The 144,179-nt window shown below is 42.1% G+C and overlaps 5 protein-coding genes, 2 long non-coding RNA genes and 3 other non-coding genes across 11 annotated transcripts in view; 4 read left to right on the plus strand and 6 right to left on the minus strand.

Annotated features, from left to right (window-relative positions):
* The first annotated feature begins 2,046 nt into the window (after positions 1-2,046).
* On the plus strand, positions 2,047-24,061 carry PCP4L1 (Purkinje cell protein 4 like 1). The gene is made up of 4 exons (XM_058536901.1): positions 2,047-2,122; positions 2,160-2,389; positions 21,917-21,971; positions 22,587-24,061. Exons 1-4 carry the CDS (start codon positions 2,047-2,049, stop codon positions 22,727-22,729), a joined length of 504 nt encoding a protein of 167 aa, XP_058392884.1. The 3' UTR covers positions 22,730-24,061.
* A 12,628-nt stretch (positions 24,062-36,689) lies between these two features.
* MPZ (myelin protein zero) lies at positions 36,690-41,358 on the minus strand. Its single transcript, XM_058539651.1, is given in 6 exon segments — positions 36,690-37,292; positions 37,420-37,480; positions 37,642-37,777; positions 38,020-38,233; positions 38,486-38,652; positions 41,292-41,358. Coding segments are annotated over 6 exon segments (939 nt in total). The 3' UTR covers positions 36,690-36,998.
* A 3,591-nt stretch (positions 41,359-44,949) lies between these two features.
* Positions 44,950-74,251, plus strand: SDHC (succinate dehydrogenase complex subunit C). Its single transcript, XM_058539652.1, has 6 exons — positions 44,950-44,993; positions 48,805-48,861; positions 51,002-51,103; positions 58,822-58,883; positions 71,151-71,314; positions 73,392-74,251. The coding sequence occupies exons 1-6, from the start codon at positions 44,974-44,976 to the stop codon at positions 73,494-73,496; spliced, it is 510 nt and encodes a 169-aa protein (XP_058395635.1). The 5' UTR covers positions 44,950-44,973; the 3' UTR covers positions 73,497-74,251.
* On the minus strand, positions 68,031-68,411 carry LOC131404684 (large ribosomal subunit protein P1-like). The gene has a single exon (XM_058539655.1). It carries the CDS (start codon positions 68,409-68,411, stop codon positions 68,073-68,075), a length of 339 nt encoding a protein of 112 aa, XP_058395638.1. The 3' UTR covers positions 68,031-68,072.
* A 1,855-nt stretch (positions 74,252-76,106) lies between the features above and the next one.
* Positions 76,107-79,465, minus strand: CFAP126 (cilia and flagella associated protein 126). Its single transcript, XM_058536912.1, has 5 exons — positions 79,439-79,465; positions 77,827-77,913; positions 77,540-77,620; positions 76,845-77,021; positions 76,107-76,481 (listed from the first exon to the last, which is right to left on the minus strand). Exons 1-5 carry the CDS (start codon positions 79,463-79,465, stop codon positions 76,188-76,190), a joined length of 666 nt encoding a protein of 221 aa, XP_058392895.1. The 3' UTR covers positions 76,107-76,187.
* Positions 79,466-91,102: 11,637 nt separating this feature from the next.
* Positions 91,103-93,124, plus strand: LOC131403549 (uncharacterized). The gene is made up of 2 exons (XR_009219401.1): positions 91,103-91,491; positions 92,873-93,124. It is a non-coding gene; the product is annotated as an uncharacterized LOC131403549 (long non-coding RNA).
* Positions 93,125-119,092: 25,968 nt separating this feature from the next.
* On the minus strand, positions 119,093-119,165 carry TRNAV-CAC (transfer RNA valine (anticodon CAC)). The gene has a single exon. It is a non-coding gene; the product is annotated as a tRNA-Val (tRNA).
* Positions 119,166-119,723: 558 nt separating this feature from the next.
* LOC131404688 (uncharacterized) overlaps positions 119,724-144,179 on the minus strand; it is a 32,628-nt gene continuing 8,172 nt past the window's right edge. The window contains exons 1-3 of one of the 2 annotated variants that reach the window (XR_009219828.1): positions 131,121-131,468; positions 122,400-122,563; positions 119,724-120,482 (exon numbers count right to left, since the gene is read on the minus strand). This is a non-coding gene — a long non-coding RNA (uncharacterized LOC131404688). Of the gene's footprint in view, positions 122,564-131,120; positions 131,469-144,179 lie in introns of those variants that run through there. The other variant, XR_009219829.1, reaches the window with a different exon arrangement.
* On the plus strand, positions 134,475-134,546 carry TRNAE-UUC (transfer RNA glutamic acid (anticodon UUC)). The gene has a single exon. It is a non-coding gene; the product is annotated as a tRNA-Glu (tRNA).
* Positions 135,332-135,403, minus strand: TRNAE-UUC (transfer RNA glutamic acid (anticodon UUC)). The gene has a single exon. It is a non-coding gene; the product is annotated as a tRNA-Glu (tRNA).

Genomic DNA, 144,179 nt, shown 5'->3' on the forward strand with positions numbered 1-144,179 from the left:
CTTTTGGTCCTAGACAATGTCTTTCTTCTCTGACCTACTATTATTTACTATTATACAACTTACTGTTGCATACTTGGGCATTTAATCATCTATGTCAGGGATTGGCAATTTATGGCCTGTGAGCCAAAACTGGCCTGCTGCCTGTTTTTGCACAGCCTGTGAGCTAAGAATGGTTTTTACATTAAAATTTAAAAAGAAGAAAAAGAATATTTCATGACACATGAAAATGATAGGAAATTCACACTTTAGTGTCTATGAGTAAAGTTTTATTAGAATATAGCCACATCTATTTGTTTACATATTGTCTATGACTGCTTTCAAGATATAATGGGAGACTTGAGTAGTTTCAACAGAGACCATAAGGCCTGCAAAGCCTAAAATATTTACTATCTGGCTGTTACAGAAAAAGCTTGCTGACCTCTGATCTAGGATCTTGAATTCTCTTTATAATCTTGCATAGCTGTTTGAGAACTTTGGAGAGGTCTGCTTCACAAAAGACAATATTTTCAATGCTAATTGACTGTTCATTAAAAAGATGGGGGAAGCCATAAGAGTAGGCTGCATAGAGTGAGTAGGAGCTAGCCTAGTTAGAAACTTAGTAACTTAGGCAACCAGATTCCCACTGGAAAGTGCGAGTCAGAGGATCTCAGGTGGATGGGGGAAAAGATGTGATCTTTTTTCCATCTTCTCTGTTTCTGACCCAGCAGAGAAAATGTCAAAGCACAGAGAGTCTAGCTAGAGAAATGGCTATTTGAGGTCTTATCTGAATCTGGTTGTTGAGGACAGATCAGTGGTTGCTGGCTGAGAGAAGCTCAGCTATTAGTGACTCAGTTATTACAGACCATGAAAGAAACTACCAAAAGGGGGTAACAGCTGAAGGTGAAAGTGTTTAGCTTTGGCTGACTGAAGATTTAAGTAGGCTAAGAGGTTTTACAATGCCTAGAAATATCACAGGCCAGAAAATTTAAAGGATTTTCTTAAAGTAGAAATGAAAGCTAGATATCTGATAAACAGGAATAGCAGTTAAAGTTATCAGAAAGTTTACGACTTTTACCTAGGTGTTCTATTGTTTTTCATCTTGCTCTAATCATATTTTTTTTTGTAAAACTTATACAACATAGTAATTATTTAGTAAAGTTCCATCTTGTTGAAAAATAATATATATAGATTGGACTGTGGGCTTCATCTTTCACATCTGCTCCCTACACCTGGGCAGAATCCACTTGGCTAGCTTTGGTACTCAGATGTGGACCACCAAATGGGTTGCTACCTGAATTGTAGGAAGAAACAAGCTAGACTCTAGGAAATAGGACTTGCATATCGATACCTATTTTAATGTTAACAATAGGTACAAGGTCATAAGTGTGTTTCCTTTTTTTATAGCTTCACCACCACACCTGGCACAGTGCAGGGCACATTGTCAGATTGAGATCGAATGAATAAGCAGCTGTAAGTTAAATTGGGGGGGTGAGCTCATTACCTATTCAAGTGGACACCAGGGGACCATCATTTTATTGGAGAGGAATTTTTGCATTATGTGGGAGGGAGGATTGATGAATCCTAAAATGTCTTTCAACTCCTAAGATCTATGATCTTCCAAATCAAACAGGCACTTCACAGTTTCCCTCTTTGCCACGGAATATCGTCCACTTGCTTCTCTCTCTCTCTCTCCCCTCTCTTTTTCTCTCTCTCTCCCTCCCTTCCTCCCTTGAGCCCTTCTCTTGTCCAGACTGCCATCCTATTACTAAATCTTAATCTGCAACATCTCTTGGCTTTACCCCTTTCAATCACTGTCTCCTGCTTCTGATGTACCCTCTTGATTTCCTTCCAGCTCTTCTTTCTTCGCTTTCTCAAACTCACATGCCCCTTCCTTCCCTCTCCCTCCTTCCCTCCTTCGTGTGCTACTCCTTCCTCTCCCTCCTTCTTTGCTCCCCCTACTTCATTTTCCGTGCTTTCATCCACCGGCGGTCTCCCCCTCCTTCCCGCTCTCTGTCTGTCTTACCCTAGTTTGGAAATACAGCAGACCTCTAAGCCTGCCACCATTGGATGCAAGAGGCTGTCACTCTGCGGCAGAAGGGGCTCCTATTGGTCGGGCTAGAGGAGGACGAGCTGACTATAAAAGGTGGGGCAGGAGGAGGCGCGCGGAGGGCCTCTGACAGGACCCGGTCGCAAGGAGACGCCTGGCGGGAAGCTGAGCGCCGAGAGCCGGGGTGCGGGCATCGCAGCACCGGCTCTCCGCACTAACTCTCCTCCGCTTGTCAGCCGGGGCCCCTGCCTCGGAGCCCGGCAACTCTTGGCCGTCGCCCGCGCAGCCCCGAGGGCCCCTCGCCTCGCCTCACCTGCACGTGCCGCGCCCCGCGCGCCCCGTCTGGCCGCAACAATGAGCGAGGTGAGCGGCGCTGCCCGGCCCCCTGCTCCGGGCGAGGGCTGTGGAGGGGGCAAGCCGCGGCTCCGGGTCCCAGGGAGGGCGCGGCAGCCCAGAGCGGCGGAGAACCCTCCGAGGGCGCTCCACTGCCCCCCTGGGAATGCTCCCACCTCGGGCCGCTGGGAAGCGATAGAAGAGGGAGGCTTTAAGTCTCCCGGCTGTGGATGGCGCTTCTGGGGGGACTGGAATCGGGTGTAAAGTGGGGAGGCTGAGGTGTTGGGTGTAAGTCGTCTCCTCGGGATACTGTCCTCTCCATCTCGCTTACTGCTCCGATGTTACTCCGGTTTCCCACTCCCCTGACTTCTGAGAAAACGTTCGCCTCTATCCTTCCTCTTCTAGGGCTGTATTGCTCTTCACTCCTTAGCATTCAACAAGAACCCCAGCCCTCGCCCCGTGGGGTGTCCACTTTTCCCCTTTTAGGAAGGCGGCATCCTAACCCTCCACTCATTCAGTCTAACGGGACCAACCATTGGAGGGACCATTTCTGATATTCAGAAGCCCCAGTGAAGAGGGCATGTTCAGCTCCTGGGGAGATGTCCCCTTCGAGAGCAGACCTCCCTCTGCAGTGCTGGTTACATCCTGGGTCTTTTGGCAGGCTGCGTCGTGTTCATCCGAGCCAGACCCAGTCCATTAACTGTGATTTCCTCTTTTCAGAGAACACTGTCCATTGGTGGGGGTCAAAGCAGAGACTTGGAAAGATCTCTCCCATTGTTTGATTGCATTTGTAGGCATCCAGAAACAAGGATCTTCCTTCCTAAGTGAAGTCAGTCTGGGCAGTGACATCAGAAGCTTGCTCTCTGCAATCCCTTTCCTAGTGCCCAGGATCTTGTGTTAAACCCAACCTCTCAGCTATATGCCAGATCCCAGCTCTGCAACGTACTAGCTATGTGGCCTTAGGCAGGTTACTAAACTTTTCTCTGCTTCAGTGCTTTATCAGTAAAATGGGGATAATACTGGTTGTTCTAATGTTAAATGAGATAATATATACAAAGTACTTAGAACAGTACCTGGCACAGAGTAGGCACTCAAACTATGTTAGCTATTGTTATTATCTCCCTGTTCTTTTTTCTCTTTTAGAGTGTTACAGAAAGCTAGCGCAAGAATTCTCAAGGATACCAGGTTAGTGAAGGGATAGGACCCTGGAAACTGGGTCTCAGTTTCGATCTTCATTTTTAGTAGGAGCTCTGCTGGCTCCTACCAAAAGTTGTCACCCAGGGAGCCAATTAGTGACAACTTCTGTGTTTTCTTGGTTGCCATGTCCACTAAGTGTATCCTGGAAAATTCAGCTAGTCTGGGGGCTGCAGAAGAACTCAGGTGGTTTCTAGTCCCTCAGCTAGTTGTGACTGTGACCACGGCAGCCTTTCAGAAAGAAAAGAAAAAAAAAAATAGTTCAATCTTTTTTCCTCTTGCCTCTTTCAGCCCTACTATGAGAAGAGAGGTTTTCTTTGCCCTCTTTTCACTGAGGTCTAGAGTTCAGCACCCCCTCTAGTGTTTCTAAATCTGAAAGTTGCAATTCAAGCCATCCCCTGGGAGTTTGTGATCTGAAGGCTATGCCAACAGGAAGACGTGTGGTTAGCCTATGCTTTTTGGGGGAAGCGCACAGCCTCTCTGTAGGACACGCTACAGGGGCTGGCGTTTAGGGTGGCATGTGGTGGGGTGACAAAGGTGTTTCAGTGACAAGGAAAGCAATTTGGTGTTTGAGGGGAAGGGTCAAGTCTTGACTTAGCAGCTGAACTTGGTTAGCCTCAATCAGGAGCTCAGTAGAAAGATGAAAGTAGGATCCTTGGATGGGGACTAGCTGTCAGTGTTTGTAGGGCTGCCCAGCCCCCCAGGCTGTCAGCGTGAACTGGTTCTAACTAGCAATTTAGCCGTGGAAGCTGCCTCCTAACATGGAGCTGAGCCTGGCTTCAGGGATGAGTATTTATAAGATCCAGAAGCAGCCACCTGGGTGTACACAGAGACGAGCTGTCTCTGAACCAGATCCCCAAAGGGACCCTGCTTCCCTAGAGGCCAAGACCCAGCCTGTTTTCTTCCTCTTGTAAAAGCTATGAGGAAAAGCGGAAGTATTGCCCAGAGCTCTGGAACTCCGGGGAGACTCCAAACTGCTTCATTTCTCTCAGCCCAGCCCCAGGGGTCTCCTCTTTCAGGCCGAAGTGCCTAGCCCAGTAAAGCCCTGTGCACCCTGAATCTTATATAAGCTTCACCTCCCCCACCCCTATTTTCTTGCTTCAGAGAACCTGCATGAAATGAGAGGATTTGGGATCTCTTTAAGCGATTCCCATTTCAACTGAAGGAGAAAAACTAGGAAGGAGTCTCCAGACCTAGAACAACTAAAATTGTAGGGGCTCTGGTGGGGCTGCTTGGGAGGATCTCCAGCTCTACTTCGCCTTGGTGGCTCTTTGCTGTCACTCAGTACTGCAGCAGAGCGTTTCCCTGTAAGTGTGTGTGTTCGTGAGCAGAGGAGCTGCAGGGGCTCATCACCGGCTTGTCTGCATTCACAGCTGCAGGCAGGACTTGATTGCTGTGAATCACAGTCTAGCTCTGATAGTTTAATAACTTTTTGCTAGTTTCAGTGAAGGATGGGAGTGGGAGATGCATTCAGAACCTGAGGGCTCTTTCCTATAATCCTTTGTCATAGCGGGTAGCTGGCTGCTTAAAGCACAATTGCAAGTTCTTCTGTGATCCTGTTGCTTGTCCCAACTGTGAGGAGCCTAGCTGGAGGAGTCCCTTGGTTCAGCAGTCATTCTGTTGAAATGCGGGTCATGGATGACTAGTGATTATCCTCCTAGTGTCTGTCCGGTGTTTTGGCTGGCAGGGGCTGGAGCAAGGGACAGATCAATTAGAAATCTCATTAGGGGAGAACTTAGAACTGGTGCTCCCTCCTCTATTATTCTGCTTGCTGTCCTCTTAGGTAGTAGGAATGGGGATCCCACACCTTGGGGATCACATTCTCTTCCCTTTGCATGTCTGTCTGAATCTGCAACCTTCCCCTCAATGAAAGTTTGGTCAGGGTGAAATCATTCTGTTATGTCTTCTGTGACCCAGTTGTTAGGGAACCTGGTAGGGACTTGGAGGAAATCCCAGTTTATTATGGTAATATTGGACATATGAAATTGAAGGGCTAGCTACTCGATATTGGAATGCCTTCCACCTCTGGAAATATCTGTCTTCCGAAGTAAGGGAAATGAGAACTTGGTTTTCGAACTTGCTCATCTTTTTGTTAGCCACCATTCAGGTTGTTGGCTTTTGCTGCTTGAGCAGGAGCCTCTGGCTGGTAGAAGTGGATGACTTTGTCATCCTGTGACCTGGGAATATGGATGACTTTTTCCTAAGCTGCAGCTGTGATCAGTTACCTCTTATGATGTCAAGTCTCTATAGGCTGCAGGCACCCATAAGTAATGTGGCTGGAGTCCAAATACGCAAACCTGATGCATCTTTCATGTTGGCCTGTGGAGGGTCTTAACTGATGCAAGCGAAGGAGATAGGATTGCAGAGGGAGAGGAGGAAGAAGGATCAGGTCAATACTTGTCTTTTCAAGGTAGTGTTCTATGAATGTCTCCTCCCGCTTTCTTTCTATTTTTCTGTAGTTCCAAATTGTCTTTCATGAGTCTATTTTATCATGGAAAAAAAATAAACTTAGTTTTGCAAAAATTCTTCAAGAAAGAAATACAAGTATATCTTTCACCAAGAAAATCTCAAATAATATATCAAAACATTTTAGTGATATAATTTTAGATTTGTTAAGGAACCCTAAAGATCATCTGGTCCAATCTTCTCATTTTACAGATGAGGAAACTGAGGCCCAAAGTTTATCCAAGTTTACACACTACTAGAACCAAGACTAGGGCACAGAATTGCTGACTTCTCATCACAAAAGAACTTTCCATAAGACTCTAACATGCTACCCCAATGAATATAGAATGATTTAATTTACATGCAACTTTTAAAGTATATTAATTATTATAATTTAAGTATATTACAAATACTTTCTATAGGGAATCTAAGCAGTGTGATTTAATAAATGCTGAGCAAGAGGATAGAGAGAGAGGAGAGACCAACATGGGATGATATTTATCAACGGGGTACATTTTGGTAGAATAATAGGCGGGGCAAGTACTATCCTTCCTTATCCGTATGCCAAGTCACCTTAAAAATAGGTGTGATGAACGTGATGAAGTGGAGTTGGTAAGCTAATAGGAATGAAGGAAAGGGGAAGCCTGGGGGCCCTTTTGTCGTGGGCTCTTAGTTTCTGGTGTCCATTATTGACTCACATAACTGCAGAGCATCAGGGACCAAAAGGAGAGGTTTTCTTTTTGAAAAGAAAGAAATGAAAGCAATTCTCTTAACTCGAAAGTATTTGACTTGGAGGATCCAGGGCAGGACTGGTTCAAAATGGCTTGACTTGCCTCAGAATTATGTTATTATTTTACCTGCAAGAGTAAGCTAAATCAGAAGCACATCCAACACTACTTTTTCTAAGAGAGCCACAACCCTGCAGGTGCCTATAAACAAGTGCCTAAAAACCTAGACCATGTCACCTTCTCCTCCCCGAGCCTGATTATTGCTTCATTCCAGGCTAACTCCTGACTGAGTGCCCAGCCAGGTTTCCCAAACCCCCACCCAGGGAAAAGAGGTGCCATTTACAGTTCTCTTGTCTTTGGTGCTGCCTCCCTCCCACACAAAGCCCTCCAGCTGAGTGTTTGCTTTGTAGGCTGTGGGGGGATTAATACCTTTATTTTGGGACATTAACGCCATGGGTGGGATGCACATTGAAGATTATAGTAGTAAATGATACTTTGACACATACTCTCTCTCCCCCACCGCTACCCCCAGTATGGGGTGAAGGCACAGCTCCAAGCTGTGTGCAAAGCACCACAAATAACCACTCATTAAACCGTGGCAGCCCATGCTGGGGGGAAAGGGCCGGAGCTGTTGACTCACTGCATACCATGAGCTGGCATGGCCAAGGAATTCTGCCTCTGACTCCAGTGGGGGGTACTGCTATTCCAGGCAACGGGTGTGGTTGCCAAGGGGAGTGGGACAGACCAGGGGGCTTGGGAACTCGTACTGCTTAGATTCTGTTCCTGTCTTAGGAGGCATCTGAGATATGGGGTATTTGGGTTATATTCCATATATGAGGAGAGGAATGTGTGCATGTAGAACCCTGAGTAAGGATTCCTGGTTCTTTTTCTGTTATTATCTTGAGGGTGACCTTGAGCAAGTCTTTCTGAAGCTGTTTGAGGACTGCAGCTGGTTGCTGCACTGAAAGAATTGAAACAGTTCCAACAGTGCTCCAAAAACAGCAGTCTAGGGTCTTTCAGGGGCACCAGGGGATCCCAGAGGCTCTCTAAGGTGCTTGAGCAGTGACTTTCATTTAACATTGGGAAAGAATATGTCAGCAGGGATAGGAGGGTCCCTGGGGGACCGAAGTCTCTTTGGCACCACTTGAAAGCAGATGCACTAACTCCTGTCTCCCTTCACTTTCCACGCCTCTCAAGCAAGCAGGGAGCTTACAAAGCCTAGAATTTATGTCAATACAAAGGCAAGAAAGGAGTCTTTTGGGGCTCATATTTAGGATTTTTAGGATTCAGGCCATTTTTAGGTTTCCCTGCCCGGGCCTGTAGGACAGGATTCTGAGTGCCTGTGCCTATTCATCTGAACTAAGTGATTCTGGCAGTACTGTAATGTGTTTATGCTGTGTTTTCACTTGCACAGCATCCAGGCTGTGTCATGCAAATGCAGGGTATATGTGGTCCAGGTATTGGGCCTTTGTTCTTGTCTGTGGCTGCTGTTAACAGCCTATGATCCCTCTTTAAAGAGTTGGATGAGGAGTGTGGGGACATCTGGGTAGTTTACCTTTCCCTAGGTTAGGTCTCACTTGCTGCTTGGAGCGGAAGAGGTGACACTATCTTGCCTGTTCTTGTGACAGTGGTTGCTGTGGCAACATCATTAAAGATAAAAGAGATAAAAAGGAAGGAAGAAATGTCAGCCTGAAAAGGGGGCAGGGTGAGTTGGGCCTGGAGTTATAGGGTACTTATTCCCCAATAGTGGCAGCAGGAGACAGCACCTAAGTTGCTACTGCTTTGACAGTTTTTAGGTGCTTTGCCAAGACAATACTCACAAACTGTCCTTCTGAGGCAAGGAACAGATTTACACAATCACGTTTGTGATGCAAAGGTGGGTGAAAGAACTTGATCAAGGAGATACGGTTTATTTGCTCCTGAGCACTAATCTCCTTCTCCCTGTGGTCTAGAACTGAAAAAAAAAAAAAAATTGTGTCTAAGGGTTCTCTGAAATGAAACATGAACATGTTTGGAGGTGCTGTACTGGAGGGCCCCTCCTATACACCCCTAACCCAGGAGTGGTTCCAGGAGGCTCCAAGGCTACAGACCTGGACACTTGCAGTGACTGTACAGAATATGGTTTCTGTCCAAGCAGACTATTTTGGGGCCCTTTACCAGAGATTTAGAGCCATTGTCAGCATTTGGGGGACAGGCATTGGGAAGAAAGGGAGTTTGTGATTTCCAGGGTTGGTTTAGAGTAAAAACAGATCAGCTATGAAGCTCCTATGGTGGCAGAAAAAGCCTCAAGGGCCCTTAGAGCAATCCCAGGTATTCTCTTCCTCCTTCAGTTCCACTTAGTGGAAATGTACTCTGGCATCTCCACTCTTTGACTCCAGGACTTCAACCATGCAATACCCCAGGAACTTGACCTAGTCTTTTGCTCAACCCAGAGTTACATTACTTCAAAATAATAACTACTTACTTTAATATGTGCTAGGCGTTTTATATACCTTTTCTCTAGTTCTTTTCACCCTTCAGGATAAATATTATCTCTCTTCTGCAGATGAGAGGTGTGAGCACAGCAAGGCTAAGTGATTTACCCGATGTCACACAGCTAGGAATGGCAGAGCTGGGTTTTGAACAGATAGTCAGTGTAGATCTAGGGTATGAACCCAGATCTGTCTGACTCCACCTAATATGCCATATTGCTTCTCCTAGGAATTTGAGGCTTGAGAAAATTTTAATTCACATAAACAGATATCTATTGTGTACTTACTATGTGTGAGACGTGTTGCAGTTACTGTAAGTGATACACAAATAAATGGGAAATATGGACTGTGCTTTTGAGGAAATAGAATCTGGTGGGGTGGTGAGGGTGGGGAAGGGAAGGCAAGACAAATACACAGTACCTGTAATACAGGTAATATGAAATACACTTCTAGAGAAGTTCTTCCCCATCATCCTCAGCTTTTTATGGCACATATGCTGAAGTGAGGAAAAGCAATGACCTGTCTCCTGAAACCGTTTTCACCATCTCTGAACTAGCTACAGAATGGAGGCCCTCAGCTCTCTGAAAACAAATTTGATTTCAGAAATCTAGACAAGGTGGCAAATAAAGCAGAGTGGGAGCTCCCGTCATTCATTCAACAAATACTGAGTGTGTATCATGTATAAGGCATTGTGCTAGACCCTGGGAATACGCTAGTGAATAAGATAGACACTGCCCCTACCCTAATGGGAACTTGCACAGAAATGGAGAAGACAGACGTTCAATATCTAACCACAAAATTATTATTTAATTACATTACATATGTGCTACCAAGGAGAAATACCAGATGCTGTGAAGACTTGTAATGAGGGCCCTCGCCTAGTCAGGGGAACTAAGAGTTTCCTGGAAGAAGGAACCCTTGAAGAGAACGCTGAAGGATAAGCAGGAATTAACTAGATAAAAGGGAAGCAGAGATAAGAGAACCATGTACCAAGGTCCTGAGGTGGGAAGGAACCTGGTATGTTCCAGAGATGAGGTTACTGAGGTGATCAGAGGCTGCATAATATAGGGCCCGTAGACCATGTTAAGAATTTTGTTCTTTATCCTGAGAGCATTGGTAACCACTCGGGCTATTGTGGTGGTTCCCATAAGAAACAACTGTATTAGGCTGGTAGCGGTAGAGAGAAGTGAATGGATAAGAGATGTTTGGGAGATAAAGTTAACAGGACTTAGTATTTACATTGGATATGCAGTGTGAAGGAAAGAAAGGTGTCAAGAACAATTCCAGGTTTCTGGCTGGATGAGATAGAGAATACTTATAGAGGATGAGGTTGGGTAGCATTATAAATTCCATTTGAGACACATAGAGTTTGAGGTTTCTGGAAAACATCCAAATGGAGATGTTTTAAAGCTTAGAGGAGAGGTCTGGGATGGAGATATACATTCGAGTCCTCAGTGGCATTCTGTGCTGTTCGGTATGGTAGCCACTGACCACATGTAGCTATTCAACTTATTAATTATTAATTAAAATTAAATAAAATTATAAATTTTATTCCTCAGTCACATTAGCCACATTTCAAAGTACTCAATAGCCACATGTCCTTGTTGTTGTTAGTGCCGTCAAGTGGATTCCAACTCCCTGAGTACAGCAGAACGGAACCCTGCCCAGTCTTCTTGTGCCATCCTCTCACCTTCCAGCACTATATCAGACAATGCTCCACTGCTATTCATAGGGTTTTCATGAGCGATTTTTTCGGAAGTGGGTGGCCAGCTTCTTCTTCCTGGTCTGCCCTAGTTTGGAAGCTCTTCTGAAACCTGTCCACCATGGGTGACCCTGCTGGTACTTGAAATACGGGTGGCATAGCTTTCATGCATCACAGCAACATGCAGCTGCCAAGATATGACAACTGACAGACAGGTAGTGGTTCCCTGACCAGGAAACAACCCTGGGCCCTGGCAGTGAGAGCACTGAATCTTAACCACTAGACCACCAGAGCTAGCTACATGTGCCTAGTGGATACCATGTATTGGACCGCACAAATATAAAACATGTCTATCATTGCACAAAGTTCTATTGCCGGTGTCTACAAATGTTTTCTGTAATGGGCCAGGTAGTAAATATTTTTGGCTTTGTGGGCCATATGGTTTCTGTTGCAACTACTCAACTCTGCTGTTGTAGTGCCAGAGCAGCCACAGATAATATGTAAACAATGGGCATGGCTGTGTTCTAATAAAACTTTATTTACAAAAACAAGCTGTGGACCAATTTGGCAGTGGGCAATAGTTTTCCCACCCCTGTTCTATTGGATGGTGCTGGTATAAATGATAACTGAAGTCATAGGTACAGATAAGATCATCTAGGAAGAGAGAACAAGAGAGAGCCCTAAACCTTGAGAGCCTCCAATACTTAAATGTTGGACAGAAGTGTCCAGAAAGATAGGAGTAAAACCAGAAAAAACCATGATGTCCCAGGAGCCAAGGAAAGAATATGTGTCAAGAAAGGTGAAATGATTGAGTGTCGAATGCTTCAAGAGATCAAGGCAGATGGAGCTGAAACTTCTGCATTTGATTTAGTATCGTAGAGAGCATTGGTTATCTAAAGAAGAGTCAGTTAAGTGGAGGAGGAGTACAAGCTAGGATTTCAGTGGGTTGGAGGGTGTGTGGGAGGCGAGGAAATGGAGACAGTGTTCTCAGAGGTCTAGCTATGAAAAGAAGAGAGACATGAGAGGCCCTGGCACCCCACCCCCACCACAGTCACCTTTGTGCCTGCCTGCCTGCCTGCCTGCCTTCCTTCCTTCCTTCTTTCTTTCTTCTTTCTTTCTTCCTTTCTTAGCTCTGAGCTAACATCTGTTGCCAATCCTCCTCTTTTTGTTGAGGAAGATTGACCCTGGGCTAACATCCATGCCCATCTTCCTCTACTTTGTTTTTTGTGAGTGTGGGATGCCTGCCACAGCATGGCTTGATAACCTGCCACAGCATGACTTGATAAGCGGTGCGTAGGTCTGCGCCTGGGATCCGAACCTGCGAACCCCAGGCCGCCAAAGCTGAGTGTGCAAACTTAACCACTACACCACTGGGCCGCCCCCCTACCCTGCCTTTCTAACTGCTCCTTCTCGGTCTTCGCTAGCTTGTTGACCTCTCCCTAACCTTTTTCCCTGTTTTAAAAATTGGGGTATAATTTACATGCAGTAAAATGTACCCGTATCAGTGTATGGTTCTGTGAATTTTGACAAACCTATACAGTCATGTAACCACCACCACAATCAAGATATAGAGCGGTTCTATTATCCAAAAATTCCCTCATTCAACTTTGTAGTCACCCTTTCCATGATCTCAGCCCTTAGCAGCCACTGATCAGTCTGCTGTCCCTACAATTTTGCCTTTACAAGAAATGTCATATAATCGGAATCATATAATATATATGTAGCCTTTAGGGTCTGGCTTCTTTTACTTAGCATAACGTATTTGAGGTTCACCCATATTGTTGTGTGTTTCAGTAGTTCATTCCCTCTTTCAATTGCTGAATAGTATTACATTGTATGGACGTACCAAAATCTGTTTATTCGTTCCTCAGTTGAGGGACATTTGGCTTGTTTCCAGTTTTTGGTGATTACAGGTAAAGCTGTTATAAACATTCACTTAGAGGTTTACATGTAGACATAAGTTTTAATATCCCTTGGGTAAATACCTAGGAGTAGATTGCTAGGTTGAATATCCCTTGGGTAAATACCTAGGAGTAGATTGCTAGGTTGAATGATATACATATGCTTAAGAAACTGCCAAAGTAGCTATACCATTTTGCAGTCCCACCAGCAATGTAGGAGAGTGCCAGACACTCCATATCTTTGCCAGCACATGGTATTGTCATTTTAAAAAAATGTTCTAATAGGTGTGTAATGGTATCTCATTGTGGTTTTAATTTGAATTTCCCAAATGACTAATGATGTTATACATCTTATCATGTCCTTATTTGCCATCCATGTATCTTCTTTGGTGAAGTGTCCAAATATCTTGCCCATTTTTACAAATTGTATTCATATTATTGAGATTTGAAAGTTCTTTATATATTCTGGATATAAGTCCTTTATCAGATATGTGATTTGCAAATATTTTCTTCCAGTCTGTAGCTCGCCTCTTCATTCTCTTAGGAGTTTCTTTTAAAGGGGAGTTCTTAATTTTGATGAGGTCTAATTTATAATTTTTTTTGTTTTATATATTGTGCTTTTGGTATATCCAAGAAATCTTTGCCTACCCCAAAGTCGCAAACATTTTTTTTCCTATATTTTCTTCTAGAAGTTTTACAATTTTGGGTTTTATATCCATTTTGAGTTAATTTTTGTATAGGGTACAATGTATGGATTGAGGTTTTTTGTGTGTGGCTGCCCAATCATTTCAGCACTATTTGTTGAAAAGATCTCCCTAACCTTTTGATGTGCGGGTTCTTCAAGCCTTGGTCCTAGACCTGCTTCTTTTCACTTTAATGGTAGTTGAAGAAGCAATTCAGATTGAGAAAACCTTTTTTTTTTTTTTTTTTAAGAAAGGGAGAGGTGTTATATATAAGAGAGTGATGGGAATTGATTGTAAAGATTCCCAAAAAGCAGAAAAGGAGAATGGGATCTAAAGGGCAGATGGAAGGACAGGACATCATCTGAATGCTGATAAATGCCCTGAGAGGATGTATCAGATAGGGAAAGGGAGGATATTGCTGTATCACATCCCTCTCTGCAATCTTAAAGCCTGAAGAAAAAAGACCCCTAAGCCAGCAGGCCTCTCCTTTTCCTCCTTCCCCATGGGAAGGGAGAGTCCACAACTTTGAACTGCAGAGGAAACAAAAGTAGACTCATGGGGAATTGGCAGCTACTGCCAAGATGGTGGAATGGAACATTGGAGTACCTCAGGCCCAGAGGTGAGGAGAAAAGGAATACAGGATGGTAGGCAAGGAAAGAAACTAGGGCCCTCTGGGGAAAGGCAAGAGTTGATGGGCCTCACAGTTGCTAATTAGTGTTTGGTGTGTGTTAGGAAGTGAGAAACATTTAATCCTATATGGGCAGTGAGGCTGAACTGAACCAAGCTTCAAGCTCACTAGAAACTTGGAATAATAGGCTTGAAGGTAAGCGAGGGAGTCATTAGAAATGGAAACCAGTGAGATGATCCTGCACATGGAATTCTCAGAATCTGAAGGGCTAGCATCTGGCCCTGTGAGTGAAGAACACACACATAGGCTATGGCTATCCCTCAGGGTCAGCCTGGTGTGTGTCAGGAGGCCCACTGAGCAAACGGCAAGATAAAAGCCAGTATCAGGGTGTTTAGCTCAACTAGCAGAGCAAGAATCTGAGTCAGTAGGCGTGGTCTGGGATCAGGTTCTTAAATAACATAAGATTTCTCCATAATGGGAGGACAGAACCTTGTTCCCCATGTTCCCTGTAGAGTGTACATGAAGAAAGTGTTGGAGACTGTGGATTGAGAGACTGGTCCTTGAATACAACTGCCTAACTGTGGGAATGGAAGGAAATCATGATCCCTAGGACTTTCTTTCCTACCTGGGGATTGCTCTGCTGTGTGGGAGAACTTGTTTAGTTAAATCAGTCTCACATTGGACTTCCTCCTCAAGTGTGTGCACACACATGCACATACATGCACATACATGCCCATGCTTCTGGCTGTGGATTGAGAGATAGTATAGCTTGATGTTCAAGTGGACTGTGGAGTCAGACTGTCTTGGTTCAAATCCTGGCTTTGCTAATTAGCTGCCTGACCTTAGGCAAGTTAATCAACCTCTCTTGACCTCAGTTTCCTTATCCATAAAATGAGAATAGTAACAATACCTGTCTTATAGGGCTGTTATAAGGATTCAATGTGTTAATGTTTATAAAGTGCTTAGAAAAGTGACTGGCACATAGTAAGTATTATATATGTGATTATTAATCAAATAAGGTTAGGAGCATTCTGAAATTCTTGATTTCTTCCAGTTCTCCAAGCTGGGTCCTATAGGGAAAAGGCAGGATTTGCTAAACCATGGCACTGCTGTTATTTCTTGTCGGAAGAGCTCAGTATTGAAGGAAGTAGAAGAGCACCTGAGAGTTTGTAATCCATACCTGGCTAGAATGAGAGCCGAGAGAGAGAGTCTGAGAAATGCTCATCTGTCAGAGCTCTTGTGGGTTAGCTTCAATCCTCTGGAGGTGTGAGTTTTTGTAAGAGATACTCTTATACAGCATATGGTTTCTGGTTCACCCAGAGTGGACCTCCCTGGCTCCTTGGTTTACCTGAAGAATGGTTAGTCTGATGGCTTTCAGATGGATATACCAGAGGATCTTGATTCACCTAAAGTTGCTGAGTTTCTGGAAAACAAACAGGAGAGTTGGGGCAGAAACCAGGGACCAGTAAAGGGCTGATTGCTATATACAGGGTGGGAGCTAACAACCTGTGATCTAACTGCCCCCATCCCCAACCTCAGCAAATCGCTAACAACTAAATCCAGAAATTCAGAGTGTCCAGAGTGGCTATTTTGAGTATTGGCTGGAGAGGGTGGAGGTAGGAGGGGCAGGAGGTAACAGCCCCAGTGTACTACATTTTAGCAGAAGGTGCGAGGGAGATTTCAAGGGGCATTGCGAGTAGTAGGGGTTTTCTTCTCCTTACAGCAGCCTTTTCTGGTCTTCCCAGCAACCGCTCATAAATTTAAGCCGAATGGAGCTGGGAACCCCTGGCGGGCCAGACAGCAGCTGAGCCTTGGCTCCATTCCAGGGTCAGCAATCTTGGGAGAGACTCAGGAAGGGGCACAGCTGGCAGGGCAGAGGGGAAGGGGTGGCCTGTGTGGTGCAGTCTTGACACATATTCCCACTTAGAGGATTCTCAAGGTTAGCTGATCTGAGGAGGAAAATAGAGGAAGAGACAGCCACCTGAGGGGAGATATTTAGAATTGGAGTCCAGATTTTCCTCCTAAGGGGAGGGGGTGGGGTGAGAGAAAAGAACTGATGGATTAAGGGAACACGCTTAGAGTCAGACAGAGGGATAATGGTTAAAGCAAGGGTCAGAATCAGGGATTTGCTGGCAATAGAGAAAGTAGCATTTGAAGTCAGAGATTGTGGCACTGTAGAACTTGCCTCTTGACCCCATGACCCTCTTGTCTGGACTGTTGACTGTTATCCTATTACCAAACACCCCATCCATGTCATGCTTTTGCAGTGTGGACTAAACTCTTGTGATGATGGTATACCAGAGTGGAAGGTGTCGCCTATGTAACTACTGGGCCATTATTATTGATTATAATTATATAATTATATATAATTATTGATTATATAAAAAAATTTTTTTTGACCACAGGAGGATCATGAGGAAAGAAAGAGTAATGACTGGCCAGTCTCCCAAGAGTCTCAGGAACAACATTTCCTCTCATGGAACCTTTCTTTTTGGTCAAAGGGGGACTAGCAGGAATTCCATAGGGTTTCAGGAATACTTTTGTGCATGTTCTTCCAGATTGTTAAATAAAAATTTATATATACATAGATAAGCAATCTATATCTTTTCAAAAATTGGGCCTTATCAATTTATAACCTACTTTAAAAAAATATTGGATAATTATTTTATAACTGTCTGCTATCTCCAGGACTTTGCGAGATGCTAGGAATACACAAATAAATCACAAGACTTGAAAAAGTGGTAAAAATGTGACCAATATATCCTTTGAAAATCACATGTGATCAATGAAGCCTTCTTGGTTTGGCCCCAGATTTTCACGGTAACATCCAAAAGGATGGGATTGTCCATCTACCTAACAATTTTTAAATTTGTAAGCTACTTTTAAAGACACTTTCCCTGTCAAATACAGCTCTGTATCAGCATTTTTTTATCTTAATAATTTTTGTTTTTCTTTATATTATTATTTTTTTATTTCTAACTTTTTATTAGAAAAGCTTACCAGAGTTGAAAGAATAATTCAATGCACATCCATATGCTTTCCACCTAGATTCAGTAATTGTTAACATATTAGCATATTTATGTCAGCATGTGACAATATTCCATCTTGTGGAGATAATACAGCCTGGTGGTTAAGAGTGTGGAGTCAGGGCCGGCCCCGTGGCTTAGCGGTTAAGTGTGCGCACTCCGCCGCTGGCGGCCCGGGTTCGGATCCCGGGCGCGCACCGACGCACTGCTTCTCCGGCCATGCTGAGGCCGCGTCCCACATACAGCAACTAGAAGGATGTGCAACTGTGACATACAACTATCTACTGGGGCTTTGGGGGGAAAAATAAATAAATAAAAAAAGTCTTTAAAAAAAAAAAAATGTGGAGTCAGTCGGCCTGGGTCCCAAACCAGTTCCACTGTTTTCTAGTACTGTGACTTGACCTTGGGCAAGATTTTTAACATCTCTAAGTCTGTTTCCTCAACTATAAAATAGGGATGACATCTCAGAGATTTCAGAGGATTAAATGGGATAATGTTTGGCACATGATAAATGCTCAGTAAATATTATTTGGGTACTTGTCTTATCTCCTCCCTGAGCCTGGAAGAGAGAGACAATATCTTGACTGGTTTCACTTTAAATCCATGTCCGTTAACCTCAAGTGGGCTGCCTGGTAATCCTACCACATCTCACCAGTCATTTACTCTCTTACTTTCTTAGATGATTATTCCACTCATTCTCTTCTCTCCTCAAACCTTTAATAATTCCTGCCTCTTCTTCTCTCTTAGCTGACAACTGTGCTTTTTGTTTCACTGAGAAGATAGAAGCAATTCAAGAGAAACTTCATACATTCACATTACATCTGCCACTTTGCTTGCATCTATACCCATATTCTATGCCTTCATTCCTATATTGTGGATGAACTGTCCATATTTCTATTTAAGGCTATCTCCTCTACTTGTGCACTAGATCCATTCCCTTTTGCCTATTCAAGACTCACTCTAGTAATTGTGCCCTCTCTCTCCTGCATCATCAATTTTTCCTTCTCTACTAAATCATTCCCATTTTACCAAAACACTCCTCAAGCTACTGTCTAATTTCACTGCTGCTCTTTAAAGCAAAGCTCTTTGAAAGAGCTGTCTTTACTCACACATCCATCAAAAAATCCAACTTATTCTACCATGAAAATTGTCTCAAGTCCGAATACTTCCTATCACCTCCATCACTACCACTCTCATCTAAACTGCCATGATCTGGCTTGTACCACTGCAGGACCTTCATGATTGTTTTCCCTGGTTTCTCACTTGCCTCCCTATAGTCTATTCTGCACCCAACAGTCAAAGTGATCCTTTAAAAACATGTCAGACCATCTTTCCCTCTGCCTCAAACCTTGTAATGCCTTTCTACCAACTCAGAAGAAAATCCAAAGTCTTTGCCCTGCGTCCAAAGACATTCATATTCTGACTACCTACTCAACTTCATTCCTTATATTCTTTCCCTTACTCACTCAGCTCCAGCCATGCTGATTTTCTTACTCTTCCTTGAACATACCAGGCACAAAACCTGCCTCAGGGACTTTCCGCTTGATGTCTTATCTGCCTGGAAGGCTTTTCTCCCAGACATTCACATGGCTTGCTCTTATATGTCATTCAAACCTCTATTCAGATATCATTTATCAGAGAGCCTTCCTAGACTACTCTGTTTTATTTTCCTTCTTGGCACTTATCACTCACTGGCATAATTGTTTAATGAGTTCAGGGACTTTATTTTGCTCACTGCTATATCACCATGTCTAGAACAATTTTTGGCATGTATTAGCCACTGATATATTTGTTGAATGAATGAATCTGTGTTTCTTCTATACCCTGTTAGTGCACAGAACAGTGCTGAACACAAGTAAGTGCTTGATAAGCATTTATCAAAATAGGGTAGAAACAGCATAATCTACATAACATAAACTGGATTCTATCAGTTTCTTAAAGCAGAACACATATCTGGCAGTCATTCAACAAAGGTTTGCATCTATAAAATGAGGGCTAATACTTTATACTTCATTGAGCAAATGTTCCAAGAATGAGATGAGAAAACATTTATGGAAGCATCCAGTTCCTGGATTTTGGCAAATATCAAGTACTTAAAATTGTGAAATGGGGGCCAGCCTAGTGGCATAGTGGTTAAGTTCGTGCTCTCTGCTTTGGTCATCTGGGGTTTGCGGTTTGGATCCCTGGAACGGACCTACACACCACTCATCAAGCCATACTGTGGGAGCGTCCCACATATAAAGTGGAGGAAGATTGGCACAGATGTTAGCTCAGGACCAATCTTCCTCACACACAAAAATAAATAAATAAATAAATAAAAATTGTGAAATGAATAAACAGACTCCAAGGGCACCCAGGAGCCTACAGAAGTGACTCTGTCTCAAGAGGAATTGTACCTTGAGACTGAGGGATGTCCAGATGAAGTAGCTCCATTGATATGATTCTGCAGAAAGGGAATTACTATTATGTTAAATCTAACACTCCATCTGAGCAGAGAGGCTGGAAAAAAGCACACATATCAATTGACTAGTCTCACTTCAAATTCGTGACCTTGGGCTTGTGAGGGGCCTTAATGCTTCCCAGCAATCTTATTACTGTTCCCTAGTCCATTCACTCTCCTATTTTCCTAGATGAGTATTTCATACCTTCTTTCTCCCTCCTTCCTTCAATAATTCTTCCCTCCTCCTCTTAGACAATGACCTTGTTACCTATTTTACTTCAAAAACAGAAGCAACTGGAGGAGACCTTGCAAATGTTCCCACCTGCCTACATCTGGGCCTCTATGCTCTGCCTTCCCTCCAGTTACTGTGGATGTTCTGTTCTTGGCTCCTATTCAAGGCCACCCTTCTACTTACCACACTAGATCTCATCCCCTTTCTCCTTTCCAGCAATGATCCTCTTTCTCTCCTATAGTTTTTCCTTCTCCACTGGATTATTTCCATAAGAACACAAACATTCTGGGCTGGCCCTGTGGCTTAGGGTTAAGTGCGCGCGCTCCGCTTCTGGTGGCCCGGGTTCGGATCCCGGGCGCGCACCGAGGCACCGCTTCTCCGGCCATGCTGAGGCCGCGTCCCACATACAGCAACTAGAAGGATGTGCAACTGTGACATACAACTATCTACTGGGGCTTTGTGGAAGGAAAAAAAAAAGAACACAAACATTCTGCAATTTCTGCCATCTTAAATAAAATCTTGTGACCCCATATCCTGCTCAAGCCACACGCCCCATCCTCATTTCTTTGGAACTCCTATGTTTGCTGCTTTGCTTCCTTTCCTCCTTTTCTCTCATGAGTCCACTACAGACTTTTGCTCCCTTCCTGTACTGTAACTTCTCTTGTCAATGTCTCCAGTGATCTCCATGTAGCAGAACCAGGTGGTCAATTCTCAGTCCTCATCTTATTAGGCCTACTTACAGAGCTTGACGCAATTAATCACTCTCTTCTCCTTGAAATAGTTTCTTTACATGACTTCTAAACTATAATCTCTTGGCTTTTCTCCTTCCTGACTTCTCAATTTTCCTTGTTGATTTTTTTCTCATTTCTACAACCTCTAATCCCTGGAATGTCACCAGGATTTGACCCTTTTCTTTATCTGAACTCACACCTTTGGTGATCTCACCCAGTCTCATGGCTTTTAATACCATCCATATATTACTAACGCCCTCATTTATATCTCTAGGCCAGATCCTTCTCCTTAGCTCCTCTTGAATATCCAACAGCTTTATAAAAGCATCTCCTCTCGGATAATTGATAGGCATCTCCAACTTGTCCAAAAACAAGCTCCTGATCCTTTCTCTAAAATCTGTTCCTCCTGCTGTCTTCTCCATTTCAGGAAATGGCAACTCAATTTTTAACAGTTCCTCAGGCCAAATACTTTGGAGTTATCCTTGACTCCTTTCTCACAATACCACTTATCCAATCAACCAATCATGTTGGTCATAGCTTGAAAATATACCCAAAGATTGAACCAATTCTCACCACCTCCACTGCTGCCATGCTGATCCAAGCAACCATTATCTCGTGCCTAGTTTTCTACAATAACCTCATAACAGGTTTTTCTGCTTCCTCCCTCATGCCCCTTGTGTGCAAATTGAAGATCTCCGATGGCTTCCCATCTCACTGGTAGTAAAAGTCAGAGTCTTTAAAAAAGACTTCCAAGGCCCTACATAATCTACCCCTACCCCAAGTTATCTCTGATCTCATCTCCATCCGTCTTTCCTCCTTCCTCCTTCCTCTCTCCACTCCAGTTACACTGGTCTCTTGCTGTTCCTCAAGCAGGCTAGTCCCACTTCCACCCCAAGCCCTTGCAGGTTCTTGCCTGGACAACCACAACCTTTACCCCCTGAGCTCCTTCAGCTCTTGGCTCAAATGCCATCTTTCAGAGAGGCTTCTCCTGACCACTCTGTGTAAAACTATATTTTCCCATTCACACCCCAGCACTTACTACCTCCCTTCCCTATATTTTCTCTACAGCACTTATCACCACTTAACATAATAATCATTTTCTTTATTCATTTGTCTATGTATAGACCAGAATGCAAACTCCATAAGGGCGGGGTTTTTATCTGTTTTGTCCTCTACAATTTCCCTAGCACCAATAAATACTTGTTGAATGAATTGTGATGACTTTTCCCCCACTCTGTGATCTCAAGACCCACTTCTTCAAAAGACTAAGGAATGTACCTGGTAACAGGAGGGCTTGAAAGTAATGATGGTGAATTTACGGAGATGGTACCTTAATACTTCCATGAATATCTAATATTCTGATTTTTCTCTTCCAGCTTAACACCAAAACATCCCCAGAAACCAACCAGGCACCTGGCCCGGAGGAGAAGGGTGAGTGGGGTTGGGCTACGCAGTTTGTAGAACAGGTAAATATAGGGACATGAAGACAAGTAGGGCTGTAAGTCTAGAAGCTCCTAAAGTCAGATGTAATAGGAAGAGGAACATGGATAAGTGAAATGAAGCACTAGGTTAGAACTACTATATCTATAGTCTTCCTTCTGCTTTTTCCTAAGACGTAAATCTACCAGTATTTACTCTTTGATTCTAGAAACTGGCTCTGGAGTGCTTGGAAACAAGCACAATGATAGGAAGAAACTGATCGGATAATCCCAGCCACTGTTGCAATCAGAAATTGAGGGAAAGCTGGGGAAAGTGAGTGTGCCCTGGGACTCTGAATTGTAAGATTTAGGAATAAGCAGTGATAGAAGACATTTGTCGTCTTGGTCCAAAAGTAGCAAAGCTCCTAATTAACGACAGTGAATTCTCAGCCTAGGTGCCCTGACTCATACTTCTAAGAGAGTTACCAGGCATTCTTAGTCCTAGCAAAGATTAGGGGACCTCACAGAGTCCAGCAGAAAGTGGACTTGACCACTGTATTTGGGGCCTGGAGAAAGGGGCTGGGGCAATTCAGGTTTACTCATTCATGAATCTCTCCACTATCTGCAGGGAAAGCTGGCAATGCCAAGAAGGCTGAGGAGGAGGAGGAGATTGACATTGATCTGACGGCTCCGGAAACAGAGAAGGCTGCTCTTGCTATTCAGGGCAAGTTCCGGCGATTCCAGAAAAGGAAAAAGGATCCCAGCTCCTGAATAATCAGCCTTGCCCTTCACCCTGCTCCCTTTCTCCCCTTCTCCACAGCTCTGACTCCCATGTTTCTTTGTCTCTTTGTCCCTCTAGACTCTCGTTGAGGCAAGTTCAACCCTTATATATTATTTTCTCTGGCCCCCTCAAGCAATCACAGCAGTAGAGGCACAAGGAACATGGGGAAGGTGAAGAATTCAATTGGCAGCCACTTGCCTAAGGGTGGAACAGTTTCTCCTTGGGTTAAGGCTCCTTGATCAGTACCTATGCCTGCCCTATGAGGCTGAAGAGCAAGAGGCTTTGAGGTTGAGAGAGGGACCCCTGACAATGTGGGGGGAGGGGAAAGCCTTCAGAGCAGGGCACCCAAGGGTGGGGCATATGCACTATTCTGCTGGTTACAACATTCACACTTCAGGTCACATTTTTCCCCCTTCATATCCTTCTGCACCACCACCTCCAATTTCCCTCCTATGAGCTAAGCCAGTGGGGACTGGAGTCTCCCTTTTCCCTAGGCAGACCTAAATCGAGCAGCTTCCACATTAGTGCATGCTGAGTAGATTAGTTCCAAGGAAGGGAGATTGGGACGAGTAGAGGCAAGAAGTTTCCTTCATCATCTAGTCTGAGATCGTAAGGGCCAGAGGTGGAAGAGGTTCAAGGGGCCACAGGCAGGAAATGGAGCTAGAGTAGATTTGAGAAGGAAAGAAAAACAAAGGAGGGGGAGATCTCTGAAGACACAAGTTACTGCTGGTAAAAGTGTATTATATGAGGGATTCTTGGGGCTTTGCTAACCTGCCTACCTCTAACCCCCCAAGTCTAGCCATCCCCAGAGGTCACACAAACCAAGTGACCCCTGTAGTTCCTACCTGCGCCACTGTGGAGTCAGGGCAGAAGTGGAATAGACACTCTATGTGATTTTAGCATGTTTAATAATTATTAAAAAAACCAACCAACCCTCAAGTGGGGCCATTTAACCTCTACTTCTGTTTTTCTTGGGAGGAATATAAATGTAAGCCTGAGCTGGCCTCAGGGAGGGTGGTAGAGCAACTACGTGGATTCCATGGAGGCTCGGGAAACTGACACTGCCCGAGCCACTTTCAGACTGAAGCCCACCCCTGCCTTCCTATCCCCGACCTCACCCTCACCTTGACTCACCACCCGCATTGTCTTTATCTGCTGCTGTCACCACCACAGGGGCACACCTGCAAGGGTGCTCCTCTCCTTCTCTTTCCCCTCCCAGCTAAGAGCACACTTGGTGTATATCCCTCTGAAAACAAACCCAGTCTTCCTTGCTCCCTATCCTCAAATGACCTACCCTGGCTGTCCCTCCTGCTTTGTCTTCCTCCCACATCCCCCTCCCCTCCCACTGTTTATCAAACTTAGGTGACTCTAGGTCAATAGAGAGCACCACTGTCACACTGAAGATTTTAAACCATGAGTTAAATAAAATGGTGGCTTTCAAATGAAGCTTACATTGCTGAGAAATGATCTCTATATATTGAAACCAGAAGCCAAATGCTTGAAGATCAAGCAAGGAACGTTCTCTCTTCCCCACTCTTTTCACTTCTCAGTGTTCACAATACAGAAATTGAAACCATGTAGCAGGTAGTAGGACGCAACGGACAATATCCCTGGAGGGCAACCTCTATCCCAAAGTTCACCCATGCCTGGCAAGCCCGTGGCTCGTGGATATTGGGAGGATTGAACAGTAATTCATGGGAAGGCCCTGTGTTTTTTTTTTTTTTGTGAGGACAATTAGCCCTGAGCTAACATCCGATGCCAATCCTCCTCTTTTTGCTGAGGAAGATTGGCCCTGGGCTAACATCCGTGCCCATCTTCCTCTACTTTATACGGGACGCCACCACAGCATGGCTTGACAAGCGGTGCGTTGGTGCGCACCCGGGATATGAATCTGCGAACCCCAGGCCACCAAAGCAAAGTGCGTGCACTTAACCGCTACGCCACCGGGCTGGCCCGAGAAGGGCCCTGTGTTAAAGGAAGTACTTTCTCCTCCTGATGCCAAAGAAAAGAAGGAAATTTTACATTTGGAATCTATTCTGAGTGCAGTATAGTAATGATGGTGGCTTTTAGTCCTGGCCTCATGGGCAGATAAGAGGATAACCTCATTGCCACACCTGGAGTGTGTCCAGTGTGTCCTGGTAAAACAGGAGAATTCCCTGTTTCCTTGCTGCATGGACATGAGATGGGGATTGACTGTGCTACACGTTGGTTGCCCCTATGGACGCTGAGGTAAAACAAGTGCTCCCTGTTCTTGGTGATGGGATTTTGAGAGCCAGCTGGTGCTAGGGCAGTGGTGGAGTTCTCCGTCCCTGGCCCTCTCCTGTAAGTTCCACTGCTTGGAGGTATCTGCTGATTTGCATTTTGCCACACTGATCTGGAGCATGGTGCTGAAATGGTTTTTTCTCTTCACCATTACTTGCTGCAAAAGTATTACACTTGTCCTCATACATATTTTAAAGAAAGGGCATGGTAGCAAAAACATAGTCTGTAGCTTTGGGAAAGATGGTTCTAACCAGAAAGATTTAAGCATCTTTTGTGGAACAACTGTAGTTCTCAGTAAAGTTTCTGAAAGCTGGTTTCTCTCTGCCAGGCTGCTTACTCCTACCATGGGGCACTCAAATTGAATCTCTTCTCTCCGGCACACCTGTAACTCCTCCTGGAGCCCCGGGCTTGGGCCCAGAACCCTGTTTCTCTTCCCTGTCCTGGTTCCTACTGTTGGAGACATAATCTTTGAGTACTGATCACTAAGGAATTATTCTTGAGTGCTTTGTTTTGTGGAGCAAAAACTGCAAGTCTTTGGGAGATTGGTGACTGTTCTTATAACAAATGGCTTAGCAGAAGAGACAGGCATTAGAAATAGTCAAGGCAGAAAGCAAATGCTGTTATCACATCTATATCTGTGATCTCTCTTTCGGTGCTGTTTCAACTGTGTAGGGGTGGCAGAGCTGGGAGTATAGTCCTGACAAAAGTGGAAGAAGCCTGGAGATCTGAGCAGGGGATACTTTGGAATATGTTTCCAAGCCCAAACTTGGAGGTGAAGGTCTTGGGAGAAATTCAGGCAGCTAAAGAGACAAAGATCCTGCTTCCCTGGACAACCTGCTTTCAGGGACTTGGTGTCATTGCTGGGTAGGATTCTTGACCTCTCCTTGATCTTGCTCCAATATAGATCCAGCTTTTTCCACTTCCATCTCTTACTCTTGCACTTAACCCCTGCCCTAATGTCCTTTTTGGGAGCTTCCCTGCCTGCCCACCTCTGCCTCTCTGCCCCTCTTGCCCTTGCTGAGTTTCCTTTATTTCTGGAGGTGTTTGCAGTGGGAGTGGCTCCTAGCAGCTTTCTTGTCCCTTCTTTACTCAGCCCCCCGAGAACCAGTCCTCACTGGAATCACTCTCCAGTGCACTGCTCTCTTCCTGTTCTTCACCATCTTCTCTCTAAATGTAGCCCCTCTGCTGTCTGTGCCTCTGAAGATGGGGGTTTGGGTGTCAGGAGGTTTGTCTTTTGCATTCAGACAGACATCACTGGTGCCTTCGTTTCTGGTTGTTTGGGTGGCAGCTCTGACTCCAGATCCACAAAGGCAGAGACTTACAGTCACGGATGATCAGAAAGTCAGCCTGTTCACAAGTCTGCAGGAAATGCTTCCTCATTCCCTCCTTGGCTACTTCCCTTCTCTGCCATTGGGTTAGGGTGACACTGGCAGCCCTCCTTCTTCCTCCCAGCATTCTATTCTCCCCTTGGTATGATGATGATGATGATGATGGTGGTGATGATAGGCCTTTCTTACTTCCTCAATCACCTCAAGAATGAAGCAAAGGGATCCGCTGGATTGCCTGCAAATATTCTTACGTGCACATAACTCTCTGTTGACTTAGGTTTCATCTTAGTTAGCGTCCTCAGGGATGCTCATCTCCCCAGCTGGGGTAACTTACTAGCCTTATGCTACCTGCAGGGCTTGAATGGTGATGACAATAGTAATATTTAAGATTTGTAAAGTACTATGTGCCAGACACTGTTCTAAGCACCTTTATGTATATTAACTCATTTAATTCTTAAAACCCTGTGACATAGATATTATATTATTCCCATTTTACACCTGAAGAAATTGAGGCACAGCTAGATTAAATAACCTTCCCAAAGAAAAGTGGGTGCTTGAGGTAGGACCAGAACTCATGTAATCTGGCTCCAGAATCTGTGCCCCTTATACAACCTTGATAAGAGACTGGATGAGTCAAGGATGTTGTCCAGCCTAGTTCAGAGGGTGGAGCTTCTCTTAGCTGAGCTCAGGCATACGTACTTGGTCCCTCATAGCCCACATGGGTAAGATCTGGACCCTCTCTGGTCCCCCATCCTTCCAGGGGTGGACCAGATCTGGCTTTACCTGGTTGCTCTGCCAGACTTCTCCCAGAATTCTGTCAGTGCCTGATCTCCTCATCCAGCTGCCTCCCCTGGTGCTCCAGGGAACATGTGGCCAGGCTTTCTGGAATTAAGTGGTTTGAAGTGAAGTGGGTAGAGAAATGGGGCTCAGAACTTGGAAAGTGGGGCTGATATGTGGGCCTAGAAAGGAGGAATAGTCAACAGGCTCACTGGGGTATAAAGGTGGAATAGATGTGGGCATCATGAAATGAGACCAAACTCTAACTCATGGGAGGGCTCCAGGTCTCATTTATTCCCCTAAGTCAGTTCTCAACAGGGGAATGTACTGCCTTCTAGAGAATGTTTTGGAAATCCATGGGGGTATTTTTTGGTTGTTATATGTTGGGAGGGTGGGGTGGGAATGGGGGAGGGTTTCCTGGTACTTAGTGTCCATGGGCCAAAGATACTAGATACACTGCCAAGACCAGGACAGTGGTGCACAAAATACAATTGTCCCACATCTCACATGTCTTTTAAAAGTCCTGTCAGATATTAATGTAGGCAAAAAACCTGTTATTATCTGAGGGAGCCTAGAACCCAACTTCATTTTACATATAAAGTATTTTTTGCACTGTTTTAAACACTGAATTTCCTAGAAATGCAACCAACCAATGTAGATTGAAGGAACTTATAATTGGTTTTGTCTAGAACTTTACCAAGAGTTGCTTACCATTTCAGAAATCCGTGCATCAATGACGATGCTACTTATGGTAGTTGAGTCACTGATACCTATGCCTTTATTAGTTTGCATTTGTTGCTGTTGCAATCACAGTGATTCTTTGTATAGGTTCAAGGCTCTGACTGCTACATTATATGCTTCCAGTGTAGTCATGCCTGAACATTACATGTTAAAATGCTTATAATTTTATTATAAATTAATATTTTATTTTACTTTTAAAATATAGTTCATTATATTTAATTCTTGAAATTATGTATATAGTTTATATTACATGTGAATATCATTTCAGGAAAGTAAAGGGCACAGGGTCTGAGGAGGTTGGGAACTACTGCCCTAAGCTTTTGGAAAGCCATGCCCAGCACTAACCTGAAGATTCAGGAATCTGTCTTTCTCCTGCCTCCACCTCTTTTCTCTCTAAAAGAGTCCCCCAAAACTTACTGTCAAGTTATAAGTCTTTAGTATGGACTGGACGCTCAGAGAGGGACTGAAGGATAAACAATGGGGGCTCAGCTGGGAGCCACGCTTAATGCCTAAAGAAAGCCTTTGCAGGGCAAAAGGATTGTGTCTGTGCCATGATGTGTCTGAATTGTGAAGCAGATAGTGACAGATCTGGACCACTAGACAGTGAGTTAGGCCCTCCTTCCTGAGCCTGTGTTGAGGAAGAAGTTTCCCCCTTCCTTCAACTGAACAGAGGAAGAAAAGAGAGGTAGAGGATGGCTAGGAACTAGGAACTGGCCTGGATGGGGCTTCTGCTTTATGCCAAGTATTTAGTGACATGGTTTACATATTCTCAATTTCTTCTTTTAAATGCACCATAAGATAGATACTAACTTAACAAAACTCAAGGTTCTGCAGTCAGGTGATTTGTCCTAGGTCGCAGAGAGCTACAGCAGAAACTTAAACCAGGTCTGGTTTGATCCCTGTTTTAGGTCTTGCCGAAAACAGGTGTGAGTTCCTTCTCTAGATCATTCCTAACTTTTGGTTCTTTTAGAATAAGCAAAGAGATTTAAGTGAATCAGAGATTTTGTTGAATCTTTATTCTACCCTAAAGCAATATTAAACGACATTCACATACACTAGCGTCAACCCTCTGCTTATGAGATTTCTCTCTCAATCTGCGTGTGTGTGTGTGTGTGTGTGTGTGTGTACACATCCGCTCAGTCCCAGACTCCCTAGTTTTGTGGGGGAAGCACATACATTTGGCTTCATCCACACTGGGTGACTGCTTCCTAAGGAGAAGGTGTTCTGATCGCTTTTATTTCCTGAGCATGAATAACCGGGAGTGAAAACATCCAGTGAAAACTCCACTATCCTGGTGGAGCCTGGCTCAGTGCATAAGACATCTCTGCTCTTTAGCAGTAATTTCTCACAAGAACTTTGCAAGCATTGCATGTTCCATTTATTTCAATACATAAAAACTGTCTTCTGGGAAGGAATATATAATATGGATGTTGGTATAACTTATTTTTTTCCCCCAACTTTATTGAGATATAATTAACACAACATGGTGTAAGTTTAAGGTGTACAACATGTTTATTTGATACATTTATAAATTGCAAAATGATTACCACCATAGTGTACCTCCATCCCATGACATAATTACCATTTCTTTTCTGTGGTGAGAACATTTAAGATCTACTCTCTTAGTAACATTGAAGTATATGATATAGTCTTATTAGCTGTTATCACCATGCTGTACATTAGATCCCCAGACTTGTTCATCTTAAATTGGTATAACTTGTTAATAGCCATGTTCATTAATTCCATTTTTCTAAGAGAAAAATACACTAAATCACACAGTAAGTGTTAGGAGGGCTTCAGGATTAGAAAGAAAAGTCTTCTAAAATCTTCTAGATCAAAGCACTTTCCAAGGAAGGAAGGTATTACTGAAGGCTGTTCTGAACCAGGCATATTCATGGGCAATAACTCTTTATTCTAACACCAATCTAATAATTTGACATTCAATATTTCCCTTGTAAGTGTTCTGCTCCCAATTCCAGTGTGTGTGTGTGTGGTTTTCCCACACCACCAAGCAATTCTCCGACACCAGCTGGTTGTCCTACAATTCAACTCAATTCTGACACTATCTACCTGGAGATAGCATCAGATCCCATAGGTTAGGGTCTGAGTCCTGCTCCCGTCCTTCATATGCCAGTCACAAGTCCAGGTTGTCACCTGTGCTTCTGACCAACCTGCTAATAGATGGTAGGTTACAGCAATCCCCTCCTGGGGTTTGATTAATTTGCTAGAGCGGCTCACAGAACTCAGAGAAACATTTTACTTACTAGATTACTGGTTTATTGTAAAAGGATATAACTTCGGAACAGCCAGATGGAAGAGATGTGTAGGGCGAGGTATGAGGAAATGGCACCAGGCTCCCAGGCTTTCTCCAGGCACACCACTCTCCCCAAATCTCCACGTATTCACCAACCCAGAAGCTCTCCAAACCACATCCTCTTGGGTTTTTATGTAGGCTTCATTATATAGTTATGATTGATTAATTCATTAGCCATTGGCAACTGATTCAACCTCCAGCCTGGAGGTCAGGGGGATGGGACTGAAAGTTCCGAACCTCTAATCACATGGTTTGTTCCTTGGCATTCAGCCCCCATCCTTAGGAGACCTAGGGACTATCCAAACGTCACCTCATTAATATAAGACACCTTTATCACTATTACCACAGGAAATTCCAAGGATTTTAAGAGCTCTTTGCCAGAAGCAAGGACTAAGACCAAATACATATTTCTTATTATAAATGACAATATCACACCTGATTCTCATTAACAATTATATATTATCATACCCATCTTATAAATTCAGAGTGGTTCAGGGGCGTTAAATAACTCTCTTAAAATATCAGGCCTGTCTGACTCCATAACTCACATTTTATTCTGCTCCCCTAATGCTCCCCTCTTGGACTCCTGCATTCAAAAATCAACTGTGCTTGATACGTGACTGTGACTCGTAGACCAGAGTAGTACATTCAGCTCCCTTGGGTGAGCTAAGCAGGAAAAGAAGATTATAAGACATTAGATGACTATGGGACCTGAGCTTCCCATCGTGAGTTGGGTATTGTTTAACCCACCTAGCCATAAGATTAGGTGTACACAGCATCAATTTATCATTAAATGGAAATGGTATATAACAAACTAAGCTTGAGCAGGTCCAGAGGGTAAGTTGTATGAGCAGGTGGCCCAGGCTCCTTCAGCACTGCTCCTGTTGCCTCCTCTTTCTCAGTGCGTGACTATGGGGTGTTCCTTATCAGTTGATTGAAAAAACAAAAACAAAAATTTTAGCCTGGTTTATAGATGGGTCTGGACCACATGCTGGTATCACCCAAAAGTGAAGAGCTATAGCATTATAGTGCTCAGTGGTGACACTGAAGGACAATAGTAAAGGAAAATTCTCTTGGTGGGCAGTACTTTGAGCAGTGCATTTGATTATCCTCTATGTCTGGAGTGAGAGATGGCCAGAGGTACAGATATACCTTGATTAAAGGGCAGTTGCTAATGGTTTGGATGGATAATCAGAGATTTGGAAGGAATAGGATTGGAAGATTGGTGATGAGGAAGTCTGAGGAAGAGATAATATGAATGGAATCCTGAGAATGGACTCAGACTGTGAATGCCCACCAAAAGCCTCTTTCAATGTCCACCTCAGTGCTTGCTCAATAGTCCCTTGAACAAAGTGGCCACGTTGGCAGGCATGGAAGCTATGCATGAGCTCAACAACGTAGACTTCTCCTTATCAAGGCTGATCGGTTAATGCTATTGCTGAGTGCCTAATATGTCAACAACAGAAACCAACACTGACTCCCTCATGTGCACTATTCCCTGGTAGGACCAGCTAGCCACTTGATGGAAGGTTAATTACAGTTGGACCTCTTTCATCCTGGAGTGGGCATAGATTCGTGCTCACTGGAATAGACATATTCTGGACATGGATTTGCCTTCCTCGCTCATAATGCTTCTGCCAGCACCACCACTGGTAGGTTCACAGAATGCTTTATCCTAGTTGTGGCATTCCCCACAGCATTGTGTCTAATCAAGGAACTTATTCATAGCAAAATAAGTGCAATAATGGTCTTATGGCCATAGAATTAAGTGGTCTTATCATATACCCCATCACCTGGAAGCAGAGGCCTATTTGAAACATGGAATGGCTTACTAAAGACTCACAGCAACAGTTGGGAGGCACTTTCCTGAAAGAATGGAGTTTCTGTCTTACAAGATACAATATATTCTTTGAATCAGAGACCATTATATGGTGTTGTTTCCCCCAAAGCCAAAATAAATGGGTTCCGAGAGTCAGGTAGAAGTGGGAGTGGCTCTTTCATCATTACACCTAACAACCCACTCTCAGAATTTTTGTTTCTCCCGGCAACTTTTAGTTCTGCTGGTTTGGAAGACTACTTAGGCCCCAAGGGAGAATGCTTCTACCAGTGAACACAATGGTTCCATTGAACTGGAAGATGAGACTGCCACCAGGTCATTATGGGCTCTATATACCACTGAACCAATAGGCAAAAAAAGGATGACTTGGCTGGCTGATGTGACTGATCCTGATTACCTAGGGGAAATTGGATTGGGGCTACACAATGGGAGCAAGGAGTGCTATTTTTGGAACCCAGTGTATTCTCTGGGTCACCACTTAGTGCTTCCATGCCTAATAGTAAAGATTAATGGAAAAATGCAGCAGCCAAAAAAAGGCAAGACAACTGAGAGCTCAGATCTTGAGTCAGAAATGGAAGTTTGGGTCACCCTACCAGGTAAAGAACTCTGACCATCTGAGGTTCTGGCTGAGGGCAGGGGAAATATGGAATGAGTAGTGGAAGCAGTTCATAGATATCTATTATGGCTTCTTGATCAATTACAGAAAGGAGGATATAGTAACTTGGTATATTTTCTATTCGCTTGTTTTAGATATGTGTTTATTTGTCTAAGTTAACCATTTTATTCATCTATCTCCCTCCCATTTTTATTTTATTATACAAGTTATTAGAAGTTAACTTCAAAATTTAGTCTTTAGATAACAGAATATTCAGTGGGACTATGACTGAGTTTGAGGAGTAACTAATATTGCCAGAGATGAACACAAGGACTGTTGGCCTATTTGAGGAACTGTGACAAGCTCTGTGTATGCAGTCTGACTGCACACTCCCTTCCCCAACCTCACTCCCACACATTAATATTTGTCCAATTTCTTAGATGTTTTGAGGCAGGGTAGCAAATTCATATGTTAAGAGTGGTCGGGCAGGTAGGGAAATGAGAGTGGTGAGAACGCAGGCCCCATCTAAAGGGAGAAAACAATATTCAGTTCAAGAGGATTGTTGCCCTGTAACAGTCAAATGTAGCTTTCATTTGAATAAACAAACACATGATGTGGGACAAACAAAAGACATCTTCCAGGTTGTTTCAATCTCTGCTTTAAAATTAATTCATACATTTCTCAAATAGGTAGGAGAAAAGCTAGGATAATGTGTTTCAAAGGAATGAAGAGACAAAGTGTCACCAGAAAGAGGAAGTGGCCAATAATGTTGAATGCTGCTGAGAGGCTGAGGAAGACTGAAAAGTGAACATTGAACTTGGCAAAATGGACACCATAAACGCCCTTTGGCAAGATTGAAGGCAGAATGGGAGTTACTGGAGATAGCACTCTAGACTTGTTCAGGAGTTTTGCTACAGAGGGAAACAGAGAAATGGGGCAGTAGCTAGAGACGGGAATATGGGAGATATTAGAATGTGTTATGTGTAGGAAGATATTTCATTTGTGTTGTATTTTTCTCCATGATTACCAATTGTCCTTTAATTTTATTTCTAATATATTCTGCCATTAAAGAGCTTCAAGATTTTATGTATTTCCTTTATGATTTTTGGATGTCCTGTCTTAAAGCCCTTCCCCATTTGCAGATTAAACAAGTATTCTTATTTCCTTCTAATATTTCTATTTTATTTTTTATACACAGATTTTATTTTTGTACACGAGTAAGATAAAGATCTTACTTTGTTTTCTTCCAGACATGTAAGTCAACTATGTCAATATCTTTTCTTAAATAATCCATTCATTTACCACTGAACTGGAATGTTATTTATTTTTTTGGTGAAGAAGATTGGCCCTGAGCTAATATTTGTTGCCAATCTTCCTCTTTTTTTACTGAGGATGATTGTCTCTGAGCTAACATCTGTGCCTATCTTCCTCTATTTCGCATGTGGGACACCACCACAGCATGGCTTGATGAACAGTGCGTTGGTCCACACCCAGGATTTGAACCTGTGAACCCCAGGCCACCAAAGCAGAGCACACGAACTTAACCAGTATGTCACCAGGCTGGCCCCTGGGATGTTATTTTTATAATATAATATGTTCTCACACTTATTGGCATGTTCCTGGACTTTGTATTCTGTTCCACTGATAAGGAATTTTTAGCTTAGATAATCCCAACTATACTGAGTTGTGACTAAGCTTTCTCTCTCACCCTGAAAAAGCTATATAGACTCTATCAGCTTTTATTTTCTACCGTTATTTATTGTGATAAAATACACTGAACATAACATTTACCATCTTAACCATTTTTAGGTGTATAGTTCAGTGGTATTAAGTACATTGATACTGTTGTGTAACCATCACCATTATCCATCTCCATAACTCTTCATCTTGGAAAACTGAAAATCTATACCTATTAAACAATAACTCCCCATTCTCCTCTTCCCCCCAGCCTCTGGCAATCACCATTCTACTTTCTGGCTCTATGATTATGACTACTCTAAGTACCTCATATAAGTGGAATAATACAGTATTTCTTTTTGTGACTGTCTTATTTCACTTAGCACAATGTCCTCAAGTTCACTCATGTTGTAGCATATGTCAGAATTTCCTTCCTTTTTATGGCTGAATAATATTCCATTGTATTCATATACCACATTTGCTTATCCATTCATCTGTAGATGAATACGGGGGTTGCTTCCATGTTTTAGCTATTGTGAATAATGCTGCTATGAATGTTGGTGTATAAATACCTCTTCAAGACTCTGCTTTCAATTCTTTTGGGTATATACCCAGAAGTGGAACTGCTGGATCATATGGTAATTCTATATTTAATTTTTTGAGGAACCTCCATACTGTTTTCCACAGGGGCTGTACCATTTTACATTCCCACTAAAAGTGCACAGGGTTCCAATTTCTCCATATCCTCGCCAACATTTGTTTTCTGTTTTTTTGATAGTAGCCATCCTAATAGGTATGAGGTAGTATCTCATTGTAGTTTTGATTTGCGTTTACCTAACGGAATCTATTAGCTTTTATATTAAGATGAATTTGGGTTAATTTTTCTTTTAAAAGAAGTGGACGACACTCCTTGAAATAAATGTAGGCACTCTGGATTTTGGCAAAGATGGTGTTAAAAATCTTATCTTTAACCTCTTAGCAAGGTGAAGAAATGACTTGTGGGTGTTTTTTTGCCATCAGTGACCCCCAGGGAAAATGATACATATATGTCTTTTCCACAATCATTTAAGGATTCCAGGATATTAATAGCATACCTAAATTAGCATACCAACAAACTAGCTAATGAGCTATTAATAGTCTACCTAAAATAGTGTACCAACAAAACAAAGTTGTGTGTGCGTGTTTGTGGGGGTGAATGGGATTTGTGCTAGTTTATAAAGTGTAATCCTTCAGGCAGATCTAGAAACATCTTTAAAGGACTGACCCTTAATATCTTAGTTGTATATCAATTTATAGTTTACAAAGGTTTCCATAACCAGGATCTCATTTGATTCTCACAAAAATCCTACGAATTAAGCAGGGCAGGTATCATTATCTCAGTTGTTTACCAATGCAGAAATAGGCTTACCCAAGTCAGGCAACTAGCCCTGGGTCACATAGCTAGTGAGTGGCTGAGATGTTTTAAGAATTCAGATCTTGGTGAAGAGAGAGCCTATGTTTTAATCCATGTAAATGCAGAGTTTGACACAGTTTAGCACATAGTATAAGCTCATTGGATATTTGTTGAATGTGTGAGTGTGTCTTGTGAGCCTATTTCAGAGTTCTTTCCACTATACTATGTAAGCCCATACCAGAAAACCGAATTCTTAACAACTGAAACCAGTTGAGAAGGAGGTGGAGTGGGGGAGGGAATGGATGGGAGAAGGTGGGAGGTTGGGGATGGGGTAAAGAGCAGGGATTATTCCCAAGAGAATGAGGAAATTGGAGATGGAGGCAGCAGCTTCTGGAAATGTCAGTGTTTATTAAACATTTAAGGATGTTGGGGGATTTGAGAAGAAATATACAGAACGTAGAAAAATCCTAAGAATCCCTTGTGGCTGGGAGTACAGCCTCTTCCCTTTTCCCCCATTTCCCATTTGTATTTCCTACTTTCTGTTTGGTTGTTTAAAAACCATTTCTGAAAGCTCATTTGCCCCCTCCTCAACCCCCTGACCTGTGAGGATCCATTGTCTTTCTCTCTCTCTCCTTTCCTGTGACCTTGAGTCCCAGAACAGTGCTCCAAAGTGGTCAGGGGGCACCAATCCTCTAGCTGAGGTTTGAGGATCAGGGGCCCCTCGGCTTGGGCTGGCTCTCCATTAAGGATTTAATGAAGGGGGGCAGGCTGCAAAAACCACATGACGTCATTGGTACTCAGTCATGGGGGGAGGGCAAAGCATGGACACAGGCAAACAAACAAACAAAAAAGAATGGATTAAAAAATAAAAAATAACCAACAACCTAAATAAACCCTGAAGGAGAGTCTGATCTGGGTGATCTGGGTGTTAGCTGGGAGGACAGTATGGAGCCGGGCCACCTGATGGAGGGGAGAGAGGGTCAGAGACGGACAGAGGGATAGACTGGGGGGTGTAGGAGATGGGAATGCCAGGTGGCCTGGATTTGAGGCACGGGGTATCAAGGTCCCTTTCTTCTCGGCGCCAGAGGGACAGGCACCAAACACACAGTCCTTGGGGCCGGTGAAGGGTAGGATCAGGCCCTGGGCTCCCAGAAAGCCAGGGGGTGAAGGTGGGGGAGAATATGAAGTACCTGGGGAATGAATTATGGAATGAAACTTACATCTCAAAGGGAAATGAGGGCAGGGCAGGGCTGGGGAGCTAAGGATGAAAGCACCTAGACGGAGGATAAGAGGAGCCTAGGTCCCCCTGCTCTGGCAGGGCCTGGGGCCGGGTGATCACTTGTCCGAGTCCAGGCCTATCATGTTCTTGAGGGCGTTCTTGAGGCTGGTTCTGCTGGGGGACTTGACAGCGGGCCGGAGCTCCGAGCTCTGCTCATCTTTTCGTAGCTCCATCTCGATGACCACCACCTTAGAGACTTTGGAGGGCTCAGCCCCTAACCCCCGAACCCCCGCCCGGCCCGCTAACCGCTATTTCTTATCCTTGCGAGACTCCCCCAGCCCCTTGGGCTTCTTTTCACTGGCAGCTTTGGTGCTTCTGCTGTGGTCCAGCATGGCATACAGCACTGGCGTCTGAGGGGAGGGGTGCACACATCAGTCACTGGTCTGGTGGGGCCTGACTGTTCCCATCCCACCCCTCACTGATGCCTGCTCCCAGAGTTCTCCTCCCCAGCTTGTCTAGGCCCCAAGTCCCGCTAACCTGCCGGCCACGCTTCGTCGTGTCCTTCCCAGGCTTGTGCAATTTCCCTTTCTCCACGGCACTGCAGGGAAAGCGGGTGCTGTGGGCTTGGCCCCACCAGGGCCCCTCGCAGAGTGGACAGAGCTTCCCCTTCCCTTTGGCCCTCCTACCCACTGGAGTAGTCTCCGCCCAGATGGGGAAGAGTGGGCTTAAGGGGAAGAGGAGTCAGGCTCCGACCCTTACCTGAGCCTTCTCTGCAGGGCCGCCTGCCTGCGTAGCCAGCAGTACCGAACCACGTAGAAAAGCAGCAGCAGCAATAGCACCACCCCCAAGACACCCCCGATCACGGCTCCCAGCACCACCCCGTACCTAGTTGGCACTAGGAGGGGAGGGAAAGGAAGTGAAGGAATGAGCAAGGACATGCATCTTTGGTGCCTAGCCCCACACCTATTCCCTGCCGTTGGGGATGTAGGGCTCCCAGCCAAGGCTGCCTTCTGCCCACTCTCCCAGAGCCTGAAGGGCATTAGCTAGGACATTTTGCCTCTTCCCCCAGCCTCTCAGTCTTCCCTAATCCCCTCCCTGTACTGCCTCCCAGACCCCCTGTCCCGTCTCCTCTCACACCTTTTTCAAAGACATAGAGTGTGACCTGAGAGGTCTTGCCCACTATGTCTGGTGGGTTTTTGACGTCACAGGTGAACGTGCCGTTGTCACTATAGTCCAGGTTGTGTATGACAATGGAGCCATCCTTCCATTGAGGGTCCCCTACCCACTGGATGCGCTCTTTGAAGGTCCCCACCTCGTCAATGTATGGTTGTCCCTTGGCATAGTGGAAGATCTGTGAGGAATGAGGGGAAGAATGTAGATCTAGCCTCAGGGTACAGGATCCTGGGCTGGAAAGGGTGGTGCTGGGGGAGGGGGACAGGGTAGGTAGGCTCTAGTCAGGGTGACAAAGACTGCCACTTACCTTGCCAAAGTTGGGGTTATGTCTCATAAAGGATTTCCCCCTCCTTAGCCCACGTGCTATTTTCTGTTGTTCTCTGAAGCGCCCTTTCTGTTATCCAATTCCAAGATTCCCCCAGGCACTCACCGAGATGGCATCACGGCCCCCTTCGGGCTGGTAGCGCCAAGTGAAGGAGATGTCATCTGAGACCCACTCGCTGGACCAGAAGGAGCAGTGCAGGGTCACCTTAGAGCCCACAGCGCCATAGACCTCCTTGTCTGTGTAAACCACAATGGCCTGGGCTGGGGAGAGCACTGCAAGCACAGAGGGGGAATCAGATGCACATCAGATGCACAGGGCCCAGCAAGGGCTACAGAGAAAGTGAGATCAATAAGAAGTCAAGGGCTGCGTCAGAGGCCAGATCAAAGATTAGGGCAGAAATTCTGAGGCCCAAATCTCTCCGGACTAACTGAGCAGATGAGTGGAAATGCTGTGTCAGTTCAAGCTCCTCAGCATGTTCAATGGAGGAAATGAAACCAGCAGTAACAGAACTCTCATGAGGACTTCCAGAAGTTGGATTCTCACTCCAAGTGTCTTAAGTCATCCCTTAGATGCAGGCTTTAAAATTTTTTAAATTTATTGTAAATGATATAGGTAATACATATTATATTCTTCTTACAAACTATTCAAGCAATAGATATAAAGCTGAAGTCTCTCTTGATGCCTCCCCCCAGCCAATTCCTTTCCTGTAGTCCTCTCCCAGATATAACCACTGTTATCAGTTTAATGTGTAACCTTTCTTTATGTATCAAATTTGATATAAAATCAATAGACTCAAAATATACATGTACTTATATGAAATAGATGGTTTTGTTTTGTTGGGTTTCCTTTTTTTTTTTACATACATTGCATTATATTCTACTTGTTTTCTTTGCTTAAGAATATATGTATAAAAAAGGAATATTTCTGGGAGTGCTTTCCATGTTGATTCTTAGAGATCAATCTTATTTTTAACAGCTGTGTAGTATTTCACAGTATGGCAAACTCAAATTTCTTGCAGAAAAAATAAAAATGAAGATAACTAGAGAATGTAAGTCTTCTTCTCTGGCCCAACTGTCCTCACTGCTGAATCCCTGGTTGCCATACAGCTTGCTCTTGACTGGGGGTTCAGGGACCAAAGGACCTCATACCCCTCTCAGGGGAAGCTGGGTGCAGAGGAAGACCCCCAAGCCCAGAGCTTAGATGGCTCTACACGTGAGCCCTCTGTGGTTGGACCCTCCTCACCCTCCTCTGGGCCATTCTGGCCCAGTGCCGCTCCCAAGACTCACCCACACAGGAAGGCCATTCCAGGGAGATTATGTGTGTGGGCTGGCCACTGCTGGGGGCAACTGTAGACCCTTTTGTTCTATGGGAGGGGGAGGAAGCGACTGAACAAACAGAGACCCATTGTCTGACCAATGCTGGGGGCTCATGCCCCCCCCCCCGCCCTCTCCTCCATAGTCCTGAATCTCCCACCTCAGCATGCAATAATATCAGTGACTCGCCTCCTGGGACCTCAGCCTTAGAGCCTTCTTGGGAATTCCAAATGTAACAAGGAAGGTTATTCGTTGGATCTAACTTCTTCTTCTTTTTTTTTTTTTGTGAGGAAGATCAGCCCTGAGCTAACATCCATGCCAATCCTCCTCTTTTTGCTGAGGAAGACCGGCCCTGAGCTAACATCTATTGCCAATCCTCCTCCTTTTTTTCCCCCCTTTTTCTCCCCAAAGCCCCAGTAGATAGTTGTATGTCATAGTTGCACATCCTTCATAGTTGCTGTATATGGGACGCCGCCTCAGCACGGCCGGACAAGCGGTGCGTCGATGCGCACCCGAGATCCGAACCCGGGCCGCCAGTAGCAGAGCGTGTGCACTTAACTGCTAAGCCACGGGGCCGGCCCTGGATCTAACTTCTATTCCTCCTGTTCTAATATCAGCCACTGCCCTTCAGCTTTGCTCAGTGGTTCTAAGAGTGGGACCGGTGATGGGATAGAACTCTCTCTCCTTATACTCTAAGATTCCCTCTCCCCATCTGCCTCCCCAGGCCTTTTTCCAATTTCCTATCCTTAACGTTTTCTCTGAGTATCCCAGAATAGTCCAGTACAGCCCAGAAGAGTCTAGGTTCTGGGTTTAGGATTCAAGGAGCTGACAGCAGAGAACCTTGGACATTCTGACCACCCCGTCCCATTTGCCTGCTGTTCACCCATTGCGCTAGGCTTCAAGGCAGTTTGGAGAAGGGAAGGATCCATTCAAATAACCTTGCTTTGACCTTCTCTTGCTCACCCAACATCTGCCATGGAGCAAGGGAGGGGCTAGTCAACTTATGAAGGAAAACAGCTTTAGATGGACAAGATCCTAGAATATCATAGAACCTCCCTTCTACTCCTTTCATCCACATAATGGATCCACAGAGAGAAACTGAGGCACCAAGAGACAAAGGATCCGAGGAGGTGGGACGACAAACCTTGGGCTCCTTCCTTAGATCACATTCCCTTACTTTGATCACATTCCCTTACTTTTCTTTTCAGGGAAACTAAGGTTAGGTATCCCCTGCACTACAAGGGGATGAGTAGAGACCAGAACCGAGGTGTCTGATTCTCTTCCTTACCACACTGTAACGTTGCTTCCTACCAGGCCCTGAGCATGGCTCTCGGGGCATGTTACTGGTTACCAACCTGAGCCCAGTCAGGTCCACCTCAGGGAAGCTCTCTACATTCTCTTTTACCTTCTCCCTTCACAGAATACCTTTACTACTTCCTGCCAAACTATATAGTCTTTTTCCTCTAAATATAATATCACCTTCCTGCTCCTGCTCACTCTTTCTTTGATTGCAGTGGGCAGTGCCGTGTAGGCAGTGGGAAAGTTGCTGAGAGACAACCTGAGCCCCAGGGCCCCCAGACTGGGGTGGCTCCACTTACCCAAAGAGGAGAAGAGCAGCGCAGCCAGGATAGGACTGGGGCTGGACGAGGGAGCCCCAGGAGCCATAGCTGGGGCAGGGGCTAGGGCTCAGAGCGTCTGCGGGGTTGGGAGAGTGGGGGACGAGGAACTGAGCGGGGGGTTCCTGGAACCCGCTTAAAATCCCCCGGGGCCCTAGTATGAGGGGGCTGTCCTCAGCCAGTAACCAATTGCAGCCTGGCATGTGCAGTTCAGAGGTGGTGGGGAGCGGGGCAGAGTGCAGGGAGCAGAAGGGGCATTGTGTCCTCTGGGTGGAGGGGTGGGGGGACACATACCACCCCATACACAGAGGGCTTTGTGTCTGCTGGCCTCCCCCTGCCCTAGGCTGGAATGTTGGTGGGGGGGGTGGTGAGGGAAGAGGGACAGAAAAAGGGACACAAACACACTTCTCTGAGGGATAAATGGGCAGGGGAACCTGAATCCTGAGGCTATGAAAAGGGATTCCTCCCTAGGCTCCTCGCCTGAGAGTGGCTCCCCCAGAGCCCTAGGAGCTAGAGGCGGGTTTCCCCCAGAGAACTTGGAAACCATAATAGCCCTTGTTATCTTGATTACCCTGGGCTGCACTACTGGGTTCTTGAGATGACCAGGTCCTTTGGGAGTCTTTTTTTTTCTTTCCATCTCCCTGTATCCTGGGTGATTCTTCCCAGACAGAAGCTTTCTCCATGGGAAAATATCCAGGGAAGAATTCCCTGACCTTTCCCTCTGTCAGGAAGTCCTTCAATGCCTCATGCTGCAGTTTAAGCCCATTTCAATTTAGAACAAGACCACAAAATTGTATTGGGTGCCAACTACATGTAAAGTATGGGTATGCCGGTAATAGAAAGAGGAATAAAAATTAATACCCTCCTTCAAGGAGTTCTAAATCTACTTTGGGGAGGCAGAGACGGGAGGCTCAGAGGACAAACCCATCAACAACCAAATATAATAAACCACGGTGCTCGCTATAGTGGAGGGATGAACAGAGTGCTGGGAGTGCAAAGGAGGGCACATAGAGCTGAAACATCAGGAAGGCTGAGTAGATTATGTAACAGAGATTAAAAACAAAAGTAAATTTCATTTAATAAATGAAGTTCGGAGGAAGGGGGAGTCATGTCTAGAAGGCAGCATTAGATGTGGACCAACCTTGAAGGATGTGTGCCATTTTGAAAAGGAGAAGTGAGTTGTGAGGGTATCTAGGCAGATAGAACAGCAAAAGCAAAGAAAAAGAGACAAGAAAACGTGTGCGCGTGTGCGCGCGTGCATGCGCATGCTTGTGTGCACGCATGTAGGGTAGGTTTGTGAAGCACTTGGCGTATTCAAGGCAGATCCGGTGCCCTCCGGATTTGGGTTCATTTGGGTGAACTTAAAGGGGCATCATAGGAAACCAATCTGTATAGGAAAGTTGAAACTTGTTTGTGGGGGGCCTTAAACTTCAGACAAAAGAGGGTGGATTTGGGTACATCAAAAGAACTTCCTGAAGGTTTTGGGTGGTGTTTGGGGTTAGGGATGGGAGTGTCTACATGGCCAGAGCTGAGTTTTGAAACACACCTAGCAGAAAAGTCAATCAGACCAGAGTTCTCTTGATTGTTGCCTCCTTTCTTTCCCTCCTTGGGATCATATGAAGTGATTTAGCTTTTCACTGAACCTCTCAGACTCCTATCTGGAATGTTTTCCCTTCTCTCTTCCCCTTCCTTTCACCTCAGGCCTTGGCTAGACCCTGCTTCTCCCTCCTGCTTATTTTTAAGATAATCCCTGGTGATAAGGGGTTTGACAATGTTTGGTTTGAATCTCAATGTGATTCATTTCCAACAATTATGGGCTCCAGAGGTTAACTGAGGGGAGAGGTCACTGTTGTTCCTGCTATGGGACCACTGCAGGCTCACCTGGAAAGCCACAGGCTCCTGGGACCTTCCTGACATCTCCTTACACCACAGTCTTAGTTCGGTGATTAGTATTGGATTTGGGTTGTGGAGCTCTAAATATGGGGCTTGACCATAAACTCCACATGCAAAATCATTATCATCAGTAAGTGTTTCCAGAATGTTGTAGTCACATTCCTCTGTAATCCTACCTCCCCACCTCTAAGTAATCACTTTTTCCTTCTGTCTACCCATACCTTGTACCTATACCCCTTTCATGGGGTTGCTACTTTCTTTATTGTATTTATTTATTTATATACTGAGCCTGTTAAGGCTATAAGCTTCTTGAGGACAATATACATGTTTGTATCTTTGAATCCCCTAAAGCACTTTCACAGACTCTGGCAAAAATTCAATACATATATGTTAAATGAAATTATTTAAAGAGCTAAGTGAAAGAGGCATTCATTGGATTTGTTAATATGAAGCTCCAGAGGACCAAAGTAGGATCAATGAGTGGAAGTTCAACAGCACAAAACTGCATTTTAATATAACAACTTTCTAATGATTAAGCTGTTCACTAAATGAAACTTGTTTTTTGAGGTACTCGTTACTGAATGCATTAGAGCAGAGTCTTGAAGATCTGCTGTCAGCGATGTTGCAGAGGAAATCCCTGCACTGGGTAGAAAATCGGGTTGGGGAGCCTCTAAGGTCCCTTCCAATCCAAAGTCTATGAAAGTGCTTTCTTTGTCAAGCATTATAAAAATGCAAAACAGTATTTTCATTTGATACAGAAATAAATGAATTTGTGCTATTTAAATCCTGAAAGGAAAAGTGCAGGAGTGCTAACTATAAATAAGATCTGAATATTAATATAATGAACATATTTTATTGTAGAACAGGAGTTCCTCTGGCCTGTCTCCTTCACTCCTCCTGACCCTACCCTCCCAAAAGAGACTCAAGAAATTTTGCCCTCTTCTGTTCCTTTCTCTCTCGTTTTTTCTCTTAACTCATAAGTGCTCTGGAAGTGGCTGCTGTGTTTGGGTTCCTCAAAACTGTTTCTATATATCTATATATAAATCAAAGAGAGTTCTCCCCTACTCCCCCCCCGGGTTCTTTTGGCCATGGGTGTCACCCACACAGCCCTGAAACAAGGAATAAGGGAGCGTTGTCTTTGGTTAGTGGACGTCTAGCTCACGCTGCAGCTGAAGCCCAGGAATTGAGGGAAATAAAGCTAATCGAGGCGGTTAGAGGAGGCTCCTCGTCCTTGGAAATGGTGGTCTGCGAGGTTCTCTCCCTCACGGCCCAGTCTCACACTCCCCAACTTGGGTCTCAATTTGTGTATCTCTGTATGATGAAGCTTCACAATAGAATGAGAGGAAGGCCAAAGTATCATTTCCCCCAGGTGTCTCAGCCGGCCTACGAAGCCGTTTTTAGTCCCACCCGTGAGGGAGAGGGACTGAAACGAGACTGAGGTCCTCAGTGAAGAATCTGGGAAAGTCCTCTGTTCAGTGGTGCGAAACATAATGAGTATGTACGCAGGGGAAACGTAGACTGCAGAGTTTGAGCCAGCGGCATTTCTGCCGAAACTCTGGCAAATTCGCGTTGAAGTCAGCACAGGGACGCAGGGCAGAGCCAAAACGCAAGACAAAATCAGCAGTCTGAACAGGGCTGAGCGGGAGACGCTCTCGATCCTTTTAAAGAGCCCCGTGTTGTCACGTGACAGAAGCACTGCGCGCACTGCCGCCGCCGCCCAGAGGTGGGGGGGGGCCGTTTGGCGTCACTTCCGTCCAGGCCTGAATCCAAGATGGCTGCGCTCTTATTGAGGTGACTTTAGTGTGGGGCTGGGAGTCGGTGCCCGCGGCCCTCTGGAGACCTGCGCTGGTCTCTCACATCTTGCTGACAGCTGTTTAGCCTGTGCCTGGACAGAGAAAGGACCCGTGGGTGTAGGGGCCACGCGCCCTGGCGTTCTCGAGACCCCTCCCCTCCTCCAGCCGCTCCGGTGCCTCCGTAGAGCTTCGGGGTCACCGGCCGGTTATCTTTTCCTTACTCCCTACTGAGGGGTCGCGCGGCTCTCGCCCCTTCTGCTTCCCCCACCTCTAATACTTCTTCCCCAGATTGCTCTCGAGACCGCACCCAGAACCAAGCTACGAGAAAGTAAATAGTTCTAACTTCGAGGTCAGCGGACCAGGTCCTACAATCTCGAGATCTTATTTAGGGATTGGGCCTCGGGGAGAGAGATCTTGGTGAACTTTGCCTTTGCTTCTAACTCCTGCAAACACTAGCTGCTGGCAATGAGTGGGCACTGTCCGAGTTCCTGACGGGCCCCTGGCACCTACTGGGACACCTACCGGGCTGGTGATTGGCAATAGCGCCCATAGCGGTCACGGTGCTGCCCCAGAGGGGCCCCGGGTATTGAGTTGTAGTTTCTTTTTATTTGGGGGGAGTGGATGTCTCAGTTTTTCTCTGCAGTGTCAATTCACTATCCGGAGAAACACCCTAGATGTCCTTCCATCCTGAACTGTATCCTGTCTAGGCGGCATTCTCTACTCAGAGCCTTTCTAGCCGTAGCGACTTTAGTGACTGTAGACACTCCTGGTGCAAATCCCAGCATAGTTTCATGCCAGCACTATTTTTGGAGACTATTTGTTTTGGAAAGTTAGCTTTAATGCTGTTGAGATTTAATTCCTGATTTCCCCAAATGTCTTGTCATTTCCCTTTCCATTTCACTCGCCCAGTTTAAAAATAGAGGGACTTTATTTAGTTTTTCTCTCTGACAAAAGATTTCTCTTGGAGTTGACATCAGGAATGGGTTATCTTAATCCTCCATTTTTCTCCCTGCCTCTCATTTCCAAACGTATCTTTTTTTTAAGGTATGCCAGGGCCAGTCTTGCCAGAACTGACTCCTGTATTCCGGGTAGTTGACCATAAATGAATGCTTTTGAATTCTTTGATATAGCATAATTTGGTAGATGTCAGGGGCTTTTGGTATAATTTACATTTAGCTTGAAATGATCATATTGGTTCTAAACAGTTTATTTTAGCAGTTTCAGGATTAACGTTTAGAAGCTGAGGATCATTATACTTGTTAAGTATGTCCAGACAGTATCATGTTCAGTTCTGTAGGACTGTCACCACTAGGATTCAATGCCAAGAAATGGACTTCTTTTTCGTTAGTGGTAATCTGAAGCTCTCATGGGAAGGGGACCTCTCTGTTCATTTCTCACAAGGGCTTTTTTTAGGAGAAGAAATGGAGAATTAAAAAAAAATTTTTTTTTTCCTGATTGAAGTTCTGGGTCTACTTCCATTGCACTGGGGGGCTTTGGAGCTATTTATAATGTGCTGATTTAACCTCAAAGGAAAATACCTTCTAAGAAAGTCTAAGAGCTGGTTTCTAGTTCTAGTAGTGTCACTAATTCCGTTTATTTTGGACAAGTCAAGGTCATTGATTATGACCTATTATACGTCTGTTTTAGTGTTGCTGTTACCCCATGCATTTATGAAACTTTTTGGCATACCATCAGGTCAACTTTAGAGGTCATATAAGAGGAGCTCATTGTATTATAGTCACATCTCATTTTGGCCCAAAGGAGTTTTATTTAATTTGATCACAGAGACTTGGCTTTGAATAACTTTTGTTTTTTTTCAAAAGTCAAATCCATTTTCAGCAGATGAATATTTTTTTCACCACTGAGGGTTTTAAAAAGAATGTGATGTGAATTCTAAAGACCTTGAGGAGACCAATGAAATATTAATAATATCGTACATATATGTGGTATACTGGAGTTTAGAGAATGCTTTCCTGTACATTTTCTCTTGTAATCCTCCCAGCAACCAATACGGTAGGTATTATCAATCCCATTTTATAAAAGCTGAAGTTCAGTGCCTCTCTAAAGTTACACAACTTATACAGATCTAGAACTCCAGTCTGGCTTTTTGACTTGGTCCAGTGTTCTTTTTACATTACTGTTGTTGCGCCAGTCCAGAGGAGAATTTCAAAAATGGTTTGAGCAATGATTACATTTTTGGGAAGACATATATAGTACATCAGAAGGGAACAACACTAACTAGAAATTATAAGTTCTGGCTTGTTAATTAAAAAAAAAATACTATTACTTTTTAGCTATAAGATATAAAGCACTATTCCTGGGTGAAAAAAGAGAAATCTTTTCAGAGTTCCTGGTTTCACATGAAAGACAAGGATAGATACCTACTTTTGTCGTATTTCAAATAAGGTTATGGAGTTTGTGCAGCTAGTTTCTGTTAGGGCCTTGTGGAAAGTTTACATGGGTATTTGTCTGGGGAACAATAGCACTAGACAGAGAGCGCTGTAGATTCCAACCCACATCTGCAAACTCTTGCTGGGTAGCTGAGTGACTGGACCTAGCCTCATGTGAGGAATGCGTGCCCTGCAACTTCAGAGTGACAATTACTTCAATTGATTTAAAGAGATTTGTTCCCACTTCTTTCTTTCTGGGAGCCTTGGGTACACAATGTCTTTATTCAGCCCTTGCCTCCAAAGCTGGAAAGAGGGAAGAGCTGAAGGAAGTGTTGGTTGGATTATTTTTCCTTCCAATAGTAGGTCCTTCTGGAGTCCTAATGGAAAGCATGAGGTTCTTGAAATGTTTTTGTGTCTAATATCAGTGGTATGAGGGACATCATGAGCTGTTTTAGAAAATCATTGAATCTTAATGAGATCTTATATCCCCACAGTGCCTTGCACATAGTGGATACGTAGTAAACTTTTGTAGAATCAATGTATTTTTAATTTTAGTTCCAGAGCTTCACTCTAATAACCTTCTTAAATACTTTTGGAAAGATTTGATATAATAATGTGAGTAAAGGAGTATAGTGGTCATGTGTTTGTCATAATACCGTGTAAATTCTGGATCAGTTAAATTCTTTTTAGATAGAATGCCTGGGCACATCTTAGTTTTAGGCTTGAAAAGCAGTTCTGGAACTGATAACGTATATTTCAAAAATAGCAACTTTTTGGTAGAAAACTTGTGTATCCTCTTCAAGTACCTTGTCATGTGGGTAGTGAAGAAATCTTTGCATTCTCATGTATTTTGCACTATTATATGAGAGACTTTTTGACCTGAAGTTCATTGAGGTTGTCTGGAACTTAGTTCCTAAAATGACAGGTTCATATTTAATACCCTTCTTCCACAAACTCCTTGTTCCTCAACCTTTTTAATTCATCCATTTGCAACAGGTGTCTGCTGTAGCTCAGCTGTATACTTGGTGTTGCCGGTAGCTTATTCTGGTGTGTGTTTGTTTGTTTGTTTTTACCCCTGTTTTAACCATCATCTCCTTTAAGATCTAGCTTAAAAAAATCACTTTCTGTATTTCTTTGTTGAACATTACCAACTCTGATTATTCTTTTACCTTGTATTATTTGTGTTCAGTTAAATTTATTTTGCATTTGTAAGTAATATTTCTGATTATTCTCAAGTTATTTAAAGTTGTAGCTTTCCAACTAGAAAATAATCTCAAGGACACTGATACTGTCAATGTTTTCATCTTATTCTTAATTTATCCCTCCACCCCTAAGTCTAATATGGTACAAAAATAGAGAGGTTGATATACTGAAATTGATCTCTAAATGTCTGTTGATTCTGATTCTCTTATCTTGCAGACGTGTTGGCCGTCATTGCCTCCGTGCCCACCTTAGTCCTCAGCTCTGTATCAGAAAGTAAGTTTCTAAATCTGTGGAGATTGTTATTACTTAACATTTTTTTTTCCTCAGAGAAAAGCAATAGGTTGTTAACTTAGGTTTTGGGGATATGTATGAAAGCAGGTAGTCGTAGATGGCTGAAAATTTAGTGATTGTGGTCACTGTTTTTCTCATCTGGTAGTAGAAGGAAGGAAGGATAAGAATATTTCTTTGGTCTTTTCTTAATTTTCCTCACTTTCAGCTTTTCTGCTATGTTTAATTTCATTGCTTGCTCTAATTCTTGATTCCTTCCTTGATATCTAATTCTCCTTTTTCCTTTCTGTTTAATCTTTTAATGCTTTTTTTTCCCTTGCAACCTTTAATTTGGGGCAGCTCCCAGGACTTAGTCTTTAAATATATTTTTTCCTGCTATATTCATTCCTAGTCTGTTGACTTCAGCAATTGCCTCTGTGTTATTTTTTTATTTTATTTTTTTTTTGAGGAAGATCAGCCCTGAGCTAACATCCGATGCCAATCCTCCTCTTTTTTTGCTGAGGAAGATTGGCCCTGGGCTAACATCTGTGCCCATCTTCCTCTACTTTATATGGGACGCCACCACAGCATGGCTTGACAAGCAGTGCGTCGGTGCGTGCCTGGGATCTGAACCCACGACCCCCCGGATCGCTGAAGTGGAGTGCGTGTGCTTAACCGCTACACCACCCGGCCGGCCCCTGTTATTTTTTTATAACTTTTAATTTTGGAAATATTTTATGCTTTCAGAAAAGTTGGAAGAATAGTGCAATGAAGTAAGTTCTGTGTGCCATTCACCTAGATTCATCAGTTGTTAACATTTTGCTATGTTTACTTATCACTCTATGTATTTTAGCTTTTGCAATATGAAATTGTTATTTTTGTAGGTCAAAAAACTGGTCTAATATTGACAATTTAGTGTGGTTCAGCCTGATATATATTTAATTATTATTATTTTCTATGAATTCTTTGAGATTAAGTTGCAGGTATTATGACACTTGTAAATACTTCTAAGAACAAGAACATTATCTTATATAACCATTGTAGTTATACAAACACAATTGTTGAATTCAGGAAATTTAACATTGATGTATCTGATATATAGTTGATTTGTATATCTTATCTGATATACAGTTGATTTTCAGGTTTTCCATTTGTCCCAAATAATGTACTTTTTAGAAATACTACAGTCACCCTTGCCTCCATCCAGGATCTAATTAGGCTCATATATTGTATCCAGTTTTCATATTTCTTTAGTATCCGTTAATCTAGAGATGTTTTTTAGTTTTCCTTTGTCTTTTATGACATTAACGTTTTTGAAAAATACAGGCCAGTTGTTTTCTAGACTGTCTCTCAAGTTGGATTTGTTTGATTATTTCCTAATGATTAGATTCAGGTTTATGCATTTTTGACAGGAGTAATACGTAAGTGATGTTATATCCTCAGTACATCATATCAGGGGCATATGATGCCATTTGTCCCATTATCAGTGATTGTAACTTTGATCATTTGAATGAGGAAATGTCTGCTAGTTTTTTTCCCACTATGAATTTACTGTTTTTTCCTTTTATAATTAATAAGTAATCTATGGGGAGATAGTTTTTTGAGGGAGATGGAATCATGTTTAATATAGGCACATAATAAATTGTTGAGCATAGCTTTTAACAGTTGGCCTCAATCTAGCCCAATGACAAGGGAAATCAAGAAACTATTCAGAGGTACTGAGCTGAATCCAGTTCTTGATTTTTGAGAACCTGAAGGCATCTTGAAGAGCCAGGTGAGAGCAGGTGGTAATGTATGAGATAGCATCCGTGGCCTGGGAAAAGGGTAATTCATTTATGGGAATGGTTTTGACATATTGTACTTGCCCTGCTGCCCAACAAGAAAGAAGTTGAGCTTCCATTGCTGGACCTGAGTGTTGAGGGGATTGGAAAGAGGAGGTATCCTCTGATATGACCTCATTGAGTGATAGAGGTTATTAATAACTGAGTCAGACTTTGGCATAAAGATAAGGTGAGTGGACGAACGTGTTTTCCCGATACAGTGAGTTCATTCAGCCCAGCTTACCTTTTTTTATTTTAACTTTCTGTTATGTAAAAATTTAAACCAAGCTTAGTTTTAATCATTTTAAAACCTGATTTTATTTTAGTGCTGTTCCTTTGGGAACCACAGCCAGAGAAGAGATGGAAAGGTTCTGGAATAAGAACATTGGTTCAAACCGTCCTTTGTCTCCCCATATCACTATCTACAGGTAAGGTCTCTGGAGCCAGGGAATCTAGAAGTAGTGGGTGGAAGTTCTGGAGGTTGACCCATAGCCTCCCTGATTATTTCTCTTAGGCCTTTTTTATAAGAAGATGACTAAATTCTATCTTCTGGTCTTAGAAGGTTAATCTATCCTGTAAACTACCATTCGGAAAATTCTGGTAAGTCAAAATGTAATTCCTATTAATTAAAAAAAATTATTTTGAAACAATTTCAAATTTACATAAACATTGCGGAAATAGTACACAGAGTTCCTATATACCTTTATGTAGATCCCCAACTTGTTAACATGTCTGAATAATTTGAGAATGAGTTACAAAGATGATGATGCCCCATTACTCCTGTATTAGTTTTCTATTGCTGCTATAACAAGTTATCATAAACTTTGTGGCTTAAAACAGTACATTTATTATCTTACAGTTCTGTAGGTCAGAAGTCTGACGTAGGTCTCACTGGGCTATAATTAAGGTATTGGCAGGGCTGCGTTCCCTTCTGGAATCTCTCGGAGAGAGTGTTTCCTTGCCTTTTCCAGCTTCTAGAGGCTGCTCTGAATTCCTTGGCTCGTGGCCTCCTTCCTCCATCTTCAAAACCAGCAATAAGTCAGATTCTTCTTGCATCCCATCACTTTGACCCTACTTCCATTGTCACATTTCTTCTGTGACTCCCTTCTTCTGCCAGCCTCTTACACTTTTAAGGACCCTTGTGATTAAATTGGGCCCATCCAGATAATCCAGTATAGTCTTTTTATCTTATGGTGAGTTTATTAGCAAACTTAATTTCATCTGCAACCTTAATTTCCCTTTGCCATATAAGGTAAAATACTCACAGGTGCCAGGGGTTATAGTGTGGACATCTTTAGGGAGGCCATTATTCTGCCTACCACAGTTCCTTAATACTTGAGTGTGTTTCCTAAATGCAAGGACACTCCTCATAGTACAACCATCACAATCAGAAAGTTAACATTGATCCAGTGTTACTGTCTAATCCCCAAATCCCATTCAAATTTTGCCAGTTGTCCCAATAATGTCCTTATACATCCAAGATCGGATCCAGGAACATGTATTGCATTTAGTTGTCTGTTTAATCTCCTTTGGTGTGGAATAGTTTTTTAGTCTTTCCTTATCTTTTATGACCTAGACATTTTTAGAATGTTCTCAGTTTGCGTTTTCCTGAGGTTTTCTTGTGATTTATGCATATTTGGCAGGAATACCTCTGAAGTGATGCTGTGCTCTTCGAAGTGCATTGTGTTAGGGGGCAGCACATGATAATGATTTATCCCATTACTGGTGATACAAACTTTATCACTGGTTAAAATGTGTCTGCTGGGTTTCTCCACTATAAAGTTAATGGATAAAGATGTTGTGTTTATTAATTAATACTTAACTTTGTGGAGAGATACTCTGAGACTATAAATATTCTATTTCTCATCAGACCTTTAGTTATCAGCATCTGTTGATGGTATTTGCCTGAATCACTTATTTCTATGATGGTTGCCAAATTGTGATTTTTCTAATTGCATCATACTTTCTAGATTTATTTATTACTCTAGGGTAAAGCTTGCTTTCTTTATCAGTACACACTCAAGGATTCCTGAAAGGAAAAACTCGTTTCTCTTCTACTCTTATGACACCAACTAAAGGAAAAACCCCACTGTTTCCTCTCTACTCTCAACACTTCTGACACCACATATGTAGGGGTTTTTCCCACACCAACCAATTTTCCAACTCTCTGGACACCGACTGGGTGTCCTGCAATTCAATTATGACGCCAACTACCTAGAGTTAGGACAGACCTCACAGGTTAGGGGCTCAGTCCAACAAGACTGCCCCCACTTCAGATGCCAGTTGCAAGTTCCAGGTTGTCACTTATACTTCTTACTAACCAGCTATAAATCAAGGGTTCCCACAACTCCCTCCTTGGATACAATAATCTTATAGAATGGGTCACAGAACTTGGAAACATTTACTTACATTTACTAGTTTATTATAAAGGATATTACAAATGATATAGATGAACAGCTAGGTACCCTTTTAGGTACCTCTATGGCTGGAAGAGTCCTGAGCACAGGAACTTCTGTCCTCATGGAGTTGGGGTAAGCCACCGTCCTGACATATGGATTTATTTACCAACCTGGAAACTCTCTGAACCCTGTACTTTTGGGATTGTTGTGGAGGTTTGTCACATAGGTGTGATCAATTATTAACTCAATCTCTAGCCTGTCTCCCCTCCCGGGCAAAAGGGGTAGGGGCTGAAAGTTCAAGCTTCTAATCGTATCTTGGTCTTTTTGGTGACCAGCCCCCATCCAGAGTCACCTCATTAGAACAAAGGACGCCCTTACCTCTGAGGAAATTCCAAGGGATTTAGGAACTGTGTATCAGGAACCAGGGTCGAAGACCAAGTATTAGAATAAAAGATGCTCCTGGCACCCTTATCACTCAGGAGATTATAAGGGTTTTAGGAGCTCTGTATCAGGAACCAGGAACAGAGACCAATATATATATACATATATTTCTTATTATTTGCCCAAAGGGTTACACTGTTACTCATTTATTTTGATGTTCCAGTTGTCCCAGACTTGGCTAGTGGGAGTTCTTCAAGATGACTCCTGTGAAATCAAGGTCTGGGTGCTAGATGTGCTCATTGCTACCAGGATGTCATTGCTTCTAGGCCCTTTCAGTAGATAGAGCTAGGATATATGTATGTGTATGCAAACACACACGTACATGTATGTATGGAAGTATATACATATACATACATGCATCTATATGTTTATCTGTTGTCCTCAGAAGTAGCACTGATAGCTGTTATACTGGTGTCTTCTAAGAAAAACCCCTGTAGATCTACTCGTTTCTAGCTAACCCAGCAAAGCCTCTTGAGCTCTGCTACCCTCTTTACTTGGGTTTCTGCCAGGGAGGCTGGCCATTTTTTAACCACCTCCACAAATACCACAACCCTTCAGATTTTTCTCCAAGCCAGATTCCAGAAATAATTCTGATTGCAGAAATTGGACATTCTACTACAACAGAAGGAGACTAATAGGTCATCCTCAATCCTTGCTACTTTATGGTGAAACTTTTTTTTTAAGAGATAAAACATTTGGGGGAGGATTATAATGATGAAGAACTTCTCAAATTATTCTGAATCTGTATTTAAAGCCCTGGCCTTTTTTCACGGGTCGTATAACAAATGGTCGTAAGCTAGTGAGGGGAGTCTTGCACTACCTTGTTTGCTCTTCCAGTTATGAAACTGTACATACTTGTGGGGAAAAAAGAAACAGCAGGAAACATGGGGCTGTTTCCAAGGTGACATATCCAGGAAAGATGTCTGAGATATCTGGAATCATATTTTCTATTCCTACTAACTTTTAGAGTTTTTTTGGAGGAGGCCTGGAAGTAAATGATTAAGTTAGCACTTTATGAAGTACTCTTTATCTCAGTAAATTGAGTCAGTTTATCAAAGCAAAAGTGTATACAGGGGTTAAGTTATCAGGAGAATAAGAGTCATTCAAAAGGATATTAGAAAACTTTTTTAAAAACTTAGGAAGGATTCTTTAAATTTAGTCATCAACCTCATTGGTTTTAAGAGTACTCCTTGGGGCTTTCGATATTCCACTAAGCTTCTGTGGATAGTTGTGTGGGGCTGGCCAACATGCAGATTGCACTGTAGGCCCCCAGTGGTAACCAAAGCAACTTTACTTTGATCTCTTTTATTTATTGGTTTTTGCATTTGAAGAAAAGGTGCTGCTCAAAATATATATATATTTAAAAGCCACCGTTATACCTAATGAGTGAATTTCCTCTGCAATATTTTCATAAATGGTTGCTTGCCTATGCTTGTACACCTCTAGTGACAAGGAACTCACTACTGCCATTTCCCAATTTGGGAATTTCTCTTATCATCAGAAAGACCCTTTTTTTAGTTGAATTTACTACATCTTCTATCTGGTGGCTCTAGTTCTACCTTGAACCGTATAAAATAGATCTAAGCCCCTCCCCTTTTTTTGACAACCTCTATTGATTTTGAATATCTTTTCATGTGCTTATTGGCCATTTGTATATCTTCTTTGGAGAAATGTATGTTCAAGTCCTATGCTCACTTTTTAATTGGGTTGTCTTTTTACCTTTTTTTTTAACTTTTTATGGTGGTGAAATATACATAACAAAATTTGCCATTTTAACCATTTTTAAGTGTACAGTTCAGTGACATTAAGTACATTCACATTGTTGTGCTACCATCACAACTGTCCATCTTGATAATCCTTTCATATTCTCAAACTGAAACTCTGTACTCATTAAACAATAATTCCCATTCCCTTCTGCTCGCAGCCCCTGGCAATCACTATTCAATTTTCTGTCTCTATAAATTTGACTACTCTAGATATCTCATAAAGTGGAATCATACAGTGTTTGTCCTTTTGCATCTGGCTTATTTCACTTGGCATATGTCTTCAAGGTTCATCCATGTTGCATGTGTCAGAATTCCATTGCTTTTTTTAAGGCTGAATAATACTCCATTGTATGTATATACTACGTTTTGCTTATCCACTCATCCATCCATGAACATTTGAGTTGTTTCCACCTTTTGGCTGTTGTGAATAATGCTTCTATGAACATTGGTGTACAAATATCTCTTTGAGTTCCTGCTTTCAATTCTCTTGGGTGTATACCCAGAAGTGGAACTGCTGGATCATATGGTAGTTCTATATTTAATTTTTTGAGGAACTGGTGTACTGTTTTTCACAGTGACTGCACTGTTTTATGTTCCCACCAGCAGTGAACTCCATATCCTGCCTGGCCAACTCTTGTTATTTGGTGTTTAAAAAAATTTTTTTTACAATAGCCATCTTAATGGATGTGCAGGAGTATCTCATTGTGGTGTTGATTTGCATTTCCCTAATGATTAGTGGTTTTGAGCATCTTTTCACATACTTATTGGTCATTTGTGTATCTTCTTTGGAGAAATGCTTATTACTTTCTTGATGGTATTGTTTGCAGCATAATTATTAGATTACTTGCTGAAATTCATATAGCCTATGTCTCTAGCTTTTCCTTGATTACCATTCTACTAACAGTCAAAAAAGGAAATAAAATTAATATATTTCAAATCAGTAGATGTTTGTTGATTGCTCAGTGTGCTTGGTACTCCCCTTAGGAGTTGGAAATACAGAGATGAATAAGATATAATCTGTGTTCAAAAGGATCTCAGTATTTCCTGAAAAAAATTTTTCCTAAGGCAAATTATACTGGCTCCTAGTTTTCATCTTTTCTAGTAAATGAATTAAAACAATCTTGATTTTCTATACTAGACTCTTAGCTAATGTTTGAACAGGAGATGGGATGATTTGTCTCTGCTCCATGATGTCTGAGGCCTCAGCTAGAAGACACAAAGGCTAGGGCTGAATTAAGTACGCAAGATCAGTACTCGCATGTCTTGGATTGATTCTAGCTGTTAGAGAGGCCCTCATTTTCTCTCCGTATGGTCCTGTCTACATGATCTCTCTGCCTAGGCTACTTTGGGCTTCCTCATAGCAGGAGAGAGGGAGGGAGGGGAAGTGATTTGAAAGTCGTGCAGTGCCATTCTGTTTGAGGCAATCAGTCATGAAGTCCTGCCCAGGTTCAAGGGGCTAAATGCTTGCCTGATGGGGAGTGACAAGATTCTGGAAGATCATGTGGGACTGGAAATAATATTGTGGTTATTATTTTATTTTCTGAATCACTTTTTTTTTTTTTTTTTTTTTGCTGAGGAAGATTGGCCCTGGGCTACCATCCATGCCCATTTTCCTCTACTTTATATGGGTTGCTGCCACAGCATAGCTTGACAAGCAGTGTGTTGGTCTGCGCCTGGGATCCAAACCTGTGAACGCCGGGCCACCGAAGCGGAGCCTGCGAACTTAACCACTACGCCACTGGGCTGGCCTCATGGTTATTATGTTGAAAATAAAATCTCCCTTACCTACTCAGTACTAGACTAGCCAGGCTATGGTTTTAACCATTTTTGAAAATTAGGTTAACATTTGGCTTCAGTGGTTTCTCATATGACTCCCATTTTCTATTTTAGTATTTCTAAAAGACTACCAGCACAGTACATGTGTTTTATCTGTTAGCTCTTTCAGTCATGAGATTTAATTCATCTGGCCAGGAGCCCTAAGTGCATTTGGAATGCTAAGCAATGTCTTACAATTTCCCCACCCCTTTTTTTTTCAGTTCTCTCAAATCAATATTTGTTCTCTCTTTTTCAGTCTGATAATCATTCTCTTTGACAAATAAAATAGTTGAGCAATTTGCTTTGCACTCTGTCATCCATTAACATAAAATTGTCCATCCCAGTTAGGAGGCTTTCTTTCCCTGAATACAATTTTAAAAGCCCCTTTTTGTTGTCCTTGACATTTTTGCAAGCCTCAGCTCATTCTGGGTTTTAGTCTCCTGATTCATCTAACCAAATTATGCCGTTGTTCTCTGCTTGTCCTTTGTTAAGTGGCTCTTCTTCCACCTTTTATATTTATCCTGTTAAGTCTGAGTTAATCAGAGTAGTGTCTAGCCAGTTTTTTTGGTTTCTTTGGACATTATTCCTTTTTTACTGTGAACATTTTCATTATATAGTTAGAATTTCTTTTTGAGATCTTTGCAACCTACTTGAGTTGCTTCCCTTTAGAGTGTTGAACATGTGGCCTGATTATGCTCAGCATTCCCTATCTAAGCTGACTTTCCAGGGTGAATGTTAACTTTATCCAAAGACTCCTGTTCTTTCCATTTCACTAACCCATTCCCTCTTGAGCTTGAGAACTAGGTCCAGAATATAGTAGTGTTCATTGTTCTTCTGTGAAATGCTTTGGCAAATTGACGATTCAGAACATGATTTAAAAAGGAGTTTGATGACAAAGTATTTCAAAACCACTGTGGATTAAGAAACATATACTAAATCCAGCTAAACTGGACTTAAAAATTTGGGATAGGTAATTTATTAGGGAATAAATGGTATGCTCAATTTGGATATTTTGGGGGCATATAATAAGAGAGACTTCAAGGGTGACCATATATTATATGAAACAGTGGATAAATAAAACTCACTTAGGTTTCCTTCTACTTGAAACTTATGACTGGAGAAACAGAACTACTCAGGTGGTTGTATTCTAGTGATTCTTTTGTGTGTGTCTCTCTCTCTCTTTTTTTTTTTTTTTTGCTGAGGAAGATTAGCCCTGAGCCAACATCTGCTGCCAGTGTTCCTCTTTTCGCTCTTTTTGTATGTGAACTGCTGCCACAGCATGGCCACCCACAGACAAGTGGTGTAGGTCCGCACCTGGGAACTGAATCCTGGCCACCAAAGTGGAGTGCGCCAAACTTAACCACTAAGCCACCAGGACTGGCCTCTAGTGGTTATTTTCTAACTGTATGCCACTTTAATTGGTGTCTTTGACCCATGTTGTCTCCTATGAAGGGAGGAGTTTGAGTTATAACTGATTCCTCCTTTTAGCTCTATCTACCAGATGCAGCGTGGTAAAAGGGAGGGATGCTTCTCCTTAAATAAATCAGTTTTCTTATTTTGAAACCAGAAAGTGGAAACATAGGCATGTGAAAGCTATTTGTTTTTGTTTTTGTGTTTAAATAGTGCCTATTTCCAAAGTAGTTTATGTTCTCTTTGCCAAATTGGACTCTCTACTATAGTGTCATCTTTTCCTTTTTTTAATTGCCTTTGTGTATTTCTTTGCAGTTGGTCTCTTCCTATGGTGATGTCCATTTGCCACCGTGGCACTGGTGTTGCCTTGAGTGCAGGTATGTCTGTGTGTTTTTATGTGTATGTGCTTACACACACACTTCTATGAAGAACGTTGCTGTTTCTGTGGCTCTAGGCACTGCCACCTTTACAACTCAGCAACTTGATTTAGAGAAAATGATGAGTTCATTTAAGCTTATTGTTCATTCTGTCCTTTAACAATTAATTATGAGTTCCCACTATGCTTAGGTTCTTTTCTTAGCCGATTTTTAAATCATCCCTAGCACGTCCTGATACTATATTTATTAAAATTATAGAGAGCAGAGATAGAAACGTAATAGAGATGGGCTGGCAGACTGAACATTGACGAAACACAGTCCAAGATTAGTCATCAGCCTTATTCTTCCAGAAACTCAGTTTTAGCACCCATTCTTTGTCACCTAGAATTGATTAGGCCCAAAAAGACCAACTCACATTCTAATCTCACAAAATCTTGGTTTACAGACCAGAATGTCTATTTATTTAGTTATTTAATATGAAATACAGCTGCAGAGTGAATTGTCTGCTGGTCTTAGATAGTGCATCCTTTTCAAGTAATAAGGTTTATTACAGATAGGAAGTGCAGATTATAATCAGGTTTCTGAGATCTGATGCATCTTTCCCTGGTAGGGATACTTTATGAGAAGATCAACTATATTTTAAATTTTTCTATGGCTGGTGCTGGAGACATGGACTTATTTTTGTTTTTCATAATATCCTACAGGGTCCTCCTAGGCTTCTTATTTTTTTTTGTGAGGAAGATCAGCCCTGAGCTAACATCCATGCTAATCCTCCTCTTTTTGCTGAGGAAGACCAGCTCTGAGCTAACATCTACTGCCAATCCTCCTCCTCCTTTCTCCCCAAAGCCCCAGTAGATAGTTGTATGTCATAGTTGCACATCCTTCTCGTTGCCGTATGTGGGACGCGGCCTGAGCATGGCCAGAGAAGCAGTGCGTCGGTGAGCACCCAGGATCCGAACCCGGGCCACCAGTAGCGGAGCGTGCGCACCTAACCGCTAAGCCACAGGGCCGGCCCCCCTCCTAGGCTTCTGTGGACTGAATTTTTACTGAAGTGGTCATCAGCAAGAGCAGCACCGGTGGCTCAAGTGTAGGGGTCCTGTATGTAGGGAGCTACTACTGAGACATTGGCAGAAATTATCTAAAGCTGTGTCTCTGCTATTCGCAATCAGGTTAGTTTTGTTGATAATCAAGTAAGGATGGAAATTCCTATCTAAGGTCTGATGTTACCATTCCTATGTTATCATTCCTTTGCTTGGTAAAGGAATGATGGAATCCAGCTATAAAGATGATGGGTGTTGCCTGAGAATTCCTGTATATTTCTGGTTTTTAACCTACTTGCAGTGAAATAACACAATAAAATTCAAGACTAGGCTATTCTAACTGTAAATTCATAATTACTTTATTTCTCCTTACTTAGAATCTTAAAATTTTTAGATTGATACTTTCTGCTTAGTTTGGTGTTATCGATGAGCAGATTTAATCCTAAAAATCATTGGAAGAACAAGAGCAGTTTATTTATTAGGCTGCTGTTTCCCTTATTATCTCAGTGTATTTATCACCACTGAATGAAAGAAAGAATGTTGACTCTTTCATAGAGGTCCCTCTTTCAGAACTGGAAGGGAACAGATTTTGCCTAGGTGGACTTAGGCAACTTAAACTCTCTAAACCTCAGTTTATACCTTGTAAAATGGGTATTTAACAATGTCTATCCCAGAATTGATGGGATTTCAAGAAACTGTACTCTGGATGTTGACTTATGGAAACAGGAATGAGAAGCATGATAAACTTAATAACAACAGCCTTTTGGAAGATGATGTCCATTGAACCAAATGGTGAGAAGACCTGGATCATTTGGCCTGAAATGAAGTCAGTCCCAACAACTGTGATCTTTGTGTTCTTTTTTTTTTTTTTTGCGGTGAGGAAGATCAGCCCTGAGCTAACATCTGCCAATCCTCCTCTTTTTTTTTTTTGCTGAGGAAGACTGGCCGTGGGCTAACATCCAGGCCCATCTTCCTCCACTTTATATGGGATGCCGCCACAGCATGGCTTGCCAAGCAGTGCTTCGGTGCGCGCCTGGGATCCAAACCAGCGAACCGCGGGCCACCGCAGGGAAGCGCGTGCACTGAAGCGCGTGCACTTAACCGCTTGCGCCACGGGGCCAGCCCCGGTCTTTGCATTCTTGTGGCTCCTCTCCAATCTATTTTTCACACAACAGCAAGAAAAATAAAACCCTTTTGAAAATAAATTGAATCATGTCATGCTTAGAATCTTCCTATTACTGTATTTGCCTTTGCACTTAGATTAAAATTCAAATCTCCACCATGGCCTAAAATGCCCTGTCTGATCTGGCTTTTGCCTAACTCATCTCTACCATTCCTCCCCTGGCTTACTCTGCTCTAGTCACACTGGTCTTTGAATTCTTGGGAACAGGCAAAACTCTTCCTCACCACAGAGCCATTGCATGTTTTATTTCCTTGATCTGAAATGTCCATTCCTACCCCTTGCTCCACTGTGCATGTTTAGTTCCTTCTTATCCTTTAGATCTCAACAAAATTGTCACTCAAAGAGTACTTTGCTTACCACCATATCTAAAGTAGTAGCTTCTATTTCTAGTTCTATTGTTAATTTTCTGTTTCACAGCACTAGTCCTTCATCATTCTTATTGCACTGGTTGTTTCTTTCATAGTTTATATTATATAATTTGTAATTATTTTGATTGCTTTTTATAAATCTATCTCTTTTATTAGACTAATCTCTTCAGAGAGTGGGATTGCATCTATCTTATTTACCATTCATACCCTCTAGCACTCAGTAGGTGCTTAGTAAATCTTCATTTACTAAATGAATACACCCATGTAAATCACTTTGCTCATAGTGGTCATTTCAGAAACGTTCATTCCTCCTACTTTCTAATTAATCTCTTGTTATGCATTAGAAATTGGAGAGTGATAATAATAGCCTCTACCCTTAAGGTTGGAAGAGTCTAAGGAGTAAGACAAATAAATATTTATATTGCATTATGATTACGTTTTAATAGAGATATGAGATCCCAGAGGAGAGATAGAGATATGAGATCCCAGAGGAGAGACCAACTCTAAGGAGTGAAGAGCATGAAAGAAGTATGAGTAGGAAAGTTCATAAAGAGGAGGTAGAGGAGGGCATTCCAGCAAAGAAACTACCTGATGCTGCGCAAAAGCATAGGGATTGGAAAGTGTCCAGAGTCACTGGATAATGATGACTGGGTCTGGTTGTTTGAGAGTAGTGTTTATGCGAGAAGTGATGAAAGATAAGGCTGGAAAGTGTGCCAGACAGTGAAGGACTTTGACTGGCATTCTGAGAAGTTGGAACTTGACCATCGGAAATCTTAAAAGGTTTGTGTTCTTGTTTGTTCCAGTAACAGGACAAACTGGCCTAGACAAATCCATGATAAGGTATTTATTCAGACTGTAGAGATTTTGTGGCCAATATATAAATTCTAAAAAGCATATTGAACTGAAAAGCATGATGACACTAGTTTGACTTTAAAATAGAATTTATTGAAAAAGAACTTTACAAATAATCCTTTAAAAGATAGAAAGAGGGCCGGCCCCATGGCTTTGAGGTTAAGTGCGCGCGCTCTGCTACTGGCGGTCCTGGTTCGGATCCCGGGCGTGCACCGACGCACTGCTTCTCCGGCCATGCTGAGGCCGCATCCCACATACAGCAACTAGAAGGATGTGCAGCTATGACATACAACTATCTACTGGGGCTTTGGGGGGAAAAAAAAAAGATAGAGATGGCTAGTAACACTTCCATTGCTTTGGTTCTGTAGGGATTAAAATACTCATGGTTTTTCACAGTGACAGATGGTATAAGAATCTAGGTGAAATTAGGTAAATTCCTTGAGAACAGCAGGTAGCTGAAGCTGCAGTATGAATGTGACTGCAAAGGGTAATCAACAAGATGCAGCATACGACAATAAAAAGAATGAAATTAGAACAAGAAAATATGGATGCTAAACAACAGATATTTTAGAGGAATGCAACTATAAATGAATTATACAGTTAACTTGAATGAGTATAAGAATGGTACTGAATGTTTTGGATAGTCTTTAAAACCAGGGGGATTGAAGAATCAGAACTTCTTGAGAGATGAGAGATGCGTGAATGCATAGGCAAACCTACTGCTCAGGCAGTAAGCTTCTTTTCTAGAAAAGCCAAAGAACTTACAGATTTCTAAAGTAACTAATGGAACTCTGAAATGGCTGTTCTTTTCTTCTGGGCTTTTCATGAGATGGGACCTTAGTTATTGATTCTCAAATGTGATGTGTTAGACATACGGTAGGAATCCTGGTCATTCCAGACTGAGGCACAAACTTTGGAGTAAGGCAGATCTGAGTTCAGTTCCAACGCTGTCACTAACTAGCTACTATATCATCACTTCCTTTTCTGCTTATACTAATGCCTAGTTAGGATTGTGAGAACTAAATTAAATCAATGTTCCCATGACCCCTTCCTCAGGTTCAATAATTTGCTAGAACAGCTTACCAGAACTCGGGAAAACACTGTAGTTACGTTGACTTTTTTTAAATAAAGGATGCAACTCAGAACAGCTAAATGGAAGAGATACATAGGGCCAAGTATTGGGGAGAAGTGAGGGGAGAAGTGCACCTGGAGCTTCCATGCCCTCTCTGGGCATACCACCCTCCCAGCGCATGGATGTGTTCAACAAGCTGGAAGCTGTCTGGACCTGGTAGTTTAGGGATTTTTATGGAGGTTTCATTGCCTAGGCTGGAGTGATTATATTATTGGCTGTTGGTGTGGGGGGCTGGGAAGGAGAGGGGAGTATGGGGCTGAAAGTTCCAACCCACAAGTCATGCCTTGGTCTTTCTGGCAACTAGCCCCCATCCTGAAGTTATCTAGGAGCCCCCAGCCACCAGTCATCTCATTAGCATACAGAAGACACTTATCACTTCAGAGATTCCAAGGGCTTTAGGAGCTGTGTGCCAGAAAACTGGGGAAAAAGACCAAGTATTTATTTCTCATATCACATCTTCAAGGAATATCAATCAGTTAATTCAGTCAAAGGTGACTTTGGCCAAGACTCTCCTCATTACAAGTGAAAAATATATGAGAAGAAAATAAATACGAGATTTCCTAAATCCTCCTCTGATGTCTTGTGTACTGGGAAGCCGGAAATAGCCTCTCCTAGAACCTGAGTGCTTGAGGAGCACTCTTCTAAGAGCTAAACAATTTAAATTGGGAAAACAAAGTCACTGAAGCTGTCCTATCTAATCACTAAGAAAAATTAAATGGTGCTTTCACTTGGCTGCCAAGACCAGCTCCGGCCTGCTGCACCTCAGTTAGGTGCTATATACAGAACTGTGCAGATTGTCAGTGAGTCCTATTGCCGCTTCCAGAAGCCATCATAAGCTCTTTCAGATACTTCTTCCCAGCAAGCCCCTGCAGATGTCACTGCAAATGAAAATGAAAACATCTAAAAGAGCCTTGGTGGAGCTGTCCAAGTGATGATTAAAACTGAGGTTGACAGCACCTGATTGCTCTTTTATCTAAAGTGTTTTCACACTAATGTCATCGTGATGTGTTCTGCCTGTCTGTTTTCCTGCAGCCTCGGTGGGTGGGGAGGGGTCAGGAGTTTTCATGCACTGAGGAAAAATGAAGCATTTCTGAGAAGCATTTTCTCTTCTGGTAACAATCAATTTTTCCAGGTCCTCCCTGGTAATGCAAGGATTAAGATGTAGCAGTCGTGAAGTAGGAAGGGCTGAGAACGAGATTTTTAGCTACTAATCATCAGACATTTTCTGAGAGGTGTAGGATGAAATATTCCTATTGTTAATGTAAATAATCACTACCATACCTATGTTAGGAACTTTAGATATAGTATTTAATTTAGTTCTCACAATCCTAACTAGGCATTAGTATAAGCAGAAAAGGAAGTGATGATATAGTAGCTAGTTAGCGACAGCGTTGGAACTGAACTCAGATCTGTCTTACTCCAGAGTTTGTGCCTCAGTCTGGAATGACCAGGATTCCTAGCGTATGTCTAACACATCACATTTGAGAATCAATAACTAAGGTCCCATCTCATGAAAAGCCCAGAAGAAAAAAATGGCCATTTCAGAGTTCCATTAGTTACTTTAGAGATCTATAAGTTCTTTGGCTTTTCTAGAAAAGAAGCTTACTGCCTGAGCAATAGGTTTGCTTATGGATTCAGGTGATCTCTCAATGAAGGTCTAATTCTCCAATCTGACCTGTGTGAAAATCAGTGTGGAATAGGAAATGAGGATGGTGATGTCCAATCTGATTTCCAGGATTTGAGGTGTTGTACGGTATCTAACAATGTATACATCCCATTAGTAAGTAATTGTGGTTATTTAAGAATGAAATAAAAATTTTTCTTTCCATTTATGTGGATAATTTTTTTCAAATGGCTACTAAATTTTAGAACATAAATACTTAAGTTGTTTGGATCTAACTACTTAATAAACAAAACTGTTAGGCATTTCTTTTGGCTTAGAGACACTGTGAAAAAAATTACTGAAAACACCAAGGTACCATGAATGGAGATAGTTTGAGAAGGTGTGGGAGGAAGATATGACCCAAGAGTGTTAAAGAATCTTCGACAGTCTGGATAGATAGGAAGTTAAAAGATCACAGGAGCCCCTCCACTATCCCTTTGAATTTCAGTGCAAGCCCAAAGCTCTGAAACTTCAACAGCCACACATATGCTTTAGATATCAGGGCAGACTCAGCCCTGATTTGTACACCAAATGTGACAACAGTCTAATAGCTGAGTCCTAGGAATGGCCACTCATAGCAACCCTAACCCATAGAAGAAAAGACTCTGATATGTCTGCCTCATCCTAGGATAACACCGTCTACTCTCGTTACCTACCACAGAGTCAAAACTGATGGAAGTCCTGGGATGTGAACAGCAGCGTTTTCAGCCTTTGCTTCTCCTATGAATGTCATAGAATTCTGTCAGTTAGTTTAATCAATTCAAAAGGAAAAGACTGTTTTTAGATAAATCAAATGTTTTAAAAAACCATTCTACTACATAACCCCAAGCCAATTTTTTCAAGATCAGTATTTTTTAAAAGATGAAAACACCAACAAATCTAAAAGCAGTTAAGAATCAGGAGTTTATAAGTGCTTAAGAAAAAAGTGTGGTATTAGTAGAAAAAATCTGAATGTAGTGTTCAAATCCCAGCCCAGTCACTTCATGCTGAGTAAACTTCGATATGCTTCTTAGTGTTTCTGAGCTTCAGTTTCTTCACCTGCTACATGAGGGTAGTACTATTTTTCAGATTGTTATGACGATTAAATAATTATGTAAATTTTCAGTAAAAGATGGCTGTAGTAGTAATTGTATTTGAAGTAGGTGGTATTTTTCTGATGGGTTGGGTACTTCAAAAAAAACCATAAAATGAAACATAGTCTCAGGATATACACAAAATAGTGGTTATCTCTGAGTAATGGGATTATGGGGAACTTTTCTAAACCATACATTTCTATAATGTTATAATTCTTTGCAATATGTTTTGTAATCAGAAAAAAAATTTAAACAATGTCTCTGAGAGGTTAAGGAGATTTGGAAATGAATTCACAAATTCCAACCCAGATATAATTAAAAGAGAGAGTGTGTTGGCTGGCTGCCTTTCTGTGCTTTCAAAAAATACTCTCCTCTTCTGAACTGTTTTTACTCACAACACTTCTGACACCAAATGTGTGTTTTTCCCAATACCAGCAAATTCTCCAATTCTCTGGACACCAACTGGGTTTCCTGCAGTTCAATTCAATTCTGATACTGACTACCCAGAGTTGGTGCAGACCCCACAGGTGAAGGGTTCAGTCCCACAAGACTGCCCCCATATCAGACTCCACTTGCAAGTCCCAGGTTGCCACCTGTGCTTCTTGACCCAGTAAACATGAGGGCCTGGTTTGTGCTGACCAGTGTGTTGTGATGTGGTTACAAACCTTGCCCCGAAGGACTTTATAGTCAAGTGGATTTTCTTCCTATTTCTCTTTTAACTATACTCTCCCCAAGTCACCCCACCCACATTTAAAACTTCACTTATCACTTACATGCAGATGATCCTCAAATCCATATCTTTGAATCAGAGCTCACCTAGCTTTAGACCTTTATCCAGTTGCTTATTGAATATCTTCACTTGGATCTTCCTTAGGTGCCTCAAACTCAAATATACTCTAAATTGAAACTATCTTTCCTTCCTTCCAAATTATCAACATCAATCTTCCAACAAATCAAAACTGAACTAAACTAAAACTTGCATTTCCTTTGCTCTCTATCTGCATGAATGGCATTATCTAGTCAGTAGTCCATGCAAACCACCATCGGTGATAGCTCATTTACCCCCTACCCCAAAACTTTACCTTCTTTATATCTTTTTTAGTTGTCCCTTTTTCTCTATTCTTCCTGTTATTATCTTCGGTCAAGCTATTACCACTTTATCAACTGGAGACTTGGAGTTGACCTGGCCTCCTATTCAAACTTCTTGCCTCCATTCTGACTCCTCTCCAGTCCATCCCACTATTGCTGCCAGGTTGATCTTTTTAAAGGCATATCTGACCATATCATTCTACAGTTTAAAACTCTTTAATGACTCTCCGGTTTGATTAGGAATGGCAATATTTGGCCCAGGTAACCCTCTCCTCCTTCTGAGGCCAGGGCAGATCATTTTTTCTATGTATGATATGGCCTAAGACTCCTTCTCACTATGTCACTTCAGGCAGCCATTATTAATTGATATGGATTGGCACTGAGATGAAATCTATTTGTCATCCTTAACCAACAGGATTACGTTTAAACTTTGTAGTTTAGCACATAAAGCTGTTTATGATTGAGCCTTGTATCCTGCCACTCCCTGCTTACCTACCCCACAATCTCTTTCCTCAAAACTCAGCTTAAGTTTACCTCTGAGAAAAAGCTTTTCAGGATAGTCTCCCCCTCCTACCAGATGGATTTTGATTTTTCTACTTTGTGTTCCAAAGCACCCTATGCACACACAGACCTTTGTTATAGTGCTTAGTTATGGTGCTAGTACACCCTAGCACCATACCCTGGACTGTAGATTGATTTATTTAAGTGTCTCCTCTACTAGACTGTAAGCTTCTTTATATTTATTAGTTTTTGAGAGTTTAGCTTTTTATTGAACATGTTACAAGAGATTTAGTCAAAAAGACCAAAGCCCATGTCGTCATCAAACTCCAATTCTTCTTTCTTTGCTTCCACTTTCTTCTCAGCTGGGGCAGCAGTGGTGGAGGGGGCAGGGCCTCCTGCTGGTGCAGTGCCAGCTGCTGGGGCAGGTCCGCCAGCCCGCAGGTTGCAGACAAGGCTCCCAATGTTGACATTGGCCAGGGCCTTTGCAAACAAGCCTGGCCAGAAAGGTTCAATATTTACACCAGCTGCTTTAATGAGAGCATTGATCTTATCCTCCATGACCGTCACCTCATCATTGTGCAGAATGAGGGCCAGGTAGATGCAAGCGAGCTCCAAGTCAGAGGCCATGGTGTGGGCGAGTGCTGGGCAGGTGCTGCTGGGTGCGGTGCTAGTCACTGGATGAAATGAGGGTCTCACCCCAACTCGGCCTTAGCTTCGGAAGGACTGAGCACCTTAGCAGCATCTTAAAATTGCTCCCAGCTGTGAAGCGCTGTGGCTAAAATGTGGCTTTTTCCTCTCCAGAAAGGAATTTCTGCCTCTTCTACCTCAATCACACAGTCCCGTGTTGTGGGGGTTCTTTTTAATCCAGTTTTCAGTTCTCTCAGGGGTAATTGTTCCAAGAGTAGTTGTAAATTTGTTGTGTCCTTGGGAGGAGGTGAGTTCAGAGACCACCTACGCTGCCATGTTGACACCAGATCCCTTAGACTGTAAGCTTCTTAAGGGCAGAGGCCATGTCTTGGTTTTTCTCACCCCAAGTTTAGCACAGGTTACATAGGATGCTTTCAATAAATGACTGTGAAAGAAATGAGTGCATGTTTGCTACAGTTGACATCAGTAGAATAGAATGGACTTCTAGAAGTTATACTCTCTGCATGCTGTTTTCCATGCCCTACTACTATAAATGTTTCATGTTCTTTAAGATTTTCTTGGAAAGAGTTTGCATAACCATCTCAATGACCTTACTATTAGAAGATTCCTTCCAGTGATGAATTGTCATGATTCTAACCACTCTTCTGCCTTGAGTGGAAATGGAGAATTAAACTCGTATTAAAATAATCCTGTGTATTTTCAACAGGTGTGTCCTTTCACCCTACTGTTTAGAATCACTATAATGAACCACGGTTACTGATGGAAATGTGTAGGAGTAGAAACTAGGTAGCAACTATTGTGGTAGAGATTGTTTCTTAACAGCTTTATTGAGATATAATTCACATACCATGCAGTTCACTTATTTAAAGTTTATAATTCAGTGGTTTTTAGTATATTTCACAGAGTTGTGCCACAATCACCACCATCAATTTTAGAACATTTTAATCACCCCAAAAGGAAACCCCATATCCATTAACAGTCACTCCCTATTTCCCCCCAATCCTCCAGCCCAAGGCAACCACTTATCTACTTTGTCTCTATAGATTTGCCCATACTGAGCATTTCATATAAGTGGAATTATACAATATAATTCCTTTGTGACTGGTGTCTTTTGCTTAGCATGATGTTTTCAGAGTTCATCCATGTTGTAGTGTGTATCACTACTTCACTTTTTTTATTGCTGAATAATATTCCATTGTATGGATATACCATGTTTAATTTACCCATTCATCAATTGATGGATGTTTGGGTTGTTTCCATTTTTTGACTATTGTGAATAATGCTACTGTTAATATTTGTGTACAAATTTTTGTGTGGACTTATGTTTCATTTCTTTTGGATATGTACCTAGGCGTGGAATTGCTGGATCATACGGTAACTCTGTTAACATTTTGAGGAACTACCAGACTGTTTTCTAAAATGGCTGCACCATTTCACATTCCCACTAGCAATGTATGAGGGTTCCAGTTTCTCTACATCCTTGCCAAAACTTATTACTTTTCTTTTTATATTTATATATATAAAACCTAATTTATTTGTTTTATTATTAAATACATTTGATATTTATATAATTATGTATATTTTATATAAATGTACATATAATTTTATATTTAGCTATAGCATCCTAGTTGGTATGAAGTGGCTTCTCATTATGGTTTTGATTTGCATTTCCCTAATGGCTAATAGTGTTGAACATCTTTTCATATACTTAGTGGCCATGTATTTTTCTTCTTTGGAGAGATATCTATTTGGATCCTTTGCCCAATTTTATTTTATTTATTTATTTATTTTTAAAGATTTTATTTATTTTATTTTTTCCCCCCAAAGCCACAGTAGTTAGTTGTATGTCATAGCTGCACATCCTTCCAGTTGCTGCATGTGGGACGCGGCCTCAGCATGGCTGGAGAAGCGGTGCGTCGGTGCGTGCCCAGGATCCGAACCTGGGCCGCCAGCAGCAGAGCACATGCACTCAACCACCAAGCCACAGGGCCGGCCCTTTGCCCAATTTTAAATTGGATTGTGTTTTTATTATTGAGTTCTAAGAGTCTTTAATATATTCTGGATACAAGTCCCTTATCAGACATATGATTTGCAAATATTTTCTCTCATTGTGTGTATTGTCTTTTTACTTTCTTGATGGCATGGTTTGCAGAACAAAAATTTTAAATTTTGATGAAGTTCAATATATCTGTTTTGTTGCTTATGGTTTTGGTGTCCCCTCTAAGAAACCACTGCCTGATCCAAGGCCATAAAGATTTACTGCTATGTTTTTTTCTAAGAGTTTTATAGTTTTAGCTCTTACATTTAGGTCTCTGACTTATTTTGAGTTAAATTTTTGTGTGGTAGAGATTTGAATGATTTAAAATTTTTTCTCAGTCTTTCCCTTGGACTGCATTACTTTTTTTTACTGAGGTGATGATACAGATGCAGCCAGAGGTGACTTCTTAAGTGGCAGGTGAAGTTTTTATAGAGAGGGATACTGAAAGGAGGAATGATAAACTTTTTTTAAAATATATAGCAAATTTAAGAGATTAGAGTCAGATCCCAAGTAGCCTATCTCCCACTACAAAACATGAATATTAGTTTAAATCTGCCCGATTTCAGAATGGTTTAGAATTGTATGAGTTTTCCAGGGGCTGTCATAGAACCCAGTTTTATGTGTTATATTGGTTGTAGCTGGTGGGCAGCTGTGATGGGCTTACTTGGTTTTCTCCTCAGGCGTCTCTCTTTTTGGCTTGTCGGCCCTACTGGTCCCTGGGAACTTTGAGTCTCATTTGGAACTTGTGAAATCCCTGTGTCTGGGGCCAGCACTGATCCACACAGCCAAGTTTGCACTTGTCTTCCCTCTCATGTATCACACCTGGAATGGGATCCGACACTTGGTAAGTTAATTGTAGATTTGTACATTTCCTAGGTGAAGGGAATGGAGAGGCTGGGAGGATTTTCTCCTTCATTGTCTGAGTTTAGTGCTGTTCTTAAAGTTAGTTGTACTGGACCTTTGCTCAGGAACCTCTTGGGGAAAGCTAAACTAGACCCCCTGTGCATTCCTTGGCAGCCCTGCTGGTGATGTAGCTGAGCCCTGGATGTAGGCCTGGCAGATACTTTGCAGGGTCTCAGTGTGAACTCGTCCAGTTTTAAGAGGGATGTTACTAACAGAAACCCTGAAGCCAGGTCATACATCTGGCATAGAAGGCATATTTATTAGGCAAATAATTAATTGGTACCTGTTGTGTCAGGCACACTTCTAGACAGTGAGATTCAATTATGAGCTAGATAAACATGGTTGCTGCCTTCAGTCTAACATTCCTGTCAACCCAGAGTGACAAGTCTGGCTGGTGTCAAATATACTAGCTTTTGTTATCTTGACATCTTAGCTGTTTTTGTTATTTGTTTGTTTATTTTGAGCTATTGGAGAGAATAAGGCCAACTTGAACAGAAACTGGGTACCTAGGATCCCAGATTTTAATATTGGGTTTAGGAATCTTTTGATGACCTGAAAACTGTTCATGTTGCCTCCTGTATGACCTTGGGGTCAGTTCAAACTGATGTCTCTTTCTCTTTATAAAGGAATTAAAGCTTAATCAAACCTGCCCCGGTCAGAGATGAGTCCCTTCTCCAGCATTTTAAGATTTCATATGTTGTGGTCTCCCTACCCCTAGTCTTGCTTCCTTTCCCAGGAAAACAGTTACAATTATATTTACAGTATTTCTGGTTTCCATTCATACTTCTCATCCTGAGCTATTTTTCAGATGTGGATGCTTTTGCCTTAATTTGACCTTTTATAACTTCCACATCAGAGCCTAGAGACTAGGACTTACTGAATTTCAATCTGGTCCAATAGAGAGTTTAATGGAATCAGAAAAGTGAGAGACTAAATGACCTGTTAAATTAAGTATATCTATCAGCTGTTCTCTGGGGCAGTGTTCAGTTTGATTCAAAGTGACTTCACTTCCCTAAGGGGGAGGGGATGGAGAGGGAGGACATTTCCATTAATGACTTCTTATTCCACAGAACAAAGCTCTAATGAAAATCAGCTGATCAGCTTTTCTGTTCACATCCTGGCTCAAGCGGGGACTTGCTGTGTATTTGCTTTTGTCTCACTATGGGGCGAAGGGCGGGGAAGAAGTTCTACAAAATCTCAGAACTCGGTCAAGGCTTTTCTTAAATCCTTAAATCTGCTTTTATTTTTTCTAGCAAGTACTGGCTCTGAGTATGGGACAGGATTTTATCTGTTCTCTTGACAGTCCATAGTTCTTGCCCTCTAAGCTTGATCATTGCCTTGCCAGAAGCTCTAATGGGGGAGTGGAGAGTGGGATTGATGTAAGAGAGTAGGAAGTGATAAATATCTTCAAAAGATATTTCTTATTGGAGGTCACAGTCAAAACAAAATTGAGAAATAGTGTTCTGATCCCAAAGAGTATTTTTTTAGAATAGTAGTCCTCTGATGGACAGATGTTCCTTCTCAAAAGAGATTCTGTGATTGACTATATCTAGGAAATCTTGTATATTATATCCCCATTTTGCAGATTCACAGTGTGTATTAATAAATTGTTTGAGAAGTCTTGCAGTTAAATGTTTACCAAATTTATTTGACCACAGAACTTTCTTCCCCCATGTAATGTCTTTCAACATTCTGAGGAATTAGTTTTGGGAGGAACACACTTTAGGAAACATCAATGTAGTTTTGTTGTCATCAGAAAAAGTTTAATCTCTTTAGTCTGGAAGCTTTAGTATATAGGGGCTGAGAATGCCTTTTCTGTCATTGGAAAAGTGGGTGGTAGGTACCATATTGTGGTTTTGAGAAAGGTGATGGGGCACAAGGGAAGAAGTGCTTTTCTCTAGGATTATGCTGTGATGAATTGCCTGTTCCATTAGGTGGAGTTCCTTTCTGAGAAAAGAGCTGTGAGAGTGACCAAGGACCTGATTGCTGAAATTCTTCTTCTTTTTTTTTTCCTGCAGATCTGGGACCTAGGAAAAGGCCTGAAGATTCCCCAGCTGTACCAGTCTGGAGTGGTTGTCTTGGTTCTTACTGTGTTGTCCTCTGTAGGGTTGGCAGCCATGTGAAGAGCTGAAGTTTCCAACATCATCATCTTACAAATGATTGCATTGACCTGTCTTCCTGTTTGTCACTCTTATCTCTAGCCAGGGCAAAGTTCTCCTGATTTGTTTAGTCCCTTTTGTGCTTGCAGAGCCCCTTGGAGCTTGGCAGTAGAGTACCTTATAGAATCATAGTAGTGGAAAAGGGTCCAGTTTTCCCCTTGTTTCTAAAGATGGAATGACTGCAAAACTCCCTTTTCCTACTCCCAGCTTGCAGCCTACTCTGGGCCTAGGAGCCCTTATTCTCTCTCCATATTGGGCCTTGATTTGTGCTGAGGGTCAGCTTTTGGCTCCTTCTTCCTGAGACAGTGGAAACAATGCCAGCTCTGTGGCCTCTGCCATGGGGACCGGGAGTGGGGCTTTGGGTGCCACTGCCTGTGGGTTGCTGGCTTAAAGGACAATTTTGTTCATTGGTCAGAGCCCAGGGTCTTTAGCACCCACACAATGTGACTGAAAGAAGAGGGGTGGGAGTGGAGGGGAATTAGCCTGTCCCAGCTAGAGAGAGATAGAGAGAGTTGGCTCTTGGAGCAGGTGCTTTGGGGAGAAGATATATAGCTTTTGATGCAACAGGAAAATCCAGAAAATTATCATTGAACTTATTAAGGGTTATTTCTTTTCCTTGCATTTCTGGAAAAACAAGCCTCTTATTGTCATGTTTTCTAATCCAAATTCATGTGACATCTTTTTCTGAAACTGAATTAAAATACTCATTTTGTCTTGGACTCTCCTTGAAATCTAGAGAAACCAAGAGAATGGCGGTTGGGGAGGAGCCAATTTCCTCCCCCGCCCTCTGGTCTCAGGCATTTACGTCCCCCAATCTGACCTTTCTCAGGAGGGAAACAGTTTCTCCTACAACTGACCACTGAAAAAATTTTCAGAGAATCAAATATAAGTAGCCAAAGACTTAATATCATGCAGAAGCCTCAGAGAAGGAAGGAGCAAGAAAAAGGAAGTTAAGCATGTGGAGAGCTTTTGAGTTGTTAACAGGCTCCAAAATCCCACTGAGAATTGATTATAAGCCTCATGGTACAGATCAGCCAATTATGATCCAGTCAAGGGAGGTGGGGGACCAGTGAAGGTGACAGCTAAGGGACGATGAGCTAAGTATGTAGATTTGGAGAGAGAAGAGTGTAGAGATAAGAAAGGAGGCATTGTTGAAAACCTGGCAAACATTTATCATTTAATGAGAAAACTGTGCTTTTATAATTCATATAAGCCAGGCTTTTGGGTCTCTTACTCCCTCGGTAGGAATGCTGTTTTGATAGCCTTTGGAAGCTGTGGGATGACAGATCTATCTTGTCTGTCTTTCTGAGTTGTTGGCCAACCAGTTAAAGCTGTGGGTTGGAGAGGAGTAACAGTGACTGTAGTTGGTGTCAGAGAGGAAGACCTTACTTAAGCTAAGACAGTGGGGACCTGCTGCCTCAATAGTCTTCATCCGGGCCGGCCCTGTGGTGTAGTGGTTAAGTTCTGGGTGCTCTGCTTCAGTGGCCTGGGGTTTGCAGGTTTGGATCCTGGGCGGAGACCTACACCACTTGTCAGCCATGCTGTGTTGGTGATCCGCATACAAAATCGAGGAAGCTTGGCACAGATGTTAGCTCAGGGCGAATCTTCCTCAGCAAAAAAATTTTTAAAAATAGGTGAACTTTAAAAAAAAAAAAATGTCTTCATCCCAGCTCCCAGGTGGTCTTGGAATTATGGTTGGACTTGGTGCTTTAAGTAATGATCACTTCTCCCTGTTTGCTAAACTGGCCCTGGGAAGTCTTTGTAGCCGTCCTCCAGCTTAAACCCCTTGTTCTTGGTGTGAGGGACAAGTGTGTTCTTGAGAGAACACTTTGGCATTGGGACTGGGAAAGGTTTGGCAAGGGCATTAAATATAACACCCAGTGCCGGGAAGATGCAGAATGGGGACGGGGATGAACAGAAGTCGAAGGCTGTGAAACAGGAGTTCTTGACTTTTGGTGGCTTCTTACCATTCAGGTGATTGGGGTTGGGGGAGTGTCAGAGTGGTCATCATGTTTGTTATTCTGCCCTGAATTTCTACTTACCATCTCACTTTGTTTTTCTTTGTCTTCTAATCACTTTTATATCTTCAGTTTTCAAACTATGTTTGTACTTTTGCTTGAGTTTTGCTTTTGTAACTCTTTCTAATTTGTTTTCCCCATGCATTCTGTCATCAGATATGAAGTCTTAGACAAGGAGAGTGTCTTCTACTGTGGCTTCCCATACCTTTTCTTCCCCACCTCCTCCGAACACACATAAACATACTCTACTAAATGATTGTACTTCTGACCTGAAGTTGTAGTTGTGCATGCTCAGGATGTAAAATGAGGAAGTGGGGGTGAGGGACTGGTTCTTTGAGTTTTCTTTTGCTGTGATTCAGACCAACTTCCTCTTGGTCATTTCTGGAGTATAACTAACTCAGTCCTTCTAAAAACGTGTTCCACCCCAAGCCACTATCATATTCTATTTCCCCCAACCCTTCTTCCGCTAGTTATAGGTTACAAGAGGCAGCCATAGCAGGAGGAAAAAATCCAAAGCAGTAAAAGATTGAACGATGAAAATAAATGATGTTTATTTTCCAAATTTGCCTTTGTCCCCACCCCATAATTTCCCTGACTGGGGGTCTGCTTGCTTCACTCAGTCTCTAGACTGGTTTTCTCAGTGTGGTCCCTTGGTCCTTTCTAGAGTTCCAGGTTTGCATTTCTGGACCTCGGCTAGATTAGGACCTGCCCAGTGTTCCAGCATACATGGGCTTCCAGGTGGGCTCTTAAGAGAGTTGGCTGGGGTTTGGGGACCTGGAGTGTGACCTGCTGAGGGGTGTGAGCTTTGGAGTTGATCCGGAGAATTGAGATTTGAGGCTGGGGAGCTTGGAATTATGGTTGGACTTGGTGCTTGTTGTACAGTCTTTGTGATAGACTTCCTCAGTTTCTTCTGACTGTCTGGATCATGGGGCTGTTAGGGGGAATAGAAGAGACGTTGTTTCTGCTCATGTCTAGATCATTTCCAATCCATCAGAATTCTAAGTCTCTTTCTCCTCATACCATGGACTGAAGGTCAGGTCTCAAATAAAAAGAGTTAAATTTGATTCTGCCAACTTCTGCCTTGAGATCAAATCATTTTGTGCTAGGGGGGAGGCCAGTAAGATGACCTTAGCTCATCCCTTCAGGCCTCAGAAGGTGATTAGGGACTAGACAGGATAAGACAGAATTGGTTAGAGGTTCCCCCTGCTGGGATAATGGTAGTATAACAATATGCGTTTTTGAAGTTGAAGAGAAATGACAATAGGATTTGAGGTTAGGTGGGAGGAACAGATACCTTGCCTAAGATTTCAGGACGCAGCCCATTGGAGGCCTTGAGTAAATCAGGATTTTTCTGTATCCATTTGGTGAGGGAGGCAGCACCAGCCACTGTACGGGAGGTCAGGGTCACCCGAGCAGGGGGTACCTTCAGAGGCATTTGCCAGGTGCCCATGAAGGAACCCCAGGGGTTTGCCTAAAAGGAAAAAAGATGGGGTTCCTCAACAGGGCTTGTCACTCCCAGTAACTGACCTATTGGCAGGACCTCTATTCATCTTATTTCCATCTTTTACCTTTGGGAATGCATGGTGGTAATGAAATAAGACTGACAGCATAATCTCCCCTCTTCCTTTTTCCCCCTCTTTTATTTAGATCACCCTAATTTTTTCATCCCCTTAACCTCTGCCAGCTTAAATTTTGCATCCTTAGGCTAACTTTGGCAGAGTACCCACTGCATAAGTATCATCACCTGAAGGTGTTTATTTTATACAAATCATTCATCAGTTTAAGGAATTCTGGGTGCTAAACACAACTCTATCCTATTGGATAAACTGGCTGGAAGTTTGGGGGCACTCATGTTACAAGGTGAATTAGATTGAACTTTAATTTTCCAGATAGTAGCTGCAGGAGATTGCAAGTCTCCCCTCTCTATTATTCCAGTTCTATGCCTCAGTTCTTTACCTTTCTTAATAGGAATGGAGATGAGTATCTCACCTTGGAACGGGGCACTGAAGGCAACAGATGACCACGATCATTGGCGATAATCTGAGTGTAGCCTTCATGGGAAGAAATGCTCTGGGGTAGAGGTGGGGAGACAAGTGCTTATGAAAATGGGATGGAAAAGAGGCAGAAAGTATCTGAAGGGCTTGAATTAAGGGCTGAGGGACAGGAGGATATGAGAATTTAAAGAAGGCTGAAAGGAGTTAGGTGCCAGTGCATTACACAGAACATGACATAAAGAACCAGAAATTGGCCTTGTGGATGCACTGAACGTGGAATACCTGTTTTGTTGGCTTGGCGGGAGACCAGTTCTGCAGATACTTGGGTGAGAAAGCTTTTTCATACGGTGGAGAGAAAGATGAGAACCCCTCTGAGGCTCAAAGGCCCCAAGCCCAGGAAATGATAACTAGGCACAGTTCTTTAGATTTGAAGACCAAAGGCCTGAAAGACCATGCTAGGCTTTAATTCACTATAGAGAGGATGTAGTTTGTTTAGTCTGTGTGCTGTCCTACCTACATGGAACCACTAGCCATATGTGGCTATTGAGCACTAGAAATGTGAGAGTCTAAATTGAGGTGCTTTATAAGTATAAAATACACTGGATTTTAAGACTTAGTACCCAAAAGGAGAATGTAAAGCATCTGATTACAACTTTTAAAATATTAATTAGGGGCCAGCCCCATGGCCTAGTGGTTAAGTTTAGCGCACATTGCTTTGGCAGCCCACATTGGTGGGTTCGGATTCCAGGCGCAGACCTACATGACTTGTCAGCCATGCTGTGGTGGCAACCCACATACAAAATAGAGGAAGATTGGTGCAGATGTTAGCTCAGGGCTAATCTTCCTCAAAAAAAGAGGAAGATTGGCAACAGATGTTAGGTCAGGGCTAATCTTCATCAAGCAAAAAAGAGCAAGATTGGCAACAGATGTTAGCTCAGGGCGACTCTTCCTCAGCAAAAAACATAAAATTAATTAAATGTTGAAGTAAGGGCCGGCCCCGTGGCTTAGCTGTTAAGTGCGCGAGCTCCGCTACTGGCGGCCCGGGTTCGGATCCCGGGCGCGCACCGACACACCGCTTCTCCGGCCATGCTGAGGCCGTGTCCCACATACAGCAACTAGAAGAATGTGCAGCTATGACATACAACTGTCTACTGGGGCTTTGGGGGAAAAATAAATAAAATTATAAAAAATAAATAAATAACATAAAAAAATGTTGAAGTAATTCTGGATGTATTGGGCTAGATTAAATATATTATTATTATTTTTTCATGTAGCTACCAGAAAACTTAAAACTACATTTCTGACTTGCATTATCTTTTAATTGGGCAGCGCTGGTCTAGACCAGCAAACTATGGGCCAAGTTCATCCTCCTGTTTTGGGATGGCCTGAGAAAGCTAAGAATGGTTTTTCTAGATGAACACTTGTAATTGACTTGATAAAAGGGAACACCAACTTTGTATCCCAATTAAGTAAAATGTTTTCTCATCCCAAAAGAATTCTATTCTTTTCATTAGTAGTATAAAAAATTGCACTGTTATTATATTTTGAATTTTGTCAAAAATTTTATGGAAAAATGTTTTCTCTCGTTTGTAAATACCTATATAATATCTCTCGATTTTGTCACTTGGCCCACAAAGCCTGAAAGTATTTACTTTCTGGACCTTTACAGAAAAAATTTGCTGACCCCTGGTTTAGACCCTACAGACTTAGTCCGGAGATACCTTTTGCTTGTCCCTGGGCCCTCCCTACCCTGAGGAGCTGAGGAGGTGAAAAATACTATCTCACCCCACTCTCAGCTATCTGTTCACTGGCCAGAATCCTGTGGGAGGGGGCAGTCCAAAGATAGAATCTGGAAGGCAAAATTAAACATCAAAGAGATGGAAAAAGAATTTACCTGGTTGGCGCTGTAGTTAGTGGCCATGATCCTGCCACTTGCTGCTGTTTACCTTTGTTGCCTGGCAACTGCAGAAGGCAGACCTTCCGGGACTGCCTCCCAATTAGCAGGGACTGCCTTTCCTCTCTACTTGTTATTCACTTTCTTGGCTGACACAACCTTTTCTGCTGAAACTGAGGTTCACTTTCGTTTTAGAGATGTTAGAGACAGAGTAAATATAAAATTAGCTGAATAGCGGCCCTGTCTTTTTTCTAACATTATCCTGCTTCAGAACTTCCAGGTTGTCTTTGACTGGGGTCTTTAACCACTGTAACAAACCATGGAACCCCAAAAGCTGTGTTCTTTGGGCAGTGTGGTGTAATGTACCATGGACTTCAGAGCCAAACACTGGGATTTGAGTCCTTACTCAACATAGGAACACAGGAGTTGTATAACATTAAGTAGTTGGCTTCCCCTCTCTAAATTTCTGTAGACTCCTTTGTATTGTGGAGATAATAGAGCCTGCCTTTACAGTATAAGTGAAGTAAAGTGAATCAAGTGTCAAGATAATGTCACAGCGTGGTAGGTACTCAATACTGGTGAGACCCTGTTTGTAGGGTCCGCTACTTCATTTTCTCAGGCAGAATAACAAAGGAATAAATGTTTTAAAAAGCCACTGACTCAAGTTTGTCCCCAGAAAGAAAAACATTTCTTGTCCTTGGTCCTTAAATGACTCCTGTCTCCCCCATCACTCTCCAGAATCACAGGGCCTAAGAACACAGGTGCTTGGTGTTGGCTGGGGTGAGGTAGAATCAGGAGCTAGTACCGGGAAACTGAGCAGGGATAATGAGAGGAAGTCATAGTGTGAAAAGCACCAGATTTGGAGAGTTAAGCGGTGGTGGCAGGTGCCAGGACACAAACCTAATATTTGTGGGACTGGGCAATGTTTCTGAGATTCATCTATCCTGGTATTATCATACCCATCTACTGGGTTATTAGAACTAAGGAGAAAGTAGAACTGTGCTTTATGAGTTGTAAAGTCTATGTATATGTAAGATGTTAAGATGAAAGGAAAAAACTAAGAAATAAGTTGTCCAAAGAAATAGATCATTGAGAACCCTGAGAGCATTATAAGGGATAATTCCCAGTCCCTTCTCCCTTCCTGTTTCCCTCAAAGTCCTCATCCCAACCTATACACCAAGTATAAGAAGACTCCGAAACTTCCAGAATTGGAGGTAAAAACAGCTTGTTTTATAGGTAGTTAACAGCTAGATAATGTGAGGTCTGGAAAGGGGACTCGTGTGCTTAGTCCCAGTGGTTTTCATCTCTCTCTAGAGTGATGACTTTAAGGACTAAGGACTTGGCTCTAGGATATCCATTTTGGTCTTTAAAGCCACAATGATAGTTAAGCAAGCATCATTTCTCTTGGAACCTTCTGTCTTCAGCTGGTATGCTTTTCTGGTAGAGATGTAATGTTATATGATGATTGTGCTCTTATTTTTAAAAAATAACTAGTTTTTGTTTAATTGAAGAAGTAATATTCAGGGGAAAAAAAGCTCTATTTTCAGAAGGGTGTTTAATGAAAAGCAAATGTCCATCTGACCTGAGCTTGCAGTCTTGCTCCTCAGGGGAAACTAATGTTACTATTTTCTTGTGTCTCCTTCTAGAAGTATTCTATGCATTCTGACATTAATGGGAGCAAGCTGTCCACATTGTTTTGTGACTTGTTTTTTTAATATCTTGGGGATTGTTTTTTTTATGACAGTATGTTATTCCATTTTAGGATGCTCCATCATGTATTTATTCAGTCCCATTTGGATGATCATTTAGGTTATATCTAGTCTTTTGCTGTTGGAGACATTGCTGCAATGAAAATCTATATCTACATATATATCTTTACGGATATCTCTATAGACATAGATATATATGTGATTAGCAGGATAAATTTCTAAAAGTGAATTTCAGAGTCAAAGTTTTTGTGCATTTAGAACGTTAATAGATAATGTGAAATTGCTGAAGACATTGCGCCAGTTTATACATCCACTGACAGTGTGTGAGAGTTCCTAGTTCTCCACTGTCTTTCCAACACTATTACCAATGTTTTTCCTGTTTTTGTCAATCTGATAATAAGAACTAATGTAGTTACTATATGTCAGCCAGTTCTAATTGTTTTTTATTACATTTTTTATTTGGTTCTCACAACAAGCCCAGCCAAGGAAACTGGAGCATACACAGTAAGGAGTAGAGCCAGGATTTAATCTCAAGTATTCTGACCCTAGAGCCATCAGTTTTAACCATTACACTATATTGCCTCTTAAGCTGTAGGTGAAACATAGTGTATCATTGTTTTAAATTTGCGTTTCTTTAATTATGAGAGTTTTTCCGTATATTTGTAAGCCTCTTTTCTTTCATTTTTTTCCTGAAAATAGCCTTTAGTGTCTTTCGCCGTTTGCTCTTGGGCTGTTCATCATTTTTATTAATCTGTTTGAACTCTTTATATATTAAGGAAATAAGCCCTCTGTCACGTATGTTGCAAACATTTTCCCCCAGTTTACCTGTCATTTAATTTTATTTGTTTGTGGGTTTTGAGGGGGGGGGTTGGCCATGGATGTGTTTTTAATATTTATGTAGTTAAATTTATTATTCTTTCTATACTTCTGGATCTTATGCTTTGAATGGCTTTTTGTAAGTTCCAATATTTAAAAAATAATTCACATGGTCTGAGTTTTCATATTTAATTTTTTTTTTGTTTTTTTTGTGTGTGTGTGTGAGGAAGATCAGCCCTGAGCTAACATCCATGCCAATCCTCCTCTTTTTGCTGAGGAAGACTGGCCCTGGGCTAAGATCCGTGCCCATCTTCCTCTACTTTTTTATATGGGACGCCGCCACAGCATGGCTTGAGAAGTGGTGCGTTGGTGTGCACCCGGGATCCGAACCAGCGGACCCCGGGCCGCCGCAGCAGAGAGTGCGCACTTAACCGCTTGTGCCACCGCATATTTAAATTTTTGCTCCTGCTGGAATTTATTTGGTGACTAGACTGAAGTCAGGCTCCAGATGCCTGACTAACTGTCTTGGCATCGTTTATTGAATAAGCCGTCTTTTCCCCACTGATTTGAAATGCCACCTTTATTGTATTCTCTCACATATTTGGGTCTGTTTCTGGATCCTCTAACCCATTGTTCTGGGGGAGAGGTGACCATTTTAGATTATTTGTCTCTTTAAAATCTAAGGTACAATCCTGGCTTGGTCCTGTTGAATTATACAGTTAGAATTTCACAGACACTGGGAAATGATAATATAAATAGTAACAGGCAATTTTAAGCTTCTAATAAAATTGTATTGAATGTTAGCCTTTCTTCAGATTGACTGGTTGGCTTCAGGTACAGCTGATGGTCTTTCATGGGACCAGATTTAAGTCTTTCAAAATTGTAAGGGCTCATAAAGGCCCCACTCACAAAATATGCCTCAAGACATTTTCATCATTTGCTTCAGTTCTCTGATGTCTGAAATTAGGAAATCTTTTATTTGTGTTGACATCATCTGCCATTGAAGCACAAGTTTACTTTGTGTCAATAGGTAATGTATAAACTACCTAATTTAGGGCAACCACCAGCATGAGCGCTGGAGTCAGATTGCCTGGGTTAAAGTCTGGCTCTGCCTAAATGTGTGACCTCAGACAAGTTACTTAATTTTTCTGGGTCTCAGTGCCCTTATGGTGTGAAATGGGGATAATCTTAGTTTTCAGCATTGAACATATGTAACATGCTTAGTAGGGTTCCTGATGCATAGTGAGTGCTCAATAATTTTAGCATTATTATTAGCTCAAGACTGCCCAGTAAGAAGAAGCCTATTCAGGTTACCTTAAACAGAAAGGGGGATATTTATTATAAAGTTATAGGAGATTTATAACAGCTTTCAAAGATTAAAAGTATAGTTTGAGCCTCAAAGGATAAGAGAATCTGGAAGGTAGAACATGATCTGGAAGAGAGATTTTTTTTCTCTTTCTCTGTTTCTCACTGCAGTACTTTATTCTTATTTCTCTGCAAGTCAGCCAACATGATTTGCTTCCTAGTTGAGAACAGCTCTCCTGAGATAACTTGGGCTTGTACCTTTCTTGCAGCCTAGTAAAAGTCTTACTAATACAACAGGAGAGAATGGAAAGATCAAAAAGAACGCTGGTCAGTTGAAGTGGAGAGAGACCATAGAGGATAAAGGTTTCCTGTTTTTGCTTTGAACCAGTGGATGTTTTTTTTTAAATAGAAATAAATTTTCCCATGACCAATTGTCAGTTTTTGTGTAGTTTTCCAAAGGTTTTGTGCATATACAAAAAATAGAAATATATATTTTATTCATCACCATTACCTTTTACACAAATTATACCATACTACTTACTTTTTTAAGATTTAAAAAATGTATTTTGGATATCATTACATATTAGTGGCTACAGAGCTTCCTTACTTTTTTTTTTATAGTTTTATAGTATTACATTGATGATGTATTATAATTTATCTAATCAGTTTCCTATTGTTGAACATTTAGTTTGCTTCCAGACTTTTGCTATTACAATGCAGCAATGAATAACTTTGTACGTGTGTTATTTTGCGTTTGTGAGAGTATATTTGTAGGATAAATTTATAGAAATGAAAAAGTGAAGTCAAAGGGTATGTGCATCTTGACAGATATTGCCAGTTGCCTTCCAAAGAGTACGCCCTCTCCAGCTATGTATCAGAGTTCTCTGGCAGATCTTGAAGCCTTGGTAGATTGATTAGATCTCCAAATTGTTTGCTTTCATCCCATACCCCTTCCCACATACTAAAGGGATTCACAGCAGCTTCTCCCTCAAAAATTTGCATTGTTACATAAACTACCTTACTTAGTACTTTCTAATCTATAATAGCCAGAAATCAGCAACTTGAACTTTCAATGTATTTTTCTTCCCATGGCAATTTTTAAAACCAGAAAAATCTTTCGTAACCCCTTACTAGTGAAAACGTGGGCATCTCACCTACTACACAGTTTGACCTCCTGAATCACTGTCTCTAGTCATACCATCAGCTCTCCAAGGTTTCTTCCAGATAGCTCCAAGTAGCCCTGCATGCTACTCCATTGGGACAGGTGGAGGTGGGTTTTGGAGACCTGGCCTTTGCCTGTTTTCCTGGATCTTATCCAACCAAGCTACTGGCCCAACTTTGAACTAGTCATACCCCGTGCCTTCAGTATATTCCCTTATAGGAACTGAAGACACAGTTCTGTACACAGTAAGCACTGGAGAGATGGATGGCTGTGAATATAAAAGCTGTTTCAAAACTTCTCTATAGATTACAAATTTCAGATGCAATTTTCTTTCCTATGAGAAATCTAAGGCTCCCTCTGTTGGAGACTCTATTACATCTCCTCCCATACACCACAAAAGAAGAATGTTCTTGATAAGAACCCTTCTTGAGAACGAGCTGTAGACAACCAAAATGACTGAAGAGACATCAATATCTCTCACTAGTGCTGAGAATTAAATTTATGTTTACTTGTATAACTAAGAACAATCAATAATATAGTGGGAACAGGGTAGTATGTGATGGCTGTGTGCTTGGACAATATATGAGGTGACTGGAAGTAGCGAAGTCTAGAAATAGATAATTATCGTGTGTTGAAATGTAATATCAATAAACCCTTAATATGTATTCATTTATGTTTCCAGATTTTTTTGCAACCCTGTAAATATAGTACAACTATCAATGAGGAGAGATTAGGGAGAGTCTGTGAGAAGTAGACTAAGCTCTGATTGTCATATGCAGATATTAACTACGAGTAAAAGGATTTTGTCTCAAATTAGGTGCTGGGGGGAGCAATAGAAGGGGGATTAAGAGAGTACTAGATAATTTCAATATTGCTTTCTATTAGGAAAAACTCCAGTGTTCCTCCTGTGTTTCTCCTTTACTGTCACACTACTGTCACATTCCCAACACTTCTGACACCACATGTATGGGGGTTTCCCCACACCAAGCAATTCTATGATACTAGCTGGGTGTCCTACAATTTAACTCAACTCTTATTCTATCTCCCTTGGGATAGCATCAGATCTCACAAGTTAAGGGCTCCGTCCTACAAGACCGCCCCCCAAATCTACTTCAGATGCCAATTGAAAGTTCAGGCTATTACCTGTGCTTCTGACCAATCAGGTATAAATCAGAGGTTCCCTGACCCGCTCCTCAGGTTCAATTAATGTGCTAGAGCAGCTCACAGAACTCAGAAAAACAGTTTGCCAGTTTATTATAAGTACCTCACGCTAACTGATCGCACCACTGGAACTCCTATCAGTTTATCATAAAACAATATGATAAAGGATACAGATTAACATCCAGATGAAAGAGATGCCTAGGGCAAGGTATGTGGGAAGGAGCACAGAGCTTCCCTGTCTTCTCCAGGTGCCCCACTCTCCCAGCACTTGCATGTGTTCACCAACCCAGAAGCTCTCCAAACCTCATACTTTTGGGATTTTTATGGAGGTTTCATCACATAGGCATGATTGATCATTATCCATTTCCAGCCCCTCTCCCCTCTCGAGGATGGGATGTGGGGCCGAAAATTCCAAGCTTCTAATCATGGCTTGGTTTTTCTGGTGACCAGTCCCCATCTAGGAGCCCAGCAAGAGTCACCTCAGTAGAACAAAAGACACTGCTATCACCATGAAAATTCCAAGGGATTTAGGAGCTCTGTGTCAGGAACTGAGGTCAAAGACCAAATATTAGAGCAAAAGATGCTCCTAGTGCTCTTATCCCTTAGGGAATTACAAGGTTTTAGGAACTCTGTGTTGGGAACCAGGGGCATAGACCAATACATATATTTTCTATTATCTCACGTGCTCACATAGACAATAGTCAAAAAAAGAGTGAACTTATGTATTGTATAAAAGTATTAGGGTAAAGGTAACCATTAGAACTAAAATACAAACTCTTCCTAAATACCAGACGGTATGTTAAAAAAAGAGGAGGGGGAGGAAGCAAATGAAATAGATCACACCGTGAAAGACATAAATACATAAAAATATAAACTAGTAAGGCAGATCTAAGGCCAAACATATTGATTACATCAATAAATATATGTATACAGTCATGCGTTGCTTAACGATGTTTTGGTCAACAACAAACCGCATATACCATGGTGGTTCCATAAGATTAGTACCATACAGCCTAGGTGTGTAGTAGGCTATACCATCTAGGTTTTTGTAAGTACACTCTTTGATGTTCACACAATGACAAAATCACCTAACAACGTATTTCTCAGAACTTATACCCGTCGTTAAGAGATGCATGACTGTAAATGGGGTTACCACATCTGTTAAAACAAAATAATTTTCACATTGACTAACAAAGCAAAATCCAACACTACGCTGTATAAAAGAAACATCTAAAATGAAGAGATTCAGGAAGACTAAAACGACTAAAACAAAAATGTACCACAATTTTATTTTTTTAATTTAAGCAGGGGTTGCAATTGTAATTATCCAAGAAAGTAGAATTCTGACTAAAAAGTTTTATTTTATTTATTTATTTATTTATTTGTGTGAGGAAGATCGGCCCTGAGCTAACATCCACGCCAATCTTCCTCTTTTTTTGCTGAGGAAGACTGACCCTGGGCTAACATCCGTGCCCATCTTCCTCCACTTTGTATGGGATGCCACCACAGCATGGCTTGACAAGCGGTGCGTTGGTGCACGCCCAGGATCCAAATCCCGGGCACCCGCAGTGGAGCGTGCACGCTTAACCGCTACACCACGGAGGCCCAGATAGTTTCACTAGAGGATTCTATCAAACTTTATAAAATAAATCCTTAACTTCTTTAACTATTCTAAAGCATGGCAAAAGAAGGAAAACTCCCAAATTCTTGTTATGAGGTGAGTGTAAGATTGATTCCCAAACCTGAATTTTGGAACCATGACAAAGACTATAACAAAAACCCCCCACTATAGATCAATTTCACTTATTAATACTGATCCAATAGCATATTTAAAAAATATTTATCATGCCCAAGTGGATGATACTCCATAAATGCAAGGATGGATACTCAAATTAGGAAATCCATTAATGTAATCTACCATATTAATTGATCCAAGGTGGAAAAAAATGTATGATTATTTCCATAGATGCAGATTGATAAGTTTTAATACATAACAACAAAAAGCAAAGTAAAAGGACAACTGGAAAAAATAAGTTATAAATTACATTACTTTAAATATATTATATTACATACATAATATTGTATGTAATATGTATGTATGTATGTAAATTGTATGTATGTATATGTATGTAAATTGTATGTAATATGTTGTATGTAATGTATATTACATACATAATACATAAATTATATTACAGATAGAGTTACTATCTCTGATTTAAAAACTTCTAAAAATACCAAAGAAAAAGACTAATAACCCTGTAGAAAATTGGGCTAGAAATATAATCAGACATATCACAAGAAAGGAATACAAATTGCTGTTAACCATATGAAAAGATGTTCAACATTGTTCATAATTTTTAAAAAATGCAAATTAAAACTACATGGAGATATCATAGCTCACCCATGAGATTGGCATAAATCCAAAACTTTGATAACGTACTGTTAGCAGGGCTGTGAGGAAACAGGCACTTTAATATTGCGGGAGATCAAAATTGGCACCCTCAAAATATGTCTTTTTACCTTGGTTATTTTATCAATAGACTGGGAAGGTCCTTGCTAAGACCAAACATTTACATTTATAAGGGAAATCTCCGTTTGTAAAGGTGTCTCCCTCTCTGTACCCGGAAGAAGGGGAGATGACCTTATCTCTAGAAACTCTTATCAGTGCGGAAGGCAAGGACTTAAATCTGCATACTCTTGATTAGTGTGCTTTCTGGTCATCTCTCATGGCTGACTTCCCCACCCCCAACATCCTCCTTTGTCTACTGGAATGTGCTATTTAAGGTGAAAACCTCCACCATTTGTTGAGAAATTCACTTTCCCTGGTCTCTCCCATGTATACATGTTATAAAGCTTTGTTTGATTTTCTCCTGCTATTCGGTCTCATGTCAACATAATTTGTAGCCCAGCAAGAAAGGACCCAGAGTGGGTAGAGGATAGTCTTCCTCCCCTTCAATATGTTGTGTGGAAATGCAAAATGGTACAACCTTCACAATGGGGAATTTGACAAAATCTAGCTAGCACAATTAGTGATGCCTTTTGATTAATCAATCCCACTGCTAGAAATCTATCCCAAAGATACTCTGGCAAAAATATGAAAAGAAGTGTACACTGTTAAATGCAGCATTATTTGTAATAGCTACACCTTGGAAACAACCCAGATGTCTGTCAACAGAAGTCTATGGAACTGGACAGCCACTTGCAAAAGAATGAAAGTAGACCATCTTCTTTCACCACACACAAAAATTAACTCAAAATGGATCAAAGACCTGAAGGTGAGACCTGAAACTATAAAACTCCTGGAGGAAAATATAGGTAGTACACTACTCGCCATCAGCCCTAAAGAGATCTTCTTGAATTCCATGTCTACTCAGACAAGGGAAACAAAAGAAAAAATAAACAAGTGGGACTTCATCAGATTAAAGAGCTTCTACAAGGCAAATGAAACCAGAATCAAAATGAATAGGGAACCCACCAGCTGGGAAAAAGTATTTGCAAACCATATATCTGACAAGGGATTAATCTCCATAATATATAAAGAACTCACACAACTGAATAACAAAAAAACAAACAACCCAATCAAAAAATGGGCAGAGGAAATGAACAGACACTTCTCCAAAGAAGATATACAGATGGCCAATAGGCACATGAAAAGATGCTCAACATCACTAATCATCAGGGAAATGCAAATCAAAACCACACTAAGATATCATCTTACACCCGTTAGAATGGCTATAATCACCAAGACAAAAAGCAAAAATGCTGGAAAGGCTGTGGAGAAACGGGACCCCTAATCCACTGCTGGTGGGAATGCAAACTGGTGCAGCCTCTATGGAAAACAGTATGGAGATTCCGCAAAAAATTAAAAATAGAAATACCTTATGATCCAGCTATCCCACTACTGGGTATCTACCCAACGAACCTGAAATCAACAATCCAAAGAGGCTGATGCACCCCTATGTTCATCGCAGCCTTATTCACTACAGCTGAGACATGGAAGCAACCCAAGTGTCCCTCGACTGATGAATGGATAAAGAAGATGTGGTCTATATATACCATGGAATACTACTCAGCCATAAAGAAAGGTAAAATCGTCCCATTTGCAACAACATGGATGGACCTGGAGGGTATTATGTTAAGTGAAATAAGCCAGAAAGAGAAAGGCAAACGGTGCATGATTTCACTCATATGTGGAAGATAAACCAACACACGCACAGATAGATCTGTTTGGTGGTTACCAGGGGCTAGCGAGGTGGAGGGTGGGCACAAGGGGTGGAGGGATGCATTTATATGGTGATTGATAAACAATAATGTACAACAAAAATTTCACACACACACACAAAAAAGGAAAAAAACCTAAAAAAAAAAAAAAGACTATGGTACTTCCACACAATGAGTATCATGCCACTGTAAAATGCAATGAGGAATATGCTACTAGGGAGTGATCATCAAGAAATACTTTTATATGAATACAGCAAGGTGTAGGACATATGAATACCATGCTCTCGTTTATCTAAAAAAGGAGATATGAATATATGTATTTCTAATATTAAAAGGTTGGAAAAATAAATGATATGATTAAAGAGAGAGAAGAAATAAGGTGGGAAGGACAGGGGTAGAAGATAAACTTCTCTGAATACACTTCTTTGCAGAGTTGATTTTGGAACCATGTAAATATTTTACGTAATTATAAAATAAAATTAAGTTAAAAAGCAAAAGCAAGTCCTAAAATAAAAAAACAAGTGAATTCTCATTGTTTTCACAACAAAGAGTTTGTTTTTTTTTAAAAAAGAGATATTTGGGGCCGCTCCAGTGTTGCAAGCGGTTAAGTGCGCACACTCTGCTGCAGCGGCCCGGGGTTCGCCGGTTAGGATCCCGGGCGCGCACCGACGCACCGCTTGTCAGGCTATGCTGTGGCAGGCGTCCCATATAAAGTGGAGGAAGATGGACACGGATGTTAGCCCAGGGCCAGTCTCCCTCAGTAAAAAGAGGAGGATTGGCAGATGTTAGCTCAGGGCTGATCTTTCTCACAAAAAAAAAAAAAAAAAAAAAAGAAAAAAAAAAGAGAGAGATATTTGGCTACAATACAAAAGCTATATATAAACACCTTTACTTCCTCTCATCTCAAATTTCATATCCAGTTTTCTTTCTTGAGACTAAGTCTCCCTCTAGTGGAGACTAATTGTATAACTATTCCTCCACACCCTGCACCACAAAGGAAAACATCTTTTGCCCATTGTCTCCTGCCCCATATGCTTAAATTACATAGGTATAAGAGTCATGAGCAAAAGGATGTGGTGGAAGATACTGAGCAGTGGGATAGCAAGCAGTCAGGGACAGAGTCAAATTTTAGAAGGAAGTGGGAGGATGGGAGACATGAGAGGCTCTAGGAGCCAACAAGATTTAGGTTATTCAACTCAAAATGGGGAAGGAACTTCAGCTTCCTGTTGCTGGAGGATTCCCACCACCTCTGGCCAAAAAGAGGTGATTAACATGCTGATGTCACAGCGTACTCAGGGAAATAGCTCCCCATAATGCACTGTCTTAGGGAGGAACCCTGGTGAGAAACATTGATGAGTAGGGAAGGAAGATTGATTCTTCTGAGCCAGATAAGGTGTGATGCCGGTGAACTCCTCCCACCCCTCAGGACTCTCCCAGAGTTTCACTGACCATTGAAGTCAGATGCGTAAAAGCTTTGCTTCTCGGAGACCCACCGCTCAGGCGGAAAGGTACTGGCACAGCCTCTTCAGTTCCTGGTAGGGAGCGCCAGAGATTAGCCCACACTGAAAGTGCCCTCTGGGGGGAATGATGGGAGGGTCCTTGTGTCCTGGACTGAACTACCCTAGGTCTCATCTGACCTCACATAGTGGAAACTACTCAGTGGAAAACTCCCTTAGCAGGTAAGCCTTTAGAGTGGAACCTCTCCTAACATCTACTTCTGTTTTTTTTTTTTTTTAACTTTTTTTTGTGTGTGTGAGGAAGATCAGCCCTGAGCTAACATCCATGCTAATCCTCCTCTTTTTGCTGAGGAAGACCAGCTCTGAGCTAACATCTATTGCCAATCCTCCTCCTTTTTTTTCCCCAAAGCCCCAGTAGATAGTTGTATGTCATAGCTGCACATCCTTCTAGTTGCTGTATGTGGGACACAGCCTCAGCATGGCCAGAGAAGCGGTGCGTCGGTGCGCACCCAGGATCCGAACCTGGGCCGCCAGTAACGGAGTGCGCGCACTTAACCGCTAAGCCATAGGGCCAGCCCTCTACTTCTGTTTTTAAGATTACGAAACTGCGGGCCCTCCAGGACCAGTTCAACCTACCCCATCTCTTATCAACAAAGTGGTTAAGAATTGTCTTTCAGAAAATCTGCAGAGTCATGTAGCCAGAGCATGTGCAAAAGAAGAAATCTTGACCTGAAATGACCTCGGAACCAAAGATCCTCCTCCTCATGAATCTCAAGAACTGGGACATGACCAGAACTTGAAAGTGGGACTCTTATCAGAAGCGAGGGGTCCCTCATTCAGGAAGATCCGGTGTAAAAATTCCTTCCCCACCTCTTCAAAAATGCTTAGAACCCTGTCATAAATATTTAAAACCTTACCATAAATGTTTGAAGCCCACCAATCAAAACCTGTCCCACCAGCATTTCCACATGCCAACCTGTTCTCCCTAACCTCTTAAATTTCACCCCAAATCCTGAATTGGGGAGACAGATCTGAGGGCACACACCGCCTGTTCTCCCTGCAGATAGATCTCGCAAATAAAGCTCTTCTCTTTTCCCAAAGGCTGATGCCATAATTAATCAGCCGTTTATGCAACGGCCGTTATGGGGGCAAGTGAACCCCAATTTCGTGTGGTAACAATATATGCCATTCTTCCCCAAGTATCACACTGTGGTCTTACTCTCTGTAGAGAACGTTTGAGGGCTGCCACTTCAATATGTATTTCCAATCTCCTTTACAGTTTTCAATAAGAATACAAAAAGAAATGAACCCTAAAAACAGTGTAGTTTCCTAAGTTCATTTTCTAGTCCTATAAAAATCTAACCCCTTAATTAGCTTTGTGGTCCTGCTTTTTTACATACCTAGCTTGAGAATGTTTGTAAGTGAGCATAAATGAGGCCATTTTGTTACACTAAATGGCCCCAGCCCCTCCTCTGTGTGACTACTCGCTGCTCTGCACGTACTCTAAAAAATTCGCATGCTTTCCTGATTTATGGCCTCCACTGACTTGTACTCCCCACTACCTTGATAAATTAAAAACTTTGTTGTATGAGTTTCTCTCCAGGAACAGGCTGACCACAGGCGGGAAACACCACTACAACATATCCATCACAGCTGACAGAAGAAAGGAACAATGTGGTGCCTGGAGCCCATCCCGCCTGGAGACCAACATCCCTGGACCCCCTCCTTACGGCCCATTTTCCCTATATAACTGCCTCAAGATTCTGTAATCTTTGAAGATGGGTCTTTGAGACGTTAGTCACCTGTCTTCTGATTTGCCGGCTAATCTAATTAAACTTTACTTCTCGATCTCTAACTCGTTGTGATTAATTGGCTAAGAGTTCAGTGAGTAGAGCAAGCACGTTGCTCAGTATCAAATTCTGGCGACCCAGATGGGATGAGGCTCTGCCTGTGGCGAATTGACTTGGAGGAAGATGTTTTGGGATTTTTCCCCGAAGCTGCCAGGTGGCCAAGCTCCATCTGGTTCATGCGCTGTTGTTTAGGGAGAAAGGAAAGTACAGACTGCCTAGTATATTATCTGGAAGACTAGTCTCTGTTTTTTTTGTGGTGTGCAGGCCTGTATGGTCTGTTCTCCTGTTGAGTGCGTGTGTTGTTCCACTAGTCTGTTTGTCAGTTTTTCTCTGTGTCAGAATCCCACAGCATAATACCGATGCTTGTTACATCACCCGTGGTGACATGAAGTTTGCGACCTTTTCTGTCAAGTGTCAAGCCAAAATTGTACACCTTGATGCGGGTACTGCTGTTTATGTGTTAACCCTTGGGTAGAAGCCGTGAGAGCACAGCCCAACCATCTTTTCCCCCTCTTTGTTTATCTTGTCCAGGACCTTCTTTGCTGTCATTGTGTGAAAGTTAGGTTTGGGCTTAAAGTTGGACTCGGACTTCCTGCAAAATAGAAACTTTCTGCCAGGCATCTGACTTCCTACACTGGCGCCGGGAAATTAGATCTTACCTCTTGCCTCTTTGGCTTGTTTAGCGCTGGTGTGAGAACTGTATGCTTGGGTGGAATAGGATTTGGATAAGTCAGTCCCCTAGTTATCTGGATGCCCGGAGGCAAGCCCTACACCCTTTTCCTGGTCCATTAATTGTCAGACAAAAATTTTACCGCCATCGGCACCACTCAGTCTGTTCCAAAAAAAGGGCTCACCAGGGTGCATACTGGCCAGTTGGGCTGATTTCAGTTATGAGCCCATGACAAAAAAAAAGGGATGATCTTTTACTGTAATGTAGCCTGGGATCAGGAGAAAAATGGTCCCCAAACAGGTTGCTCAATTATGATATGATCTTGCAGCTTAAGTTGTTCTACAAGAAGGAAATAAAATAAAATAAAATTCCCTATGTTTAAGCCTTTATGCTGTTGTATCTAGATCAGGGAAAGGAGGGACAATGGACCAAGGAGTCCCCTGGCTCCGCCTCCTCCTCCCTCTAATCCCAGGCCCACTGCTTGTCCAGGGGAAAATGCCTAAAGGATTGCCAGGTCTAAGAGAGGGACTCTCTCCTTCTCGAACCTGGCAAGGGACACAATTTGGTCAGGGGGCCCTTCCCGGAGCGGGGCAATTTCCACTGCGACAATAGGCCATAGGCATAAATGGACAAGAGCAACTGGCTGGCTTCATTTGGATGCACTCTCCTTTGTCTACCTCAGATCTTTTTAATTGGAAAAATTTTATATGCCTGAATGTCTTGTTCTCCTCCTGGGATGAACCTTCTATGTAAATTGAATGCGCAAGCGACTTTTGCTCCAGGCGAGCTAGAGATGCAAGTGCCACCAGAACAATCTTTACGGTTCCAGATGGCCCTGCTAGGTGTTCAAACACCACTGCCGGACCTGCTGCCGCCGGAGATCTCCAAGGAGGTAAGACTGGACGTGTGGGCAGATGGGAAGCCTGGGAAAGCAAAGACTGTCCAACTGATATATTTATCCTTGAAAATCCAAAAGGTAAAGCCTAGCCTGAAACAATATCTGCTAAAACAGGAGGCTCAGAAGGGCATTCAGCCAGTGCTGCAGAAATTCCTGGCGGCAGAATTAATCAGACCTGGCCAGTTGCCATATAATACTCCCATTCTCCCGGTCAAAAAAAAAAAAAAAAAACCCATTCAGAGGAATATCAATTTGTTCGAGACCTTCGTGCCATAAATGAGGTGGTTCACGACCTGCACCCTGTGGTGCCCAGAACTTACACCTTGCTAACCAATATTCTGGGTGAATATGGCTCGTTTTCAGTTTTGAACTTAAAAGATACATTCTTCTGCATACTGCTCACAGAAGAATCACAACAACTCTTCACCTTTAAATGGTGTGACCCAGACTCTCAGACCACTCAATAATAGCATTGGACAGTGCTCCCTTAGGGCTTCAAAAACTCCCCTGCACTATTTGGGGAGGCCCTAGCTAAAGACGTGAGCCACTTAAATTACAAGGATCACTGTTACAGTATGTGGATGACTCACTGATAGCGAGCTCCACATTATGAGAGTGTCTGGCCAACACAATAAAGACCTTAAAGCATTTGGCTAAATGTGGGTATAAGGTCTCACAAAAGAAAGCACAGATCTGTAAACAAAAAGTTACATACTTAGGATTTACCTTATCAAAAAGCCAGAGGGGGAACGTCAGCATCGTGGCGGAGTGAGCTTCCCCCATTGAACTCTCCCCCTCTAAGACACAACAAAAAGCATATTCATATTCCAACGGAAGCTATTCACACAACACGGGATGTCTGAGGCACCCAGGCAGCCATACACCAGAGGACTGAGGTGCTGGAATCTCCAGAGTAAGTGGAAGGAGGTAAGACGAGCTCCCTTCCTTCCCCAAGGACTGCAAACCAGAGACTGAGACCATGCGGCTCTCAGAGGAGGGGGAGGGGTAGCTCGCCGCGTGAAAAATGGCGCTCTCCAAGACCACTCACAGCCTGAGGGGATTCCCCTACGGAGGGAGTGGAACTGTTGCAAGGGTGGTTTCAACAAGCTAGCCCCTCAGAAGAGCAGAGAGCCACAGCGAGGCGAGAAACCTCTGAGATTGGGGAGGCGAAAGTAAGCGCCCCCCACCTGGCCCGCCCGACTGGTGCTTCAGCACAACAGCGCTTCAACTCAGCCCCATCCCCAGAGGCAGCGGGCCCCCAGGCGCCCAGCCCGACCAGCAGTGGGGCGAGCCTGCACCCCTGCACCAGAGGCAGTGGCAGCTTAGTCCCCACCACGCCACAGCCCCAGCTGCTCCAGCTGGACCAAGCCATGGCCCCAGCTTCCCCGGCTCCACTGTGCCACGGCCCCAGCTCTTTTGGCTGGAATGTGCCCCACCCCCAGCTCCTTCTGCTTGACTCCCCACCCCCAGCTCTAGCTGCTTCTGCTTGGCCTGTGCGCAGGCTCCAGCTGACCTCGTGTGGCAATTTCGGCCCACCACACTCCAGTTCCAGCTTCTTTGGCCCAGTGGCACTCCAGTTCCTTCTTCTTTGGCCCAGTGCACTCCAGTTCCAACTTCTTTGGCCCAGCGCACTCCAGTTCCTCTTTCTTTGGCCCAGCGCACTCCAGTTCCAGCTTCTTTGGCCCAGCAGTGCTCCAGTTCCTGCTTCTTTGGCCCAACGCACTCCAGTTCCAGCTTCTTTGGCCCAGCGCACTCCAGTTCCAGCTTCTTTGGCCCAGCGCACTCCAGTTCCAGCTTCTTTGGCCCAGCGCACTCCAGTTCCAGCTTCTTTGGCCCAGCGCACTCCAGTTCCAGCTTCTTTGGCCCAGCGCACTCCAGTTCCAGCTTCTTTGGCCCAGCGCACTCCAGTTCCAGCTTCTTTGGCCCAGCACACCTCAGTTCCAGCTTCTTCAGCCCAGTGGCGCTCCAGCTTTTCCTTCTTCAGCCCAGTGCATACCAGTTCTAGCTTCTTTGGCCCAGTGGTGCTCCAGCTTTTCCTTCTTCAGCCCAGTGCACTCCAGTTCCAGCTTCTTTGGCCCAGGGGCACTTCAGCTGCAGCTGCTTCAAACCACCTGTACCCCAGCCCCAGCTGCTTTGGCCTAGCTTCACTCCAGCTCCAGCTGTTTCCACGCTTCCCCCGCAGCAGCCTCCACTCAGCCACACTGCAGATCAGCCGGGGGCCAACAAGAGTGCCCACAGATTGAGGCGGGCCACAATACACAGCCCTTAACCCCCACCCAGTGGCAGCAAGAGGAAACTGTGACCATATAGTTTCACTGTGAGGAAAGGTAAGCCAACACCAACAGGCACCATGCAAAAATATATTAAATATCCAGACCAAAAGGAAAATGACAAGCACCCAGAAGTCAACCCGGAAAGCACAGAAATGTATAACCTTAATGACAGAGAATTCAAAATAGGCATCATAAAAAAGCTTAATGAAATACAAGAAAACACAGGCAGACAATTCAGTGAAATCAGGAGTTTCTTCACAAAAGAGGTTGAAACTATAAAAAAAAACCAATCAGAAATCTTAGAGATGAAAAATACAATAGAGGAGATAAAGACAAATCTGGAAGCTTTAAGCACCAGAGCTGACAATATGGAGGAAAGAATTAGCAATATTGAGGACAGCAATGCAGAAATGCTCCAGATGGAGGATGAAAGAGAACTAAGACTAAAAAGAAATGAAGAAACCCTCTGAGAAATATCAGACTCAATTAGGAAATCCAACATAAGGATTATAGGTATTCCAGAGAGAGAAGAGAGGGAAAAAGGAACAGAGAACTTGTTCAAAGAAATAATATCTGAGAACTTCCCAAACCTGGAGAAGGAGCTGGAAAACCAGTGAATGAAATCAATAGATCTCCTAAATATATCAACATGAAAAGACCCTCTCCAAGGCATATAGTAGTAAAGCTGGCAAAAGTCAACGCCAAAGAAACAATATTAAGGGAAGCTAGACAAAAAAAAAAAAAAAAAAATAACATACAAAGGATTCCTGTCAGGCTCTCAGTCGATTTCTTGACAGAAACTTTACAGGCTAGGAGAGAGTGGAATGATATATTCAAAATTCTAAAGGACAAAAACTTTCAGCCAAGAATACTCTATCCAGCAAAAATATCCTTCAGATATGATGGAGAAATAATAACTATCCCAGATAAACAAAAGCTAAGGGCGTTCATTACCACGAGACCCGCACTACAAGAAGTGCTCAAGAAGGCCCACATCCCTGAGGAAAAAAAGAGGTAGGGGATTCAAAATTTTGAATGAGGAGGAAAATAGGCCATCAAAACCAGAAAAATTGCAGTCCTTTATCAAAATAGATCAGCAAACACTTAATTATAAAACCAAAGATTAAGGGAAGGTAAACATCAAGCATAAATATAACCTCATCACATTAAACAGGAACTCACAACACAAGAAGGAATATGATGTGACAACAATAACATAGAAGGGGAAGAGGAAAGGGGTCAAATCGACTTAGTCTGAGGGAATAAGAGGCACCAAAAATGGACTATCACATCCACGAGATTTTTTATACAAACTTCATTGTAACCACTAACCAAATAATCATAAGAGAATTGCACACAATAAAGAAAGAGAAAACTAAGAGAACCCCCATACAGAACTACCAAACTGCATTGGTAGTCCAAAACACATGGGAAGAGAAACAAAAGAAATGCAAAAGAACTGGAAAAAGAGTGATAAAATAACAACAACAAGCCCCCATATATCAATAATTACTCTAAACATAAATAGACTGAACTCTCCAATCAAAAGACATAGAGTGGTGGGATGGATTAAAAAACAAGACTCAACAATATGCTGCCTCCAGGAAACACATCTCAGCTGTAAAGACTAACACAGGTTCAGAGTGAAAGGATGGAAGACAATACTCCAAGCTAATGGCAAACAAAAGAAAGCAGGTATTGCCATACTTATATCAGACAAAGTTGACTTCAAGATAAAACAGGTAATGAGAGACAAAGAGGGGAATTATATAATGATAAAAGAGACACTCCACCAAGAAGACATATCACTTTTAAACATATATGCACCCAATACAGGAGCACCAAGGTACATAAAGCAACTATTAACAAACCTAAAAGGAGATATTAACAACAACACAATAATAGTAGGGGATCTTAACACCCCACTCTCATCAATGGACAGATCATCCAGACAGAAAATAAATAAGGAAACAATGGACCTAAATGAAAAACTAGATGAGATAGACTTAATAGACATATACAGAGCACTCCATCCAAACACAGCAGATTACACATTCTTCTCAAGTGCGCATGGAACATTCTCAAGAATAGACCATATGTTGGGAAACAAGGCATGCTCATATAAATTTAAGAAGATTGAAATCATAACAAACATCTTTTCAGACCATAATGCCATGAAGTTAGAAATCAACTACAAGGAAGAAAACCGGGAAAGTGACAAAGATGTGGAGACTCAACAACATGCTGCTAAACCACCAATGGATCACTGATGAAATTAAAGGAGAAATCAAAGCATATCTGGAGACAAATGAAAATGAAAATACACCGTACCAACTCATATGGGATGCAGCAAAAGCGGTCCTGAGAGGGAAACTCATAGCAATATAGGCCCACCTTAACAAACAAAAAGCCCAAATAAGCAACCTCAAACTACACCTAACAATTAGAAAAAGAGGAACAAACTAAGCGTAAAGTCAGCAGAAGGAGGGAAATAATAAAAGAGCAGAAATAAATGAAATTGAAATTAAAAAAAAAACAGTAGAAAGGATCAATGAAACAGACAGCTAGTTCTTTGAGAAGATAAACAAAATTGAGAAACCCTTAGCCAGACTCACCAAGAAAAAAAGAAAGAAGGCTCAAATAAATAAAGTTAGAAATGAAAAAGGAGAAATTACAACAGATACCACAGAAATACAAAAGATTATAAGAGAACACTATGAACAACAAATTGGACAATCTAGAAGAAATGGATAAATTCCTAGACTCATACAACCTCCCAAAACTGAATCAAGAAGAAATAGAGAACCTGAATAGACCAATTACAAGTAAAGAGATTGAAACAGTAGTCAAAAACCTCCCAAAAAATAAAAGTCCAGGACCAGATGGGCTCTCTGGAGAATTTTACCAAACATTCAAAGAAGACTTAATACTTATCCTTCTCAAACTATTCCAAAAAACAGAGGAAAATGGAACACTTCCCAACACATTCTACGAGGCGAACATCATCCTGATACCAAAGCCAAGCAAAGACAATACTGAGAAGGAAAACTACAGACCAATATCCCTGATGAACATAGATGCAAAAATCCTCAACAAAATATTGGCAAACCAAATACAGTAATACATTAAAAAGATCATACACCATGATCAAATGGGATTTATACCAGGGACACAAGGATGGTTCAACATCCACAAATCAATCAATGTGATACACCACATTAACAAAACGAGGAATAAAAACCATATGATCATCTCAATAGATGCAGAGAAGGCTTTTGACAAGATCCAACATACATTTATCATAAAAACTCTCAACAAAATGGGTATAGAAGGAAAGTACCTTAACATAATAAAGGCCATATATAACAAACCCATAGCCAACATCATACTCAATGGGGAAAAACTGAAAGCCATCCCTCTGAAAACAGGGACAAGACAAGGGTGCCCACTCTTGCCACTCTTATTCAACACAGTACTGGAGGTTCTGGCCAGAGCAATTAGGCAAGAAAAAGGAATAAAAAGAATCCAAATAGGCAACAAAGAAGTGAAACTCTCGCTGTTTGCAGATGACATGATCTTATATATAGAAAACCCTAAAGAATCCCTTGGAAAACTATTAGAAATCACCAACAACTACAGCCAAGTGGCAGGGTACAAAATCAACTTACAGAAATCAGTTGCATTTCTATATACCAACAAAGAACTAACAGAAAGAGAACTCAAGAAGACAATCCCATTTACAATTGCAACAAAAAGAAGAAATTATCTAGGAGTAAATTTAACCAAGGAAGCAAAAGACCTATACAATGAAAACTATAAGACATTATTGAGTGAAATCAGTGATGACATAAAGAAATGGAAAAATATTCCATGCACTTGGATTGGAAGAATAAACATTGTTAAAATGTCCATACTACCTAAAGCAATCTACAGATTCAATGCAATCTCAATCAGAATCCCAAGGACATTCTTCACAGAAATAGAACAAAGAATACTAACATTCATATGGGGCAACAAAAGACCCCGAATAGCTAAAGCAATCCTGAAAAAGAAGAACAAAGCTGGAGGAATCACAATCCCTGACTTCAAAACACACTACAAAGAGATAGTAATTAAAATAGCGTGGTATTGGTACAAAAACAGACACACAGATCAGTGGAACAGAATTGAAAGTCCAGAAATAAAACCTCCTATCTATGGGCAGCTAATCTTGACAAAGGAGCTAAGGACATACAGTGGAGAAAGGAAAGTCTCTTCAATAAATGGTGCTGGGAAAACTGGACGGCCACTTGCAAAAGAATGAAAGTAGACCATCTTCTTTCATTATACACAAAAATTAACTCAAAATGGATCAAAGACCTGAAGGTGAGACCTGAAACTATAAAACTTCTGGAGGAAAATATAGGTAGTACACTACTCGCCATCAGCCATAAAGGGATCTTCTTGAATTCCATGTCTACTCAGACAAGGGAAACAAAAGAAAAAATAAACAAGTGAGACTTCATCAGATTAAAGAGCTTCTACAAGGCAAATGAAACCAGAATCAAAATGAATAGGGAACCCACCAGCTGGGAAAAAATATTTGCAAACCATATATCTGACAAGGGATTAATCTCCATAATATATAAAGAACTCACACAACTGAATAACGAAAAAACAAACAACCCAATCAAAAAATGGGCAGAGGAAATGAACAGACACTTCTCCAAAGAAGATATACAGATGGCCAATAGGCACATGAAAAGATGCTCAACATCACTAATCATCAGGGAAATGCAAATCAAAACCACACTAAGATATCATCTTACACCCGTTAGAATGGCTATAATCACCAAGACAAAAAGCAAAAATGCTGGAAAGGCTGTGGAGAAACGGGACCCCTAATCCACTGCTGGTGGGAATGCAAACTGGTGCAGCCTCTATGGAAAACAGTATGGAGATTCCGCAAAAAATTAAAAATAGAAATACCTTATGATCCAGCTATCCCACTACTGGGTATCTACCCAACGAACCTGAAATCAACAATCCAAAGAGGCTGATGCACCCCTATGTTCATCGCAGCCTTATTCACTACAGCTGAGACATGGAAGCAACACAAGTGTCCCTCGACTGATGAATGGATAAAGAAGATGTGGTCTATATATACCATGGAATACTACTCAGCCATAAAGAAAGATAAAATCGTCCCATTTGCAACAACATGGATGGACCTGGAGGGTATTACGTTAAGTGAAATTAGCCAGAAAGAGAAACACAAACAGGCATGATTTCACTCATATGTGGAAGATAAACCAACACACGCGCAGACAGAACTTTTTGGTGGTTACCAGGGGCTGGGGGCTGGGGGGTGGGCACAAGGGGTGGAGGGATGCACTTATATGGTGACTGATAAACAATAATGTACAACAAAAATTTCACACACACAAAAAAAGTTAACAAAAAAACAAAAACAAAAACAAAAGGCCAGAGGGAACTGCTGCCAGACCAAAAAAAAACAGGGCTATAGCATGCCTGAGCCCTCCCACCACCCGGCAACAACTATGAGGATTCCTGGGCATAGCTGGTTTCTGTTGGATCTGGATTCCTAACTATGGTCTCATAGTAAAACTCCTCTATGAGGCTCTAAACGGCCTAGACCGGGAGCTGCCAGAATAGACAAAGGAATGTCATGTGGCCTTTGATACCATCAAGGCAAAGTTCACTTCAGCCCCAGCTTTGGGACTTCCTAACTTGGACAAGCCCTTCAGCCTATATGTATGTGAAAGGCAGGGAATAAGCTTGGAGGTTTTAACTCAAAAACTGGGCATAAGCCCCCTGCCAATGGCTCATTTTTCCAAGCAATTGGACCAGACTTTCAAAGACTGGGGCCCCTGCCTCAGGGCAGTGGCTACTACCTGTGACATCCTGCAGGAAGCTCAAAAATTCACTCTGGGCCAACTCACCATGGTATATGTGCCACATCAGGTACTTACATTATTAAAACAAAAGGAGGGATACTGGCTCACTTCAGGAAGGATGGACATATACTAGGCCATCCTTTTGGACAATCCAAATATATGGATGCAAGTATCATCCTCCCTAAACCCAGCCACCTTGCTCCCTAATGAGACATCAGAAGCTTTAGAACATGACTGCTTACAATTTATTGAGACAGTGTATTCTAGCCCACCTGATTTGTTGGACTGTCCGCTGGAAGAACTGGACTTGGAACTCTTTACAGATGGCAGCAGCTTTAAAGGTCAAGGTAAGAGACGTGCGTGATACGCGGTCATAACTTCACAAGAGACTTTAGAGGCTAAAGCCCTACCCCAAGGGACATCGGCTCAAAAGGCGGAAATCATCACCCTCACTCAGGCTTTACCTCTAGCTCAAGGGAAGAGAGTAAATATATACACAGATTCCCGTTATGCCTTTGCTGTAGTTCATGCTCATGGGGCAATCTGGAAGGAAAGGGGACTCTTTTTTTTTTTTTTTTGTGAGTAAGATCAGCACTGAGCTAACATCCATGCTAATCCTCCTCTTTTTTTGCTGAGGAAGACCAGCTCTGAGCTAACATCTATTGCCAATCCCACTCCTTTTTTTCCCCCAAAGCCCCAGCAGATAGTTGTACGTCATAGTTGCACATCCTTCTAGTTGCTGTACGTGGGACGTGGCCTCAGCATGGCCGGAGAAGTGGTGCGTTGGTGCGCGCCCGGGATCCGAACCCGGGCCACCAGCAGCGGAGCGCATGCACTTAACCGCTAAGCCACAGGGCCGGCCCAGGGGACTCTTAACAGGGGGGGAACAATCAAACATGGCCCTGAAATTTTAAAACTGCCTGATGCTATTAATGAGCCTGCTCAGGTAGCTGTCATGCATTGCCCTGGCCACCAGAGGGACAATACCCCTGTTGCCCAAGGAAACAGACTGGCTGACCAAGCGGCCAAACTGGCTGCTAAGAGACAGCCCTGCTATGATGGGATCCCTACAGATAGACCTTATTACCTACAAGTCGATATATTCTGAAAAGGATAAGGACTGGGCTAAAAAATGGGGATATGACATTGAACACCCAGGAGGCTGGAAAGGGGATGCCTGCGGGGTGATTCTAATACTTGAGGCCCTCTTAAATCCTATCTTGAGACAAATACATGTGAATACTCATTATGGAAGAGACACCACCCTCCAGTGGGTTCAAAAATACATCATAGGGCCTCACCTACCAAAGACTATACAAGAGGTGATCAAAAATTGCATAATCTGTGCAAAGAACAACCCCAAGACTGCTTCTGGTCCCCCACATCTGGACACCCAACATAAAGGAAATTGGCCTACTGAAGACTGGCAAATAGACTATACCCAGATACCCCGGGCAGTTGGAAATTTTAGGTTTTTGTTAGTGCTTGTGGACACTCGCACCAGGTGGGTAGAAGCCTTTCCCACTAGGACTGAGAAAGCATCAAAAGTCACTCGCATGTTGCTAAAGTCATCCCTAGGTTTGGTCTGCCTCATACCTTACAGAATGATAACGGACCAGCTTTTGTCTCCCAAATAACCCAACAAGTGTCCAGAAACTTAGACATCTGATGAATACTACACTCAGCTTGGAAACCTCAGTCAACTGGAAAGATGGAAAAAAAAATGAATCACACCTTAAAGAAAACCATTGCAAAAATCTGTCAGGAAACACAACTAACTTGGGATAAGACACTGCCCCTTGCCCTGCCAAGGGTTACAGTAGCTCCCCGAAGTGGGCTTAAATTGAGTCCTTTTGAAATTCTGTATGGGAAACTCTTTCAGGCATCTTCCCCTGGGACTGAATCTCTGGAACTTTTAAGGAATGTTATGATTACTAATTATATTAAATCATTAAGCTCTGTCTGAACTTCTGTCCATGAGTTTGCTTGTCATAGGTCTGCATATCCATCTGATGTCCCTCCACACGCCTTCTGACCTGGTGATCATGTTTTGCTGAAAACTTGGAAAGACCAGGGACCCGAAAACCAGTTGTTACCCAAATGTCTGGCCCCTTTGAAATTCTTCTCACCACTCACTCATCCACAAAACTTGCAGGCAGGAAACCCTGGATACATCACTCCCGGATCAAGACAGCCTCCAAATCACAGGAAAGTATCCCACCTGTATTGAGGGAAAAGTGGGTGGCGAAACTCCCTGGAGAGCTTAGATATGTCTTCAAAAGATAAACTTTGATCTCTTCTATCTAACCCTTCTTCTCACAGTTCTATTTATTGGGGTCAAAAAAAGTAACTCTTTTCCATGCTATGGTCCCCCTACGACGTCCTGATTCAGCAGGAAGTAGCTAGAGGAATTACGATGCCCTGTCTCCCCCCGACCATAAGATTATGGGTTACTAGTGATGGGGGGAAAATTGTAAGTGAGCATAAATGAGGCCATCTTGTTACACTAAATGGCCCCAGCCCCTCCTCTGTGTGACTACTCGCTGCTCTGCACGTACTCCAGAAATTCACATGCTCTCCTGATTAATGGCCTCCGCTTACGTATGTACTCCCCAATAGCTTGATAAATTAAAAACTTTGTTGTTCTATGTGTTTCTCTCCAGGAACAGGCTGACCACAGGCGGGAAACACCACTACAACGTATCCATCACAGCTGACAGAAGAATGGAACAATGTGATGCCTGAAGCCCATCACACCTGGAGACCAACATCCCTGGACCCCCTCCTTACGGCCAATTTTCCTATATAACTGCCTCAAGATTCTGTAATCTTTGAAGATGGGTCTTTGAGACATTAGTCACCTGTCTTCTGATTTGCCAGCTAATCTAATTAAACTTCATTTCTTGATCTCTAACTCGTTGTAATTAATTGGCTCAGATCACACCATTGCTCGGTATCATGCTGTCCAGGAAATTACTCATTTGAATAATTATTTCTGCCAATTCCCACACCTTTCTTTTTCCTGCCTTACTTCCTCCCTTTAAAAGTTGAATTTCCAGGCACATTGAAATTCTGAAGGGAAAAAATTGGGATAACTAGGTGTGGTGACTCTTCCTAAAATGTAAACGGGTATAAAATGTAAGATGTTTCTCTAGGAGTCTGTCAACAAAGAAGATAGATAAGGGAGAAAGAATATCTCTTTCCCCAAACATGTTGCTAAAGGCCAGCTCCCAGACCATAATTCTCTTTTTTTAAGGCCATAATTCTTAATATAACAAAAAGTAATATGAACCTTATACAATGGAATTATTCAGCCTTAAAAAGGCAGGAAATTGTGATATATGCTACAATATGGATGAATCTTGAGGACATTATACTAAGTGAAATAAGCCAGACACAAAAAGACAAATACCAAAGGATTCCATTTATATGAGGTCCTTAGAGCAATCAAAATCATAGAGGCAGAAAGTAGAGTTGTGGTGGCCATTCTACTGGGGGGAGGGGGAACAGAGAGTTATTGTCTAATAGGTACACAGTTTCAGTTTTGCAAGATGAAAAGAATTTTGGAAATGGATAATGATGATGGTTGCCCAACAATATGAATGTACTTAATACCACTGAACTGTACTCTTAAAAAGGGTTAAGATGGTAAATTTTATGTTATGTGTATTTTACCACAATAAAAAAATCGAAGGAAAAAAGTAATGTGTAATGTGAACTTTACTGAAGATTGCCAAGGAGTAATGCAACTAGGTGCCAATGACTGATGCTCGGATGAGACCTCCTGTCTCATTTTAACAAGTGCCAGGAGGAACACTTCTCTCCAGAGCTTCTGTGTCCCTCCTTTTTACATGCATAAATCACTCAATCACCATTCATACCTCTTGTCTGAGAACCTCTTGACTCAAACCATTCCCAAATTTTACCCTTTCCTTTTTCTTTTGTTAGAAACAGGCACAGAATCTGTAATTTCCTAAAAAGTCTAGATCAGAGTTATTGCTCTCATCATTTTCATCATCATTTTTTATTTTATCTTTGTGAGGAAGATCAGCACTGAGCTAACATCCATGCTAATCCTCCTCTTTTTGCTGAGGAAGACCAGCTCTGACCTAACATCTATTGCCAATCCTCCTCCTTTCCCACCCCCCCAAATCCCCAGTAGATAGTTGTATGTCATAGTTGCACATCCTTCTAGTTGCTGTATGTGGGATGCGGCCTCAGCATGGCCGGAGAAGCAGTGCATCGGTGCGAGCCTGGGATCTGAACCCAGGCCGCCAGTAGCGGAGTGCATGCACTTAACTGCTAAGCCACGGGGCCGGCCCCATCATCATTTTTTGATTAAAATGTAGCCAAAGTGTTTTTAACTTATTTTCACAAAAACTCCATGTAAAATGCTAATAATACTAGTACATTTTAGATATGAGAAAACTGAAGAATAGGAAGGTTAAATAATTTGTCCAAGATCTCACAGCCAGTAAGTTGTGGAACCAGTTTTCAAACTAAAACTCCCAAATTGGCCTGTTCCTGAGAGTCCAGACACTGAGATCTGAAATCTCTAGCCCTCATTTAATCTGATTGGGTTAATGAAATGAGACAGGTTTCTTTCCCCATGGGAATTCTCAGATATTTAATTTCTTAACGTGCATTGAGACTTCAAGAGTGGGAGAGAGGTATAATATAGAGCATTGCCTCAACTTATTTGACCTGTGGACTTATTTTTCATGGAGCATCTCCAGAAACTTTCTCAGCTGAAATTTTGCAAAACTCTACCTGTAACATGCAACATTGCTTTTGTCTTTTTCAACTACTTTAAGAAAATATTTGAATTATTCTCTCTCATTTGCAGAATTTTAAAAATTGAGATATTGAAAACCTTAATGATTTGCCCTGGGCCATAACTAGTTAATATTGGCACTGGAATGAGAATGTAGATCTTTTGGCCACAATTTCAGGGGTCTTTAAAAAAAATTTTTTTTTAATTACTGAATGAATATATTCTTATTCCAGCAAATCAAAGAAATCAAACAGATATATAAAGAAACACACACACAGCACTCCAATCTCATCTTCCTTGGGCAAAAAAACTATTCTGGTTAAAGTATATTTGGCTGCAAGTGACAGAAAATCCAAAATGAGTGGCTTTAAAATATATAGAAGTTTATTTTGCTCCCATGTAAAAGTCCAGGGTTGTTAGGGCAGTTCTGCTGTGTGAAGGCCTCAGGGTCTTAGGTTCCTTCCAGCTCACTCTTCGTCCATCCTAAGAGTGGGACCCTGATCCTCACAATCCAAGGTGGCAGTAGTTTCAAAGGGCACACAGCAGCTGTCTTTTAAGGAATGATCCTTGAAGCTGTCATACAAAGATATTTCCACTTACATCTCATTGGCCTGAACTTAGTCACATGGCCATCTAGCTGCAAATATAGCAGGCTAGGAAATATAATTTTTATTCTGAGAGGCTATGTGCCCAACTAAAAATTATATTACTGTAGAAGTGTGGGGGAAATTATGCCAGGGAACTGTTTTCGGCACTAAAGAATCTTTTTTCTTTTTTTTTGAGGTCACATTGGTTTATAATATTATATAAATTTCAGGTGTACATCATTATATTTCAACTTCTGTATAGACTGCATTGTGTCCACCATCAAAAGTCTAGTTGCCATCCGTCACCATACACATGTGCCCCTTTACCCCTTTCACCCTCCCCCACCCCCTTCCCATCTGGTAGCCACCAATCTGTTCTCCATATCTATGTGTTTGTTTATCTTCCACACATGAGTGAAGTCATACAGTAATTGTCTTTCTCCATCTGACTTATTTTGCTTAGCATAATACCCTCAAGGTCCATCCGTCTTGTTGCAAATGGCACGATTTGTCCTTTTTTTTACAGTGGCACTAAATAATCTTAAGCTCTTGTTATGTATTCTTCCAGATTGTTTTCTCTCCCTGTACTATACACATCACTCTGCAGCTTGCCTTTTTCTTTTAATATGTCATTGAGGTATCAGAATCCTTAGTTGAAAGAAACATAAACCAACTCTGGCTAATTCAGCAGAAAAGTAACTTATTAAAGGACATTGAGTAGTTCATACAATTTCTGGGAAGGCTGGAGAATTAGACTTGTATTTTAAGTTATCCCTGATAGTTCTGCAGAATTGGTACCCTAAACTGCCACTGCCACTGCACACAACCAGTGCAGCTTGCGTATCTGACTCACTGGCAGTCTCCCGGCTGGCTCCATGGGCACGATCCATGCAGTCGCATAGGGCCCTGCACTTAGAAAAGTCGTGCTCTTGGTTTAATGCTCCGCTGTCGCCGTCTTGAAATTCTCAATAATTTTTTAACAGGGGTCCCGCATTTTCATTTTGAACTGGGCCCCACAAATCATGAACTGGGTTCAGGACACTGGGTGCTGCTATTAGAGTCACTGTCACCACTACCTCTAGAAACTGGATGAAGCTGTCCGTCTTGCCATAATCCTCACTAGGATGGATTTACCACCTTCCCTGCTTCTTCCCCTCACCTGTTTCCAATTCAAGATGTGGGACTGGTGCATCTAATCTGCAGATTTTCCAGCTGCAATGGAAGCTAGAAAAGTGAATATTTGGCATTTTATGGTGTGAGGAGAGCCGTACCTTATAAGATGGAGGGGAGGATCTCCCAAATATAGGCAGTAGGTTCAGAGGCTCACTAGTCAAAAGGAATCATAAATGCTATAAAATAGGATTATATGACTATATATAGATTTATCTCATTCTGTTAAATAGCTACCTAGTATTCCATAGTAGAGACATACTATAATTTATTCAGTCATTATCCTGTTGATGGGCATTCAAGATATTTCCACTTTTTTGATGCCACAATATTGTAATAGACATCTTTATACATTTGGCCTTATGTACTGATGGTTTTATTTCAGTAGTGTAAATTCTTAAAAGTGGAGATGCTGGACAAAAGTGAATGTGTTTCTATTTTTCAGTATATATTGCCAGATTACTTTTTAAAAAAATATAGTAATATGTATTCCCACCAGCAAGATACAAAACTGCCATTTTCTTCCATCTTTTCAGTCCCTGAATACTATCACTCTTTTTCTCAGTCTGTTGGGGTGAAAAATGATATATCATTATTTTCTTAATTTCCATTTTCTTGACTACTAACCTCTTTTCATATGGTTATTGACTACATGGAATTCCTTTTTTTAACGAATTGCATATTCATATCCTTTGCTCATTTTTCTATTGGTTTGTTTCTTTTTCTTATCAATTTTTAGCCACTCTGTGTATTAGAGTGGCTTTATCAGTCATACGTGTTGGCATTATTTCTTGGAGCCTGCTTCTAGTTTTTTTACTTTATTTATGGTATTAAATTTTTTTAAAAGATAGTTAAATATGTCTTTTCTTTTATAGCTTCTCTGTTTCATTATTCTTGCTTAAGAAGATTTCATCATACATTTCTGTGTTGATTGGTTACAATAAGCACATATTTCTTTTGTAATAAAAATAATTTTTAAAAAGGAGAAATTTTTTAAAATGCTGAAAGAGTAGCCTGAAGACTTTTATTCTTAGGTCCAATTCTCTTACCAACTAGTTATAGCCTTGGATAAGTCACCCAGCCTCTCAGTATTTCCACATCTTAATTTTACAGATGGAGGATAATAACATCTACCCTGCCTATTTCACAGGGTTGTTATAAAGATCAAATCATATTTTAAAAAAGTAAAGGTTTGAAAAGTATAAATATGGGTTATAAAAATATAAGGTATTATTATTGTGTTTTCCCTCTTTACTTGAAAGGTAACGTGATGGTCAAAAGATTACTAGATTAGGAAGTCATGTTCCCTCTTATGCCGATTACTAACCAGTATGCCAATTTATTTAGCTGGCAGAAGCAACTTATTTAGCTTCTTCGAGATTCAGTTTCCTTATCCTTAAAATGAAAGAATTGGTCTCTAAGTTCCCTTCCAGCATCAAGGATCTAAAAATATTATAGTGAAATCCCTAACAAGAAAGTTATGTAAAGGCCCGGCCCCGTGGCTTAGCGGTTAAGTGCACGCACTCTGCTGCTGGTGGCTGGGGTTCGGATCCCGGGCGCGCACCGACACACCGCTTCTCTGGCCATGCTGAGGCCGCGTCCCACATGCAGCAACTAGAAAGATGTGCAGCTATGACATACAACTATCTACTGGGGCTTTGGGGGAAAATAAATAAATAAAATAAAATAAATTAAATAAAAAAAGAAAGTTATGTAAATATATATATATTTTTGGTATTAAAGGTATATTCTTCAGATTAGTTGTTTAAATATGTATCTTAAAGATGCATAAATGGAGAATGGATTGGAAGATGACAACCGTGGATGCACTGAAACTCGTTAGGTCTTCTGCAGTAATTTAGATGAGAGATGATGGCAGATTGAACCAGGACGAGAACAAAGGAAATGGAGAGCAAGGGAATTAGGTGGCAAAGTCTCAGTTGCTCTTTTGGCCCACCTTGGGGTGTTTCAGTCACAGCAAGCATTCATGTGATAGATAGATGCAGGTGCCAAAGCTTTTGTAGCAAAACCAAAATTAATCTTCCTATTTTCCATCCTGATCCAAATTTGTTCTCCAACTATTTCTTAAGACTAAGACTCTTTCTAGTGCAGACCAGTATTTTGACATATGTAGTGGTTCACAATTTACTCTCAGATATGTGGCTCACAATTACACTCAGATTTGCAGGGGAAAAAATGTAGCATATTTTATAACTGCTCTAACCTTGTTCTTAAGCCTCTATCCTACAAGATGGGGAGAAATGAGGGAAAATTTAACTGCCCAGTTAAAGATCTCTCAGTTTCTTCTTGTGTGAGTGTAGTGGTGATTGTGTTTTCAAAGAGGACCACAACAATATCTCCCATCCCACAAGCTCTTTTGCAATGTGACCTGGACAATTACCCTTCAAGAGGTGGAGCCTGTTTCCCCTCCCTTTGAATTGGGGTTGGCCCCGTGACCTGTTTTGACAAACACAATGGGATGGAAGTGCTGATATGTAACTTCCAGAGTGGAGCCTTAACAGACCTGTAGCTTCTGTCTACCCTGGTTGGAACATTCCCTCTTGGAAGTCAGTTGCCATGTAAGAAGTCCAGTTACTTTGCTAGAGATAAAGGCCATGTGGAGAGAGGCCTAAGCTATCTTGATCATTCCAGCTCCAGCCAAACTCCCATCAGAACAGCCCAGGTGAGCCCCAGCCAACTAACAGAACCATGAGAAATAATAAATTGTTACTTTAAGCCACTAAATTTTGAAGTTATACAGAAATAGATAATCAAAACGTAGTGTTTTGGAGTTAACTCAGTCCCTCTAGGTAAATGCTTGGTCTTTCATTATTCCTCTTACTTTTTCAAGAGGGTTGTAGCAAGATATTCCACACCAAGCTCTTCTTAAATGTGATGTTGATACTCTTCCCACTGAGGGGTGGAGTCTATATTCTCTCCTCTTGCATTTGGGTGGGCCTATGACTAAGGTGGAAGTGATACAAAGTCAAAAAAAAGAAAAAGATGATAGCTTCTGCTTGGTTCTCTTGAGATGCTTGCTCTTGGAATCCAGCCACAGTGATGTCAGGAAGCAGAGAGACCTCATGGAGAGGCCACATGTAAGTGTACCTGCTGACAGCCCCAGCTGAGATCCCAGCCAATAGCCAGCATAAACTCCAGACATATGAATGAGTGATTCTAGATGATTCCAACCTCCAGCTGTCAAGTCACCTCTAGCCTCCAAGTCTTCCCAGCTGAAGTCTCAGAGGTTTTAGAGCAGAGACAAGCTGTTCCCACTATACCCTTTCCAAATTCTTGACCCTGGGGTAGTTTTGATACCGAACCTCTTAATCTTGAGTTCGTGTGTCTGATGCTCAATAAGCCAATCATTGAGACACTGGTGCTTGGAGATGGAGAAAGGTTTACTCGAACTGGCCAAAATGAGAAGGCAGGAGGATAGGTTCTCTCATATCTGTCTTAACAAAAGAAGAAAACCAGGGGTCTTTATAGAGCTAAAGGATTTAGGAGGAGGAGTTTTTACGAGATTTAGGAGAAACAAAGGGGAAATCTATGTTTCTTTCACTCCAGATAAGCTGTTGGGCAGTCAGACTTCTGGGCATCGTCTGGTGATCATAACTTCCTTAAAGGCGTTCTTTTTCTTCTGCAAAACAAGCTCATAACTCTTTGTGACCCCTGAGTCACCCCTCAGGTTAAACGAGAAAACAGCAAATTAACAAAATCAACTTCTTTTCATCTGTGTCTGTGTTGGGAACAAGGTCGAAGGGTAATCATGTTCTTATTGAATATTTATAGTAACTCTCATGTACCCGGCTTCAGTTTCTTACATAGCAATAGATAAATCAACACTCCCTTATCCTCCTCAAGGTGGCATCTAGGTGAAAGTGGAACTACCATGACCTAGAGGTAGCAGAAAAAGGAGGCAACCTCAGGTCACCGTGGTGGGCCTCTGGGACCTTACCGCTCTCAGATGTGCTGGGCCAGCCTTGTTCTGGGTACCTTGCGCTGACTAAGGTGCACTAAGTTGGGCCTTCTGGAGTATCATCCTGATATTAACTGCTCAAATCCATGGACCCAACCCATCTATTTGCCTCTAGTTGCAAAGTCTCTGCCCAATGGGCTGCTTTGTCTTATTCCCAAACTTCTACAAAAGACATTTATTTTTGTCTAGGTTTCTTCCCTTGGAAGGAGATGGAAGTTAAATTTATTCAGAATCCATTTCTCTCTCCATCCTCTCAACAACTCCCAGTGTGGCTGGATTAGACCCATAGCTGGGTGAGGTTCTCACCTCCTACTCCTAGGGTTTTCTATCCATTCTCTCAGGAGCAGGAGCTCAGATTCCTTCCAGCACTGACCCACATTCAGGGTTTCATGGGAATATTTCGGAGTGTCCTGCAAAGGGTGTAGGGAGGAGCAGCGTGTCTGTTTAAGGCAGCAGGAAGTAGTGTTGGCACTCCAACCCCAATCTCCTGCATAGTTTCCCCCCTGCCTCATCTTGTGGTCAGAACACAGGCAATCCACCTCTGCCATGGTAGGGTGGGGGCTCACATTCCCTTGTTTAACTTGGACCTCACAGCTGCCCCTTCCAAGGACTCTGAGACAAAGTGCATTCTTTGTAGGACGGGTCTCAAGTGATGCTCCAATTTAAAAAGAGATTTGTGGACAATCAGTATAAAGGACCTGAGTTTGGATCTAGCTCCATCACTAAAATGGGACCTCAGGCATGTCTCTTCACAACTTTATTTCTTCATCTGTAACATTTTGATAATAATCTCACAAGATTGTTAAAATAACATTGTAAATTACTAGTGTGACACAAAGTAAATGTAAGACAAATGTTAGCCGTTATGATTAGGAAGCGGATATTAGCAAATTAAAGACTCTGAAAGCTATTTAATTAGAGAACTACTGCAGCCTGTTGAACCAGAATTTTTCTGGTTGATACGTCCACAGAACCCTTTTAAATAGCACACCTATAATTGGGATAAGAAAAGATCAGGGTGGCCCCAGTGGAACAGGCCCACGCGTGAGTGCGAGGTGTTGAGGTCTATGGGAACCCCCGCCCCCCCTCGGGGGCAAGGACAAGGCCTGGTCTTTTTCAGCTTCTGGGGCCGAGCTGGGGACGCCTATGGGAGGCTGCCCGGCTGCCCGTTGGATCTGCCCTTCTCCCCACCCCACGCGCCACCCCGCGCTCTGCTCCGCTTCCCTCCCACCGGCGTGTGGCCGTTATGGTGTCATCCCGCCCTCACTGTCGGGAACCGAGGTCACCCTTCCGGTCCTGACTCAGGCCTGACTTACGGGAAGGCTCCCGACCGCTGCGGGCGGGCACACGATGGGGCGGGGACGTCAGCGGGCGCGGGGCGGGGGTGAGACTGGGGGCGGGGCTGGGGGTGGGACAGGGGATGGGGGCGGGGGTGAGACTGGGGACGAGGATGGGGGGTGGGACAGGGGGTGGGGGGGGCGGAGGTGAGACTGGGGACGGCGACGTCGGCGGGCCGGAGGCGGGCGGGGCGCGGACGTGACGGGGGCTTTGGGGAGCGGGGACGTCGGCGGGCTCCGGCCATGGGACCTGCTCAGACTTCCGTGAAGCCCTGGCTCGCCTCTCCCCCGGACTTCAGGCGGCCCGCCTCGGATTTGGATTCTCCGGGATGTGTGGTTAAGGCCAGCGAGCTTGGCCGATGTGCAGGGTCGATGTCCCAGAGACGTTCCGTGGGGCTCGGCGCCCAGGCTCGGGGACCCGGAGCCCAGGTCTGGGGGTCCCCGGGCACGCCGGCGGGGCTCGCGCGCTGCCGGGCCCAGCTCTTGGCCCTCGGAGCCTGGGGAGAGGAGGAGGGGGTGGGGGAAGCCAGGACGCCCCCAGGAGGAGGAAGGCGAAATCACCATGTGACGAATTGATTTTGGGAAAATGCGAATTAACGTGTCCATATTTTGTCTTTGTAATGTGAATTTACTCATAATCCCGTCTTTACCTAACTGGACTGCTCTTTTCTCGACACCTCATGTCTTTTCACCGCGCTTGAGGTTTGTGTTGCGCTGACGTTTTCACTTAGGTCACATATACTTCCAGTTTTAACCATTTAGTTTTAATGTTTTGTTTTGTTTTTTCATTTTAAAAACATTTGACTTTTTTTTGGATAGGTAATATATGGACGTAATAAAAATTAATTCAGACACTAAGAAAGTACATGCAAGGAAAAGTCTCCTTTCCAGCTCTACCCTCAGGTTCCCAGAAGCAACCACGGTTATGTTTCTTGTATGCCCTTCATAGATAGTCTATACATGTACATATTTACACGTGCATTTTCCTTACCCAAATGCCGTGTATTATACACACTGCTCTGCACCCGAATCTTTTTCAATTATCAATATCTCTTGGAGACTTTGAACAAGTACAGAAGTGAGATGGTATGCAAGAAGAAGAGTGATTAAAAACTGTTGTTCTATGGTTGGGCTTTACAGTACTTCCAGGTTTTTGCCAATAAAGGCAGGGGGCCCAACTGTGGGAATTATAGGTGCGTTTCTGGCCCTTGCCATGCATTGGCTGTTTCTAAACACAGGGAAAAGTTTGTCCAGTATTCTTACTGAAGTTGGGCAGGATGGTGATGCCTGAGACTCCTGACTCAGCCAGATGGAGCCCATTTCCCCAGCACTGCGTGTAGCTCTTGCCTGAAGTACCTAATCTTGAGTAGAATTACTGGTCTGTGTAGTGGCCTCTTTGAAAGCCAAGGCTGCTTTGTATCAGTGGGAGATCCCTGGGGCCTCCCCACATAGGAAGCAGTTGTGCAGACCATGCCTTTCAGGCCCAGAGTGCCTGGGACCCAGCCATTTTCTTATTTCTTAGCCAAGCGTCACTGATTCTATCCTGAAACTCTTCAGAAGGCTCATCATACTGTCCTAGGACCTGGAGTGACAGCAGCCTGGGCTCTGCATGACAGCAGAGAAGGGAGCAGGATGAGAAAACCACCTGTGCCCTTAGGGAAATGCTGACTAAGCTCAGGGCCAGTGCTTAGTGAAATTCACCTTACAACCTCCATGGGAAGCCATGGTCTTGTTTGCTCACATAAACAAGGCCTGCCGCCCTGCCCCTGGACTTCCCTTTTGCGTCCCACCAAGGGTCAGACTTTGGAAGATCCTGGCCAGTCCGGGTGGTGCAGGCCTATCACCCTACTATTTCTTTGTACTCCCCATATAGCCCTGAAATATTCTTACCACCAGGGATGGACTCTTTTGAAGGTCCACAAAGCTCTGAGGAATTTGCCCATCCTCTTCCTCCCCATCTGCCCCAGGTTACTGGCATCTACTCAGAAAGGAGCTAGTGGAAGCATAACCTAGGAGTGCTAGAGTAGCTGGTCTGGGACAAGGGTGAGGAAGAATAATCAACCACTTTAGGCTCAGGATAGAGAAGAAAGCAGGGCCCCAAAGGAGCTGTAGTTAATCATTCCATGCTGCTATTTGGCTGTAGTTTCTCTCCCCCATACCATCAATAAGCCCCAATGAAACCACATGGTAGGCCAGTTATTTGCATTTTTTCTCTCAGATCTAGTCTCTGCCCTACCTCTGCCGTGATCTGCATTGTAGGGAAATGCATTTACCAGGTTCCCACCTCATGCAAGGTGGAAGCCAAATTCTTCACTGTGTCCTACAAGGCACGCTACCTCCCTCTAGCTTGTTCTGATCCAGCTACACTGGTCTTTTTGCTGTTTCTGGAACACAACAGCTAGCTCCTGCCATAGGAAGCTTGCTGCCCCTCAGCCTGGAAGCTTGTCCCCCAGATATCTACATGGCTAGTTCCCTCACTTCTTTCAGGTTTTAACTCAAAAGTCACTTTCTCAGGAGCCCATCCTTGGCCACACTATCTAAAATTTCACGCCCCGCTCCCCACCACCACCCCAGACATTTCATATCCTGCTGTCCTCTTTATTTCTCCTTAGTACTTATCATCATTGAACATGCTATATATTACATCTTGTTATTGTCTGCCTCACTCACTAGAATGTAAACTCCATGGAGGCAGGGATTTGTTGTTGTCTTTTTGTCATTACAGTAGTCTCCCCCCTTATCTGTGGTTTCATTTTCTGTGGTTTCAGTTATCCTCAATCAACTGAAATCGGAAAATATTAAATGGAAAATTCCAGAAATAAACAATTCATAACTTGTAAATTGTACGCTGTTTTGAATAGTGTGATAAAATCTCTCTCCGTCTCGTCTGGGAGGTGAATCATCCCTTTGTCCAGAGTACCCAAGCTGTATACTGCACCTGCCTGTTAGTCACTTAGTAGCTGTCTCAGTTATCAGATCGACTGTCATAGTCTCTCAGTGCTTGTGTTCAAATAACCCTTATTTTACTTAACAATGGCTCCAAAGTGCAAGAGTAGTGGATGCTGGCAATTCAGATATGTCAAAGAGAAATTATTGTTGTTAATCTCTTACTGTGCCTAATTTATAAATTAAACTTTATCATGGGTATGTATATTTGGAAAAAACATAGCATATATAGGGTTTGGTACTATCTGAAGCTTCAAGCATCCACTGGGGGGTCTTGGAACGTATCCCTCAAGGATAAAGGGGGACTACTGTACTGAATTCCCAGATTCAGTACCTGGCACATAGTAGGCACTCTATAAACATTTGTTTAATAAAGAATGTATGATGGCATTGTTTGTCACAGCAGGGAGTGGGTGACTATCTGGTATCCATCATGGGGGAAAGAAAAGTAAAATGGGTGGGTGCCCACTATGAAGTTATTTACAGCAGTTAGAAATAAACGACTAAACGTGCAGCCAGCAACTTGAGTGGACCATAAAGTCACAGTGCTGAGTGGAAAAAATTACATGCAAAAGTAAGAAACAATTACACACAAAACAACTACACATTTTACAAAGATACATACAAATTCAAGACATATATCAAACACATTAGAGAGGGGGTGGAAGTAGGGAACGGGGATAAAAAAATAAGACAAAAATAAATAAATCAAGAGAAGAGTCTTGTACCCATCCATGCAGATAGAAGGCAATGAATTGAGATTACCCTGTACCCGAGGTCCACCCAAAAATTGTTTAGTATTGTGAAATATATTTTGTTTCATACAAACTTTTTAATAAGAAACTTGGAAATATGTATTTATATGAGTATCCAGAACAAGCTTCAAATATGTGTTTATTTTTTCCTAAGGGATACTAAAATAATTTTTAACAGCTATATTAAGGCATAATTGACACAATAAATTGGATGTATTTAAAATGTACAAGTTGTTAAGTTTTGACACATGTACAGACCTGTGAAATCATCCTCACAATCTGGGGCTGACTTACCCCTCAGGCACAATAGGCATACACCTACAAAAATGTTTTAATTTATTTTAAATTCAAAATGCTTCAATTTTTAAAAAGTTCTTTTAAATTCAAAGGAAATAATAAACTTCTATATCAAAGAAAATATTTTCTATAATATTACACACTCATCTTTATACCAATGCAGCTGTATTTTTGTATTAATTTATATTTAAAGATTTTTAATATTTAGAAAATATATTTTATGAAGGAAGGGACCCACAGAGGTGAAAGTACCAAGGACCAATGAAAATCATAATGCAACCCTGCCACAATTAAGATAATGAACATGTCCACCCATTCCCCAACTTCTACAGGATTCCAACGGAGCCGGAAAAAAAAGGAAAAGGAGAAACTCCAAAAATCGAAGCTCGTTGTTTCCGCCCGGTTTCGAACCGGGGACCTTTCGCGTGTGAGGCGAACGTGATAACCACTACACTACGGAAACCACGCGGCACGAACACCTCTGAAAATCACCCTTCAAACATAGCACGCTGCCCCTGACCTGACAGAAAAGTACTCGGGGGACCAACCACAGCCCCGCCTCACCCACGCGCCCGGAGGTAGCCGGCAGGGCCCGGACTGCTGGCCAGGCATCGTGGCCACCGGCACTCGGCGAACTCGGTGGTGCCTCCTCAGGAAACTTCCAGCACTAGTGGGGCTCCACCCAGCGTCGTTGCTGTTCAAAGCCCGAGTCTGTGGGCTCGGGCTCCAGGCCTCCGCAAAGGCTCGGCGTGCAGTTTTCTCGATCCCGCAGGTCCCGGAGGGACGCTTGGCGGGGAGCGTGGCCGGCCCTGGGGTCAGGCCACCCGCTCGCTCTTAGCGCGTGCCCCCTGCCCCGGGCCTGGAGAAAAATGGTGCAGTAACTACAGGTAGGAAGAGACTTAGGTGACGGACTCGGCCAAAATAAGGGAAACCACTCATATCCGAAACAATAAAAACACACCTTCCGTTTGCCCAGCACTTAATTTAGAAAGCACTTGTAAACGAAAAGCTCCCTTTTTTCCTTCCTATGTTTTTCTTCCCTGTGAGTTTCCTTTACTACTCACACAAACACTTCACTTCTGGTCACCAAATGTGTGGAGGATTCTCCCCACCCCAAGCAATTCTCTGTGACACCAGCTGGAGGTCCTACAATTTAATTCCTTTCCGACACTATTTACTCAGAGATAGCGTCAGATCCCACAGGTTAAGGACTCAGTCCTACAAGACTGCCCCCCACCACACACACATTTCAGAGGACAGTTGCAAAACCAGCTTATCACCTGTACTTCTGACCCAGCAGGGCTACAGATTGGGGGTTCCAACCATCCCCTCCTCACGTTCCATTAATTTGCTGGAGTGGGTCACAGAACTCAGGGAAACGCTTACTTCACGTTCACCAGTTTATTAAAGGATATGATAAAGGATACAGATGAATAATCAGATGAAGACACACATAGGGTAAGGTCAGGGAGGGTGGCAAGCACAGAAGCTTCTGTCCCCGTGGAGGTGGGGTGCATCAGCCTCCCAGCGTGGATGTGTTCACAAACATGGAAGCTCTCTGAACCCCATACTTTTGGGATTCTATGGAGGCTTCATTATGATCATTAACTCCATTTTCAGCCCCTCTCCCCACTCTGGAGGGTGGGGTGTGCAGCTGAAAATCCCAAGCTTCTAATCATGGCTTGGTCTTTCTGGTGACCAGCCCTCATTCAGGAGCCATCCAGGAGCCCACCCAGAGTCGCCTCAATAGAACAAAATATGCTCCTCGTGCTCTTAACACCTAGGAATTTACAAGGTTTTTAGGAACCTTTGTCAGGGATGAGGTCAAAGACAAGTATTAGAACAAGAGATGCTCCTAGGGTTCTTATCACTTAGGAAACTACAAGGGTTTTAGGAGCTCTGTGCCAGGAACTGGGGGTGAGGGGAGTGCAGCCAGAGACCAATATACATAGTTTACATTTTCTATATTTTCTATTCTCTCAAGCCCACCCCTGGTCTCTGGCCATGGACCCCTTACAGCAAAATGATTTGACACAAGTCAAAAGATACTGGCACATTACTAGAACCCCAGCAGTCATTAATAATCATTCCAGTCCATCATCCTATTGTATGAGAATGCCCCCCGGGGTGAGGTTTTCGGGTTTCCATTTGATCTTGTCAGGTTCCCAAAGCAGGAGTGGTCTCGGCAATACATGGCTTCATCCTTCCAGGCATCTGATATAATTGAGCTAAGAGACAGTATCATCTCTTGCTCTGAGCCTCTTTTGAGGTGTTCGTGTAATATTGGATTTCCCTTATTACATAACTCATTTATTGACTACTTAACCCTTAGCTACTATTTCTTCTTCTCTCCATTTATACCCAAACTCTTCCACCTTTGGAAGGGACAATGGTTCAGCCACTGTGTTGGTCTAGATTGTAGGCAGTAATACTAGTCTAATAAGTCCTCCCCTTCAGTTCACTTCTATTCAGATAAGGTAAGGTTATCTGGTGCAGAACTAGCGGGCTGTCTTTACCAGCAGGCAGTGTAGCTGCATTCACTGTTAGCCTCAGTTTTGCCAGATGGAGTGAAAGCAGACCCTGCCCCATCAGGCCCTTAGGAATTCTGACATAAAGATTAAAAACATAGTTACAGTGTTCGCTTAGGAGTCATCCCTGTTTCCAGCCTTTGTAGTTGTAGCCCTGGTCCTGTGACCACTGCATCAGGTACGGGGGAAAAAGTTGAGGTGATGCGGGGAAGAAAAAATACTAGCACCTTCCCCACCCCCTCTTCCCCAGGTCCACCAGAAAAATAGACAAATCTACACTCCTTTAGCTCCCCCTCATGTTGAGTGTGAGCACACACTCATGAAGGTGTGTAAGCCAGCTCTTCGTGCCTTTATCTCCCCCTACTTTAGACAACCAATGTTTTAATGGCCAATTTCAATTATCTGTCAAACTAGTACCCTGAGCAGGATTACTCTCTGCCCATTGTTGGACATTTTGGGCTGTAAAGTGTGTTCTTTGGTCTAAAGAAATGACAGTCAGCAATTCAAATTGGTGCAACATCTTCTATTCTGGTTCTTTTATAGTATTCTGAGCGTTTGCATCCACCACTGGATAAGCAAAGCCCAGTCCCGAGTCAGTGTCTATTCCTGTCAGGACCCATTTGTAGCCCCCCAGGGATACCAGCATCAGTCTCATGTGCCAGCTATGATCAGGGCCTTCCTATCAGGGAATCTGCCACATAGCCATCTGCAGTCTCTGTCTCTCTTGTTGGCAGACAGGACGGCTCTTATTGGCGTTTTGTGCCTCAGAGGGTGCAAGAGGACTATGTTGAGACTCAGCCCATCTCTGCATTGCTGCAGTGCCCCCCTGTCCACTCAAATCATAGACCCGGGTGGCCATCTCAAGGGGGCATACAGGAATATCTACTTGTTGATTCTAATCACCTTCTGAACCTGGGAGGGGCTTCTTCTGATGGGCATTGACATGTCCTACTTTAATGCACCCCTCAAATTTCCATAGGGCTGTGCCCCATGCCGGCATCCCTTTAATAGGCCAGATTTCCACTGCCCTTCTACCTGACCATATGGCCAGGCCATTGGCCACTGCCCAGGAGTCAGTAAAAGCCCAAACATAGGGGCTTTCCCACTATTCAATTCTTCTATCGCTGCTAGGAAAACAGCATGCAAACACTGAGCTGATTTGTTTTTACCTTCTTCTATCAGAGTGGTGGCCTTCCAAACTAGACGTCCATTCACCACAGATTGCTGTCCACAAACCAAGCAGCTCTTTGTTGGTCAGTTGAGAGCTGTTTGTAGGGCACTGCCCAAGTAACGACAGAATCCAGCAGCTCCTCACACAGTTCCAGAGTCAGTCCTAGGGGAATAAATGCTCCCTGCTTATGAGTATCTCCTCCTTGCACTCCCCAGGCAGCACGATCCTGTACAAACCATCTCCATATTATTATGGAACTCTTCTGGGCATCACCATCCCCATTAGAGCATTCCTCTGACATCACCTGAAGCATTGTGGGTATTTCCAGTTTCAGGATCATTTTATGTCCTTCAGTCATAGGGATAGCTTCAATTAGTGTCTGAGAGCAAGGTAATAAATGCCCCTCAAATGGAAATTCTCTAGTCCAAAGGACAAGTAGTCATCGCTGGGAGGCACGCCCAGGCTCTTGTCATAAGCCCCAGTCCACACTCCACATAGGCCTATTGCACAGAGAATCTGTCCCTACCAGTGCTCCAGCTTCTATTCCACACTGTGTGGGCTTGGGCATTCTTTCTGACTCCCATTTAGCATGTCTAATTAATATTGCTTGAAGGGAGGACTTATATGCCTTCTGTTTTATAATACTAGGTAGGGGAGATGTTCCCCAGTCAGATACAATGTCTGTCCCCATAATACAATCAGGTTAAAAAGAGACACAACCACTTCACAAAAAGCCTGTTCGAACATTCCGGTTCTCCTATAAAGTTTTAATGTAATTCCATCAACCTTTACATTCCTAACTGTAGTCTCCATTAAGACTTCATCAACAGGTTTTGGTTTTATAATACTAGGTAGGAGAAATGTTCCTCAGCCAGACATAATATCCATTCCCAGAAAACATTCAGGTAAAGGAGACATAACTTTACACAAAGCTTGTTTAAACATTCCCACTTTCATAATCTTATCCATGCTCACATTTTTATGTTCTCTCAATCTAATTGCAGTCCGCATCAGGGTCTCACCAATAGGTTTTGGTACCATAGTGCATGGGACGCCTGTATCAAGGGGTTCTGGAAACTTCTTTTGTCTATCCCCTGACCATTTTACCCATTCTTGTGCAAAGGCCTTAGGTCCCCAGTGAGGGGTCGAGCCAAGGAACCCTGGCCCTTTTATCTACCTTTAACACACATTTGGTGATCAGAAGTGCTGTGTGAGAAGTGAAGGAGACTCACTCTTTCACACAGTAGGGAAGAACTAGGGTTTTTCCCTACACAGAAGAAGGAGAACTGAAGTTTTGCATTTTTAGCACTTTCACATTCAATTTGTTTTTGTAATACTGCTATGAGGAAGTATTAAAGATGTTTTGAAATTTGTAAAGATGAAGAGACTGAGCTAAGAAAATTTGACTTGCTTAAGATGGAACAAAGTTAACAACAACAGATAGGGACAAGATATCACATCTAAAATGAACAAAGGATTAATATCTAGATTCTAGAAAATACAAGAAACATCTTTTTTTTTTAGTGAGATATAATTGACATATGAAAGACTTCTGAAACTAGAAACAACAACAACAAAAAGCCAACAGGAAACCCAATAGAAAAAATGGGCAAAGAATGTGATTAGTCAGTTCATAGAAGGGGAAAGCTAGGTGGCTAAAAATATGCAGAGATGGTAAACCTCATTAGTAATCAGAGAAATGCAAATACAACAGTGAGATACCACTTTACATCTTTGACTGGGAAACCTTAGGAAGTTAGTTAATAAGTCTTGGCTAGAATATAGAGAAACAAGAATACTCACATCCTGCTGATAGAGTTCAAACAGGTACAGCATATTGGAAAGCGTCCTGGAAGTACTTAAGTCACTGCATACTGTATGACTCAGCAATCCTTCTAGCTACATACCACAGAGAAACTAGCACCTAGGTCTGTAAAGTGACACGTATCAGGATATTCATGACAGGATTGTGAGTGATAGTGAGAATCAGAGGTAGTCCAGATGTCCATCACTAATGCACAGATTTACCAATGCTTGGTTTACTTATGCGACATGTAGAGAACACAAAATACACTGTATTCACAAAAATACAGTGAAAAAGGAGTAAGAAACAGCATAAAATTCATAGCACAAACCCATTTTTGTATATACACTATATTTTCATTTTATAAAATAAACGCATGCTCTCACATACACAAATAGTAATATTATCTATATTTCCAGAACTCAAATATATTTAAATAGACACAATAAATACACTACACAGGTGCATTCTGAGGGAGTGGAATGGGTGTGTGGATGAGAGATGAAGAGAAAAAATGAAAAAAGTATAATAGAAGAGGAATCTCACCCAATCAGTGATTATAGTGTGCAAGAAAGTGAGGGAGATGATTAACTTGATTTTGTGCACCTGGGGGTGACGACAGACGAAAAAGTGAAAGTACCCAATGCACTTTAAGGCAAAAGGCAGAGGAGTGACTCTGATGAAAAGATTCACAACATACTATCAAAAGTGCTCCTACAAATCTGTAAGACAAAGACAACTCAAGAAAAATAAGCATTTTATAGAAGAGAATAGGTGGCCAATAAGCATATGAAGTAATGTTCAAACTCACTAGCTTTTATAGAGAAAAAATTGGTTACATACAAAGAAATGGGAATCAGAGTGGCAGTGAGTTTCTCAATAGCAACACTAACTTCCTGTCTTAGTCCATTGGGGCTGTTATAACATAATACCACAGACTGGGTAGCTTACAAACAACCATCTCTGTGGTTTATGTGTTTTTAAAATTCATAGTGTTGTTTTATTAAGGTTTGAAGAGGGAGTGAAATTGGATACATGTATTCAATCTACTGTCTTCATGTGAAACTTTCCCTTGCTGCTTGTCTTAGTCCATTAAGGCTGCTATAACAAAATGCCATAGAGTAGATGGCTTATAAACAGCACAAATTTATTGCTCACAGTTCTGAAGGATGGGAGGTCCAAGATCAAGTTGCCAGCATGGTCGAAGTCTGGTGAAGGCCCTCTTCCTGGCTCACAGCCAGTGCCTTCTTGCTGCATGCTCACGTGGTGGAAGGGACTAGGGATCTCTCTGGAGCCTCTTTTATAAGGCACTAATCCCATTCATGAGGGCACCACCTCCATGACCAAAGCACTTCCCAAGTCCCCACCTCCTAACACCATCGTCTTTAGGGGTTAAGATGTCAACATATGAATTTTGGGGGGGTCATAAACATTCAGACTATAGCAATGCCACTGTATTTACATAGTCAATCAGTGCCATTTGATTTTTCATTTAACTACTTACACAACTATTATTTATGGAGCATTTATGTGCCAGGCACAGGGTAATGCTATGGACCAGACCAAAGGGTGGGTAGCTATAAGAAAGTTCAAGGAATAGAACCATGGCCCAGCGAAAGGGCCATGACCACCAAGAACAGATCTGATGAAATAGAACTAAGCAATTTTGAATTTTTTTTTGTCATAGACCAGTGCTATGGTCTGAACGTTTGTGTCCTCCCAAGTTGAGATCTTAACCCCCAAAGATGATGGTATGAGGAGGTGGTGCCCTCATGATCTATCCCTATGTGGAGTGTAGACTGGGGCTTATGGCTTATGGCTTATGGCTTATCTCCTGTAATCTCTCAGTACTTGGGAGACAGAGTACCAGAGGGAGTGGCCTGCAATAAATATATATCAGATTTCACTCTGGAGACCATTGATATCAGAGTTGGTCTGAATGTGACTAGAATTGTACCTATCCATGACCCAGACTAATTCCCAATAGGATTGAGGTGATCAACTCTTATCCTCTCTGCCTGACAAAGAAAAGGGAAAACCCTCTGGGAGAAAACATCTACTTCAGTCTCTACAGTTATTTTATACACAATGTCCAGCATACAATAAAAATTAGGAGATGTGAAGACAAAGGAAAATGTGACCAATAATCAAGAGAAAAAGCAAGCAATAGAAGCAGAAATAATGATGATCCAATTGTTTAAGGTCACAGAAAAGAACTTTAAAAAGAATTATGATTATTATTTAAAGAAAGTAGAGGAGAACATGGAAAATATGTGAAAGATGGAGAATTTCAATAGAGATGTAAGAACCCCTACAGAGAGGTAAATGGACTTCTAGAACTGAATTCTCTGGATGGGTTTAACAGCAAATTGGACACACACAACAGAAGACAGGATTAGTGAATTCAAAGGCAGGTCAATAGAAAATACTCAAATTGAAGCACACACATATGCAAAGAAAAAAAAAGGAAAAGAAGAAACTATAACAGAGATGTTTAACTGGTTCATAAAGGAGAGAAGAAAGATAATGGGTAGAAGCAAAATTTGAAGAGATAATGATGAGAACTTTCCAAAACTGATGAATGACTCCATCTTCAGATTCAAGGAGCTCAGCAAATCCCAAGCAGGACAAATACAAGAAAACCACCTCTCAGTTTTCTACATCATTACATTACTAAAAAATCAAAGTTAAATTACTAGGAATCAAAGATAAAGATAAAATCAAAAAAGTAGATAGAGAAAAAAGATATTACTTTCAAAGAGTAACATAAAAATGATGTCTGATTTTCCAACAGAAACCATGGAAGCCAGAAGACATGTAATGGCATGTTTAAAATGCTGAAAAACAGAAGAAATACCTGCCATCCTAGAATTATGTAATCAGTGAAAATATCCTTAATATGAAAGCAAAATAAAGACATTTTCAGACAAACAAAAGCTGCACAATATATTTCCAGCAGACAGGAGGGAGTTTTCCAGGCTGAAGGAAAATGACTCCATGTAGAAACACGTATGCGCAAGAAAAAATAAAGAGCACTGGCAAGGGTAAATACATGAATAAATATGAAAGAATATTTTTGAAGTAACAATGATAACCACGTCTTGTGGGCTTTATGACGTATAATAAATTAAAATATATGACAACAATAGCACACATGGCAGGAGAGGTAAATAGAATTGAACTATTGAAAGACTCTTGCATCCTTCATGAAGCAGTAAATATACTAATTAAGTTAGACTGTAAGAAGTCAAGGATGCCTATTGTAATCTCTAGGGTGATCACTAAAAGAATAATATAAAAATATATAACTAAAAAACTAATAGAGGAGAATAACAAAACACATAATTAACACAAAATTGGAAAGTAGTAATAGAGAAATAAAGAACATATGGAGTAAATAGAAAACAAATAGCAAGATGTAAGACTTAACTGTATGAGTAATCACATTAAATGTAAATAGACTATATTCTCCAATTTAAAAATAAAAATTGTCAGACTGAATTAAAAAAAAACCAAACCCAAGACCCAACTATATGCTGTTTACAATACATACAGTAAGTACACCTCAAGTATTATTAATAGACACAAATTGGTTGAAAGTAAAAGGATGGAAAATAATGTACTACGAAAATACTAATCAAAAGAAAACTCGTGTGACAATATTAAAATCTGAGAAAAACACCCAAATGTCCATTATCAAGAGAGTGGATAAATAAATTGTGATATATTTATATAATGGACTACTTACAGCAATAAAAATAACTATCTACTTATATATGCAATAATATGGATGTATTTAATAATCATTATGTGAGTGAAAGAAGCTAGACACAGAAGAGAACTTACTGTGCGCTTTCATTTATATGAAGTTTCAAGAACTAATTGATTGTGATAAATGCCAGAATAGTGGCTTCCTCTGGTGGGGAGTATAGATTTGAGAAGGAAAAGGAGAGAACCATCTAGATGCTGGAAATGTTCTATATCTTGATTTGAGTGGTGATTACACAGGTGTATGCATATGCAAAAACTCATCAAGCTGTAAGTTTAATATTAGTGTATTTTAAATCTCAATAAAAAGAAAAAAGTAATAAAATGAAATACAATTTCCTAAAAATGAATAAATTGAATAAAATAAAATTTCTTTAAAATTGCAAATGCACATGTCTTTTGACTCAGCAAATCCTCTTCTATGAATCTATTCTCCAGATATATGTGCACATTTTCAAAATGATACATGTACAAGATTATCCATAGGAGCATCATTTGTAATAGCAAAAGATTGGAAACAACCTAAATGTCTATTAATAGGGAATTGATGAAATAAATTATGAACATCTATGTAGTGGAACATTATACAGCCACAAAAAGAAATGAAGAAGATCATTTAAATGATAAAAGGCAAAATGTAGAAAAATATATATAGTATGACACCATTTGTGGGAAAGGGGAGTACAATTACAGACATTAGGTATAAAACCATGAAATATTTCTGGGAAGATAAACAAGAAATTGGTAAGTTCATTGTCTCTGGATAGAACTGGGTGGCAGAAGATAGGCATGTGAAGAATGTTCACAGTACCTTTTGAAGTGTGAACTTTGAACCATGCAAATTGATCATCCATTAAAAAAAAGTCAAAAACAAACAAACACCAGGTGAAAAGTTAAAAGTGGCTCAGTTTAATTTGCTACACTGGGAAAAAGAATATATGGCTCATAAGGAAAAGGACTATGAAGTGGGAGAAAAAACAAAAAACAACTAAGTGTAGGTTTCAAATCAAATTTCCCCAGACAGTTTTGCTTAGAATCTGGGTTACGATTTGATGGCTTAAAATTTGATGAGAATACACCAATTACAATAAGACAGGAACTTACCAAAAGGATTAAATAAACATTATTACTCCTTATCAACAAATGGCGAGATATGGGTTAAGTCTTCAGAAGCAAAGCTGCTCAAGACAGAAGTAGGGTCTGTGGGCCACGGTATTGTATACATCGCTGAACAAGACTAGGAAAATGTAATTGAAGACCCCAAATTAAATTGAAATGAAGGCACCTTTAGGCTTTTCCTACTCCTGGTTGGCTCTCATCATCCCTCACTTCTCATCATGGCCTCTGACCCCACTTGTGTGAAGACACAGAAACTTCCGTGTGCCCATGACCCTTCAAGCCACTGTCTGGGGCACTTGGAACACCTAGCAGCCTCTCTGCAAGAGTGGGGTGTTTGAAACAATTGTATCAGATGATGTTAAAGGCTCTACTGTAAGCTTTTCTTAACAGGCAAGTTTTATTCAAGCCATTTAAAAGGTTGATTAACCTTAGTATTGTTATATGAATGACTTAAGATTTGTCTTGAACTACAACAGAAATAAAATTGGTGGTAGTTAATTTTCTCAAAAACCCAAATACAATGCAACATTTGTGTTTTTTATTTATTTGTTTTTATAACTTAATCTTTCACAGACACAAAGGGCTGAAATGAATTGGAAACTACATCTATTTGTAGATTATTTTCGTTTGACTCTAACTGAAGTGAAACATCTTGTCTGGAACTATTTAATCAGTTAATCCAGGATGGCAAGTGTACAGAACAGGAAATTGAAATAACCCAGAAAAAAAGGCAATATGTTACGCAAGTTGGTAACCAATTTTTAAAATATGCAAAGATGGTTTCTGAACTGCTGGGATAAGAGTATCTTATCTGAAAAGCTCTATTCCTCTACACAGTGAATACTTCTGACAGAAGTGTGTGGGTTTTTTCCCCACATGGACCAGTTCTCTAACACCAGCTGGGTATCCTAGAATTCAATTCAATTCTGACACTATCTGCTTGAGGTTAGTGCAGACCCCACAGCTTAAGGGCTCAGTCTCACAAGATTGCCCCCACCCTTACTTCAGACACCTATGGCAAATCCAGGTTGTCACCTGTGCTTCTGACAAATGGCTGTGAATCTGAGGTTCCCATGGTCCCCTCCTCTGGCTTGACAATTTACTAGAATGACTCACAGAACTCAGGAAAACAGTTTACTTAATAGATTATCAGTTTATTATAAAAGAATACAACTCAGGAACAGCCAGGTGGAAGAAATGCATAGGGCAAGGTATTTGGGAAGACGTTCCATGTCCTCTCCAGGCGCATCACCCTCCCAGCACCTCCATGTGTTCACCAACCCAGAAGCTCTCCAAACCACCTAGTTCAGGGATTTTTATGGGGGCCTCATCCAATAGGCACGATCAAGTATTAACTCAATCTCCAGTCCTTCTCCAGAGGATGGGAGATGGGGCTGAAAGTTCTAAGCTTCTAATCACAGCTTGGTCTTTCTGGTGACCAGCCTCCATCCTGGACCAGCTATCCAGGAGCCCACCAAGACTTGCTTCGTTAGAACACAAGATGGTCCTATCATGCAGGAAATTCTATGGGATTTAGGAGCTCTGTGACAAGAACTGGCTCAAAGACCAAATATTAGAAGAAAAGAAGCTCCTAGCCTTTACCTCTTAGGAAATTACAAGATTTTAGGAGCTCTGGCCAGGATCCTGGGATGACTCACCAAAATATGTATTTTTTATCACAGTACCTATACAGGGTGTCTCAGACACTTGGCATAATGGGACTGGGCATCAAAATTTTACAAATCCTAGCACTAACTATTAAGCCAGACAGGCACTAGCCCCTTCTCTCACTTTTCACTGGGGGAGTGGGGGAGAAGGGGCCCGCAGCCAAGACTAGGAAACATCTCTTACTACCTCCTGATACTTAACACACTAAGACTCTGAAAGTTGGGCAGCTGGTGAAGGCAAACTGAAACACAGACGGTAGCAGGATAGTCGCTTCAAAAGAGGTTGTCCAGGGATAGGATCTGCACCACTGAACACTCCATTAAAAACTGACCGTGCAACCCCTGTGCCACAGGTACTCACCAGCATAGCTTCGTGGGTAAGTCCTGTTGAGACATTCACCACCGAGAGGTAGAGCTTTACTTTGTCCTCAGTCCTGCCAGGCTTTAGCTCTAGCACCAGAACTCACCACCGCCAAGGACCCAGTGCTGTGATCCTGAGCCTGGAAGCAGGATAGATTTGGGTGATTCCAAAAGCCCAAACCTGAAATCATTGCCACCGCCTCCCTGCGCCTCTGGCTTCCCTCCCAAATCCCTGTTCCAGGCGAAGGCGACTGCCTTTTTCCCTTAGACTTGAGACCCAAGTCGAGAATTAAGCTGAACTCCATGCTGGCTGAAGGGGAGGCCCTTCCCTTGGACGGAGGAAGGGGGCGGCCGGGGGGTTGGGGTGGGGGAATGCCCACCTGAGAGCCCTTAGCCTGATGACCACACATCTCAGCAACCTCTTCTGTAGGCCAGTTTTATCACTTTTTCTGAAACATATTTTAAAAATAAAAATGCTGATTGTTTACCCAGAGGTGTAAATTAAGAATGGCAGTGAGCTCCTGATCTCTCTAGCCATAATTCTCAGGAGAAACTAAGGGCAGGGCCAGTCACCCAGTCGCTAGGCTGATAGCACCTGAAGTGCAGGGAGCCTGTGAAGTTGAAGATGTCTTTCAAGTAATTCCAAAATGCCCCATCCTCTGTTGAGACTCACTGATTTATAATTTTTTAAATTAATTTTCACACTGAAGCATGCACAATAGTATTTCAGATATATTCTAAATCTAGAATAGCTATGTTATAGTATAGGTGCAGTATCCATAATTATGAAACTTTCTCCCATTTTGAAATCCTAAAAGTAGTTAAAATTAGAGTTGGTAAAATTACTGGCAGCCCAGTAATTTTACCTTTTTGTTCTTTCCACTGGTGGCTGTCACCAGGTGTTCAAGGTGCCTCAAAGGGAAGTCCAGAGCCACTCAATACACTTACTGGGTGTGCAAAATCAGGGATGTCGTACTTCATCTGTTTGGATTTCTTGTAAAATAAGAACGTATTTCTATACGGTAACTAATTGGGTAATTTTACTTGTAAACCAGGAAATAAAAGGAATGAACAAAAGCGATGTGGTAACAAATTAGTTAAATGGTTGAGGAATCAAATCCTAATCTCCCACGACAGATGGGAATAATCACCACTATACCAATGAGGAAGGAGATGGGGCTTTTCATCAAAGTCATTTATCTTCTTCAACTGCCTAGTTCTACCCTGGGCCCAACTAGCTACAAGGCATTGAAAGCTCTTGTCCCCTTTGCTCCCAGGCTACCATTGGTGTCCAATTCCCTGCCGGCAGGAGTGAGTGAGACCAGCACAGGAGTGGCACATGGTGGAAATGCCAGAAACATTGTTGACTCTCCACACCCACTCCAACCCCTCTGCACCCTTCAACGTTGTGGTAGGTGGTCATAGACAGCCCCCTCTCCCACCAGGGATGAAGAGATTGTGCCAGAGCAGCCTGGGAAGTGTGAGGCTGCTGCACCCACCGGTGGGAGCGGGTGGAGTAGAGGCGAGGTTCAGCCTTGCAGAAGCAATGGGTCAGGACAATCCAACCACTTGCTCTGGCGAGATGCCTGCCCTGCTGAGCTCCTGCCTGAAGGAGGGGGAGTGAGGCCACCGAAAAGAATGGTGTGGGAAGAAGCTGTTGACCTCTACCCCACAGGCAAAGCAGAAAAGCTATCAGTTGGGCACAGGGCCCAGCTGGATGCCTGGATGGGCGGTGCAGCCTGGGTGTTCTCAGGGTCTTTGGCTGCTTGAGCCCCAGAACAGTGGAAAATGTTGGTGGCACAGTATCAGAAGCTTAGTAGTAGGAAGAAAGAAAAATGGTTAACAAAACCAAGACTCAAACTCCAGTTGGGAAGTTCGAGAAAGAAGCCTTAACCACTAAAATGCAAATGTATACCAGGAAACTCATCTTAACTTCTGGTACCAGGATCAGCTACATCAATTGTGGAGCCCAGTGCAAAATGAAAATGTGAGTCCCTTGTTCAGAAAGCAGCAAGAAAAAAGTGTTGTTAAAGGTAGTGAAATATAAAGCTTTTTCCTTTCTTCCGTGGTCGCTCTCTTGACTTGTCACGTTTTTTATTTGCTATTTAATGTCATTCGATGTAAAGAAAAATTAAGAATTTAAATAATTAGCATGAATTTTTACCCGTTATCCTTATATTGTGCAATGCCAGTTTTAAACGTTGACCAAGTGCTCACTATCGCCCATTTCTTATCCTCTGCTTTGTTTTGACCTAACTTTAGTCAGGCTTCCCTCCTCCCCACAGGCCCTTGAATTTTGGCTTGCCCTCGAGATTAAGCAAGTGCTAAAATGCAGAACATGTCTCCCTTGCCAGCTTATCCTGAGAATCAGTTGACCAAAGGGAGACACATTTCCTGGGAAACTGCTCTGATTATGCTGTCTGTTCACTCTCCCTCGCTTCCTCAATTTCCCTTAAAAGTTTCTGCTAAGCTCTGCTTACCCCTCCCTATGAAAGAAACATCTTTTTCTGTTTGATTTTGAGATATCATAGATTTCTGAGACTGGAGCATTCTCCTTACTGCAATAGTCTTTTTGAAAAGTCTTATCTAAGTCTGGATTTGTTTTTATTTGACAATGCAAATATAAAAGCATTTAATTCATATGAGGTATCACTGAAATCACACAATCCATATTTCATAGCTGCTACGTGCACGTGAATTTTTGTCCTTACCAGAACAGTGGAAATGATGCACAGAACTAACTCAACTGTTTTAATTTTACTTCTTGATACACACATTCTACCAACATTTTCTACCTTCGGCTTGTTGATAAGTAAGGAAGGACAGGAAGGAAAAGGAACTATGAGTTGTTCCGCCTTTCTCTTTCCTTCTGTGTTATCGTTTTCAGCATAAGTGGTTGGCTAATACAGGGAACTAAGGAAGGATATGACAGGATTCCTTGGTCATTCATTTCTCTTAGAACACCATTGCTTTCTTTTTGCATTTGAACAAACTTCTGCTGTGAATGGAGAGTGTGGCCTCTGGGGCTGTCAGGTCAACTTATTCTGTCATAGAGGCAACGTGCTTACTTTATACTCGCCTTAAGTCTCTGAATAGTGGGTCCACCTGGAATTCTGTGTTCATCAAGTATAGCAAATGCTGTACACAAACGGGCAACAAGGCAGGCAGAGAAGAATATTGCTATCTTCCCTGCTCATGTGCAGGCTGCATCAGATTTCAGTTACAAAATGCATGTTCAAAGATACAATCATTTAAAATTTCAAGGACACTTTTCAGACCTCCCTAAAAATTTCTGTGCTCAAATCATTCTCGAGATCTTTTTCTAGAAGATGCTGGGTGCATTTTCCTGCATCTATCCCTGGTGGTCTAGTGGCTAGGATTCGGCGCTTTCACCGCTGCGGCCCGGGTTCGATTCCCGGTCAGGGAAGTCAGTTTTCTTTCTGATTACCGACGTTCTTTTGTTGCTGTGGCTTTGAATGCCTCGATTTTAACCGAGGCTCGCTTGCGCGCACCCCACATGTCATCCCACCTTGGGGTACATCTGTACCGAGGGAACAAGGTGCGTGTGAAGAATGAAAAATTCCTGTATGCAGATTCAAACTCACTTGCCTCTGCCTCACTCTATCGGAAATTACCTATTTATGGTTTTTTTTCAATATAAGTAATTTCTACACGAAACGAGTTATATCAAATGACTTCTAAATCTATTGAGGTTTGATTGGCATAGGTACAGGTTTAGTAATGAGTGTAATTTTTCCCCGCGTTCATTGAAACCCTGTGAGCAGTTACATTCCAGAGATGTAGACAGCCCAGATAATTTTACCATTGCCATTTGGTCTTTTGTAAAAATAAGAACACATTTCTATATGGTAATTAGTTAAATTTACCTGTAAAACAGGAACTATGAAAATAGATCAAGAATGATCTTATTAAAATAGCAAGTTATATGACAACAGTCCTTGGCTCCCCAGTGACCTCGCCCCGCGGTTCTCAAAATTGACTTCACGTCACCTGGGAGAAGTTTGAGAGGCATGCAGACTTCGCGTGCCATCGTCTTAACCTGACGATGCCGTAGCTTGGCTTTAGGGGACAAGAAGAGCCATGTGATCACTTGCCAGTCTCGAAGATTGCGCTCAAGCAAGCTTTGGTTAAAATCCAGGCGTTCCCAGCAGCAACAATAATAGAATGTCGGTGATCTGGAGGAAAACTAGCTTCCCTGACCGGGAATCGAACCCGGGCCGCGGCGGTGAAAGCGCCGAATCCTAACCACTAGACCACCAGGGAAAGGTATAGGAATGTGCTCCCAGCACCTTCTAGAAAAAGATCTTAGGACTGATTCAGACACCTGTGAGAGACATTTAGGGGCGTCTGAAGAATGTTTTGAAGTGGTGTGTGTGGTGCTGGGTGCGGTGACCCTCACCTGGGTTAGAAGGTGAAAGGAGACTTTCGTGGCAGAAAAAATTGGAAGAAAGATTGTCACAAGTTAAACCAGGGAAGAGAACAATTTTTCCTACAACATTTTTGTCACTGACTCCTTCTGACCACAAGGATTTGTCATATTTTTTTCCCCCTTTCATTCCTAAAATCTCTATGCCTCTCTCACTTCTATGGTTTCCCCATGGTTGGTTGATGAAAACATGTCCCTCTTTTGCTCTCCCACCCTCCAAAAAGGATCCTATTTCTGATCTCCTCTGAATATGCCCCTCCCTAGGATAGAGGGAGGAACATTCAGCGCCAATGAGACATGCCCACCTGAAGCTACACCCCTCTTCTAGGCCATGCTCTGTTATTTGAGACCTACACAAACGCCTGAAGTCTGATCAGGCCTCTTCCCCCATCAGTATTGCTGGGGTGGATTAGGCCTCCAGTGTATGCAGGCAAGGATGGGCATCTGGCCTCATGGGTCCTTAAGAAAGTATTTTACCAAGGTAGTAGGAAAGATCTCATCTTATTTTACTGTTTATTAGCTTAATTTATAAGTTCAACATATTTAGACATGTGGAATGTAGGCCTCCATTTGTTCTCTTCCTCACAGCTTCAGATAGAAGGATACATCTACTTCTCGACCTTCCAGGCCCGCCCAGGTATCCAGCTGTCAGCTCCTCCCTCCACCACTTGGATCTAAGGTCACTCTCGCTCAGACTGAGTCATCTTTCTTCCTCCCCCAACCAGGCAACTTTCCTCAGGCCTCACCCCTAGTGAATCACAGCACCCTTGGAAATAAGCCTTTCCTACCCAGCATATCCAGTAAGCATAGAGTCCTTTCTGTTTTAACCTCTGTGGCTCCCTCTCTAGTGAGGACACTGCGAAATTCTTTGAGGAGTGTTTTCACCTCGGCAGCTCAAGCGGCCCCTATGTGGCTTAAACGTATAGATTTAAGGTATAAAAGTAGCTTAAAGGGCTGACAAGTATGAATTTTCTCCTTAAAATTGTACTCAGCATTTTTCCAATTAAAAAAAAATGATAAAACTGTTTCTGCTTCCTTAAACTCGAGGAACCCTCAGATTTCCTGCTTGGAGTTAATGAGAGGAGGAAGAAGAAGGGGACTGTAAATTTTCTTGCATGTTGGACTAGACAGATGGTGTATTAGGCAGGGTTCTCCAGAGAGACAGAACCAATAGGAGATCTATATCTATATACAGAGAGACAAAAAGAGAAAGAGAGAGAGATTTATTATAAAGAATTGGCTCATGTGATTATGGAGTCCCAATATCTGCAGGATGAGCTGCCAAGCTGGAGACCCAGGAGAGCTAGCGGTTTTTAGTTGCAGTTGGAGTCTGAAGGCCTGAGAACCAGGAGAGCTGCTAGTGTAGTTCAAGTGCAAAGGCGAAGGCCGGCAGGCTTGAGACCCAGGAAGAGCTGATGTTCCTGTCCAAGTCTGAAGGCAGGAAAAACCCAATGTCCCAGTTCCAAGGCAATCAGGCAGGAGGAGTTCTCTCTTACTAGGGGAAGTAAGTAGTAGTTTTGTTCTATTCAGGTCTCCAACAGATTGGATGAGGTCCATCCACATTAGGGAGGGCAGTCTACTTTACTCAGTCCACTGATTTAAATGTTAATCCCATCCAAATACATCCTCACAGAAACACTCAGAATAATGTTTGACCAAATATCTGGGCACCCAATGGCCCAGTCAAGTTGCTACATAAAATTAACCGTCACAGATGGTGACACCTTACTAAGCACATGGAAGAGAAAACTGCCTTGGCTGGGCTTTAGTTTAGGATAACTGCTTTTTCAGAGCACTTTTGCTTCTGCCCTATCTGGATGTAGTGCAAAGACGTTTTCATCTGGTTATATAAGACGAATTAAGAGAGAAAAAGTCTCTTCTGGCAGAGAAGCAGCGGGGCTGGGGAACAGTAGGCTAAAAACACACCTCACCTGGGAGGGTCTGAATCACCACTATATTGATTCACAGTCAAATCTGCTGACCGCTGGACTTCAGGGACCATGCTGAGTTTTTTTTAAAGTAACATTCACATAACATAAAATTAACCATTTTAAAGTAAACAATTCAGTGGTGTTTAGTATATTCACAAGGTTGTGCAATTGCTACCTCTATCTAGTTCCAAAATATACCAAAATAAAACTCCATTAAGCAATTACTCCGCACTTGACCTTCCTCCCAGCCCTTGAAGCCACCAATCTGTTTTCTGTTTCTAGGGATTTAACTATTCTAGATATTTCATATAAATGGAGTCACACAATATGTGATATTTTGTGTCTGGCTTCTTTCACTTGGCATAATATTTTTGGAGTTCATTCATGTTGTAGCGTGTACCAGTACTTCATTCCTTTCTATTGCTGAATAATATTCCATTGTATGTATATACCACATTTTGTTTATCCATTCGTCTGTTGATGGACATTTGGGTTGTTTCCATCTTTGGCTGTTGTGAATAGCGCTGCTACTAACATTCATGTACAAGTATTTGTTTGAGTACCTGTTTTTAATTCTTTTGGGCATATACCTAGTAGTGGAATTGCTGGGTCATTTACATTCCCACCAGCAATGCACGGTGATTCCAATCTCTCCACATCCCTGACAACATTTTTTATTTTCTATTGTTGTTGTTTTTTTAAATTATAGTCATCCTAGTGGGTATGAAGGTATCACTACACATGTATTAGAATGACTAAAATTAAAGACTCACAATACCAAACAAAAAAAGAGGACTTATTTTATGATTTCATTTATGCAAAGTTCTAGAAAATGCCAACTAATCTATAGTAACAATAATCAGATCAGTGGTTGCTTGAGATGTGCAGGTCAGTGGGGGTGTGAGGTAGTGAGGGGCAGAAGGGAGGAATTACAAAGGGCTATAAGGAAACTTCTGGGAGTGATGGATATGTTATCTTGATTGTAATAATGGTTTCAATGGTGTATACATGTCAAAATATCATATTGTACATTTAAAAAAAAATTTTTTTGTGAGGAATATCAGCCCTGAGCTAACATCCATGCCAATCCTCCTCTTTTTGCTGAGGAAGACTGGCCCTGGGCTAACATCTGTGTCCATCTTCCTCCCCTTTATATGGGAGGCCGCCACAGCATGGCCTGATAAGCGGTGCATTGGTGTGCGCCTGGGATCCGAATCCGGGCAGCCAGCAGCGGAGCACGCACACTGAATTGCTACGCCACGGGGCCAGCCCCTGTACATTTTAAATACGGGCAGTTTGTTGTATGTTAAGTAATAAACTGTTAAAAAAAGAATACAGTTTCTGAAACAATTTGGTATATATCTTTTGGCTAAAGTATGGATACACACGCACGGGTGCATTTCTATCTGGTATATACCTAGGAACAAAATTACTGGAACATGTGTGCATATGTCCAGCTTTAGCAGGTATTGTCAAACAGCTTTCCAAAGTGGTTGTGACAACTTACATTCCCAAGATCAGTATACTACTTTCCATCAAGAGTTCTAATTGTTCCCTCAAATTTTAGGGGGAAGAATATATCCACAGATTCTACAATTCTTAATTCTGCAACTGGCCAAGAGGCTGTGGTTGGCAATTATAGCTTTCTTCTTCACTACCCAGCACATTAGCTGGTCATAGTTCTTTACGTGTAGAGTCCCCAAAGTGTTCATTCTTGGAGGATCTGAGTGCAGCCTGAATTGAGTTGCTATAGTCTTCCACTTATGTTTACCACTGGAGATGAAAGTACTAAGGGGCACTCCTACAGAATCCTCTGGATTCCAGATATACTCATCCTTTTCCTCTCTGGGTACCACCAATCCTATTTCTCTTTGACTATCATGATCAATTTTTCCAGACAATTCAGGAATCTCCTTTATTGCTTGATGGTCCAGTTAAATGAAGAGCCCTATTTCTTCAGGTGACTGTATCAACTCCCAGTTCAGTGGTACCATTGTTGTGTACTTTCTTCTGGATGCATTTCACATTTGAAAATTAGGAACTCCAAACTATCAGAACCCAAAGTTGGAATGAGAAGCAAAACTTACAATTATTTCATATACATCCTATCTTTTCTCAAGACAGACCTTATGATCAATCTTTTTTTTGTTCTGATGGTATCTGACTCAAATTGCTGGTCTGAAGGAAATCGGGAAATAAGTCAGCATTTCCTTACAATGTAACTACTTCTGGTGTTATTATAAACGATCTTCATGCAAGAGGAAGCCAACTTATTCACATAGGGAAGGACAGGACTCTTTTTTTTTTTTTTTATAAATTTATTTATTTATTTATTTTCCCCCCAAAGCCCCAGTAGATAGTTGTATGTCATAGTTGCACATCCTTCTAGTTGCTGTATGTGGGACACGGCCTCAGCATGGCCAGAGAAGCAGTGCGTCGGTGCGAGCCCGGGATCCGAACCCGGGCTGCCAGCAGCAGAGCAGGACAGGACTCTTTTGTTAGCAAGGACAGCTCAGTGGGATTTGTGGATTCAAGGCACTCAGATTCATAATAATCTACCCAAATATCCCCATTTCACTTCCCATTTTTTCAAATGAATGCCCCAACTTTCATAGAAGAGACATGTTTGGCCTGTGAATTTAACTTGGGTTTTAGTTTTCTAACCTGTGAGATCAAATTTTAGGTTCATATCTTTGCTATATCTAAGCTGTGGTAACAAATGATGAATGGTTCTTTTAGTGCAATTATAGAAAATCTCTGATAGTTTGTCCATGCCTTCATATGAGACTGTAAATCCATTCCTGATTAGACAGAGGAAGATGGACCACTTCATCTCGCAATGGGAATCAGTTCCAATGGAGTTGGGGTAAGCTGAGTCCTCCAAATTCTCCTAATGTCCCCATTCCAATTCCAGGGGTACCACCTTTCTATCAATGCCCCAAATTTCTGTGAAAGCTGAAAATTCAATTCACATAGTGCCCTGACAACCTACAAAGTCAAACTTCTTGTTTATTTGTCATATATCTTATTCCTGCGGCTGCAAGAGGTAAAAGTCTCTTTTAGCACAGTCACTAAAGTCTCTGTTTTAAATTGTGCCATAAATTGAAATTTGGGGGGATTGATTACATTATTCTCTATTTTAAAGCTGTATTAAAAGCAGACACTCTGAGCCTTTAAATTTGTCACACCTGTGACACAGTCCTAAGTCAACAGCAATGCAGATCTCCAGGTGACAACAGATGACCGTTAACTGCTATACAGTAGAACTTGGGTTGTTAAATTCCCTTTCCAGAATGTTCAAGGTATCTTGCCTGCCTTCCACTCCCAAAAAAAACCCTTTCAGCTATTTCAGATACCCATATTTTTCTGTTATCAATGTCTAAATTTTAGTGGTCTTGGATTTAAACAGCATAAATAAACTCTAGCAAATTAAGCAGAAAAGGAATTCATTGAGAGATTATTTGGTTGGTCATAGAATTATGAGAATTGACAACCAGATTCAGATAAAGGGAATATTTAAAGGGGAGCTAGGAGACCAGAAATACAGACGAACTTACGCCAAAGAGAGTCTAGTAAAGAAACTATAGAAACTGCCATAACTGAATTTTGGCTTTGACTTTCTGGATAAATAAATCCTAAACTGTCTGTAATTCTGTGTATCATTGGTTCTTGAATCAGAGTCTAGGGAAGTAGTTTACAGCTTGCTGAACTAAAATCACATATTAAAGTAGAAAATTCCCCCACTTTGTCTTTCTTTAGAGGAAGAAGGGTACCTGACCTCATCCATACTCACATTCATATTCCCCAAGCTTTGAGGTCCACAAAATAAGAAAAATCTACTGCCGCTGGTTTTGATCTGGGGACCAATCATTCCCTTTGTTTCCCTTAGTAGGTTACATAATCTCTTTTAAATTTATTGGTATTACAGATATTTTAGTTTTATCATTTTAATGTAGGATAATTTTTATATTATTACATTATTTTAAAAATATTTTACTATGTGGTCTATGTTTTCTTTGATTTGTTGCGTTTTCTTTCTGTGAATTCAAAGGTTTAGCATCTCTTTTTATTTCTTCCAGTGGTAATCTATAAAATTACGATACCATATAGATCTTTAACTCTCTATTTCTTTTGGCAGTGTGGGTTGACTTCTGACAAAGACTCTCTCCTTGACCAAACTTTAGTCAGCCCTCCAAGTCCTCTTCTTACCTAGGCTTCTACCTTGGGCTTCAGTGTTCATCCTTGTCCGGCCTGCATTGCCCAGTTTTAGCAAGAATCCTGCTAAGTCAGTTTAGACAGCATCTCACACTCTCAGCATCCAGTAACCCTGGCCAGCCTTCTGCAAGAATTCTTCCTTATCCCTGATGTTTTCTTTTAGTAGTTTTACATCCACCGACTCCTCCCCACCCTGCTCCTTTGCTGTAAGTCCCTACATGTTGGAATTGAGCCCAGTACTATACTGAGATCTCTTTTCCCCTGTTGTAATATTTCCTGAATAAAATCTGTTTTTGCTGCTTTAACTACCCTCCAGCTCTGGTTTTTCTTTAACACTTTCCAACCTAAAGTGTGAGGAACTTAACACACTTCCACTTCCCCCAAGGCTCCCCCACAACGCCCATCACAATCCGAGTGAGCTTTAATATGATGACAATTGTGTTAGTTTCCTAGGGCTGCCATAACAAAGTACCACAAACAGGGTGACTTAAAACAACAGAAATTTATTCTCTCACAGTTCTGGAGGCTAGAAGTCCAACATCAAGGTGTTGGTGGAGCCATACTCTCTCTGAAAACTGTAAGGGAGAATCTTTCCTCTCCTCTTCCTGACTTCTCTGCAACCCTTGGCATTCCTTCGCTAATAGCTGCAATATTCCAAGCTCTGTCTGTGTCTTCACAAGGCCTTCTTCCCTGTGTCTTGTATGTCTTCTCCTCTTCTTATAAGGACAGTAGTCATTGGATTTAGGGTCCACCCTAATCCAGTATGACCTCATTTTAACTTGATTACATCTGTAAAGACTATTTCCAAATAAGGTCACATTCACAGGTACTGGCAGTTAAGACTTGAGCATAAATCATTTTGAGGGACACGATTTGATTCCGTACAGTAATGATGGTAAATTTTAATTTCTTTTAGTTTTTGTTTTCTTTTTTATTATATTTAAAATATGCACATTGACAGTTGGCAATGAAAAGTGAGGAAATCACCATACTTATCCTCATCAACTCCCCGCCAAACTTGAATGAAATGAAATCTATTATAAACTATAAGGAGCATAAATGCATAGTATAAAGAATTTTTTTAAAAACCTAAATGTTCCCCCTATGCTAATATGGAATATAATGTTACCAGCGCCTCTGAAACCCTCTATTATTCTCACCAAATCATTCCCCTCATTTCCCCCAGAGGTAACTACTATATCTGTATTTTTTCTCTTCGTACTGTGCTTGAAGTGGCTTTCAACCAGGTTATATTAACCGCCTAGAGTGATGCTCCCTTTTTTCTAGACTCTCAGAGATTTTGTATGAAATGAAAGTTGTTTCTTGAATGGTTGTTAGAAATTACATCTGAATCCTGACTCACAGAGTCCATAAGCATAATACAATTCACATTGTTTTATGCCACTACATTCGGGTGGTCTTTATGTGCAGCAATAGATAATCAAAACACAATTTGGTGCCTGGAAGTGGGATGCTACCATAACAATAGCTAAAACATGTAGTGCTGTTCTGGGGACTGGCTGGCAGTCAGAAGCCTGACGGCTGATAGTGATGGCTTGAAGTATAATGAAGAATATATTATTGGAAACCAGATGAAGAGGGACCTTTGTTTTGCAGTGGTGGAAAGCACCTCAGCACTGTTGCCTGTAGCAATGTGGGAAACAGGAAATGTACCTAATGAATTCAGTGATCTAGCCAAGTAATTTTCCATGCAGAGTACTGAAGGAGCTGCTTCAATTCTTCTAGCTGCTGTAGGGGACCAGAACATGCCACTCCACAATATGCCACTTTGGCATAAGGATTATTTTGAGCTGGAGGCAAATGAGAATCACCAGATGCAGACAGAAGCCTTTCCGGAGCTTCCTTATCTGACTAAAAGCAGAAACTGCTGAAAAATGAGGACTGTCATACATCTCCTCTGCCAGGGAAGCTTTATAGCCATGAAGAAGACACAAAGTCAGTGCCAAGATGGACCTGCACAAACAAACCTTACTCCACTAGTTCCCCCATGTGTTCACCTTCCTACAGTTTGCTGCCCTTGAAAGTCTAAAACCCTTTTCCTTTGTCTTGTCACTAAATAAAGAAATTTATTTTTAAGATGCTATATAAGGCCAAGTTCTACCACCCCTTTAAGTTACTCATCATGAGTTTCCTCCTGCGTGATGTGTCATGCATGTGTTAATAAACTGTAATCTCTTGTTAATCTGTCTTTTGTCAGTCTAATTTTACAGGGCCCCAGCTGGAGAACCTAAGAGGGTATAAGGAGAAAGTTTTTCCTCCCCTATACTGCCTATAACAAAACACTAGAAAAGAGAGATGAATGAAAGAACTAACTGCTCAGTTTGCAATTGGAATTTGGAGGAAATGTAAGGCTTGGGACAGTTTCCATCTAGCAAGTGCTTCTCAAAGAAAGAGAGGGCTTCCACACAAAGATCAAACCCAGGCGCATGTTGTCAGCAAACGTGGT

The sequence above is a fragment of the Diceros bicornis genome, chromosome 4 (genome assembly GCF_020826845.1).
Source record: "Diceros bicornis minor isolate mBicDic1 chromosome 4, mDicBic1.mat.cur, whole genome shotgun sequence".
Taxonomy (NCBI): Eukaryota; Metazoa; Chordata; class Mammalia; order Perissodactyla; family Rhinocerotidae; genus Diceros; species Diceros bicornis.

Excerpts from the sequence above, each read along its gene's own strand:
- PCP4L1 (XM_058536901.1), top strand. The coding sequence starts at position 2,047 with ATGCAAGAGGCTGTCACTCTGCGGCAGAAGGGGCTCCTATTGGTCGGG. Across the intron at positions 2,123-2,159 it reads GGACGAGCTGACTATAAAAG|GACCCGGTCGCAAGGAGACG; the intron begins GTGGGGCAGGAG and ends GGCCTCTGACAG. Across the intron at positions 21,972-22,586 it reads ACCTGGCCCGGAGGAGAAGG|GGAAAGCTGGCAATGCCAAG; the intron begins GTGAGTGGGGTT and ends CACTATCTGCAG.
- SDHC (XM_058539652.1), top strand. The coding sequence starts at position 44,974 with ATGGCTGCGCTCTTATTGAG. Across the intron at positions 44,994-48,804 it reads ATGGCTGCGCTCTTATTGAG|ACGTGTTGGCCGTCATTGCC; the intron begins GTGACTTTAGTG and ends CTTATCTTGCAG. Across the intron at positions 58,884-71,150 it reads TGGTGTTGCCTTGAGTGCAG|GCGTCTCTCTTTTTGGCTTG; the intron begins GTATGTCTGTGT and ends TTTTCTCCTCAG.
- LOC131404684 (XM_058539655.1), bottom strand. The coding sequence starts at position 68,411 with ATGGCCTCTGACTTGGAGCTCGCTTGCATCTACCTGGCCCTCATTCTG.
- CFAP126 (XM_058536912.1), bottom strand. The coding sequence starts at position 79,465 with ATGGCCACTAACTACAGCGCCAACCAG. Across the intron at positions 77,914-79,438 it reads CTAACTACAGCGCCAACCAG|GGGTTCTCATCTTTCTCTCC; the intron begins GTAAATTCTTTT and ends TGAGCCTCAGAG. Across the intron at positions 77,022-77,539 it reads CTTCAGTGCCCCGTTCCAAG|GCAAACCCCTGGGGTTCCTT; the intron begins GTGAGATACTCA and ends TTTTCCTTTTAG.